The sequence below is a fragment of the Cupressus sempervirens genome, chromosome 1, assembly GCF_028749045.1.
Source record: "Cupressus sempervirens isolate cs-2001-9-10 chromosome 1, ASM2874904v1, whole genome shotgun sequence".
Taxonomy (NCBI): domain Eukaryota; kingdom Viridiplantae; phylum Streptophyta; class Pinopsida; order Cupressales; family Cupressaceae; genus Cupressus; species Cupressus sempervirens.
This window is the reverse complement of record NC_143118.1, coordinates 94,062,788-94,206,966: the sequence shown is the minus strand read 5'-3', so window position 1 is coordinate 94,206,966 and position 144,179 is coordinate 94,062,788. Positions and strand designations below refer to the sequence as shown.

General features: G+C 35.0%; 1 protein-coding gene across 3 annotated transcripts; it reads left to right on the top strand.

Moving 5' to 3' along the window:
- The first annotated feature begins 54,512 nt into the window (after positions 1-54,512).
- On the top strand, positions 54,513-111,895 carry LOC149576387 (thiamine pyrophosphokinase 1-like). Of its 3 annotated transcripts, none has more exons than XM_089817124.1 (6): positions 54,513-54,768; positions 54,907-54,998; positions 66,737-66,809; positions 110,669-110,770; positions 111,127-111,376; positions 111,530-111,895. In XM_089817124.1, the coding sequence occupies exons 1-6, from the start codon at positions 54,730-54,732 to the stop codon at positions 111,646-111,648; spliced, it is 675 nt and encodes a 224-aa protein (XP_089673250.1). In that variant the 5' UTR covers positions 54,513-54,729; the 3' UTR covers positions 111,649-111,895. The 3 variants fall into 3 exon arrangements, with proteins under 3 accessions (XP_089673250.1, XP_089673243.1, XP_089673244.1); XM_089817117.1 differs by having other exon boundaries at positions 54,902-54,998; XM_089817118.1 differs by lacking the exon at positions 110,669-110,770 and having other exon boundaries at positions 54,902-54,998.
- The last annotated feature ends 32,284 nt before the right edge of the window (positions 111,896-144,179 follow it).

The window sequence follows — 144,179 nt, the reverse complement described above, 5'->3', positions numbered from 1 at the left end:
AGCGAATAAAGCAAACAATCCACAAAAATCCAAGGATCAACATGTCCCCTCTAAACGACATGTTCAAGAAAAGAAAAATCTGATCCAAAGCAAAATAAAAAAGCCACACAGGCTCAAAATCAAAAATCAAAATTTTTGTGGATCCCAAAGCTACTTACTGTAGCAATGAATCTCAAAGAAAGATTCCCAATGGCATCCAATCTTGCTAATACAAAGGCTTCCCGCATTCATAATCCATCCATGCTTCCATCTTCCATCTCCATTTTGGGTCCTTATATACCCAAATCTACCATCCCAAATCCATTGTCTCCTTTATCCATTTTGGGTCCTTATATCCCAAAATTCAAACTTTCTCCTACCTATCCCCCACAATTTCCTCCTTTCCATCACCCTTCAAGGTGTGTGCCAATGACGATCTTTCCACTTCCTTCACAAGCCTTCCAACCTAGCATTCATCAACCATGTCTTCCTCCCTCCCACTCCACCCCCTTAATCCAACCTTTTTCATAAGTCATTTTCCTCCATTCACTACCCTATCAACATCTGTGAGCAAATAATCAAAATTACTTGAAAATAAAAAAGAAAAAAGGAAAAATATATCAAGGGAGACCATCCACGTATATAGATGCTTGAGTCCTCCCTTCATTCTCCTATCATGTATCCCTCTATTCACTTTTCCTTGTCCACTTGCACTCTACACTGGGGGCAAGCGCCATCCATACTACTCTTCCTTGCATATCTTCCATACTTCCATCTACCATTCATTATCCTTTTCCATCTTTGATCTTGACTTTCACTTTCCTTTCATCCATCCACATACACTTGACATATCCCTTGTGCATTATCCACACATTTTCCTACATGCTTCCATCATCCTTTCATGCATTTCATCTTGACATCCTATCCATATCTTCCCTTCCATAGTTCTTGTCATGTTCCTTTCATCCATTTTTCCATCCATACTCATAACGTACCCCCTTTCATATGTCCTTGATCTTGGTCCTCCCATACCGTTCCTCCACTTCATATCTCACATTGCATCCATACCCTTCATATCATTCTCCCTTTTTCATAACCTCCATCCAATATACCTTTTTCACACCCTCCCTCCCATATCCCTTATTCATTCGCTTTCATCCCCATGCTCATGATCACTATTAGAGGAACAATACCATAAATGTTCATACATGCTTTGGTAGAAGACATGCCTTCTCTTCCTCCAAACGCTAAGCCTTCACGCCATTTTCCCATTTTCATGCCTCCTTTCCCACCATATCTCCTTCTATTTTCATGCATCCTTTCCCACCACATTTCCCTCCATTTTCATATCCTTGGTATGGGGCATTTGGACTGCTTCGAAACATGATCCTTGGCCCCACATTTTTTTGCCACCATATCATTTGGCCCCTCATATCCTTTCATTATTCCTTGCATCCACCAACATCACATTGCTTTTCCTCCATTTCCCATACCTTGACCCTCCCTTGTCATTGGTTCCATTCTATTCATTCTATCTCACATTCATTCAATCCATTCATTTTATCCATTCTCTCACATATTTGTCTAATCAATTCATTTCTATCCATTATATCATTCATTCATATCACATTCAATCTAGTTCTTCCACTCACTTCAATCAAATTCATTTATCCTCTAATTCAATCAATTTTCAATTCTTCTAATTCTTTCACATCAAATCAATTCTACTCTCATCATTTTTCATCCTATCAACATCATTTTTTCACTCTCATCCATGTTCATTCTTCTATCCACCATAAAATCAAAAAATCAAAAAAATATCAATCACTGTGCAATCAATACTAATCCAATCAATCTAATCTTGTAATCTTGTACATCAATCTTTAATCAATTCATCAATTTGACCCAATCAGCTGATAATCCATTGACCATATTCAAACATCATTATCATGGGATGAATCCTTCCCAATCCTTGGATGTGCATTACTCTTATCGTTAGCTTTGCCATCCTTAATCAATCATCATCAATCGATCCATTAATGGGTTTTCAGCTTGACTAGGGGCAAAATGGTGGTTTGCTTTTGGTCTTTTGTGCATGGTTGCTTGATTCCTTGTATGCATTAGCATTTTTTGCATGTATCATGGTCTTTGCATCCTATTGTCCCAAGAATCATGGTCTTCCATATCATGGTTTCATAAGGCGTATGGTTGTATTAGACCCCTTTTTCACGTACTTGACACATTGTCATCTTGGTTCCTCATACCTTGGTGCATAGTGTTAAATACAATATCAAACTTAGGTTGTTCACACCATTCCAGCATAACTCCCTTCCATCTTCCTTGCATTTCGAGAGAACATCTGTGTTCTCCTAACCCACATGTCCTCTTGAGGGGGCATACCCTTCCACCCTCGTCATCCTTCCATGATTGGGGCATCATGCTACTAGTCTTATCCTTTCAGCCATTATATTTTATTCTTCTTTGATATAACATTACTAATGCTATATCAAAGAGGGGCAAAATGTAGACACCTACATTTGTCCAAAACCCGTTCCTAGCCAATTAAATAAATATTTATTATTTATTTAATTCCCCTACCTTAATTAAATAAATTTTACATGTATTTAATTATGTTTGCCTTTCCTTGATTTAAATAAACTAAGGTTTATTTAAATCTTAGCCTTCCCCTTCCATGCTAACCCATTCCTTTTAATTAAGTACTTCGTTTACTTAATTAACTCCTTTCCTAATCCCACTAGGAATTAAATATTACATTTAATCATATTTGAGCACATGGCTCCTACTTTTAACCCTCACCTAACCTCACTATCCTAACTAACCCATCATGCTAAACCAACCCACTTCCTAATCATGCTTGCTTTGCATAACCATCCTAGCTAATCACCTCTTAATCCTAAGTGTGTTCTCACACATGTGTGAGGAATCCTCACACATGTGTGAGAGATGTTCACACTTCCCTCATCCCTCATGTCTTGCATGTCTCTTGCACACTTGTCCTCTTGCATGAGAGTCAAGGCGTCTCACACATGTGTGAGAAGCCATCCTTCTCACACCTCTTGCACACTTGTCCTCTTGCATGAGAGTCAAGTGTCTCACACATGTGTGAGAAGCCATGCTTCTCACACCTCATTGATCATGTCACCATGAAAGGTTGCTCACACATGTGTGAGCATATTGCCCCCTTTGAATGGTCAAAACCCTAATCCATGTGGAGTCTACTTGTCCTCCACCTCATTGACACCTCATCGATCCTGAGAGATCTTAGCCCTCCATCTTGCATTCAATCTCAACCGTCCGTTGCATCCATTTTCTTATAAATGGAGAGCCCTCTCCTCATTTCCAAAAGAAGCACCTTCTACCTCATTGTTATGCTGCTGGATTTGTGAGCAACCACATCCCATGAGTGATGACATCATCTCCACTTGATGGTTTCATGAGGTTTGCATAGTGATATTTTGAATGCTTTTATGCTCTTTTTTGTTTCATGTTGCTGATTTACATGTCTTCTTACATATTTTGAGATTTTGCATGATAATGTAGGAATGTGCATTAGTTGCTTAGTGTTATTTCCTTAGTTATAGTTTTATGCAACACAGAGGTAACTGACAAATTGTAGGAGCAAATCATGATTGTGAAGTCACTTGATCCAAACCTTGAGGATAGATCCAAAGCTGTAATTCAAGCCTTTAATGTTGAATTCACAAGTTTGTTAGAGATTGTAGTAGCACAAGCTCAAGCTAAGCATGATGTACAGATGTCTGAACTGTCTATCAAAACATCAGAAATGACTTATTGACTCTTGATGCATGCATCAAGACATTAAGGAAGTGTGATCTTGAAGGCAAAGCTTTGTATACAAAGTGTGAAATTTCTTTTATCTTTATAAAAGACATTGAGAATGAACTTAAAGAAAAGTGCACAGAGGTAGAAGCATTGACAAATTAGTCAAGTCAATGTGGTGTCTAGATAGAAGCAATTAAAGCACAAGTTAGCAAGACTTATGATAAGATAAGTCTACTGGAAGATATGAAGAAAATAATAAAAAGGAGGTTCTCACTTCTGAGAGAACACCTATCTGTGAAATTAAGCACAATTGAGCATCAATTGGAGGAATGTCTATTAGTCAAGACATTCTTTGATAGTTTTATTTACTCATATATTTTTTGTAATTTTGTAAATTTTTGAAGGCCAATTTTGAAAAGTTCATTTGTATAACATTTTGGGACTTAGCCAATTTTCCCATATGTTGCCATCAATGCCAAAGGGGGATATTGTTGAAAGTGTGGCTAGGTAGGATAATTTAGGCTTGTAATTTATGACAACATATATCTCAAAGTGAGATGGCAGAATATATAGTTGAAAATTCTATAATCAGAGACACAAAATTGTCTAAGTGTTAGACAGTTTTAGTAGTAGTGTAGAGATAGTTTGTGGTATTGTGAAGGCTATTGAGGTATTGCAATTAAGGATAGGTAGAATAGAGTTTCATGATGACATACTTAAGTGCATAGATCAGTATGATCAATACATATGAAGTTATAAGTAAAACACTAGTAAAGGCAATATATACAACATAATAGAGTATAACAGAAACATAGGAATAAGGCGTTAAGGAATTATTTTGGTCACAAAAATAATTACTTAATTGTGTAGGGATGACACCTAGATGTTCACCCTAACTTAACATAATGTGTGAAAGTATCAAGTCAAATGCACAGGCATTTTTGTGAAAGAAGATAGTATAAGTAAAGAATCATTACATGCGAAGTGATGATGATGTTGTGAGTGAAGAAGTGTGAATGTGAAGTATATTATGTATATGAAAACTTGTATGAGAGATCCATGATGTAAGATCAGAGCTATGGGAAGTACAACAGATTATAGATAAGAGGTTTTTGTATCTATCTCATTTGGTAAAAGAGCACTATATTGTATAATTGCATGTTAAGGCAATGAGCTCTTCTTGCATACAATTGTAATCCATAAACTCCTATCAAGGTCAATATTCTTCACATAGACTCCTAATAGGGTCAATATCCTTAACATTATTCTTTTATTTAGTGGATCATTTTGTGGGTACCATCCCCATGGGGGTTTTCCCTTGGCTAGGGTTACCCTAGTTAACAAAATATGGTCTTATGAGTTCTCTTTATGTATGGTTGTATTTAATGTTCAATATTGCATGTTGCAAAGTAATTAATAATATTCAATTGTGAGAAAAAGTTTGTAGAATATTGATTCACCCCCCACCCCCCACCCCCCACACCCCCGCGACCCTCCCCCCCCCATCTCAGTATTATCTTTTTCCAACAACACATTGCCTTTGTTATATAAATTTGAATGGGAGGTTATTTTCAGTTGGAAACATGTGTCTTTCGTCTCTAGAGTTAAAGAAAATAAAAATAATAGAACAACTTATTTCAGTATTTAAATAGTAAAAGAAGTTAGATTTACATAATCTATGACACTGGAAATTATTTCTTCAAGAAAAACTACATATTATTCTGTTAATTTTTTAAAATAAAAAGTATTGTATATATAGAAATAAGACTCAAAAAATATTTACATTATATTTTTAAAACAACATACTTGTACTCTTAATGGAGGCAATCATATGTGTATTTAAATACACATATGTATATGGATATAACTCCCTTATATCTACTTAGTAATAAATTAATTACATTTTAACATTAGAAAATCACTAATACCTTGCTAATTAAACACCTCAATTGATATATTAGTGTAATATAAAATGAACTAATACTATTGCAATACATAGACAACAAATTTAAAATATTAAAAATTAAATCTCTGCTATTAATATATTAAACAAAAATAAATATAATATATTTAAAAAGTATTATATATTTAAAATAAAATAAAAAATTATCACTCAGTCAAAGCTCTAGTGTCCTCGCCAATAGTGGCATGTTGTGATGGTTAAGTTGTTGCGTTGTTATCCTTGCCATCAAGGTTCAAATCTCATGGGGGTGAGGTCCCCTGTTTGTGGCCTCACTGGTTCATAGCTCCAGGTCAAAGCATTTACCCCTCTTTAAAAAAAAAAAAGAAGCTCTAGTGTCCTTGACGAGGCGTGACCATGACAAATGCCAATATCACAACCTCTTGGTAGAAGAACATAGTGGTGGCAACCGATGAACAACACTACTACAGGGTCAACATGTCACGTCACCCACAACACTTCCCCTCCTTCAACTTAAACTCCACTCTCCTTCACACCCTCAACAATGTGCCTTCCACCACCCCTGCCAATATTTTGTGCCTCCCCTGTGCTGCTCCAATTCTTGTGGGTGTCCAAACTCACCACCTTTCAAACTCTCTACTTGCATAGTGTCACCCCATACAAATTGTGGTGTTGTCTCTGCTAAAATGACACCCTTTTCCTCCTTCTTAGACCCTCAAACCCTAAAACCCATGTTCCCAACCACTATTGTCATCCTCTATTAAACTCTAGTAGCATAAAATAGGATAGTTAGGGTTGGGTTGTCCTCATGTGAGTGATAGAAATCCTAACTTGGGTTAAATCAATTATTTTATTATTTTATTTCTTTTAGGGCTTAGGGTTGAGGTTTCACACTTGTCTAGGAATTTTCTAAGGATGAGCAATAACATCCATGTATGATTATTAAGGAGACTCTTTCCTTTAAACCTATGGTTAGAAATTAAATAGGTAGCAATCATGTGGAGTATAGTTCTTGGGCAACATTCTTAATTTAGGGACCACGTGATATTTTAATCTTAGTGTTTGGATTTTGATTTTTTTTTTTGTTGGGGGGGGAGGGGAATTTATTATCATTATAGTATGCTTAGGATATGATTTTCATCACTATTAATTTGGTCACTTCATTTAACAATAATAGCAATAATAAATTTTATTAAGAATAGGTTGACTTTGTAGAGAAGTATCTAAATGAAGGGTTGCCACATTATGGAAAAATATTTAACTTTTGAGCTTGTACATAAGGGGTCACTATTTAAGTTAGTGTTTTAGGTGTTGGGTTACCAAATGAGCTCATTAGGTAAGTAAACTTTTGACATGTTATTCACCTATATTATTGGAGTAGATTTTAAAACTTGATTAAGTAAATACATAGGTTTGTTAATTCAGTGGTCAAGTATTAATTGTCAGTAGTGGATTAAGATTCATGGATGTGTTGTTGAAAGAGGATTTTTTTTTTTGAGGTTTAAAGGAGCATTTGAATTTAAGTGGTTGAATGATTATAATAGGAGTATTTTAGTCAAAGAGGATTTAGGTAAAGTGATAGTAAACTCTTTTGGAAATTTCAATATTTTAGCAAAAGGGATCATTTTTCTAGATGGTGTATAAAAAATAAAGTTTTTCTACTATTTAACTAGAATCACTATTTAGGTGATTGGTAAACCCAATGATGTTTAGACCTTATTATAGTTGATATAATTTAATAGATCTTATAATCTAAATGTTTTCAAAGTGAACTTTACTTAGTAAATTTATAACTTTAGAATTATTGATTTAACAATCTAGGACTAAAAGTTTTGTTGATAACATTGAGTTAGTTGATTAACTATTAAGTCAAATGTTAAATGTTGAAATTGTCTCAAAAGGAAACTATTATTGTAAATCCAATCAGTATTAAACTTTATCAAATATGATATTACAATTAGTTAAGTATACAAATGACATATTAAGCCATGTTGTGTTTATTAAATAAACTAGGTTAGTGTCTTTTATCAAAAAATCAATAATCATTAAATCAATAGAGAAATGTTTAGTGTAATATTATAACATTATCTATTATGGTTGATATAGGCATCGAAGGACATAACTACCCTAACCATATCACAAGTTAAGCTTTATAGGTTCCAAGCAACCTAACCATACAATTGACCACCTTCAGTGAAATAAGGAGATTGCTAATTATCATGGCAAACTTTTATCAAATCATTTACACTATAGTTAGCCTTTGAGCCAAACATGTTATTGTTGAGGCAAGTTGACTATGTAAGTCATGGTAGTGGGACAACCACACAATTGATGCTACCCATGATACCCTCATAATTTACTCTCATCTCATCAATTATCGCTTTTGCAATTGTGATGCAATTATTTTTGTACTTCAACTGGTTAACTTAGTAAACTTAGTACCAAAAAAAATAATGTTGGTGTCTTTTTGCCCTAAAATTTTGGGCATGACAAGGAGAGACTCCCATTTATAGATTTTTTTAGGAAAGTTGAGGGCTTGGATGAGGCGACACCTATGTGTTATAGACATAAGAGCCACATAAGAGATATATGAACAATTAATAACCCACACAAGACTCAAAATTGAGAAAAGATGGGTATTTAAGATTTGAAGGACAATGTACAAAGGGGGAATGGTTCAAGGTTGCTCACACATATGTGAGTAACATTAGGGAAATGAATAGTAGACAAAGGCGTAATGATATAGTCAGAGATTTTAAGAAAGTTAGCTAGCTTCCTTAGGAATCATTGCTCGCACATGTGTGAGAAACCAATTAGGCAATAATGGGATTGAAAGCACCTTTTTATGGGTCTAATCATGGATTAGTCTTAAAAGGTAGGCTTAATGGGTGAGGTGATGGGTGTAGACTAGGTTTTAGGTAGGGATTTGGGATGAAATCAAGATAGATTTATTTAAATCATGGGTTAAGATATGGAGGGATATAAATAAATATAAACTTATTTAAAAGGGATTTGTGGAGGAAATATATTAAAGTAAATTTAATATATTAAAGGAGTGTATTTAAATTAAATCTAAATTCCTTAGGGATATACATTTAATAATAAGGACTAATGTGATGATGAAGGTGTTGAAAGTAGATTGATAAATGTGTTTCAATAATTTTTTTGTCATTGATGTCAAAACTGATATTTGTTGGTAAGACAATTGATTATATGATTTAAGTACTATCACTTATTTGATTAATGAAGAGGATTTGATCAAAAAGATGTAACAATAGCACCTACAGGAAATGTTGAGTTATGATATGAAAAGGAGTACACGAATTAGCTAAGATAGTGATATCATAGTGCACTGATAATCTACTTATGGTTGCAAATGTTGGTTACACTAAACCAGTTCAGAAGAATAAGTTAAACAAAGTTTGTCTACCAAGCTGGACTGAGTGGACAGTAGGTGACAAGAAAAGTTAGTGCAAGCCATGTAGAAAATTAGTTGGAGTCGAGTAAAAGTCTACTCTACTGTAAGCCGAGTAAAATAGTTGATGTCGAGTAAATTTTAGTTGATGCTAAGCACCAGTAAACTTTAGTTTGTGCCAAGTGATTTTATAGTAGATGCTGAGAAATATAGTATGTGTCAAGCATCAGAACCTAGTTAATGTGGAGTGTCAACATTATTAGAAATGAATTTGATGGATCTGAGCTGACAAGTTTGTTTTCTTAGATTGTGTAAACCACGTAGAAGATAAGATTGATGAGCTGGTGGCACAAAACTCATGGTAAACCATTTTGAGGTGAATTCAAAGAGGATTGAAGGAGAAGTTTCTAGAAGGGAATGAAATGAAATAAGAGGTAGATTCATTGAATCCTACCTAATCTATCCTAACCCTAAATTGGACAATGGAGAATGAATGACAAAATATCTTAACTCTCTATTTATAGGGATGGTTGGTCAAAAGGAAAGGTTGTCATGTGCAAGAACCTAAGGTAGACAAGGAGCCTAGGCTATTGATTCATTCAGTGACCTAAGTGAAGAGTTTGTATTGGAAAGTTAAGCAAGAAGGCTTAAGGGTATGAATGCTTGAAGGGTGACAAGCTATTAGAGCTGAAATGTGTGAAAAAAAAATAGAATGAAGGACTAAAATAATGATCTGTAATCTGAAGATGCAGTTGTAAGTTGCTATCAAATCAAGCCTTACAGTTACTCTCTAATAATTGTATCAGTCTAGGGTAAATCCTTTGGATTAAGGTTGACCTAATAGTCAGTTGTAAATCCTTTAACTAGGTAAAATTCCAAGTGAATGGTCTAAAGTCCTTTAACAAGGCTCACTCCTAAGAGGGTGATTGAAATCCTTTAATAGGGTCACATTTAATAGTGTGTATTGTAACCTTTAATAGGGTTGGCCTTTCACAAGGCATCACTTTAGAAGAATGAGAAAGAGTAGCATGTTACTGGTGGTTTTTTCCAAATTGGGTTTCCATGTAAATCATTATGTTGAGTGTTTTATTGAATCTGTTATGCTTCATGTTTACAATTATGCAAATTGATTTGATAGTGACCTACAAATTTTAAGTGATTGCATAATCTTATGGATGCATGCATGATGATATATGTTTTATGGGTTCACTAAGCTATGAAAAGTTTTATTTGTACATCTAGACGTTGGATAATTGATTCACCCATTCCAACAATTGGTATCAGAGACGTCTACTTAAGAGGGCTAGTTTGAACGTACTAGAAGCACAAATATCAAGATGTCAAAAAGAGAAGTACTCAAGCTTAATAGAGATAACTTTCCTGCATGGAAAATTTTGATGAAGCTACACCTTAGAGGACTTGGAGATCATGCACAACCTACCATTATTATTGAGCATGCTGACTATGTTGGAGCCCTAACTACTGAAGATCTTTAAAAGAAGAAAGAACATAACTAGGCAATGTTGGAGATTGCCTTTGCCCCAAGCTATGCTGATTTTGATGAAATCAAAAGTCTTGACAGTGAAAAGAAAATATGGGATGGTTTACACACCATCTATAGAGGAGACAAGAATGTTCTAAGAGAAAAATTTGAAAATCTCAGAAGTAAGTTCAATGATATGAGAATGCAAGAATGTGAAAATATTGCTCAATATTGCTCAAGGATAAAAGATGTTGTTAATACAATAAGAGGAGCTACTGGTACAATAGATGATGTACTAAGAAATTTTTTGAGAACACTGCTACCTATATATGCTATTAGAGTTTCTGCAATACAAGAACTAAGATGTGTATCAGGGAATGTTCTAGCTCTTGAAGGTCTGGTAGGTAGACTCACTAATTTTGAGCAATCTAACTTTGATAATTACAAACCTGAAAATATTGAATCTACTTCCAAAGCCAAGTTGTCATTGAAAGAACCTAATGTAAAGAAGAAGAAAAAGACAAAAGTATGTGTCTAGTAACAATGATACAAATGAGGAGGATGTAGATCAACTTGAAGCACTACTGGCAAGGAGATTTCATAAAGGTAAAGGCAAGTTTAAAGGTAAACTACCTATCATTTGTTTCAATTACAATAAGGTCGGTCATATTTCTGCTAGATGTCTAGAGAAGAAGAACTACAGAGGTTGTGACAAGTACAAAAGTAGTAGAGATGAAGACAACATAGATTACAAAGACAAAGGCAAGAAGTCTTACTAAATTTTAGAAGAAGAAACAAGAGATGAATCTGATGAACATGATGATGAAGTGGTGTATGTTGCAATGAAGGACAAATATGATGAAGATGAGGCAACTACTCTTGTGTCTTGTGTGAACAAGAATGATAGATGGATCATTAACAGTGGGTGTTCACATCATATGACTCGAGATAGAAGTAAGTTCATTTCTTTGAATTGTTATGATGGAAATAATGTAAGATTTGGTAATGATGCACCATGTTTGATAAAAGGAAAAGGTTCTGTCAAACTCATAGAAAAGATTTTATGTGACAATGATTACTATGTGGAAGGACTTAACTATAATTTGTTGAATGTGTCACAACTGAATAATTCATGAAAACAAGATTGCAAAGATATATGATACTGATGGAAAACTGATTCGAAAGGGCAATCAAACAAGGAGTAATATATTCTACCTTGATATAGAGGATGCTACGTGTATAGTTGTAGAATTTGATGATGTGTGGCTATGACACAAGAGGTTATGTCATGTTAATTTTGATAACTTGGTTACTATCAATAACATGAGAAAGGTTAGAGGTTGCCTAAGTTGAAAAATCTTGACAATATAATGTCCAAACAATGTCAGCCAGGAAAAATGACAAAGTCAAGTTTTAAGAGTAAAAATCGTACCTCTAAAGGAATACTAGAGATTGTTCATACTGACTTGTGTGGACCAATTGAAGTGCAAAACTACAAAGGAGATAAGTACATTATGTTGCTTGTTGATGATTATTTTAGAATGATGACAATTATGTTTCAGAAATAGAAATTTGATGCTTTCCAAATGTTTAAGTGGTACTTAGCAAGAGTTGAGAAGGAAATAGGTAAAAGTCTAAAATGTTTGAGATCTGACAGAGGAGGATAATTTACACCAAATGAGTTTGAGATGTTTTGTAATGACAAAGGAATCAAAAGAGAGACATCTGCTCTTAGAACCCCTCCACAAAATGGAATTATTGAAAGGAGAAATAGGTCTATAATGGACTGTGCTATGACACTCATGATGGAGAAAAATGTTGCTTTGAAATACTAAAGAGAACCTATAAGTACAACTGTATATACGAACTGTGTACAAGTCAAGAAAGATACTCATTCAACACTTTTTGAACTATGGTATGGATACTCACCCAATGTAAAATATTTTAAAGTATTTGGAAGCAAATGCTATATTCTCAAAGATTTCAGGAATGGTAAACTAGATGCAAAAAATGAAGAAGGTATATTCCTAGGTTACCCCACAAGAAGTAAATCTTATAAGTGTTTAAATACTAACACTAAAAAAGTTGTGAAAAGTGCAAATATGAAATTTGATAAATATACAATAGTATATATGAGGCTAAACCTATGAAGGAACCAAAAGAATACAAATAATTTGTATACTTTTATGAAGGTATGCCTATTGAAGAAGATGTTGCAAATCAAGTTACAAACCAACAACAAGTTTCAATGATTGTTGAGTCACATACTATGAATGTTGAGTTGCATTCAGAAATTGAGCTACATTAAGGTGCTAAGTTACAAAATGAAGTTGAGGCACGTTTTGATTTTGAGATAAGTGTACATGAAAGAGATGTTGAAATACCTGATAGAGATGTACAAAGTGCTTTAGAAGTTGAAAGATCAAATGAAGAAAACATAGCTAAACCAAGACTATCTAAATATGTCAAGAGACATCATCCTATTGCACAAATCATTGGAGATAATGATGTTAGACCAATGAAAAGGAACAAGTTGAAAAATGATACATGTTTGCTAAGCATGAAAGAACACAAAATAGTGAAAGATGCTTTAGAAGATATGAACTGGAGTAAAGCCATGGAAGAAGAGATTGAACAAATTGAGAAAAACAAAACATGGACTCTAGTGCCTAGACCAGAAGACAAAAGTGTAATTGGCACCAAGTGGGTATACAGAAACAAGTTAGATGAAAATGGTGAAGTTACAAGGAACAAGGAAAGATTAGTCTACAAAGGATATGCACAAGAAGAAGGGATTGACTATGGAGAAACATTTGCCCCTGTTGCTAGATTGGAAGGATTAAGAACTCTGCTTACTTGTTCTGCATACAAAGGTTTCAAAGTTTATCAAATCGGTTTTAAATTTGCATTTTTGAATGGTATATTAGAGGAAGAAGTTTATATAGAATAACTAGAAGGATTTGTTGATGTTAACAATAAAAACATGTTATGTAGATTACATAAAGCTTTATATGGTTTAAGGCAAGCACCAAGAGCATGATATGAGAGAATTCATAACTATCTTGTGAAGATTGGATTTGAAAGGATTAATGATAACAACAATCTATACTTGAAGATAGAGGAAGGCAAAGGTATTTTGTTATATGAAATTTTTTTTGACGACATCATATTTGGAGGTCAAGATACTTTATGTAAGGCTTTTGCAAATGAAATGAGGCAATAATTTGAGATGTCTATGTTTGGAGAGATCAAGTTCTTTGTGAGTTTGCAACTACGCCAGATGAAATATGGTATATACATCACTCAGTCAAAGTATATTAAGGAGATATTAAAACTTCTGGATTTGAAAGATTTCAAGCCAATAAGTACACCTATGGTGACAAGACATAAATTATCAAAGAATGATGGTTGACCTAAGGTGAATCAAACATTATACAGGTCTATGATTGGCAAATTACAATATGCAGTACATAGCAGACCTGATATTGCATTATCTATAGGGATAGTTGCAGATTCCTTGCTAATCTGAAGGAGAATCATTTGATGACTGTAAAGAGAATAATGAGATATCTATAGGGAACAGAGCAATATGGTCTATACTACAAGAAAAATGAGAAATTTGAAAAAAAAAGCCTATATTGATGTTGATTGGACTGGAAATATTGATGATAGAAAGAGAACTAGTGGAGGATAATCTTTCTTAGGCAAGAGGCTGGTCATATGGACTCGCAAGAAATATAAGTGCACTTCTCAACCTACTATTGAAGTTGAATATGTTGCTGCTACAATAAATTGTACAAACATTGTATGGATCAAATAGCTACTCAAAGGTATAAAGGAAGAGATCACTGAACCAATGATACTTTATTGTGATAATACAAGTTCTATAAATACATCAAAGAATCATGTGATGCATACAAAGACTAAGCACATTGTAATCAAGTATCATTACTTCAGAGAATTAATTCAAGATAAAGAGGTGAACATGGAATATATTAACACAAAAGAGAAAATTGTTATCTTCACAAAAGCATTACCCAAAGATGCTCATGATTATCTAAGAGGTAAACTAGGCATGATATCCTATCAAAAGCTATCTAAGAAACAAGAGGAGTGCCCTGCATCAAACAAGTTGATTGACATGTGTTACACATTGATGTAATGGATCTTATTTTAGGAGCTGCCTAAAGTAATAAAAAAGCTATAATTACATATCAGTCACAAGCAAGGTGACAAAGGGAGAAATTGAAGATGTTCATATCTGCATATTAAAGATGACAAGTCTTTGGCATTATTGTCAAAGAGAGAGATATACAAGGAACTAAAGAAGAACTGAATAAAGAGGGAGAAATCCTAACACATGGTATGAGGGAGAAATTCTAACTGTTGAGAAAGAACGTGTATCTACTGGTTACATCTACCTAGTAAGAGGAAGATAATGTAGAGGGAGATGTAAGAAGTAATTCAGAGGGAGTCATAAGGATGAGTTGATTGTCTGTTGATTAGAACATAACAGAATTTGTAACCTATATAGAAGATAAAAGTTGTTGATAGAGGGAGAGATTTCAATACAAGGAATTATTTTATTTTTGGTATTTTGTTGGTCTTACTATTTAAACCTAGTTAGTTTGGTTGATCAATTTGGTTTGTCATTAATGCAAAAGAGGGAGATTGTTGAAAAAAGATTGATACAAGAATGATAAATGTGTTTCAATCATTATTTTTTCACTAATGCCAAAGCTACTATTTTCTAGTAAGAAAATTGCTTATATAATTTAAGTACTATTACTTATTTGTTTGATGAAAAGGATTTGATCAAAATGATGTAACAATAGCACCTAGAGGAAAGGTTGAGTTATGATATGGAAAGGAGTACAAGAATCAACTAAGATAATCTACTTATGGTTACAAAGGTTGATTACACTAAGCAAGTTCAGAAGAACAAGTTAAACAAAGTTTGTTTCCCAAGCTTGATCAAGTGGATAGTAGGTGCTGAACAAAATTAGTGCAAGTTGAGCATAAAGTTAGTGATATCATAGTGCATTGATAATCTACTTATGGTTGCAAAGGTTGGTTACACTAAGAAAGTTTAGAAGAACAAGTTAAACAAAGTTTATTTCCCAAGCTTGACCGAGTGGATAGTAGGTGCTGAGAAAAGTTAGTGCAAGTTGAGCAGAAAATTAGTTGCAGTTGAGTAAAAGTCTATTCTAGTGTAAGCCAAGTAAAATAGGTGATGTTGAGCACCAGTAAACTTTAGTTCATGCCAAGTGATTTTATAGTGGATGTCAAGCAATGTAGTATGTGTCAAGCATCATAAGCTAGTTAATGGAAAGTGTCAACATTATTATAAAGATCATGAATTTGATGAATTTGAGCCAATAATTTTGTTTTCTTGGATTGTGTGAACCATGTAGAAGATAAGATTGATGAGCTGGCACAGAATTCATGGTAAACCCTTTTGAGGCAAATTCAAAGAGGATTGAAGGAGAAGTTTTTGGAAGGGAATGAAATGAAATAAGGGATAGATTCATTGAATACTACCTAATCAATCCTAACCCTAAATTGGACAATGGAGAATGAATGACAAAATATCTTAATTCTCTATTTATAGGGATGACTAGTCAAAGGCAAAGGTTGTCATGTGTGAGAACCTAAGATAGACAAGGAGTCTAGGGTATTGCTTCATTCAGTGACCTAAGTGGAGAGTCTATATTGGGAAGTTAAGCAAGAAGGCTTAAAGCTATGGGTGCTTGAAGGATGAACAAGCTATCAGAGCTGAAGTGTGTGAAAGCCAAGCATAATGGAGGACTGAAACAGTGATCTATAATTTGCAAATGGAGTTGTAAGTTGTTATCATATCAAGCCTTACTATTACTCTGTAATGAATGTATTAGTCTAGGGTAAATCCTTTGGATGAAGGTTGACCTAAAAATCATTTGTAAATCCTTTAACTAGGTGAGATTCTAAGTGAATGATCTAAAGTCCTCTAACAAGGCTCATTCCCAATAGGATGATTGAAATCCTTTAAAAGGGTCACATTTAGCAGTATGCATTGTAACTTTTAATAGGCTTGGCCTTTCATGGGGCATCACTTCAAAAGAGTGAGAATGAGTAGCATGTTATTAGTGGTTTTTCCCAAATTGGGTTTCCATATAAATCATTGTGTTAAGTGTGTTATTGAATTTGTTATGTTTCATGTTTACATTTCTACAAATTGATTTGATAGTAACCTATAAATTTTAAGTGATTGCATAATCTTATGGATGCATGCATGATGATAAATGTTTTATGGGTTCACTAAGCTATGAAAATTTTTATTTGTACATCTGAATTTTGGATAACTAATTCACCCCCCCCCCCCCCCCCCCCCTTCTCAATTATTCTAAAGAATTCTAGTAGAAGGAGCAAAGTAAAGCAACACATTTCGATGAAGGGATGTGAGGTAGTGGAGATTTCAGGTGGTATTAAAGGAGTATACAAGTGTGATGAGTGTAGGGAACATGGGAAGATAACCACCAAGACAAGCTAAATTTTGCAAGGGACAAACTGACTAGAAACTATGGTCAAAATCAAAACTTATAATGGGATCCGCTATGGAGAAAGGGTTACAAAGATCAGGAGAAATCAAGCAAGCTATGGACTTTTTTATTACAGGAGCACAAAACACAAAAAATGGGGGTATTCAAGGATTGTTAATGACACTAAAGAGGAATTCAAAGTAGGAAACAAGATCCTCCTCACTAACAATGTAACGCCCTTCCATGTGACCCAAAAGAAATTAACCTAAAGTTTCACTAAGTTTGTCAAACATCATTTTTTTTGAAAGATAATAACTTAACAACAACAGATATAATATAACAGAAGCATTAACATTCACATAAATACATACCATAAAATAGATTACATCCCTTAGGATCCCGTGATGTTGAATCACATTTAATTTTAATTAATACTAAAACCAATATATAGCACATCCACATTAAAGAATAACTACAAGTACAAATTTCATTTAAATAATGTACAATTATAGGATGCCATTTGGCAATAAATAGAATGCACAATCATTTACTATACAAGTCATAGGGTATGAGAGGATGAAATAATATACATCATAAAATAGATTACATCATCTCGTAGGATCTATGAAATCAAATACAATACAATAGAGTATAACCATCTCACAGGAATAAAGGATCAGATAGAAAGGAACATCCACACAAACATATCCAACAATGACATCCAACGATCAGATCTCAATGGTATAAGAAATGCACTACCACCCAACCTCATGAAACCCAAAAAGGTCCAATCCCACCATGGTGAGGAGACAAACTCAAGTCCCAAATGGGATAACAACTCAAAAGTCAAAACCAACATCTAAGTTCAAGGAATTACCTGAAAGAAAACTATCTCAAAGGGTACCAAGACACAACTATCAACCAAACCCAGAGGCAACACAGACATGTAGGAAATCTACTATGTAAGTGGGCAATGTCATCACATGAGCTAGCCCCCTAGTGTCTCTATGCGGCATCAATATCCTTTCATATAGAGAATTCATACTAATGAGTCAACTCTAAGGTTAACCTGGTAGTCTCTCAGGACTCCAACCCCCTAATGACTTTATGTGGTACCATATCTTATTAATTCTTTTTAAACCCATTTAATGAAATTTTATCACTTATTAAAACAACCTACAATGGGTTACCCAAGCAACCTCTTTAGGGCTCTGGCCTCCATTGCAAGTCACTTCCCAACATGACATATAGATAACCTACCCCAAGCTTAGCAAAATCAGAAGATCTCAAATGATTGTAATCCGCACTTTAGTTCTTAAACAAGCAAATGGAAAGATATAGAAAACATCACTGATCCAAATCACATATTTCACCAATATGATCATCCTAACAAGACTAATCAAAAATCAAGTACGCACAAACCAATTCCATGTCATAACATGACATCACCAAAAATAAATTATTTCATCACCTCAGTCCTATACAAGCAATTGAGGAGCAATCACCGATAACTAATCAAAGACTTAAAAGGTTATACTAGAAAAGTCACACCATTCACTTCAGTTCTACACAAGAGATACTAGAAAGCAATAACAACCATCTAAAAAAATTCCTCATAGACTACACATAATACATCACCGTGGTTGGGTATAAAAGATCATATGCAAAATATCATCATGACATCACATAACAAACCCCCAAGCCTCTGGTAAACATCCTGACTGGTCAAAAGCTAAGTCAACCACGAATCCCATAACATTAAACCACAAATCATAAAGAATACATATAAAAGTCATTTTCATAATTCATCAGGTTTTAAAACACGACAATTCAATTTTTACTTATAGGGTTTCAAGTTTTCATTCTCATTTTTCAGGTTTTGCAGATTAGCTAACATTTTCGAGTCCACTAGAATCTCAAACAATTCAACAATTCATATAAAGTTGGTTAAACATTGTTTCATAGATCAATTTGTTTCCAGAATACAAGATTCCAATACACTAGTAATGTTTCAATTGTCATTTCATTTTAAGTCGCAGATTCACTAAAGTTCTCGATTACAATCAAAGTTTAGTTTTTGTATTTTCAAAGTATGATAACTACTAAGGTTCCCGAATCATAAAATTCCCCTAATGTTGATAAAAATCATTTTCATGATCAAACTAAACCATCAAGCACAACCCGAGTTTACCAATCTCCCCAAATCACAAATCAAAGTATGTTGTACAAATACATTTTAATAATAAATTAATTAAAAACTTTAATCAAATATTATTAAACTTTAACCAAAAATCATTAAATTATTAACAATTATAATTACATATTAATAACTTATTTTAAATTATTAATAAAATAACTACTAATCTATTAATAACATAATAATTAATATTAATAACAATTTAATAATAAATTATAATAATTAAATTAATTAACAACAAATATAATAAAAATTAATTAAATTGTTTAAAATTTAATAATTTTAAATATATTAAACTATATATAAAATTACTATTTAATAACATTAATTTTTAAAAAAACTCAATAATAGTGTTTTAGGCTCGCACGGCTACCAGTAAAGCTATCGTAGCAGTACATCACTGCTAGCGGTGGGAGATGTAAGGTAGAAAGGGGGGGGTGGGGGATTGGTGGCCCCCACCCACCCAAACATATATATATATATATATATATATATATATAACAAACACCATAACAAAAAGCCTCCCCCTATCAAATTTAATTCCTTATATATATATATATATATATATATATATATATATATATATATATATATATATATATTAAAAAAAAAAACTATGAACAATACTCTGATAGGGAAACCCATAAAAAACATTCAAATTTACATTCTAAAATTTGATTTTTAAATCGACACCTATCTGATTAAAATTTACAAGAACAGGGGTTTCAAAAGACTTCATTCCTCAAACATAGATAACCACAAAACAAAAATAAACTAAGATTCACAATAGGAATTTATCAATGATATCAAAGAAATCTACAAATTTCTGAGAACATATTTATCCAGACATGAAGTAGACAGAAGATTGGAAAACGAAAATCTTTTGCATAATTTAAATACAAGATTCTACCTGAATCTTACGCTAATACACAAACATGCAAACACACGAAGTACGCGAGAAAAACCCTTCCTTCTAAAAAAAAAAATTCTCTAAAAATCACTCCTCCCGAAACCCAACTTTTTTTTCGCAAAATAAGATCTGAATCTCTAATAAAGAGTTCTCTCCTAATTTGGGGCTTTGATTGTGCAATCACGCAAGGGAACTCGTTGGTCAAGTACTTATTAATATTTAATTATCTTTTATATTTTCATACACACTTTTTGCAATTTAAAATATCTTAAATTAATTTTCTTTCTCCCTTTAATTAATTAATTATATTTTAATTTTATGTATACGCTTTATGCAATTTAATTAAAATAAACTTTATTAAATAATTGCTTACTCTCTTTTATTAATTTGCAAGATGTTTTAATATAATATTTATTAATTTAACTAGTAATGTTATTTAGAGTTTATTATTAAAATAAAACTCCTAAATAATTATAATTGAATTAAATAAATATAAATACATCAAAAATAGAACTTTAATATAATCTTTTAAATTTATTTCTCAATTCATTAAATATACTTAAAATATCGATTTTCTGTATAAATTTTTTTTAAATTAAATCGTTAAATTATCTTTTAATTTGATTTAATTATAACTAAAAATCACAATAGACCCACAAAACCAAATGTGACAATTCAACTGAAGACAAAGAACATACTCAAATTGTAGGGTCAAAATCATGAATTCACATCACTTGACAAATTCAGAAAGGTGAAACTAACTTAGATACTTGTCCTAATTTCTAGGACAATTGGCTTGGGTTAGGATTTGGACTCAAGAGTTATCTCCCCACTTATACCATTGAAATACTGTGATAGGGTACGCTCATTCTGGCAATTCAAGGAAGTCGGTACCCCATACCTATAATCTACATAAAATCCATGCATGTACACACACATATATTCTAAATTAAGCAGACAATGGTAGGAAGTGGTACATCGTGTAGATCCCGACTAGTAGGTGACTATGTGAAATGTCCCTTTTCTGATTTTACATGATATTTCCAACCTTTAATCAGATCTTTAAGATCAAACAACTAATATCACAAAGATCCTCCAAATTTCTCAAGAAACCCCAAATCGGGTATGCCAGAAATTGTGCCAAAAGCTTCACAGCTTCACCAATTATTAATAAATCTGAAAGTGGACATTTTTATAGAAATTTCAGCAGCATAATAGCCTACAAAATGAAATTTCCAGATCCGTATAACCTTTATACAACAGTTCTCAAATATAGGACAAAAACTATGCTCATCGGGATCCCGAAATTAACACAAAAATGCCCGGAAACACCACACAAAACTAATAAACTATCTCAGAAGTTTAATCACGTCCCAATACATATATTCAGCTCTATTTTAATAGCTTAAAGTCTGAAATACAGCAGCAACCAAAACTGATATGAAATGCTCAACTGAAAACACCAAACTCATGCAAAAAACACACCCAAAAACCCACAAATCTACACTGTTCAGCACAAAGGCAAACTCTGTATGAGCATGCACATGGAATGGATTCAAACTCCCATCCTTAGCCTTCCTAGAAACCTACAAACTCCCGTTCTTGGGTCTCCCTGGAAACCTGCAAACTCCCGTTCTTGGGTCTCCTTCTCCACAGGTTTGGCAGCCTCTGAAGAATAACAAAGAATGAGCAAAAATCAAGTTCTCCCATCAGCCCAAAATGCCTCCAAACCCCTTAAAAGAGGGCATAACTGTAACTCACGTCCAAGAGAGGTTAATGAAATATATTTTAATAATAATTTTCATTTATTATTCCAACGGTTTCCAAAGATTAACCCCCTTTTTCCGAAACTTCACTTTCTTGGGCCTGCCTGCCTTAGCAAAGATTATTATTTTTTAATTATTTGAAAATGGGACATGACAAGTCCTCCCCTCCCAAACATTGCTTGTCCTCAAGAAATGGTTGAACAATAAACCAATCAATCCACCTGGATCCCAAATGTAGTCATGAACTATACTACTACCAATTAACACAAGCTCCTGCAATATCCTCTGCAATATGACCAAGAGGAATCCATAATCAAACTGACAATTATAGCTCAACCAAACTCCAAAATCACCACTACCACAATCAAAAACCCATGAGGCACAAACTCTTAGAACATTAGAACCCAAGCAAAGTGGACAAATCAAACTACCAACACAGTAAATACCATCAACGCATCCCACTGGCCTATACGAAATGCACAATCCAACTCTGCAACAATGGTGAATGCTCTCGAATGAAACTGTACCAAGTATGGAGAATCCACACACTGTACAACTCCTGCAGTCAACACAACTTTCTAAATCATCGGCCACTATCTCATAACCATAACTACCATGCACCCCTGATGGTGAAAAGCCATCACAAGATAAATAGCAAGAATTGGAACCCAAACCAAATCTTCTTGCCATCAACTCCTCAACACAAGGATCAAATGCTAACTGATGTACATACCTTGCAATATAATGTTGATAAAAAAAACCAACCTTAGTCAACAACTCACCATGAACAAGTGATACAACCCACTTTGACTGATCACCAGCTAAGTCAGGAGATGTCATAGCCAAAGGAGTAGAATCAATAACAACACCCGCTGAAGCATCACTCTGAAACTCCTGCTCTAAGTCATGTATTATCAAGCTGTCAACTGTAGAACCTATCGCCATGTCATGCCCATCACAACTCTCATCTTGAGGCATCAAATTATCCCATAACTGATGATAAGCACTAGGAACCAAAGTACATCTCTGTATCATTATCTCATCAACATGGTCATCAAAGGTAAATTGATGAGCATACCTCACAGTGTAATGCCGATAGAATGCACCAATCTCAGTCAGTGGCTCAGACTGTAATCCAGATGAAACTAACTGCAATTGATCATTAACCATGTTGGAACTAACTACTACCTTCGAAGATATCACCAAGGGAGTAGTGTTACTAGTAGGAACCATGCCAATTGCCGACTCACCAACATCACACATGATCTTTGATAAATCTCTAGTCTCTGTGCCATCAATACTAGAGGCCACCACCATGTCATGCATACAACAATCTGCTACAACACCCATCTCAACTAAACCTAACTCTAGTGGGAATGAACCTGATATTCCAATGTTAGTATCAAGAATGGATGCATCCCCATCTCCACTGTCTCAGACAATCTCGGCCATGGACATCCTCGGATCACCAAACACCACTGCTTGTGACTGTATAGAATCAAGTGAAGACTGTAGTCACTCTAACTCCATGGTCACCTTAGCCAAATGAAACTGTGACTCCTTGAAAGCCAACTGTGTACTCTCAAGAATCTCAGAAGTCACCACAAGCTGCTCAGTAAGCTCACTCACCTCATCTTCCTTGGCCAACAATGCATCATATGCTGTACTGCCCCACTTCATAAGATAATCTCTGTCAGCTACCAACTGCATATAAACCTGTCTCAGAATCTGGATAGCCTCCCATAAAGAGTGGAACTCTATCAAGGAAAGATAACTGCCTCCCTGCTCATCACTAGTAGGAGAACCCCATCCATAAACTGCTAACAACTGAAGAGCAGCATCGAAATGCTGCAAGTGATAGCAATGTCTTGGTCACTAACTCTCAACTGATTAGACACATGATGGCACTGGCTTGACTGTCTCCTACAAACCTCCTCTGATGCACTGTCTAAAGGAGTATCCTCAAAGTTACTAGTCTCTAGAGTATTACCATCCATATCCTGTGAATCAAATCTAAAACTCATATCAACATACGAAGTATCAAAAACATTAGCATTGCTGTCCAACTCCTCTATACCCAAGGAAACTAAGTCTTCAAAATTGCCCACTGCATCCTCCTGGACATCATCAATGCCAATATGATCCTGGGACTCATCTATACACACTGCCAAATATGAAATATCATCAACACATTCTAGCAAGTATGGTCGACTGGATATATGAACAAAGCCCAACATCGGTGTATAAAAACTAATACCAACATTGGACAAGCTGCTAGCACAAGAAAAGACAACACCGTGCAATCTACTAATCAAATCCATGATAGCACCCAAACAAACACTGCTACCAAAAAGTGTTAAAGATCTCCTATCAACTGAATCCCAAATGCCAATATAACAATCTTGAGTCCATATCTGTAAACTAGAATCAGCTGGTAACTCAAGCAAAATCCTCACTTGAGTAATATGACCAATACCAACTAACTCCACATACCTATCATGATGAGATAATGAAGTCAAAATACTATATTCACTCACCTTCAGCTAGCGGGATAAATCATGTGAAGTACTACCTGCCTCAACCTCATGTGATGAAGCATTTAACTATGCCTGGTACTCTTTCTCAGCAAAGTCATGAATGCTCAATGTTTGCTCATCTCTACCAAGTATCTCACCATCCTGCACAACAACATCCTCATAATCATCATCTGAACCCACTACACTGTAGTCACTGCCTGTTGTAACTATACCATCCTGAATACCTATGGCATCACCCTTTGTCAACCTATAAACAATTGTCTCAATTTGAGTATCAAGTTGACCGTTACTATCAATCTGTGTAATATCCTTTCCCACCACCTCCTGTGGCAGAGTAGAATCTGAGACCTCTACCTGGCTATCAGCTAGTTTCTCAAACTCCTCATGCAAGTTCTTGGGAATTATGTCATCTGTCCTGTGAGAAAATCTGCCAAATAGAAATCCAGTCAACTTATCCACCTTAGCTGGGTCAGATAACATGTCATTCATTATACGGTGGTGCTCAACCAACTGTTTAGACATGTCATGGCTTATTTTCATAAGTTTATCTCGAATGTCTAAATAACCATCCTTTCTACTATTTTGACTCTGGCTATCAATTGTCCAAGATCGTTCCCTCTGAGACTCTGTACTATACCTGTCCATTCTAGATAAAGTAGAGTGTAACCCCAATAGGATATAACTTCTTCAAACACCAAGAACTAACATGCAAATGATTAGAAGTAGCATGCAACCATATATTTGGACATGCAACTGATTAGAAGCAACATGCAACCACCAAATTATGACATGCAAGATCTGGGTAGTTGTCAAAACTGACATGCAAACTTCTACAACCACCAAATTCACCCAAGAACTAACATGCAAATGATTAGAAGTAGCATGAAACCATAGATTTGGACATGCAACTGATTAGAAGCAACATGCAACCACCAAATTATGACATGCAAGATCTGGGTAGTTGTCAAAACTGACATGCAAGATCTAGGTACTTGTCAAAACTGAAATGCAAACTTCTACAACCACCAAATTCACCAAGAACTAATATGAAAATGATTAGAAGTAGCATGCAACCATAAATTTTGACATGCAGCTAATTAGAAGCAACATGCAATCATAAATTATGACGTGCAAGATTTGGGTAGTTCTCAAAACTGAAATGCAAGATCTGGGTAGTTGTCAAAACTGACCTGCAAACTTCTACAAACCCTCAGGTTGGCAAGATCATGGCTCTGATACCACTAAAATTTCCCTTTTCTAATTTTACATGATATTTCCAACCTTTAATCAGATCTTTAAGATCAAACAACTAATATCACAAAGATCCTCCAAATTTCTCAAGAAACCCCAAATCGGGTATGCCAGAAATTGTGCCAAAAGCTTCATAGCTTCACCAATTATTAATAAATATGAAAGTGGAAATTTTTATAGAAATTTAAGCAGTATAAAAGCCTACAAAATGAAATTTTCAAATCCGTATAACCTTTATACAACAGTTCTCAAATGTAGGACAAAAACTATGCTCATCGGGATCCCGAAATTAACACAAAAATGCCCGGAAACACCACACAACACTAATAAACTATCTCAAAAGTTTAATCACGTCCCAATACATATATTCAACTCTATTTTAACAGCTTAAAGTCTGAAATACAGCAGCAACCAAAACTGATATGAAATGCTCAACTGAAAACACCAAACTCATGCAAAAAACACACCCAAAAACTCACAAATCTACACTGTTCAGCACAAAGGCAAACTCTATATGAGCATGCACATGGAATGGCTTCAAACTCCCATCCTTAGCCTTCTTGGAAACCTACAAACTCCCATTCTTGGGTCTCCCTGGAAACCTGCAAACTCCCGATCTTGGGTCTCCTTCTCCACAGGTTTGGCAGCCTCTGAAGAATAACAAAGAATGAGCAAAAATCAAGTTCTCCCATCAGCCCAAAATGCCTCCAAACCCCTTAAAAGAGGGCATAAATGTAACTCACATCCAAGAGAGGTTAATGAAATATATTTTAATAATAATTTTCATTTATTATTCCAACGGTTTCCAAAGATTAACCCCCTTTTTCCAAAACTTCACTTTCTTGGGCCTGCTTGCCTTAGCAAAGATTATTATTTTTTAATTATTTGAAAAGGGGACATGACACTATGACTCCCTTCCTTAACCATATCAAAACATCATACATAAAGTAAAATAGACAGGTATACCATACACATGCAAGTATGGGGTAAGTAACCATAGAACTGCATATAAATAATTCATCTACTAATCATCATGAGATAACTGAAATCATTGAATGAACATACATCTATCATTATCAAAATAATCATGAAATAACTGAAATAACTAACTGAACATGCATATATCATCATTGAAAAGATAAACATAAACACATGAAATAACTAAACAACTCATCACATAAATCAATTGAGTATGAAATGACATAAATCAAACATAGTAACCAAGTACCGATAATCATAAAAAATGATCAGAAAACTAACCTAGAAGAATCTGGTAATACAACAGAAAAGTTAAGTAGGGTTAGGCATTACAAGCAAAGCCCCAAGAAGCAACTCACAACCTATAATGACAAAGTCATTGATCTTAGGATCAAACCCGAATCATGATCAACTTCTACACAAAATCTAAAAGAAAGAGCCTTTTTTTATGAAATGGGGAGGTGTGTGCCCTGCATTTCAAAAAATTCAAAACTACATTGATTCAGAACGGGGGGAAATATCTCTATCAAAACCTTACCCAATGGTTTCTTTCTCATGACCTTGGGTTCGACTCAAGAAAGAATATAGGATCTTATTTGGTGGACCTTTCCTGATGAATGACAATGGCTTTTATATTAAATATTGGGTTCCAAATTTCAATCTAAAAGAGGAATTAGTGGAGGAAGTACCAATCTAGATTCACCTATGTAATCTTCCCCATAAATACTATACTAGGTTTATTTTTTAAAGCATTGGAAATAAACTGAAAAAATTCATTAAATCAAATGAAGCTATTGGAAAGGAAGACTTTAGTATATACATGTGCATATGTATCATGTGGAGTTCACATCCACTTCTCCTCAAAGCCATAGAGATTAGATCATATGGGGGAAAATGGTTGAAGGAAATTCAAGTTAAGGAGATTTTGGAAAAATGTAAATCTTGCAAAGAATGGGGACACTCGGACCTATTGACCTTATGGACAGACCATTTGTTAATTAGTGCTAAAACACTTTGTCATTTGGTTGGTTACATTGTCATAGAGAACCTCTACATAAACTTTGCAGACAGTGTCAACCAAGCATGGAGTGTTAACCAAGCAAAGCAACTAGCTAGTGTTAACCAAGCAAAGCAGATAGTAGTGTTGATCGAGCTGCAATAGTAATCGAGTTGTTGCAGTGTCAACTGAGTTCTTCAATGTTTGGCGAATCATTAGTGTTAACCAAGTTCACAGCTACTCTTGACTGATCAATGTGGACTAAGGACCAATGTCACCTGAGTGCCAGAGATTATCAAGTTCACAATGTTGTCGAGTACTAGAATACCACCCAAGTGGATTTCTGAACCTGAGTGTCAGCATTGAGCCGACTAGGTGAAGATTGTTTAATATGGTATTGTAGCCGACTTTAGAATGTAATTATTTGGGTTGGTATAAATAAGAAATATCTTGTCATATCCAAATGAGTATGAAATATGAAGAACATGTGAGTTTGAATGCTACAAGAAATATAAGGAAAAGCAAAGTCTCATCCATCACATTAAGGTGATCTTTCTACATCAAAGAAATCTCATTCAACAAACCAAGTTGAAGAGTAGAGATTAGCTACTGGTTCATCCTAACAAGGGCATCACTCAAATCCTTGAACAACGTGGACTTAACAGTCTTATGTAGAATCTCCTAACTGAGTACACACTTCATTGTATTGTATAAATCCTTTCACAAGGTTAACCTAATAGTTCTTATTGCTCCTAATAGGGTAGATCATCAGAAGTGATCATTTGTAAGCCTTAATAGACCAACTTTATACTGTAGTACTAAAGGTTGTGGGTATCATCCCCATCCCAGTTTTACTTTCTATTTGGAAGATTTCTAGGTTACCAAATATTGTGTCAACTATTATGAATGTTATATTACTTTTAGTCTTTCATGCGTATAATTAGATCAAATTATTTTATGAAGGATTAATTGGGGAATTAAAGTTAAAGTTTTATCGGTTCCTGATTCAACCCCGACCTGCTCTCATTAACCTAGCCTTCTCTACATTTCCAACAATTGGTATCAGAGCATTTGGTTCTCATATTAGAAGTTTAATAGCTTGAGAAAATATTAGAGGCAATGGAAGTGTATAGACTAGAGAAAGGCATTGAAAATGAAAAGTTGGATCTACTGATGGCCTTGGATCAATTCAAGAAACTGAAGGAGCAACTCTCTAAATCATTACAAAGAAGGAAAGAAATAGCAACACGTATGAATGGAAATATCTACATAGAAGACATAAATTCAGATGAAGCTGATGTAGTAATTAAAGGCTTACTTGAAAATAATGTCACTCTACATGAAGAAGTCAGAAAACTGACAAGAGAACAAGAAATTCAATTAGTTAGAATGTGTGAAGACATGGAATAGAAGGACATAGCAAAAGAAGAGAAAATATTGCTAAATGAAAAGATATAAGAAAAGGATAATGAAATTCAACACCGATTTCTTCAGCAAGCAGATTTTATAAATCAACTCAATTGTGCAAACCAAGAGCTTATCAACTTGAGGACAGATAATGCAAGATCATAGAATGATCTCAACATAGATAGGAAAACCAATGAAAGGATGATGAAATATCAAGAAAACATGAATCAATTGGACAAGCAAACTCAATTCAAACTTAGAGGAAAAGATGGATTAGGCTATACAAATAAGGTGAATCATCACAACAAGGAGCTAAGAAGAACAAAAGGCCTACATGTAATCATTGTGGAAAGATAGGGCATACATCAAACAAGTGTTGGAGCAATGGTAAATCAAATTTAGTAGAGAATTTTATTGTTGCAACAAGGAAAGTCATACAACAAGTGAATGCACAGAGAAAACCAAGTTTGAAGGAAAATGTTTCAATTGCAACAAACAAGGGCGCAAATCTTCAAAATGCAAAACCAAGAAATGGAACCCAACAAAACAAATTGTGAAAGCTATCTTTGGTTGGGATTATAACACATAGTGTAGATGTCACTTATGTGGTGAGCATGGAGACATTGGAGCAAATTGCATAAGAACTCACATGAGGAAGAGAGTCCTTGCAAAGAGATGTTTTGTATGCAAAGAACTTAGTCATCTAGCCAAGAGCTATATGAATCGAGCTATAGTTGAAGATGAAAAGAAAGAAAAGGTTGACAATATCAAAAGTCAAATGAGGTAGTAATGGGTAAACAAATCTATAGAGAATGTAAGTTAAAGTCATGAGAGCAATGACACCCAAGTCAATAAATTAGGTTATTCAACCATTTCAGGCTAATTATTCACAGAGATCATTGGAATTATGATTTAAAGAAACATCTTATATTAGTTCTAGTCAGCAAGAAAGAAGATCCAAATCTACATTTCAGATGCATTAGGATCACGAAGTTTGAATAAGTATCTTAGACCTTACCAAGCAAAGTCAGGTTGCATGACCTAGCTGAGTGAAGTCGAGCACAAGTTAGTTCTAATTGATATTTATTAAGTTTAGAGACCTAACCAAGCATGAAGGTAGATGGCATTTATCGAGTTGAAGACTAAAGGTATTAGTTGAGCATGTCATATCCACCAAGTTAAATAGGTTGTCACCGAGTTATCTGTCGTGTGATGCATTTATGGAAACTTAAAGACAAATTTTGAATAAAAGGAAGAATCAAATGATTTCATTCTTCATCATAAATTTAATAGCAAAAAGAGCAGAGCAACTTCAACCCCTCGAGAAATTCAGAGTAGATTCATCAAGGATTATCCTTCCATTACCGAGCATTATGACATCCTCATCAAGTAGCAAGGTTCAAAAGGGATTTGAGATGTTAGTAAGGAATGTTGTGCCTATAGAACTGAAGTTCAAGCTTTGTCCTATGATTGCAAAGGAATTGGACCTAGTCAGTACACACTCACAAATTTCATCGAATGTACTATTAATTAATGATGTCAAAGCTTTTTTTTATCACTATTCAATTCAAGAATTAGGAACTCTAGAGTTGAATCAAGCATATGAGGCATTATGTGTGGATGAAAACCTTAAACTTGAGCACAAACACCTGGAAGCAAAGGGTTTAACCCATTTTTCGCATATGCCAAAGAATTTTCAAATCAAGTGAATTAAGCTCATCTTGATCCATGTTCACAATATGCAATTTTGGCTTGATCAACCCCTCAAGATCACAAAGAAAATGATTCATAGGTTTACCAAATTTCCCATGCTTAATAAATCCAAGATGACCAAAAACCTAGGTTGGGTTGAGCTGACAAAGAAGACTCTTGTTGGGTGGGATGGCATAGGAATAAAGTAAATGGAGTCACTGATATGGAAATGAAGTTTGGTATTTATGTGATTGCACATGTCTATAATTCTAATCGACCAAACAATGTTACATGTGAAGTTGTGGAGTTGGCCTTCAAGATAGTGAAAAATAATCCTTCTTTTGACCTCGCCAAGTTGCAGCTAAACCAATTGAGAAAAAACATGGAAAGCATCCGGGCATCAAAGACAAATTCATGTAAGTTTGGTTCACTTTTAGTCTACTTATTCTTTTATGTTTAGAATTTTTTTCCTTCCAAGGGCAATGTAGAATGGAAGAAGGATAGACCCATTGTATATTAGATTAATGAATTCATAATTGAAATGAGAGAAAACTTTGATAGCATCATGGATGCATATTTTGAAACTTTCAAGGAAAGGATGCAAAGTAGATTTAAAACTCATAAGCAACTAGTGGATGACTATGAACAAGACATATGTTTCCTTGTAGATTGTGATAGGTACATATTTAGGCAGTCAGACCTAGATTTTCATGGGTAAGATCTCTTGGCTATGAGGTGTATATTGATGATACTAAGGACATCATTGAGGCTCTTGTTAATGAGCCTGTGAACCCCAAAGTACCCTATTTTGGAACCCATGATGAAGCTAAAACCAGGATCTCACTTGAGATCAAGATTCCTTAAATTCTAAAGAGAGGAAGGAAGAAGGTAGAAAAGATTAAGGAGAATGTAAAATATGGTTTCCCTCTTCTTCTCATAGAAGGTAAGGGTGATGACATTGAAGAAGAAACATAGGAACATGATAAAGAAGAAGAAATAGAAGAAGAGCCACCTAAGAAAAAGGGAAATTTGGTATCAAGGAGAATTACTAGATCAACTCCTACTTTTACCACTAGCAAACCCACTAGATGAAGAAAGAAGCTCATACTTGTAGATGAAGAAGAAGATGAAGAAGAAGAGCAACATATATCATTCGAAAGGTCTACTCCAACTTTTGAAGAAAGATTGAAGCGACTCAAAGAAGGTGGAGGTATGGCATATTTTAAGTTTCTTAAATATGAAACTAGAAACAAAGAGGAGCAAAAACAAATAGAAGAAGCCTTAGTATCAAAAATGAAAAAATGAAAAATATTCTCCAAGTGAATTAAGAATACAAATTCTTGATATCCTACTTAAGGCAATGTCACATTATTGGGATAATTTAGTAATGGTTTCCAAGGATATCCATGATCAAACCTTGAGGAAGCTAATGCCAAACCTACCAGACAAAGAAGTGAAGGGGGCATTGAAAAGGCATGAACAAATGCTAACTCCTAAGTTCAATGCATTCTTAATTCTATCAAATTATATTGAATCTATGGTGCAATCTAATACAAATGCATGGAAAAACATTTATGGATTGAATGTTTTAAAGGCCACTGAGGAAGTAGTACAAATAGATGATGTGAATGAAGATGAAGAGGATAGGGGAGATCAAACAATTAGTGAGGATCTACCTAAAATTTAGAACATTGAAGATTCAGATCCAGAAAAGATTGCAGAAGAAGTAATTGCCTCCCTCCCTAATTCTCCAAGAAAAGCATTGATAACATCAAGTTAAGAGAATACAACATCTGAGTATCAAACCATTGGGATAAATATTGTTCAACCTAGCACTTAATTGACTGTTGGATCTATTTTATTGAGTTTAGAGATGAGTACTATTACCACTACTACATCTACCAAGTTACAAGCTACACTCATCTCAAAATCAAGTCAGACAAAGTTACAAGGTACAATATTCATAAAATTATTGTTGTTTCTCCAATTAGTCATGTTGTTACTATTGCAAGTGATTCCACAACAAGTGTAATGACAATTGAAGTCAATCCTCAATTGAGCATTGAAGATATGAGTAAAGGTAAGGAAATCATTCCTTCACCTCTTCCAAAGGAAAAAGGGAAAGAGATAGAAGTTTTCGTTGATGAAGTTGATTTGGATGAAAACATAGTAATTCCAGATTGGGATCTCTCCAATCTTACTCTTGATCAAATGGACACTCTTGGAGAACTTTGGAAGAAAATAGCCAAATAGAAGAAGCTAAGAAAAGAGAAGAAGAAAAGGAATCAAGTTTTGGAAGACATCAAAGGTATATTTATTGATGCACTAAGTATTGAAGTTGATGAAAATAATTCTATTTTGGACCAACTTGTTGACATAGTCCACATGTTCAATGAAGATTTGAATGGTCAAGAGAAACTACTATAGAGGGCAGAAAGAAAATTTGAGAATAAAGTTTTGGATAATGTGGTACATAAGATTGCCATAGATCAAGTGGAACTATCCACTATTCCTATTTCTTTTGAAAGCACTAAAAATAATGTTGCTTCCTTGTTTATAAAATTAAGTGATACCACAAATTTTACCAAGGAAATCAGAGACAGGTTGTCAAAGATTGATACTGATCTGAAGGCAAGTACAAACCAGTTGTCACTTGACCCTAGTACTAGCTCAACATATTTTGTCAAGATAGGGTATTTGATTGACTTGCAAGAAGAGTTATTGAGAGAAGAAGCAAGAATTAGGGCTACACTATCATAAATTTAGAGTTTGATAATTCCAAACATGGATGTAATGCAGAAACACATTGTTCATGCAAAGACATTAATCCATGACAAAAACTTTTCTATTGGTGATCATATGATGGAGTTATCAGCTGAAGTTCAGATAGCTTTGCACACTTCTAAAATTTTGCAAGAAAATTGGGACAAAATCATGTCTCTAATTTTGAAGATACATAGTGATTTTCGCTCACATTTTGGTATTACCTTGTAAATATGCATTTTTTGGCATTTGTGTAAAAAACATGGGGGGAAAAATAACATGTGAATCCAAGGGAAAATATACTTATATATAGAATTTATGAAAGAATATATATATATATACATATATATATATATATATATATATAGAGAGAGAGAGAGAAAAGCTACAAAAATAATTTTGAAAAATAAAAAATAGTTAATGTCAGCCAAGTATCAACATAGTAGTCAAAATCGAGCTACAAACCCAAGTACATTGATAGGGGGAGTTTTGAATCATCATTTTGAGCATTCAAAATTTTTGGTATGATAAGTGTTTTTGTCACTAATGCCAAAGTGGGAGATTGTTGACCTTATAGTCAGATTATTTGTCAATCAGCGCCAAAACACTTAGTCATTTGGTTGGTTACATTATCATCGAGCACCACCAAGTAAACCTTGTAGACAGTGTCAAAAAAGCATGGAGTGTTAACTAAGGAGAGCATATAGTAGTGTTGATTAAGCTAAATAGTAACTGATTTGTTGCAGTGTCAACTGAGCTCTTTAATGTTTGTTGAGTCATCAGTGTTAACCAAGCTCAGACCTACTCCTAACTGATCAATGTGGACCAAGCACCAATATCAACTGAGTGCCATAGATTGTTGAGTTCACTATGTTGCAAAGTATCAGAATATCACTTGAGTGGACTTTTGAACCTGAGTGTCAGCATTGAGATGACTAGGTGAAAATTGTTTAATATGGTATTGTAGCCGACTTCATAAGGTAATTATTTGGATTGGTATAAATAGGAGATATCTTTTCATATCCAAATGAGCATGAAATATGAAGAACATGCAAGTTTGAAGGCTACAAGCAATATAAGGAAAAGCAAAGTCAGATCCATCACATTAAGCTGATCTTTCTACATCAAAGGAATCTCAATCAAACAAAACGCGTTGCATGGTAGAGATCAGCTACTGGTTCATCCTAACAGGTGCATCAATCAAATCCTCTAACAAGGTGGACTTTATAGTCTTATGCAAAATCTCCTAATTGAGTACATACTTCATTGTATTGCATAAATCCTTTCACAAGGTGGACCTAACAGTCCTTATTGCTCCTAATAGGGTAGATCATCAGAAGTGATCATTTGTAAGCCTTAATAGGCCAACTTTATACTATAGTACTAAAGTTTGTGGGTATCATCTCCACCCTAGTTTTACTTTCTATTTGGAAGGTTTTCGAGTTACCAAATATTGTGTCAACTATTATTAATGTTTTATTACTTTTAGTCTTTCATGCATATAATTAGATCATATTAGTCTATGAAGGATTAATTGGTGAATTGAAGTTAAAGTTTTATTGGTTCCTGATTCACCCCCAGTCTCAATCACCTAGCCTTCTCTACATGTCCATTAGGACCAAGAATACATATCAAATAAAAATGGCAAAGGGAAAGAAGATAAAGCATTGGAGTTAAAAATGGATGGATTAAAAGAATAATGAAACTAGAAGAACATTAGCTCTCCCTATGAAGGGATGAATGAGATTATAAACACAACACACATGATGGAAAATATTGCATCAAATTTGGGAGAGGTAGAAGCTACATGATTTGACCCCCAATGCCAACTAGACAAGTTGTTGATAGAAGATAAGAACTTGGGAAAATCCCCTCTAAAATTAGGCTTAGTGATTGTGGGAGACAAGGAAGATACTACAAAAGGTGGTTTTGTGAACTTTGATGGTGCAAAAAATTCCATGAATGATCAATATTTCAATGGAGGGGACAAGATCCCTTTTCCTTATGATGTTTTCTCTCCTTCGAACAATAATCAAGCGAAGTTGCTATCATTGGAAAGGGTGAAATCCCATGTGAAAGATAGTAATTTTGAGGAGGAGCCTTTAGGTGTTTCTGCTAAAATTAGCATTGAGGAAAAAGGAGCTATTAGGCAATCCAAAGCCAATTCATCTAAGGTTAATACATATAGCCTGAGAAGGCTTAGGAGAAATATGCTTTAGTTACTCGAGGACACTGGCAAATTGAAGGGTGATACCAAACTAAGAATAGGGAGGGACATTGTATCTTCCAAGGCACCATGAAGTTCTTAACTTGGAACATTAGGGGTTTCAATGCCCTTGGCAAAAAGTGCCTGATCAAAAGAGGCCTTGATCAAGTGAAAATGTATGTGGTGTGTATCCAAGAAATGAAATTCTCTAATTTTGATGTTGCTAAAGTTTTTGGTGTTCAATAACATTGGTTTGGTTTTTTCTTTGATGTGATTGGTGTGTCAAGGGGTCTAGGAATCATATGGAATCCTAGAAAAATCAAAATGGATCCCATATTGAATTCAAGATTTTGGCAAGTAATGTCCTTCAATGCTTTGAAAATTAACTTCGTAGGCCTTCTAATTAATGTTTATGAGCCCTTGCAATTGGTGAAGAAAAATAAGTATGGTGAGAAATGTTTGCTTTCATCAGTAGCCACAACATAGAGGCCATTGTGATCGCTAGAGACTTCAATATCATAGTATCCCAATAGAGAAGAGGGGTCATAAAGGTCAAATTAGCCAAGTTTAGGAGGACTTCTAAGATTTTGTCACCACTAATAGCTTGTGGGAAGTTAAGGCAAAAGGTTTCCTCTTCACATGGACAAGCAGATTTGATTCTCAAATATTGTTGAAGAGATCGATAATTTATTTTTAGAAAGAAATTGTAGTTATTTTCCATTACTATTTGAGGCCTCAACACCAAGAATCTCGAGTTAAGATCACTTCCTAGTTTCTTTATTGGTTCACAAAGATGGTGTTCCAGCAAGAAACCCATTCAAATTTGAACAGATGTGGTTTAGGGAAAAAAGCTTCATGGAGATGGTAGCTGGATAGTGGAAAGTGGTCCCATTAAAGGATGAGAATTTGGCATTCAAGTTCTTTGAGAAATCAAAATTCTTAAAGTAGCATCTCAAGGCCCCGAATAGGGAGTAATTTGATGACATATTTAAATAAAAATACTTAATTGAAAGTGATATGGAGGCCCTAAATTACAAATTTATATCTAGAGGCATGGATGAGTTATATTATGTCACAAAAAAAGTGTGTTGACCTGATATGGAGAAATCCACCAGAGAGAAGCGATCTACTATAAGTGAATATAGAGAGATAAATGGCTAAAGGAAGGGGATCAAAATACCAAATACTTTCACCTCTTAGTAAAATCATGTAGATCCATCAACATAATCATTTCCATTACTTGTGTTGATGGTTGTGTGACATAAGATCTTACAAATATCATTCAAGAAGTGGTGTCCTTTGGAAAGCTCTAGAGCATGGAGGATGAAGACAGAGACAACAAGAAAGATGATATCCTAGAGGCTATTCTAGAATTGGTGTCAAGGGAGGACAATAGAAAGCTAATGAAGCAAATTTCTATGCTGGAGTTGAGGAAATCAATTTTTGATATGGATGGGGAAAAGGCATTGGGGTCAAATGACTTATAGGCTTGCTTTTACCAAAAAAATTGGAACTTGACTAGTTAAGAGTTGTTGGCGGTAGTAGAAGAATCATGAAAAATACCATTTTGTTTTGAAAGACTTTAACAACACCAGGATTTCCCTCATATTGAAAAAGGAGAAACTTGTATCTTTTGATGAGTTTAGGCAAATCTCGCTATGCAATATGATTTACAAGATCACTTCAAAGGTGGTAGCGAATAGATTAAAGTTGATCCTAAGTAAGCTCATCTCTCTTGAATAGAGTGGTTTTACACCAAACATGAACATCATTGTAGGCCATGAGAAATTCACTTTTCCTGTACCCATTGAAAAAGATATATGATGTTGAAACTTGATATTCAAAAATCCATATGACAGAAAGAACAGGGGTTTCGTAGAAATTGTAATGAGGAAGTTTGGATTCTGTGAAGGATGGGTGAAATGGATCAGGGGCATGTCCAAGGATTTATGTTCATCTATTCTAGTGAATGGAAGTTCTCAAAGATTCTTTGAGACCTCTCAGGGGTTACGACAAGGTGACACCATATTGTCATTCCTCTTCATCCTACTAGAAGAAGTCTTAGGTAGGACAATTTTGAGGAAATGGGACAATGGACAGTGGAAAGGGATATATATTGCAAGATGTCTGGAACCTACAACCCACTCTTAGTTTGTAGATGAGACATGTTTTTTTGGACTAGCAACCATGGAGGAGGCATACATAATAAGAAAGATGTTAAAAGCATACAACAAGGCTTCAAGGCAGTGTGTCAATTGGGGCAAATAAGAACTATTCTTTTTCAACACTGAAAGAACATCACAATAGACAATTGACAACCTCTTTGGTGTCTAAATTGGGAAGCTTCCCAATTAATTTCTTAGCACACCCATTTTTTAGGGCATGGGAAAGGTTGATCACTAGAAAGAATTGATTGATGGTTGTTGTTTGAAGATGGAAGAATGGAAGAGTTGTTGGTTGACTTTCACTAGAAGGCTACTGATGTGGAGATCAATCATCTCTTCTATGCCCTTATTCTCTATTTTCTACTTTTAGGTTCCCAGGATAAAGTTTGTAAGCCCAAGGATGGCAATGGGGAGGGCATCAAGGATTGGAAACATATAAACACTACGATGGGAGCTAAACTCATTTAGAAATTGTATTCTTGTCCAGAGGAGAGATGGGTCCAAATTCTAAGAGCTACATATCTAGATAACCAAGAGAATGAGAGAATCTTAACCATTGAGAACCTTCCCAGGGGTTATCTGCTTTGGAATTTCTTAGTCAGCTATAGAAAACTCATCACAGACCATGTCACCTAGTAAACTGGTAATGACACTAAGATAATTTTTTGATGTGATTCCTATGATGGTTACTAGGCTTTGGAGGAGGAGGATGATCCGGTGGACAATCTTAGTGAAAATTGAAGTGTCTTCAAATCTCCAAATTTTTGCACCATTAGAAAGATCTCAACATCCTGATTCTAACGCAACTTGAACGGAGCGAAAAGGAGTCCGTTTGTGCAAGTTATGCGTGGTCAAAGTTTTGGTCAACAGGAAAACCAGAGGGCTAGATAGGAGGCAAAATCAGACCATCTCGAAAGTGGTCAACAATGGATTTCAAAATAAAGAGCTTGATGAGAGCTTTCCAACGGTATTTTTTTTATGGCCTCCTATCTAGCCCTCTGGTTTGCCTGTTGACCAAAACTTTGACCACGCATAACTTGCACAAACGGACTCCTTTTCGCTCCGTTCAAGTTGCGTTTGAATCAAGATGCTGAGATCTTTCTAATGGTACAAAAATTTGGAGATTTGAAGACACTTCAATTTTCACTAAGATTGTCCACCAGATCAGAGGAGATTCTGCAAAGCATCATAGACATTACCACCAGAGTCTGGGGATCAAAGGCGAGGGACCTCATAGACCTAAATTTTCTTCAAGTTGGTAGACCAATGGAATGGAAGGATATTGCTACCCTAGGTCTATCTTCATAGGATCAAGTGAGGCTAAGTTAGATACTGCTAGAATAGAGTGATCCCTTGGGCCAGAGGGCAAGATGTCAGCAAATGGTATGGATCAAAAAGTGGGAAATACTTGGTAAAAGTGGGTTACACAATGCTAGAGAATATTTAGCAAAGGATAGAATGAGAGAATAACATGTGTTGGCATCCATCATGTCTGCCAAAGGCTAGTTCTTTGACTTAGATTGTTGGTAATGGGTGTGTTCTAATTGGTGAAAAGATGATGCAATTTGGTTCCACTAGATCTTTTTGTTGTGCTCTATGTTCTAAGGTTGAAAAGACAACCAACCACCTATTTCTCCATTGTGAATTTTCACAAAAAGTTTGGGAGTTCATCTTTAAGAAACTAAACTAGTGTGGTCTAATGCCTCATAGATTGAAGGATTGGTTAGCATCATGGCCTCTAAGGCCTCAAGTATCCACCTTTACACCTATCTAGAATATGATCTCTTGCACAACATTTTGAAAGCTATGGAAAGAACAAAATAGAAGAGTGTTCCAAGACAAAGATGAAGATTGCACCAGATTCTTGTCCAAGTTGGGAAAGGCAATTTTTGGTTTCCAATATGGCATCTAAAGTCAACCCAGAATAAATTCCTTTCAATGGGAAAGGGGTCATTCTGAGGAAGGAATCTCCTAAGGTGGTCTCTTCTTCTATGCATAAATAACCATAAAAACTCTATACTAATATCAAACCCCATAAATCATACCCAAATGGAATCCTTATGAATCATGTGGGCAAATAGAGTACTGGGAAACTTATTTATATTAATATGCAATTGTTAGATAAGGTTCTCATGACACCATCCTTCCCTATGTATTAGATTTTAGGAATGATCAACACCATTAAACCACTATTAGAAGGAATTGCATTGATTCATAAACTCAGTAAAATTATATGGGGAAACCATACATAAGGACATTCAATAATAATAGGCATATTTTGTGGCTTGGTCATGAACTAATACACCTTGTGAACTACAAAGAGCAGGAGTATCGACACCTTAAGAAAGGTCTAAGATGTAATTGAATTATGTCCCATAACAAAATGGAGTCCCATGTATCAAATGCCCTCATATATTGTTTTAGTAATAGCATTGGTACCTCGAGTTGTATTGATATGAATGATTTATTGAAATTGATGATTTACTTAAAGGATACTTACAAAAGAGACTCTAAGATTGGGTGAGCTGTATAGTTTTGTCAATTCAAAGGAAAATACCAAAAATAAGAATAGTGATATTATAAACACATAATAAGTCATATGATGACTTCTATTTATTTATAATATTAAAGATTTTATAAAAATATGGAGAATCTCCTAAGTGAAATGTATGTTTGCAAATCAATCAAATTTGGACAAACTCGAGGAGGAGTTGTATGTCCGAGTTCATAAAAGTTGGGAAATCTTGTGAATGAGATGTATGCTCATGAACTCCATAGGAGATGGGAAATCTTATGGATGAGATGTATGAACATGAACTCCATATACAAGATTTGATACAAATTGGTAATCTTAGCAAATATGATTTATCTCCATCTCCTTTTTTTGTTCAATTCATCTTGAGCCTCTTTATACATCTTCATGGAAGTTGAAAGTTCACTTCATCTACATCTTCATTAGAAATTGAATGGACAATTTGAAAAATCAAAAATTCTTTGCAATTGAATAGAGACAATAATTAATTAAAAGATCTTATTTAATATAATATTCCAATCAATTCTAATCATTCCTCCCCTCTTATAAGGCAATGGGCCCTATTGTCTTATCACTTTTTGTGGGATAGATACTCAATAGTGATTCTACCTTGTAGTCTAAAAATAAGATCTACCAAGATAAGTGCATGTATTAGAGGAATCAAAAATGTTTTCCAATGTAGATGTTTGACACCATTCTACTATCATGAAATGACTTATTAGAGGTATAAAAAAAACGCTTTCCTTAATGATAAATTTTGATCAATCACAAACCATGGCCAATTTTCAAATCAATTTATGAAACAAAGTTTAATGAAGGATGAACTAGCCAACATCATTCTACATAGAACATTATTAAATATCTTTACCTAGACACCTTTCCAAGTGTACTATTAACCATCTTTTCTCTATCATCAACATAATATGGTTCAATGCATTACAAAAGTGTGATTATTTTGCCACTTTTTATAGACATGCACTCAGTCGTGAATAACTTTCACACTTGAAATTAGTTTGAAAATTCCCCCAATCAAAAGGTGCATGATTAGGTTTTCACCAACATATATCAAAATCATAATGACCCAATGATTACCTTAAAAGTTATGATCCTCATACTAAGGCTATTTTTACTATCATGCAAAATTTAGAAAATTTAATTATTTCTACCATTACATAATCAAATGTCTCCCCACATTTCTAAATCATTTGAAATCTCTTAAAACATCTTCAAACAAAGACACCTGATAGACCAGTACGAAATCTACATTTTAAATCAAATTTAAGAATTTGCATGTAGTCGATTCAAATTTCTTTTGACCAAATTAGAGTTGGGAATCCAAATTATTTTAAAGATAGTGGTTTGAAAATCGAAAAACTATTCTTCCAAAAGTTAGTTCATATTCCAAAGATAGATATATTAAATATATCTATTTCAAATAAGAATGAAAAAGTTCTCTGAAATTAATAGTTGTAATTCGATATCAAACTTCAGTATTAGGAACTAAGAATCTGTTACCTTCAACAATCTCTGGAAAAACATAACAATAAATTCTTAGGCCACCAATTAACATTATAACCAAATATTGAAAACTCTATTTGGTTGCATATTTTATCTTCTTTTAAATAGATGCTTTTTCTTTGATGTCAACTACTAGAAAAGTGAATAAAATGGAAGATTCTTCATATCACAATTTGCCACAACTAGTCTGGTATCTTCTTTTAATCCACTCATTGTAACAATATTTAGATGGAAATGATTGAACCGGGCTTTGATACCACTGATCTGAATCATTTTCTCAATTCAGAGGACAATACCAAAAGAAAAAATATTGGTATTTTAAACACATAATAAGTCATATGAAGACTTCTATTTATTCATAACATTAAATATTTAATACAATTATGGATAATCTGATAAGTGAGATGTATGCATGTGAATCAATCAAATTTGGACAAAATCATGGAGGAGTTATATATCTAAGTTCATAAAAGTTGGGCATCTGAAGTCAACCCAAAAAAAATTCCTTTTAATAGGAAAGTTCTTAGATCCAAAAAGGGTGGCCAATGATCAAATTCAAACCCGTTAATGGGTTAGGGGGGGCTCGTCCTTGATCTTGCAGTTGTGAAGTGATTCAGTGGCAACTACCAAAGCCAAGATGGATCAAAATCAATTTTGATGGGGCATCAAAAGGAAACCCAGGGACTTCACGGATTGGGGTAGTCACCAAAATCAAAGATGGAGGCATTATGGAAATTTTAGTGAAATGGATTGTGGATGACAAAAACAACTAGGTAGAATGCCTTGCAAGACTAGAAGTAACCTTGATGGGAGTGAAAATGGGTTTGAGAAAAATCTACTTAGAAGATGATTCACAAGTGATAGTTTGAGGAATTGTGAAAGCAAAATTGGAGGCATGACATTTGGATAAATACATCAAACAAATATGATTTCTATTGGAGAAATTTGAGGACTTCATGGTATCACATGTTCTAAGGGAAGCCAACATCATCATAGATAAGCTAAAAAAGTTTGGAACGTGTGATGACAATATGGAACTTTTTGAATTTTTTTGTAGCTTATGACCCAGTGATTTGGATCTTTCATAGGATTTATAATGACCATCATTTATTAAAATGGAGGTGGGTGTACCACCTAAAGTTGTGCCTAGTAATCACATGTGGTAGTGGACTTCAGAAATGCACATTACAAAATCATGATTTCTACCCTATTCTCTATAGACCTTACTTGAAGTTTTTTAAGGAGCATTTAAGACACTTCTCAACTCTTAGCTTTTGCAACATAGCTAACCGTTAGTAATGGAGGCCAACTTTTCACTTAACACTGATGGGTAGATTCCAACCTTCAAGGGTTTGATCTCTGCAACCTCTATGAGGAATATGTTTCAACATGATGAGGAATTATTTTGGGAAGCACTAAGGTTGTTGTTTGGTGAAGAATTATGGGAATTTGACTAGAGGCTGAGGTCTAACCTTGATATTTCATCCTTTTTTCTGGAACTCACCCTAATGGTTGCAGAATCAAAACTCAAGGTAGAAAGCATCACCAAGGAATGCATTGAACCCAAATGGGGTGTTAGGTTGGATGTGATGGTTGTAGAGCGGAGCTAGGGATATGCGTATAAGCGAGATCAACTGTGGCACCTGATTGGTGGTGACCCATGGGAGCTTCAACCCCTTATGGACTTGCAACACACTTCTAGAAGTTCATATGTCGATTTCTCATAGGGGATGGGTGAAATTGGTTGTCTTTCTCCAAACTTTGGAAATGGAGTGTTGTGATGTGGAGCCTAATTAGACTCAAAGGTTTATTCGATGTGGTTTCTCCCTAAATTATTTCTATGCTGGTTTGGGGGTAGCACCCCTTGTGGGGTTCTAGGGGCATTGCCATAGGTGCACTTTTTGTTGTAGTACATGGTGGGGTCAAGGGACAATGCCTCGCGGGGGTTTTGGGGGGAAGTGCCCCTGAAGCCAAAAATGACCTTATATTGTAAAAGGTGTTGACTGCTATTTTTCTATTGGATGACTTATTCTAGCCCTAATATTGTAAGCAACAAAATCTTGAATAAAATGACTCAAGGTTAGGGATTTCATGATGTATAGTGATATTGTAGCTTCTTGCAATGATATTGAGCTATAAGGGATTGCAAATTATAATCATTATATAATAATAATGTTGAACTTGTTGCTAGTGAAAGTAGCCCAGGGATTGGGTGAACCGCGATAAATTCTTGTGTCTTGTGTTCTCTTTTGCGTGAGTTATTATTTTTTGATATTGGTTATATTTGCATGTAACTATAATTTCTTTATGTGGTTAATCCTAACATGGAGTGTGTGTTGATGAGTGATAAACTAATTAGGCCACAAAGGAAGTCACAAAGATTGGGTCTACTAATCCTTTGGATGATGATGGGAATCCTCTTGTTTGTAGACAAATTCAGCCAATAAAGAGAACTTATAGTGTCATGTCGAGTGATGTGGAGGTGTTGGGAAAGCGGATGGTGGTAAGCTTGTGGATCTTAGTGGTTTGGTGACTATTGGTGGGATCATGCACGAGGACATATTTGCTATTGGAGTGGACATTTAATTATTGCCCAACTGTGTCAAATTCTCATGGAGTATCTATGTAGAGCAATGGTGCTCATGGTATTCTATGCGGAAGAGCTTGTGGTATTCATTAGATGGCTGATCTAGTGGTTGAGGCAAGCTATGTTATTCCAGATTTCTCTAGGGAGGACGTTTCTCTATGGTTTAAATGATATCATTTACTTGGTGGTTTTGCACGTGTTACTTGTGTATACCTTGGATTATCTTTGGTAGTTTTGTGATCCATCCACGATGTATGGGATACTTGTGTTAGAAATAGATAATACTTGGGGGGAGGGGGGGGTGAATTAATATTTTCAATATTTTTACCCACTACTGAATCTTATTAATTACTTTGCTGAACAAAATAAGAAACCATACAAGAAGAGAACTCATAACACCATATTTTTTAACTAAGGAAACCCTGGCCAAGGGAAAACCTCAATGGGGATGTAACCCACAAGAAGGATTTTGACCCTGTTAGGAGTCTAGGAAGCATGTATAGTGTATTGAGTCCTTGTTAGGAGACTAGGCCTTGTTAGAAGCCTCAACCCTATTAGGAGTTGTTAGATCATGTACAAATGTGTGCAAGAAGATCTCACTACCCTAACATGCAACTATACAATAAGTTCTTCAAGAGAATAGGTATACATACAATACTGGATTATTTGTTGTACTTCACAAATATTATGATTATCAAATTTTTATAAGAGGAATGACTGCACACATATCAATTCTCATCAAATCTCGCATAGTTTTTCTTCGCATCATAACTCATAACATCACACTCACTTATTACTCTTATTTCACAAGATTATATCAACTTCGCAATCAAATTACTTCACATTAACTTCACAAATGAAGTTCTTTACTTATACCAAACATATTGGTAGATTCTTCATTTAGTTGGCTCACATAACATCCTTAAAGTCAGTTCACAGAGAAATAATAATAAAAATAATTAATCAAGTCGTTTAACACATTTTGCTGATATGCTCTATTCTGTGATGTAATATCACTACATCACTAATTCCTTCATAACTCGAACTCAGTTGGTCATACAGACATGCGTACTGGTATACATCATCAGTATGATATCATGCATCTTTGGTTAACTACGTAAGAGAATATTCTAAGGGAATATTCCACTATCATCAAATCTGTCGTGCTTCTATTATGTTGTCTAATACTTATGCAATTTTCCTTCACAAACAAACATGATTAATCTAGAAAACAAATATGTTACCATAAATGACAACCATATTACATACCTTATTTAATTGATTGGACATATTTCCAACAATCTCTCCCTTTGGCATTGATGGCAACATTTTGGGAAAATTGGCTAAGTTCCAAACATGTTATCATCAAAAAAAAGATAACCATAACATAGTAGAACATTGTGTTCATTTTTTGAAAATATTACATCCCTTATGATACTACTATACTTTTCCTTATTTCTCCCCCTTACAATTACAACAATTACAATTAATCACTTACAATTTTCCATACTTCTCCCCCTTTGACATCAATGACAAAGGTGCCACAAAAAGAAAAGTCTGCCAAAATTGGCATCAAAACTTGGAAAAGTAATCACTGAAGTTGGTTTTCAACTATGCAAAGCATTTCTTCCAACTTTCTTTTTGTGCATCAGATACACTGATTAACACACACAAAGCATATGTGGCTAACTCTATTGCGTTGAAATCTATAGCCACAAACTTGTCATATGAAGATTTTATTGACAAACATTCCTCCAACTAATTCTCTAGCAATGTTACTTATGGGAATAGGTGTTCTCTCAAAAGAGTGAATCTCTTTAGAGATTTCTCTTTCTCTGCTTGGATTTCCCTTATGTGGTCATGAAGTGTCTGCATTAAATGTTCAATGGTATTTAGCTTCTGATTCTGCTTCAAAAAGTTGTCAACAAGCATCTAAACCTTAGTTACCTTTTCCTTGATTTGATCGTCAAATTCTTGAAGATGGATATATGCCAAGCTACACTTAGCATATGCCTATTTTCCTTCTTCTATACATTGTCTCAATGCCTTAATGCATACATTCAAGGTTTCTATATCATTCCTCATATTAGTACACATGGTATTAAGGAGTTTACCATCATGCTCTATTTGTGCTTGAATTGTAGCTACATTAGAGAGTGTTGAGAACTCATCATCAAAAGCTTTACATAAAATGGTTGCACACCTATTGAATATCTACAAGGGTGTTAACAGGGCCTACTGTCTTTTCCATTCTATCCAAAATTAAAGTCCAAGTCTTTTCAACGGACTTTACTGATTTCTTCTTCTCAAGAAATTTACTTAAAGAAGATGTAAGATTTTACGCTTCATCTTCTTCATCTGATTGGATTGTTGCTTTTGTGACCATTGTTGCATGAGTAGATAGTGTAGAGGGTGTTGTTGTTGCTATTATTGAGGGCATGCTTAAAGTAGTTACTTCAATGCTTGGCTCAATCTTCGTTGTAGAAGGTGCATCTTGGTGTTATTTACTTGCATGGATTCACTACCAATGGTGATATGTGGTGAATCACTAGAAATTGGTGTTGCTGCAAGTTGTTCAAAACTGTGAGGTGGACTTCCTGCTGTAGGACTGGCTCCCTCTGTTTACGCACAAACCTCAAACTCTTTAGGCATAGGGCTTGCCTTCTCTGCACTCTTTTATGATATAGTGCTTGCCTTTTTTGTCTGCGCACTCTTCTTTGGCATAGTAGACATATATGTAACTATAGCCTTTTTAGTTTCCTTGTTCACTTCTTCATAATTTCCTCCCATGAGGAGAATGGATCTCTTTTTGTTTCTCAATAGAGGTGCTATACCTTTCAAAACTTCTGTTATCTCTTCCTCATCATTTACAATTCATAGCATTTTCACCATATTGATTCTTATTTTCTTATCTTCCTCTATTACTTTGCTTTTTGTATTTCTCAATCTATTATACAAGTCTTAAAGTATCTATCCTCTTATAATATCAAACCTTTTATCTTTAAGAATCATATTTCTAACTACATCATTCTCTAGTTGTCTTCTATCCATATTATTATACAAATCATAGTATTTATTTAATTGCACAAAATTGTTGTCATTAATAATTTGCATGTTGAGATTTTCTACCTTGGGTTTCCATGCTTTTCGTCCAGCTAAGGTCTTAGCTTCTTGGTCAGCTGGCTCTACTAGCCTATCACCAGTTTCTCCTTCAGATTTAGAAGAACTAACCTACAAAGTTCTTCTCTTCTTTCTAGGACCACTTGTTGTTTGCTTGAATCTCTTCTTAAGAGGGGTTTTGGTCCTTACAAGTCTTGTAGACTTCTTCAGTACAAGCGTTTCCTCAATCTTTACTAGATTCCTTGGTGGTTGCTATTGCACAACTACTACATATGGTACATTAGGTTCTTGTGCACTAGTCTGGGCAACTATTACCTCTTCAGTAGGTCTTGCCACTACAATGGGTGTAGGGGTCAATAGCTTAGGCTGACCATTGGCCTTCATTTCCATGGCTATCCCTTTTACCTCATCAAATTCTTTTCTTGACATTCCTGATTCTTTCAAAATAGAATCAATCACCTTTTCCACCTTCTTCTTGGAGTCCTTTATTATCTGACTAGTTTTAACTTCTCTCATTTTCTCAGCATATGTCCCCCATCTAGGACATTTAGAATCAACTTTTGAGTGAAGGATTATCTATGCATATCCTTCAAACAATTCCTCACTCATTTCATAGCCCATAGGTTTAATGAATTTGACTCGAGGAATTACAGCTTCCATACAAGTGAAATCAGTCTCTACCATGAAGCACAATTCATCCTTGTATTTTTCAACTAGCACAAGAGGTATCCTATACCTCTACTTCATTTGTGCTTGGAAAGATATCATCATTCTATCAGTGTCATTATCTCTGATTGTTTTAGGTCTTGATTTGTATGTGCGAGTGATTGTCTACATTGCACACTCACTTCCATCCCAATTCATGATACCAAGAAACTTATTAGTATCATAGAAGAATATATGTGTTAGTAGGGATTCAAACCTAAAGACTGCACTCCTAGACTTCTTGATTCTTGATATATTATCCAATAGCTATGTTCGGATAATGTCACATAAATTAACATCTTCACCTCTTATTACTAGGTAGGTTGCATGAAGAAATCCTGCAGGGACTATATCTATCCTAGATCCATGATTGAATTTGTATCCCAAAATTTTACAAATCAATCTTACTCCATCATCCTGAATACTGTTGACCTTCATGTTTCTACCATCAAAACATGTGTTGAGATTTGTCTCAACTATTTTGTGCACATTCTTGATGTTCATTGGATTACTTCCTTCATTACTCAGACCTGTGACCTTGTGAATTAGGTCATTATTGATACATATGATACTCTCCCACCCATAAAAGATCATCATGTCATCCACTTAGAAAATTATCTATTTCCATTCATGATTGTCGAAGTTTGTGTAGAACATATGCTTAACTAGGTTAAGTTGCTCTAGATATCCATATTCAAGTTTCAACGACAAGTCATTTTTGCACATCTTCTCCAATTCCTTATGAATTTATGTGTCACCTATGCTTTCAATTTTGCAGTGGATATAACCTCTTATATCCTCGATGTGAAGAACATTTTCTGGAACTTGTGAAAATGCTTCAATTGGGTCATCAAGCAAAGAAACAAATGGGTGTTTCTTGAAACTATATCTAGGTCTATTGTTGACATTAAAAACCTCTTGTCTTTCCATTTCTGAAAGATTATGCTCAACAAATTCAAAAAATAGCTTAATTTTGTGAATGAGGGTTTCTGGTGACTTTGTGTAATTGCAGACCTCTTTAATTCTTAAAATCTTGCTTTCATGTCGCACTCAGGCTTCACACAAACAAATGATGTATGCAAATCAATTTGCATCCTTTAAATCTTTCTCAATTTGTACTTTACATTAAATGCATGTCTGCCACTAGCTTAGTATATTGTCTCTATATAACACAAAGGTTATTCTTCTTATATATCCTTATCTTGATTATATTAATCAATGCACACTTCACTGTAGACTCTTTTCAATGTCTAGATCATATTGTTAATTGTGCAACCTTTGATATTCTTCCTAACATCAGTTATCAATAATTGACACTCTACTTTACTAAAAATGCTTAATTCTAGTAGGATGAGCCATAGATAATAAGTGACTTCATTGTTGTGCATCTTCTAGAGTTGTATGAGAGCTTTCTGGTTCCTTTGCCTTTACAAATATTTCCTTGAGTTCTTGTTTGCTCCTTCATTTCTTCCTTTAGACTATTATCATTTCTTCTATTGTTCCTTTTGTAATTCTGATTCCTTTTTAGGTTTCTTCTGTCCATTTTGCAAAACTTTGTTGCGTGTTTAAAATTATTACACAATTGGCATACAAGTACATTTCTATTTTGTTCACTTTGTTGGTCGTTAGGTGCTCTATAATTTCTTGCAATGTATCAAAGATTGTTGCATCTGTAGCAAACAATTTGTCTTCTTTCTCCACTTTCATTGTTGTGAGATCTTCTTTTGTTTCCTGCATGGTTAGTATTCCTAAACATTCTACTATTTGTATTATTGCTATCAAATTTAAATTTAGGTTTCTTACAATCTACTGCATAATGACCATATCCGTGACAATTATGACAATAAAAATTAGAGATAGGTCTAAAAGACTTACCTTTACAATCATCTTTAGGTTCATCACACTAGACATGAGATTCCTTTCTTTTGTTATCCTTATTTTGATCAGATTCTTTAACTCTTTCAAAGTTTGTAACATTCTCTTTGGATGTATCATCTATTTTTCCCAGATCCTTCTTGACTTTAGGAGTATCAAGTTCTTCTCTCTCAATAGGTTTCTTGGCAGATTGTCCAAGGAAGAATCCAAGTCCAGTCTTCATAACTGGGTCTTTGTACATATATTTATTCTTCAATCTTTTCATTGCTAGTATATAATTTCTCAAGTTGCTGTTTGGTTTGTACCAACTCACCTTAAAAATAATGTTCTATTTCTCTTATTTTGCATGCTCTAACTTGATAGATTCCAAATTAGATGTTACCTTGCTTAATTGGGATCTTAGATCTACGTTTTTCAACTTTAATTTCAGAGTCATTCTTTCCTCCATTTTTCTTAAGACTTAGCTTAAGTTCAACTATCTTTAACTCATATTTTAGGATCTCATTTTCTTTATTCAGATCTTCAATATCATCATCACTAGTTTTCTTACTAGGTCCTTTTTGCTTTAGCTCATCTATCTTGTCCTTTAATTCACCAATGTAGGCTTTTGCATCTTTTTATCTATCTTTAAGACAATCTCTTTCATCTGTAAGTAGATCAATCTATTCAAGAGCTTCTTCAAGATTCTTCTTCAGTTGTTCCATATCCATAAGGATCTTATTCAAGCTGTTAAGCCTCTTTTGAATAAGTAAGCTCTGATACCAATTATTAGAAATAGATAATACTTTGGGGGGGGGGGGGTGTGAATCAGTATTTTCAATATTTTTACCCACAACTGAATCTCATTAATTACTTTTCCATATGCACGAGAAAGAATACTAATATTGCTAAACAAAATAAGCAACCATGCAAGCTAACTCATAACACCATATTTGTTAACTAAGAAAACCTTGGCCAAGGGAAAACCTTGGTGGAGATGGAACCCACAAGATGATTTACTATATAAAGTATCCATTTAAGGATGTTGACCCTGTTAGGAGTCTATGAAGCATGTATAGTCTCTTCAGTCCCTGTTAGGAGACTAGGTCTTGTTAGAAGCCTTAACCCTATTAGGAGTTGTTGGATCATATACAAATGTGTGCAAGAAGAGCCCATTGTCCTAACATGCAACTATACAATAAGTTCTTCAAGAGAGTAAGTATACATACAATACTGGATTATTTTTTGTACTTCACAAATCTTCTGATTATCAATTTTTTATAAGAAGAATGATTGCGCACATATCAATTCGCATTAGATCTCGCATAGTTTTGCTTCGTATCATAACTCATAACATTACACTCACTTGTTACTCTTATTTCACAAGATTATATCAACTTTGCAATCAGATTACTTCACATTAACTTCGCAAATGAAGTTCTTTACTTCTACCAAACATATTGACAGATTCTTCTTTTAGTCAACTCACATAAGATCCTTAGAGGCGGTTCACAAAGAAATAATAATTAAAATAATTAATCAAGTCATTTAACACATTATGTTGATATGCTTTGTTTTGTGATGTAACATCATTGCATCACTAATTCCTTCATAGCTCGAACTCGATTGGTTGTACGGACATGCAAACTAGTATACATCATTAGTATGATATCATGCATCTTTGGTTAATTGCGTAAGAGAATATTCCAAGGGAATATTCTGTTATCATCAAATCTGTCATGTTGTTGTAATGCTGTCTAATACTTAGACAATTTTTCTTCACAAACAAACATCATTAATCTGCAAAACAAATATGTTGCCATAAATGACAACCATATTACTTACCTTATTTGATTGATTGGACATATTGCAAACAACTTGTGATCACAATTTTGTCACTTTATGATCTTTTTGACTATCTAGGGGACAAATGGGTTTTTAGGGGTAGTGGCCTAGTATGGCCTTTCATGGTGTCCGTGAAAAACTCTATGTATTTACATTGTTTCTATATTAATATAAAGCTTTTATGTTATGGATAAAAAATAAATAAATCTAAATACCTTAAGTAATGAACCTAATTTAATTGAATAAATATTAATTAAGTAGGTAGATGAATATAATCAATATAATTAATTAAAATATATATAGTGATAAAAGTGGAGTATTAATTAACTTATTCAAGGGACATTTTTAGATGTCTACAAAAGTAGGTTTGGAATGGTTTTTCTTGGCCTATGTATGATTTTTTTCTTTGTCTAGTTGCTTGTAACATATGCCTCTCTTGGGAGAATTTGAGGAAGAGAGGCTTTCAAGGCTCATTAATTTGCGTTCTTTGTAGAAATAATGAAAATAACACTTCTCATTTCTTCTTCTAGTGTTCTTATTAGAGAGAGATCTAACATTGATGGTGGGGAGAATAGAACCATGTTTTTGTTCATGCTACCTCTTTGGTTGAGTTGTGGGAAATTTGGGAGCGATTTTTAGTTAAGTTGTTTTTCTTTAGACAACATGGGTTCTTGGCCCGAATAATATTATATGAAATTTATGGTTAGAAAGGAATCAAAGAATCTTTCATGATACTAAAATTGAAAGCTTTCTTATGCGGAGGAAGATTGTTTGCATACTTCACAAGACTATTTCAACAAAGTGTGACATGAATTCTCCTATGGAATCTTGCGATTTGGCTACAACAAGGAATCTTAATTTAGTCGGTAATGGTATAATTTTTTCTACAAGAGTAGATAGAGACAAACTATGCAAAAAATCACAGAATAGGAAGATGGTTTCCTCCTCTTGAGGGAGTTTTGAAGGTTAATATTAGTGAGTCTTTTGGAAGGAATCCTAGACATGCAATAATTGGTAGCATTGGCAAAAGCAAGGATGAGAATGTTGTGTTCCTTTTCTCCATTTAGAAAGGACAACATTCAAGTCCTTAGCTATTTTACATGGTATTGATAGAGGGTGCTCTTTAAGTTGGAGAAGGATTGTCTTTGAGTTTGATTCAAAGATTGTGGTTGCCATGTTGAATGATTGTCACTTAGATGATTTTTTTTGGTAGTTAGCCTTGATAACTAAGAAAATCCTAAATCTTTTCAAAGCTTTGGATTATATTTCCTTTTGTCATATTCTTAGGGAGTTGAATAAAGTGATGATTGCCTCACTAAGTGGACTTGCTCTACCTCTAGATTGTTTAAAGCTAACGAGAAAGTTAATTAGAGTTAATGGAAACTTGTAATTGTTCCTTAATGAACTTGTTGTACTTACCTCTTAAAAATTAATAATTTACATGAAGCTTTTTACTTTACCTTATTTAATTTAATTTTAAAGAAGTTAATAATTCTAAATAATATAATAAATAATATGCATGATTGAAACTAAAAGTCCAACTATTAATTAAAATATAGATAGAAACGAACTATTTATTATTATCTCTTACAAAAACTATCTCACATCTACTCCTAAGAAAACTCAACACAAGTTAAATATCTTATTTTTACCAAAAAACTATCTCACATCTACTTCATAAGAAAACTCATCACAACCGAGATATCTATTATTACTTTAAGTTAAAAAAAGTTAATAATTCCAAATAATATGATAAATAATAGACATGATTGAAACTAAAAGTCTAACTCTAAATAAAAAAGTAGATACAAATGAACTATTTATTATTATTTCTTGTAAATACTATCTCACATCTCACATGATAAATCTACTCTTAAAAAACTAGACACAAGCGAAATATCTATTTAAAAAAAACTATCTCGCATCTGCTTATAAAAAAAAAAAAAACCTCACATACTTATTATTTGTTATATTAAAAAAAATAAAAAACAAATCTCACATCCTCTTCATAGAAAGTACAAAACTCTTACCAACTAAATTGTTTATTATATCTTTTCAAAGCATAATAATAGGAATTTAACCACCCGTGGGGGAACATTCGGGAAAGTTCGATGAAGGTGAAGAAGCATTAAACTTTTGGCACATCTTTAAATTTGACAAGGTTGATAAACATATTGTTCAATTTTCATTTGCAAAGAAACCAAATAAAATGGAGAATCTGGTCCTCAGAATCATTTGACGGGAGATGTGGACAAGGATCCCGACCTTGTCGATATTCTCTTTTCCACGTACGAAAGGCGTGTGTACTTTGACAAACACGTAATGATGCATTTAACACACGCTGAACAACTTTAAAGCTGCACCTTCAATGGACGAGAGGCGGCGAATTAATTTGCATTTGACTATCAAGAAGAGAAGAGTCTGAGATTATGCCCACTTTAATTAAATCAGAACGGAATGAGATTTTCATCGCCTGCAGCAGCAGAAATGGATGTGATGGAACACAGCGCTGACTTTTTGAAGCCCGCGTCCAGAGACAGAAATGATGGGCGGTCATATGCGCTGATTGTTCTCAATTATGAGCTCCCTGCTTTCACACACGCTCTCTGGGATCGAGGTACAAGTTCCACGCAGAAAAGGTTTTGTTTTCTTGATTTGTTTTGAGGATGAGGGGTACATGAATTTTCGGTGAATTCCAGGTTTTTCTTTTTATTTTTTTTAGAGAAGGAAATATTTTTTTTGTGATGCAGCGCAGCTACGGCTGTGTGCCGACGGAGGAGCCAATCGCGTGTACGATGAAATGCCTAAATTTTTTCCTCAGGAAGATCCCGCAATGGTTCGTCAGAGGTACGCGTTTTTTCGGAGGAGTTACCCTGGTATTGAATGCCTTGCAAAATGTAACCAAGGAGAATTTGAGCCTGTGTGAATTGAACCCGAGTTCTTTTAGAAATCTTGCATGCATTTAATTTTGTAGCTATTTATACAGTCGATTAAATTGACGGTCACCCATGCCTTTTTAAAACGTTTTTTTAATTGTAGTTTCCCTTCAAATACTAAAGGTGTCGAGTGGCTCCTCTACCAAGGTATTGAGTAATTGCTCCCCATAAAGCTTGACACCTGCCCGCTGTAATGCCCGTCATTCACATCACAATGACACCCAACTCCTTAGTTTGAAGGCGTGGGAGAGGAGTGTGCAGTGAATGCATTCCACTCTGCCTCTACTTCTGCAATCAGCGACAGTAAATCATCAAGGACCTCATTCTCAGACTTGTCAAAGGCTTCTGGAACACACACAACCTTGAGCATGGGGCTCTCTCTCGTTTCCTTGAGCTTTGTAATTGTTGTGCTCCTAATATCTCCCAGTCGCCAGCTGCGCTGTATCCTCTTGTGGTTTCTTTCCACCAAGGGTAAACATCTCTATCAACAAAACGTACATTTTTGTGAGAAAAGAGCCCTCTGTCAAGATCGCATCATTTTCCTCTTACTGAAACGGAGTCTGTCAAAGATACCCCATTTTTTTTTTTCAAATTTCTCTTTTTCAACATTTATGATATGACACAAAACCTCTAACTTCTCGTCCATACAAAATAGTTGGTTTGTGAGTAGGAAATTCTCTTCTTTCAATCTCACAAATTTTTCTTTTTTGTAATCCTCCCGAGTCTTGCTCAACTTCTCCCTCACTTGGCTTCAGTATCCTACTCTTCGGCCAAGTCTAAATGGTCAAGAAATTCTTCAATAATAAAGTCAACGTCATCATCTTATTCGTCCATCTCTGCTCAAGCCAAACTGGCTCTGATACCAATTGTTGAACTTACAAATTGCAGAAAAGAAAATAAATAAAATAAATTAACACACACATGTACTCAGAAAAATAACACACAGAAACAGCAACATAAATTTATAATGGTTCATCCAGCAACTGTACTACATCCACTCTTCAAGTAGAGTATATCTCTATTCCTTAATCTCTGTTACAATATTGCAGCATGAGCATTACATTTTAATTGTACTTTCTAAGCATACACAATGGAAGAGGAACGGCGAGAATATAGACAGTTAGGAGTTACAAAAAGGAATAAAAATGATTGGGCTTCATTGTCAGAGCAGTTACCAACAGTACCGTTACATGTTGTTTATGCACATATACTCAGAAAAATGATACACAGAAACAGCAACATAAATTTATGGTGGTTCATCCAGCAACTGGACTACTTCCAATCTTCAAGTAGAGGATATCTCTATTACTTAATCTCTGTTACAACATTGCAGCATGGGCATTACATTTTAATAGTACTTCCTAAGCATACAACATGGAAGAGGAACAGTGAGAATATAGACAGTTAGGAGTTACAAAAAAGAATAAAAATGATTGAGCTTCATTGTCAGAACAGTTACCAACAGTACCGTTACATGTTGTTTATGCACAGGTGTATTATGGACTGGAGTGAGGAGGATCGCGACTTGTTAATTACAGCAAGCGTTTTATGCTCAAAATGACTAAATCTGAAGACTGATCTGAAATGTTTGTCTTTAGACAATTGCATACTGTTTTTAATCCCGAAGTGTTTTCTGGATTGGAGAGTGGCAAGGAGAGCTTAAGGGCATTTTTGCATGTATTGATAAAAGAGGTCAATTGGTTTAGGAACTTTAACAGAATAGTGTAAGTTTGGTAAATCCCTCCTTGCCTTTAGACTTTGAGCCAATAAACCCACTGATTTGGTCGAGGATTTTCTTTGAGTAACAGAAGAGAACTGAACGTCGAAAATTCCTGAATTAGCATAAGGACCCCTGGAGTCTAGCCAATAGAATGTTCATCTGGTTGAAAGTTTGCTTTGAGTGCATTTGGAACCTTGATAGGCACATTATGGTCACCATGTGCTATCTCTAAAAATGGTATGTTTATTCAAGGACCTGTTTAAACTGTAACTTTGATCCTCATACTGGTCTAACTGTGCAGATTGCACAATCTTCTTATTTCATATAAAACCGTTTTAAAGGCTATTAATACATTGCCCTTTGATTAGGCATGATTGGTGATCTTTGGGGTGACTATAAGTTAGCATTAACATTAACTAAATTAGTTATGTTTGTTGTTAAAAGAAATCTCCTTCTAGGCACCGATTATGAGAAGGAATTGTGGGCTGACCTAGGTAGGGTCATGTTTCTTTAAGGGACATGCACTTTGGTTATGGTATATAAGGAGAATATTGTTATAGTTAAAGGGCACACAATAGAATACAAGTCTGCTCCTTTAAGCAACTCTGCCACAAATCAAATACTTGCTGTGATAAAAGGACAATTAATATTGTCATCTCATTTCAAGGTCAGACATTAAGGAAGATCAGAATAACAAGCATAAGAAGGTATTATCTTAGATTTGATTATTCAGAATTTGCAGAACTTTACATGGTATCAGAGTGCTGGTAGTCAAATGTAGGCTCTGCAAATTAAACAATTAGACTTAGTATATCTAGCATCATTTTCCTATCTTCGATGGCATACACAATTAGAGCCGAGGACAGGTTTGACGGGAAAGAACAATTTGATGCTTAGAAATTTAGAATCATGATGATTCTTGAAGAAAATGATGTAAAACAGTTTGTTGATTCAGCATCGATGAATTCTTGCTTCCTAAGGGTTGCCAGTCTAAGATATGAACTTGCAAGTATAGGAACCATAATTGATGACAAAGAATTAACACTGATGGCTATAGATGGATTACCAGATTCAAGGGAAACATTCACACAAGGAGTAAGTGCTAGAGACAATCTTCCTGACTTCAATAGACTTAAGGGAGATTGTCTTCAGGAAGACTCCTGAAAACTTAAGAAAGTGGGAAAGTTGAAAACTGAAGACGAAGAACTTCATGTTCTCAACACAAATTCTTATAAAGGTAAGAAGAAACGCTTCAAGAAGAGGAAAGTTAATCAAAAGAATGACAAACCTAAGAAAGATTTATCCAAAATAAATTCTTCAAATGCGAAAAGTTTGGACACTATAGATCTAATTGCCTTGAGAATTCTAAACAAGTGAATTGTACAAACATTACTAGTGAAGAAGATAACTATGATCTTGAGAATCCTGTATTCTATTCAACACTATTAAATGAAATCTCAAGTAAGGCATGGGTGATTGATAGTGGATCATCTCGACATATTACAGGATACAGAGAAGCACTAGACTCTATATTAGAAAAAATTAATGGCGAAGTCACCATTGTTGATAATTTAGCACATTTCATCAAAGGAATTGGAAATTGCACTTTGAAACTAAAGTCGGGTAGTTCTCTTCTTCTCAAAGGAGTACTCTATGTGCCAGGAATAAAAAGGAATCTAATATCAGTTACAACACTTGAAGGTGATGGACATAATATTGCATTCATGGATGGTAAAGTAATGACCTGGGCTAAGAACTCATCATTTAAGAAAGCAAAATTGATTGGTCAAAGAAAGGGGTACTTGTATGAATTAAATTCAGAACCTAGTCAACCTATTCAAGCCTTAATTCATGAAGCTACTGATATAAATGAAATATGGCACAGAAGGTTATGACATCTAAATTTCAAAACCTTATCAACTATGGTGAAGATGGTTACTAGTTTACCTAAACTGAATAAAGATCACTCAAGCATATGCAAAGGATGCGCTTTGGGTAAGAACAACAAAAGTCCATTTCATGATAGCACTAGAAACACTAACAATGTTTTGGAATTAATCCACTCAGATTTATGTGGACCTATGTTTGTTCCTTCTCTTAGAGGATTCTGGTACTATATACTTTTTATAGATGGCTTCTCTAGAAAAATTTGGATTTCTTAAAATGTAAAGAATCAGAAGAAATTCTTAAGAGATTTAAAGAATAGAAAACCTTAATTGAAAAACTAGTAGAGCATAAAATTAAAACTCTTAGGACTGATAATGGAGGGGAATATACCTCAGATTTGTTTAAAGAGTTTTGTAAAGAAACAAGAATTAAGAGGGAGTATTCCGTTCCTTATAACCCACAACAAAACAGGGTAGTAGAAAGGAAGAATAGGACAATTATAGAAGTTGCAAGTGCTATGATATTTGATCAAAATCTAAAAATATTATCTTTGGGCAAAAGTCTCTTGTACTGCTGTCTATATTCAAAACACAAGTCCTCACTCCTACCTTAGAGATAAAACTCCTGAAGAAGTCCTTACTAAGGTTAAACCTAATATAAGTCATCTTAGGATTTTTGGGTGTCCAGTATATAGACGTATTCCAAAAGAAAAAAGAGAACTAGGTTAGAGCCCTTCGGGAGAAAAGGTATTTTTGTTGGGTATAGTGAAATATTTAAAGCCAATAGTATTTTCATACCCAGTCAGAAAAATATTGAACTTAGTAGGGATGCAATATTTGAGAAGATTTCAAAAGAGCTCTTTTGAAGAACCCTCTCTCTTACCTAGTTCTGAAGGAAATACTAAGTCTGAGTCTCAGAGGGAGAACATTGAAGAAATTGAAGATGAAATTCAAAACCTCAATCTTGAAGAAACCCAAAATTCTAAGAAAAGACCACTTTGGGCCATTAAGATAGTAGAGGAAGCACAAGACTTCATTGCACCATCTGGAACATTCAAAGAAAGCAAAAGACTTAAAAGATTTTCTAGTTATGCAACAAATATGAATGATTTATCTAAATCAAAACCAACCGATGTTTTAGATGCTATTAAACATATAGCTTGGAAGGATGCCGGGACAAAAGAATACCAATCCATTTTGAAAAATGATGTTTGAGAAATTGTTCCAAGACCTGAAGAAAAATTTGTTATTTCTTCCAAGTGGATATTTATAATCAAGCATGTTGCTAACGGTAGGATTGAAAAATATAAAGCCAAATTTGTAGCTAGGGGATTCTCTGAAATAGAAGGTATTGATTATGAAGAAACCTTTGCTCCTATTGCCAGATACACCTTCGTAAGAGTAGTCCTAGCTATTGCAGCATCAAAGGGATGGAAAGTACATCAGATGGATGTAAAAACAACATTTCTGAATGGAAAGATTACAAAAGAGGTATATTTGGAGGTATAATCAAGCATGCTGCTACTGGTAGGATTGAAAAATATAAAGCTAGATTCGTAGCTAGGGGATTCTCTCAGAAGGAAGGGATTGATTATGAAGAAACTTTTGCTTCTGTTGCCAGATACAGCTCCGCAAGAGTAGTCCTAGCTATTGCAACATCAAAGGGATGGAAAGTACGTCAGATGGATGTAAAAACAACATTTCTGAATGGAAAGATTACGGAAGAGGTATATTTGGAGTAATTGAAGGATTTGAAACTCATAACCCTAAAATTTTTGTTTGCAGGCTCAAGAAAGCTCTCTATACGCTTAAATAAGCTCCAAGGGCATGGTATGAAAGAATTGATAAGTATCTCACCGGCTTAGGATTCTCCAAGAATGAAGCTGATCCAAATCTATATTATAAAAGGGATAAAGATGATATGGTAATTTTGATACTGTATGTTGATGATTTACCAATAATAGGTGATGATCATCTCATAGATCAATGCAAGAAAGATCTAATCAAAGAATTTGAGATGAAAGATTTAGGACTCCATTACTTCCTAGGACTGGAAGTATGGCAAAATTCTAACAACATCATACTCAATCAAGGAAAGTATACAATAGACATCTTGAATAGATTTGGAATGTGGAACTGTAGGCCTATGTCTTCTCCCATGGAGACTAATTCACATAAACTTAAGGAAGCAGTAGCAGAATCACTTTCCATAGATTACACTCTTTACAGATAGATGATTGGGTCCCTTATGTACTTGGCAAATATAAGACCTGACATTTGCTATGTTGTTAATGCATTAAGTTAGTTTATGTGTGAGCCAAAGGAGATTCACCTAGTTTCAGTCAAACACATCATGAGATACTTACAAGGCACTCTTAGCCTTGGGCTCAAGTATGAGAAAGTTGAATTAGACCTACATGGATACACAGGCCTAGATTGGGCTGGAAGTGTTACTAACAGGAAAAACACTTTAGGATGTTGTTTCAGTTTAGGTTCAGCAATGATATCATATATATGTAGAAAGCAGTCTTCAATGGCACAAAGTTGCACAAAAGTCAAATACATTGTAGTAGCGATGGCCTTTCAGGAAGCAGTTTGGCTTAGAAAGTTACTTGGGATTATTTAGTCAAGCCATGAATCCTACAATTATTCATTGTGATAATCAGAGTTCAATCAAGCTTTCTGTAAATCCAGTTTTTCATGATAGGTCTAAACATATTGAAATTCCTTACCATTATGTAAGAGATATGCTAGTCAGGAATATTGTAAAATTAGAATACATTTGCATTGCAGATTAGACAACAAAAATTCTCACCAAACATCTCTCTCGAGTGAAGATAGATCATTTCAGAAAAATACTTGGTATGGTTGAATTGTAATTCATTTGTATTCTTTAAATTATTAAAAAAATAATTTTATTGTCAAGCTATTGACTGTTATGGGCTCCACCATTTGTATTCATTATTTTAGAGGTACACTTGTATGGAAGACATTATGAGAGATGACGATCTCTTAGATAATGTGCTAAACAATAGAGATCTACCGTGAGATCTAGATGAGTTCAAGATCACATTGTGATATAGACATTGTTATGCCTATAAGTCACAATTTGGATAGAGGAAGAATTTTATTATTCTATGGAGTTTATCCTATGTTCTGGTAGATCTTAACTCTGGATCATGTTGTGATATAGGAATGCCAGTACCTATGAGTCACAACTTGGATAAATGAAGAATTTAATTATTCTCTGGATGTTATCCAATATATTGTATTCATTGCAATACTGTTATCAATAGTATAAGTGATATGTCATATCACAAATATAGTAACATGACAAAGGATCATGTGTTCAATAATACCACATGCTAAGAAGAAGATTCAGATAGATATAGAGTATCATTCTATGCTTATTCATCGTAATTGATGATGCTAGATATGTTATCTCTCAATATGATTATCAAGTTAAGAGGGAGTGTTAAAACTATAACTTCGATCCTCATACTGGTTTGACTATGCAGATCGCACAATCCTCTTATTTCATATAAAACCATTTTAAAAGCTATTAATACATTGCCCCTTGATTAGGCATGATCGATAATCTTTGGGGTGACTATAAGTTAGCATTGATATTAACTAAATTAGTTATGTTTGTTGTTAAAATAAATCTTTTTCTAGGCACCGATTATGAGAAGGCATTGTGGGCTGACCTAGATAGGGTCATGTCTCTTTAAGGGACATGCCCTTTGGTTATGGTATATACGGAGGGTATTGTTGTAGTTAAAGGGAACACAATAGAATACAAGTCTGCTCCTTTAAGCAACTTTGCCACAAATCGAATACTTGCTGTGATAAATATCTTCAAAAGGACAATTAATATTGTCATCTCATTTCAAGGTCAGACATTAAGGAAGATCAGAACAACAAGCATAAGAAGGTATTATCTCAGATCTGATTATTCAGAATTTGCAGAACTTTACAAGATTTCCTTTGATTGACATGAGGAGAGAAGTGAGTAACGACATTTATTTGGTTGAGGATTTCCTTTGATTCATAGGGAGAGGATTGATTGCCAGCAAACAGTTTATTTGTTTGAGGATTTCCTTTGATTAATAGGAGAGGAGTGAGTGCCAACAAATCCCAAAAGTGGTATTATGGCCATTAGGCACTAAGCCTTTGAACCATTTGTTTGGCCAAGGATTCCTCTAGCCAAGAGGGAGAGGAGTGGTGATGACGAAACTGCTTTTGTTGCTGGTTGAGGCCTCATGTTGCATGTATTTTTGCCCTAATATTAGTATCTTTGCCTTATTTAGCTGAAGAACATTTGATGCCACGGGAACTAATGATTGCAAGAATTGTATGGGCAGATTTTTATCAATTTCTAGTATAGTTCACGGAGCATTGAAACTTTTTGACATTTTGACACATTTTCAACTTTTTACCCAGACATGTTTTATAGAAAATTTAATGTACTAAGAAGGTCAAGGACTTCCCTTGACCAGGGAAAGGAAATAGTGGGCATTTATGCATTTAATTGATTGAGAAATTTAGGTGTTATTTATGTTGGAGAACATTTTGGTTTTACCCAAAGGGAGAGAAGTGATCATGGGGAAACCTTTGAATTGATTGAGGAATTCAAGTGATTTGTGTGTTGGAGAACACTTATAGTGAGAGAATTGAGTGTTGGTGAGCCCTGAAACTGATGTCTAGGGCTTAGGGAACTAGGCCTACACACGTGTTTTTGAATGAGGACTTCCTACATATTTTTGCAATTGAGGACTTCCTACATATCATTTTTTTGATTGTGGATTCCTTTCAACTGATAGTGAGGGGAGTGAGCATTGGAGAGATTGCTTAGTCAAGATCTTTCAACCAACAGAGAAGAGCTTTATGGTAACTCTAGAAGTTAGAAGTCTGTAATCGTCCATTTGTGTAATCATTTATGAAAGGGTGATTTTCATGTCAACTTTGTAGAAGTTTCTATGGACTAGCTGTTTAACTTTGATGATAAAAATGCTTGGTGAAAAGTATGAGATATTTTCCACAGTTAGTCAAATTATGATATTTATGTTAAGATTCAGCTGCATGGTCTAAGTCAAACTCATTGATCCATATTTAAATAATGTTTTTTTTGCATCTTGTAAATACTCGAAACTAGAATGTTTGAATGTATCATCATAAAATGCTTTCAGATTTTTGGCTATTTTATTACTTTATTTCCTTTTTTATGTCATTTTAGTTTTCTTTACCATCCATTGATCTTGCTATTGTAATCACAATAAAAAACCATTTACCTGAAAAGAAAAAAAATCTCTTTGCATTTGTATTGTACTAAGAGTTGAGATTAATGTCTTTGTGATATTGCTGTTAGGATCTAACCATGTAGCTTTTGAGTCAAACTCATTCACCCATGTTTCATTAGTAGTGGTTCACATGAACCCATCTCTTGTGAGAATGAATGGAACACTTAGCACTCATGGAGGTGAAGCATTGGGACTTCCTGGGAGGTCACCGATCCTAGTGCTACTCCAGCTTGAGTGTGCTTATCTATAGAGTTTCCTCCATGGTAAACCAACTTTGTTTGCAACCCCATTTGCAAAACCTTCACCTAGTGTTGTGCCTTATGAACTATTCATTAGAAAGCCCCTCAAGCTTATGGAGGTGAAGCATTGGGACTTCCTGGGAGGTCACCGATCCTAGTGCTACTCCAGCTTGAGTGTGCTTATCTATAGAGTTTCCTCCATGGTAAACCAACTTTGTTTGCAACCCCATTTGCAAAACCTTCACCTAGTGTTGTGCCTTATGAACCATTCATTAGAAAGCCCCTTAAGCCCCTTAAGCTTGAGGGGCTTTCTAATGAATAGTTCATAAGGCACAACACTTGGTGAAGGGGCTTTCTATTGAATGGTTCATATTACATAAGGCACAACACTTGGTGAAGGTTTTGCAAATGGGGTTGCAAGCAGAGTGGGTAAAGCGAGCTTGAGCTGGAGTAGTACTGGAATGGGTGATCTCTTGGGAAGTCCCAGTGCTTCACCTCTGTGAGCATCACCTAGATCCAATGAGTGCTGAGTGTTCCATTCATTCTCACGAGAGATGGGTTCATGTGAACCACTACTCATGAAACATGGGTTAATGAGTTTGACTCAAGAACTAAACAGTTAAATCCTGATAGCAATATCACAATTCGACTTGCTGTGGAAAAATATCTCCTACTTAGCAATTAATCTCTTTATTTGATAATAACTTTATGTCTTCAAGCTTTGACAGATTATTGAAAGAGATTATTATCCAAAAATTGTTTTTATTCAATTATATGCTATTTTGGCATCCAAATTTGGACGTGGAGGGCTATATTGAACATTACGATGGAAGTAAATTTAACCTTCTTAAACCCTCTATCCAGCGTGTTATTTGTATTTTGAAGTAAAAATTGGGTGCAGATATGTTCCCTTAAAGCTGGGTTGGATCTCTGGTTTCCATGCAAACAATTTACTCAATAAATGTGCTCCCAGTTGTATCGTGCCCTCTATTTGACCCATTAGTTGTCCATTGTGTTCTATTAGTAGCTAATCATTTTGTGATCCCACAAGGACAGGAAAATGTGTTACTTATTGAATGCTGTGTACTTCATTGTTGACAACATGAGGAGGTAGATTAGTAATCTTATTTTTGTAGGATGAATCATTTTTCTATTTCTCTAACTCTATTCACACCATTGAAGCTGTGCATAGAACTTAATTTAGTGTTTTTACAAAGCTATACTTAACAGCACCATGGTCGCACGTATTCCTTGTCTCAAGGTATATGCCTGTGCTATCAGTTTAAATATTATCTGCTCTTTGAGTTTGAAGTCATGTTTCTCTCAAGTAAAAGTATTATTTCTATGGTATGTTATTTATTTTTCTATTTCTTTCTTCAGGGAAAAGGACAGAATCATACAAGATTCCAATTTTTTTTCTGACATAAGAACTTTATGAATTTTGTATAAAATATTAAAATATACATTTTTTGCTATGTGTTTATTGGTGATTTTTCCACGACAACTAACTTTATACATGGTAGATTTTAAATTAAATTTTATTTACATTGCTTACATCTAGAACATTCAACATTTTCATATCATCTTTTCCCATTGCTTTTACAGGTAATCTTAGAACTCAGCCATGCAGACCCAACTAGTTGACATACTTTAAATTACTGCACCTTCGAGTAAATAATGAAGCCACTGGTAATCCAGTACTACCATGTGCTGTTTTCTCAAATACTGAAGACTATCTGTGATTTAGTAGGCTAGATAGCAAGAAGCGGGTGATCGATCTAACAACCTTTCTTTGTCCGCACCCCCAGGGCATTTTATTTTTGGAGATTTAGCTCAACTAAAATAGCCTTCAATCAGGCACATGTTTGGAACTAAAATTTTATTGCTGGAGTTAACAGCTCAACTAAAATAACCTTCAATTGGGCACATGTTTGGAACTATACATATGAGCTCAGTACTGCTATACTTTGAAGTTCAGGATGTGGATTTTATACCTAAATTTGTGGCTTTAACTACTTTTAGGATTTTAAAATTTTAAAATTGTTTCTCTATGCGGAATAATGAAAGCTGAAATTGGAAACCTTGGAAATTAGCATATGGATAAACTTTTGTGGAAGATTTCAGGACCACAGTACAATGAAGTTCAAGGCATGGCAATTCCATCTAAGTTAGTGGCACCTGTTTTTGATTATCACAAAAGCAACCAAATTTCTGTAACCTATTTTACTTTTTTGTATTGAAGTATGTAAATTTCTCCTCTTTAGTTGCACCATCAGCAACATTACTGCAATATATGTGTGTGTGTTCAATGCATATTCTTGTCTTCTTTTGAGTTAATACATACAGTGTCTATTGAAAACCTTAGGAGACACATAAAAGTGGACGAAGGCTTGTTTGGAAAAATATATTTCTGTTTTAATTAGTTTGTTAATGAGAAAGTCTCAGAAGTTCTGTGAAAAGTTGCTTCTGTTATCTAGAGATTGAGACATCTTTGTTGTTACCAGGTATAAACCAGATGCAATCAAAGGAGATTTGGATTCAATTCGGCCTGAGGTTCGAGAATTCTATAATACTATGGTAGGTTTCTTTTTATGAATGATAATTTTGAGGATAGTTATTGGTATTTTATGAATTTTAAACATCTTATGAGGTCAACTCAGCTATTACTGAAAGTTGAAATTATGCTTTAAAACCAAATTCTGAATATGTAAGCCCACAAAAGGCTGATTGGTTTGTGTCTGTATTATCAGGATTCTAGATATTATTTTAACGATTAGTATCTGTTTTTTAAAAGGAAAATAAATTGCATTTTGTCAGGTTATATCATTGAGTGGGATACAAGATAGTGGGAAGTGGGTCTGTCAACTTTTTAGAAAAAGGCTGACCATGTGATACAATGCATCTTTTTTGTTTTAAAGTAGTTGGCTGTTTTTCTTGACTTAATGTATTCTATCTTAAGATCAAAGACTAAGATATTGATTAAGTACTGCAAGTAAATAACAGAGGAAAGAAAAATAATTAGCAAAAGAAGAATCTGAAAATATGACGCTGTCTAAAGTTCACAGGTGCATGAAAATTTCAAAACTACAGGAGGATTAATTTGTTGCTAATAATTATGCATCCCATGGAAGAAAGAAGATTTTAAGTTTTTCTTCTTTTAGGGATAGTGACAGATTGTCAAGATGCAGAAGTTAAGACCTTGGCCCTTAAGTAAATAGAAAAAGAGACTGTTAAAAGTTAACATTTTGTGGGGTTTATCCCTTACAAATCCTTGGATCCTTTCATGTGTGGAGTGCACACTGGAATTGTTTAAAAGTGCAAGATTCAATGGTTCAATTTCAGACTTGTATGATCAAATGATCTGTTTTGTGGTGGCATTTAGAGGCATCCTCATGAAAAACCAGTTATGGAGCATGATTGCAAGTTTATTGTGTGTTGGAGTTCTTTGGTGCATCTGTTGGGGCCTAAATTGCTGGTTCTGGTTAAGCATGCTAGGACCATATTAATAGCACATATTTGTGTCATTAACATAACATTTCCACTATCTTGGCTTTAAAGGAGAGGCATTAAGGGCTTTTTCTCGACACTCCATCTAATTGCTCTTTTCTAGATGATGAATCATAATCAGTAACTTTGATGAAAAAAATACCTAATTTTTCAAAGAAGCTCTTTATTTCATTTATGAATTATCAGATTTGTTCTGCATCAAGCTAGAGGTCAATATCAGTAACTTTTCCATACATCTTATAGGTTGCAGAATCATGAAGTTTCTTAAGGCTGAGAATGTCTGTGAGGGGAAGTTGTTTGTTCAGTTTCAAGTCCTTGGTAACTTGATACTATCCACAGCATTGTTTCAGTGTTGGTGTATCTGTTGGGGCCTAAATTGCTGGTTTCCGTATAGGAGACTACAAATTATGTATTAATTGGTCTTGGTTGTCTGATTAAGGCTGTAGGAGAAATATGAAAAAAGAGCCATAATTGGCACTAACTGTACAAAATTAAAACAGAGCAAATCTGATAATTGACAATAGAAATTTTTTTTGGACTTACTAGAGTTAGAAAGTTTGTATGAGTCGACTTACTATAAATAGTAAATTGTTTTGGTGACTTCCCTAAAGTAGTCATTTTGGAAAGTGTTTAACATGTAGTTGTACGAGTCATGCTAAATTTAGTAAGTGATCTGTAATTCAAACTTTGCAACTTGGTTGTTATATGCATCTCAAATTAATGATTGTTCATGCATTTTGAACATTTCTGTAACTGTGAAAACTCTTGAGAATTAAAGTTGAGAGATTGGCCCATAGTTTTTTACTGGTATATTTTTACTAGGTTTTTTCCACATAAATACTGTGTTGTGTGTGTTTGCTCTTCTCTGCACTTTTCTATACTATTGCATTTTTCATTACAATTCACACAATGCATAATTGACTTTTCACATAAAAAATTACACTACAACTTCTGCATATTCATCTCTGTCATTGAAAGAGAATGATAGCTCGAGCAATATTAATTTTTTTGTTTCATCCAAATCTTGAATTAATACTTGTCTTTTTTCCTCTTCATTCATTAACACAGCCCAGCTCTGTGGAATTAATGCACACATATATCTTTCATACTGGATACTAAATTGATTGCCAGAATTAAAACAGCTCAAGGACACAGAGATAGTTATTGCTGCCCAGAAAAGACTTAAACGCATAGTCATTGACTCCAAAAATGCTACAAGTTGCTAAATCATCACATGCCACAGAATTGCCTGAATAATTAACAATATATATTTTCAGTATCAAATGTCCTTATATTTCAGGAAATGATTAACATTTTCTATTACGCTATCTTTGACACATTTTTTATTGGCACACGACTTCATTGCAAACATCAAAAACTACTCTCAAATCAGTAGCCAGGTGTTATATTCCTCCAATCAAGATCTTTAACTGCCTAAAATATGCAGAAATAAATAACACACGATACCTTAAAATGATAGTTCTATCCCCTTGTGCATTTTCATAATATGACATATACCACCAAGCTGTATGCACAAAGACTTTCTAACAAAAACAGCTCCTCTCAACAAAAACTCGACCCAGTTGTTTAATGCTACACATAATAAAAGCATGCATTAACACATCTGAGACGACACCATCATGCCTCCATGTACACCATTCATAGACCAGATGCCCAAGTCGAAATAGTCAACACTACCCAACACTTAAAGTAATGTATGGCTCAAAGAAAAACTCTCATGCGAACAATTAAGAAGCTATCAAATTAAATCCACCATTTGCTAGACTTGGGCTACTGCACCCCAAATAGGAGAAACAAACAAATGAAATGAGTCACATGAAAATGCCAAGTTATGATTTTGAGGCTTACCATGAGTTCATATGGGAGAACACCATATTTTAATTTAGCCACCATAACAAAATCATGGACAATAACTAATTGATAACACTTGATGACATGTCAGTCCAACAGGCAGGTGAAGTAGACAAGTAGGCAGTTGAGGCAAACATCCAACTAGCTCAAGGGGAGCTGCTTTCACTTCTAGTGATCTTATCACCAACCAACCATACTTCCAGGAAGTCTGACAGTCAGAGGACCTTTGTAGTCAACTTTTCTGCTATGTAATTGTTTACAATATCGATGATGTCTACATTCTCCACCTTAGCACTTTCAATTGTAGTAAGCCAACTTTTGTGGCTTATGATCTTGATTCAAGTGAAAGTCTCTCTCCTTCTATGGTTTTAAATACGATTCCCACAAACCTTGATATGAACAAGAACCCTACAACTGTCCACTTGATGTGTGGTTTTTTGGATCATCCCACAAATCCTTTCAATATCCATGAACTGACTTACTTTGGTGCCTTTGTTCTCAACTATGCTTTTATATCAGGGAGTTAACACACTTATCACAAACTAAAAATGAAACATTGTGCATGACTCCCTCTACATTGTGAACTTTCCACTTATTCACACAACTAGGAACATGAAAAGCCAATCGTATCATACTGCATATTAGAAGATAAAATGACACCAAAGTTGACGAGCTGTCTTGTTGTTGGTGATTGATGAGAGGACGTTGATTTTTCTCCATCCTCCGTTACCTTTTTAGCAAATTTGTCTTTTGAGGCTCACTACATTAGTTGTGAGGAAAGTTGTATCCTCCTACCTTACCTTAATGAATGAATGCTTTTTAATGACATCCACGAGACCAGAGCAGTCTAAGGGACCGAAGAACAACCACACTAGATAATTTCCGAATCCCTTTCCATTTCTAATCTTTTGGTATGTATCTTAACCAAAAAAACCAGCAGTCTGCTTTATCTTATCCCCTTAAAGTAAACTATGCATGTTGTCCACCATCAAGATGGCATCATAGAGAGATTGGATGTTGTCGTATGCCGCCATTAATGTAAACTTTTTAGAAAGAGTGTTGAGTGCCACAGATCATGCACTCGATTAATTAAACAATTTTTCTAATTATTATTATTTTTTGACACTTTTCAAAATTTGACAGAAAATAAACAATACATTTTGAAGCACTCAACCTATAAAAACCTAGAAATTTAAAATCAAAATAAAATAAAATTGATAATTTAAAATAATTTTGAATTCTTATGGCCGTCTACCTTGAGATTGAATTCACTCACACATACGAAGAATCCATTCTCTATCTTGTTTAGCCATCTCCCTAGACAACTTATGACCAATGACACTCAATATACAAACATAGACTTACAAAAAACAAATTAAATAGCTATTTAATGACTTGACTCAATTTTATTACCACAACCTCACTTTCAATTTGCCAAATTTCATTATAAGCATATGCAACACCATTGCAACAGTAGTCACAATCTTCTGAATCTAAAGAATCACACTTACATTACAGTTAACTAAATGTTGTTTGTTCGAACTCACCATTTTTAAGAACTTAACAGTAACAAATACCCACCAACTTCTGTAGTTACTTCTTTTGCATAGTCTAGACGTGAACCTAATAGAGAATTTGCTTCGTTGGCCTTCTACTAAGAACTTGTCCCCAACCGTGGTTAAATTCTCGGATAGAAATGAGAATCGGGTGTTTTGTGAGAAAGGCTTGTGAGCAAGCACATCACATACTTGTAGTCAGGAGGGCTGTGGAACCACCACTCCAAATCGGGGGCCAAAAATACTCTGCGCTGTTTGTGCGTCATCTGATCCTAGTGCCTCATACAGCTAGCGTATCACCTTATCTTCTTTGATCTTTGGGATGGGGATTGGACTAGCCATATCTTAAGATAAGATTGGAACTTGGAGCTTTTTCCTGACCATATTGTCATAGCATTGCAAGGAGGCAATGAAGAAGCTAATTCTTCTTTCAGCAAGTTGAAAAACTCCAGCATCAAATGGTTTTTGCAAAACATAGTTGGTGAGTACAATGCAGGAAATCAATAAGTTATGGAGAGCTTGCAAAGTGAAAATAAATAAATAATAATATCCACATCTATTGAGCTTAAAAAAACGGGACTATTGATTGGCCATGTGACATTTATCTATGTACCTTTATTATACTCTCCTCTCCATTTACACTACCTCAACAATAGTGATTTATAATTCCTTCAATTGTGCTAGCAGTGTTACTATATCAGATTTTAGGTAGAATAGAAGCTGTAAAAGATTCAATTCAAAGTAATATGTCCTTCATTTCTTCAATTCAATATATAGTCTACTCCTATATTCAAGGAGAGATCATCTCCACAACTCCTTGTTGGTAATTTGGCTAGGAGGATTTGTAAGGACGATATAGAGTTGTCATTTATGGCAACATACACCTACTATGAAGAAGGCAAAACATGATATAAAGTTTTGGATACTTGGACTTGAAAATTGTCCAAGTATTATTTAGGAAAACAGGGAACAATTATGCATTTTTCTTTAGCACTGTTTACTGGAAGCACTTGAGGCTATGCGCAGTTGAGGGAAGGAAGTACAGGATGTAATAAGCACGTGGGTAAAAGCGCTCAAGAAGATTCGTTGTACGAAAAAAGTTATGGACAGTTTTCCAGGTATAGGTCATAACAAGTTGAATAGAGCAGATGGCAGAGTAAAGGTATTTTGGTTAAAAGATTGTTTTGGTGTTTTGGTTTACCAAAACAATGACTTAACAAGGTTGGGACGACATCCTATATGTTAATCCTCACTTAGCGAAAAATTATTTTAAGTTTTGACAAACGTGCAAGCTATTGAAGGTGGACTAGTTAAGTAGTTTGGTATAAAAGAAGAAACTTTTGTTTGTAATAAGTGTGGCATCTTAATGTAATGTTATAATGTTTGAATGCACACTTTATATGATCAGTATTTGATGTGAACTTGATGATAGTACGCTATTATACGGATGTATGATTAGTTTTGTGAAGAAAGCTACAAAGGACAAATCAGATATTGAAGATATCAGCACTGTCAGAAAGGGTTTTGTATCTATACCTTTGTATACAGATTGTAATATTGTATATGCATGTTTGGGCAATGGCCTTAGCTTGCTACTTTCTGTATTGTAATACCAACTCCTAACAGGGTCAAGGCTTCTAACAAGGCCTAGTCCTGTAACAAGGACAAATACACTATTCCGATGTAATAGACTTCTAACAAGTGTTGTCGGTAAAAACTATATTATAGCCGACGGGATTAGTTAGTGTCCAAAAGGTTGCGTAATGGTTGAGTCACCCCTTCGGAGGATATATGTACATCGTCCGAATGGAATTATGAATCACCATTGTACTCGTGATTGTATATCTACGTATATGACTAAAGTACTATTGTTGTCTTTGTTCCATTCTAGTCTCTTAATGCAAGAACTATCTGTTTACCCTGTACGGTAAACATTTGACGTTGTTGCCAATTGAACCTAGTAAAAAAGATGTGCTTTGATGATTAATGCCGAATTTTCTTAATAAAGATCGAAATAAAATAAAAGGAAAGAATGATGTACGCACAGCACAGGAAGCATTAATTCTCACACAATAGGGGGAGGGAAGGCAGAAGTTTCAATAGCTTGCCGACGAGCACCGAAGTGGTGAAGGAGTAAGAACCGACAGAGTGCATTCACCTAGTAGACCGAGGAGTGCTGAGGTCTTGCTTGAGGAGATGCGACAAAGATAGTATTTAGTGGAAGAGGCAAGGGAGGAGTTCTTAAACTTCTATAAGCCAAGGGTAGAGAATTAGGACGGAAGGGAAAGAATTTGCATGGCTTGGGGTGCCAAAGGAGCACGAGTGTGAGGTGAACTCTTCGTTCTCGATACACCAGACGAACGAATACAAGTTGAGAATTGAACTTCGGTCGTAGAAGGCCTCTTCACATTGCAGAGTAACACAGTTATCCAGAGTAATGTGGTTGTGTAGAACAACAGGGTGCACAAGAAGTATAACAAATACATGAGAAGTTAACAATGGCAAGGCCAAAGCAAAAACTACCAAAATTTAATGGCGATGGGATAGTCGATCTAGTTTGACATTGTAAAACGTGTGAAACAATCTGGACTACGAATGACGTAACAGACCAAGATGATTAGATTCGATAGTTCCCAGCTACCCTACGAGGTGTAGTGATCGATTGGTTTTCAGACATCGACTTGAAGAAGCTAACTACATGGGTGGACGTCAAGAAAGAATTTACAGCAGAGTTTGGACTACTCAGGGATGACAATGAGATTGTAGCAAAAATTTACAATACAAAATAGGGAAAGAATGAAACAGTTTGTGTATACGTGAGGAGACTGAAGGAGCTAGTAGGAAAAATGGAAAGCCAACCAGCAAACGGGTTGAAGAAATGATGGCTCTTTAAAGGGCTATGACCAACACTACTAAGAAAGATGAAAATAGTACCCCCAACATCATACATTGAGGCAACGAATCGCGCAATGGACTTAGAGAGCAAACACAAAACCGACAAAAAGAAGAAATACTGATCGTTAGACTTGGAAGACTCATCTTCTGAAAGTAGCAATGAGGAATAGAGTAAAAAGGTCCGGGCATTACAGAAGCATATGCTACGCATGATGAAAGAGTTTAAAAATATGAAAAAGAACCTTGTCCAAACTAGAGAAGGGGAACTATGGTGTATGGATTGCAAGGAGGAGGGCCGCACAAAGTGCTCTTGCCCTAAGAACCAATTTTGCGATATCTGCCAGATCGTGAGACATTCCACCAAGGAATCATCGTTCAATATGAAAACAAAGGGACACCAACAAGTGCTACTAACGCAAGAAGTTTCTACCTCGAGAGTAGGAACAAATACAAACAATGATGCAATAACCACAGGAGGGTATCGAAACAATAACCGACGCGGATGAGGCGGTAATAACAATAAGAATTATGGGGGCTATAGCCGGATATAGTACGATCCAATTGGACGACTAATGATACAATGTCGTGCATGCAACCTTTGAGGCCACTTTCCCAGAGACTGTACTAAGAAGGAAACATCGTAGCTGTTGTGCAAATGGTGTGGTTTTGCTGACACCTCAAGGAGGAATGAGGCAGAGCAAAACATCATATGACAGGTAATGCAAGCTAAGTTTCCCATGAACCTGAATGATCTTACAATGCCTCAGTTACAGACTGCAATCTTAAACATGACACCATCCCCGAAGGCAGTGGAAGAGCTAGGGAAGAACGCACAAAGTGGAAGTGGAATGACCACGGTATATCCAATGCTACTTGTGCTAAACACAGGAAGACACCTTGCAGTAGTACAGATGGGTATTCTTGGAACTATCCTCATGGAAACCATTGTAGATGAACCTCACGAACACCATTGTAGATGGAGGGTTGTGTGTAAATGTATTGCCTGAAGACACATGGAAGAAGTTGGGGCGACCTACGCTATGGTCACCTACATTCCAACTGCTAATCGCCAATCAACATGGAATCAAACCCCTCGGATTTTTAATGTTACAACCTGTAAGAATTAGGACACAACCGTTCTTACTGGACTTTGTGGTCATTCCGTTGAAAAGGAAAGGTTATGAGGACATCCTCAGAAGGGGATGGGTGGTACAGGCAAAGGTAAAACATGACTAGAAAAGGAACACTTTGTCCATGGAAAGAGGAGGCCGTAGGTTCAGGGAGAAGAGTTGGTGTCATTAGACTCTGAAGGTGAAGGAGATGACGAAGGAAGGAAAGAGTGGAACCCAACGAAGAAGGAATCTTGAAGTTGGAAGGAGGATCCGATGATGATGATTTGGACTCGGTGAATGGCCTACTCCATTGGCAAATGGAGGACTATGAACTCTTTCCGAGTTGTCACATGTTAGGGGTTGAAGAAGGAAGGGAGAGGAAAAGATTGAGTTTCCAATGGAATACACAGAAGTCAAAGGAGAGGTGCGAATAGATGAAATACTTGCACATACATTCAGGGACAAGAAGCCTATTAAATACGAAGAACCCATGTCGAAGGTGGTGAACTTAGGGGATGAGGCTAATCCAAAAAATATATTTGTGGGAGACAACTGGAATCCAGTTTTGAAAGCAACAATATTAAAAATATTCATGGAGTATAAGGATGTTTTCGCGTGGAGATACAAAGACCTGAAGGGGGTACTGCTAGAATTGTGTGTCCATTGCATTCCACTAATACAAGGAGCAGTACTCGTATGGAAGTGACCATACCACATGAACAAAAACTATGTCACACGGGTCACAGATGAGATTAACTGGATGCTTGAGGAAGGCATTATTTTTCGGGTACAAACGAGTGAGTGGGTATCCTCAATTGTGATATTGCTGAAAAAGGATACCACTCACATAAGAATGTGTAGACTTTCGCTGTCTAGATGTAGTAACAATTAAAGATCCATTCCCAATACCGTTTACTGACATCGTTGTTTAAATGTGGTAACAATTAAAGATCCATTCCCAATACCGTTTACTGACATCGTTGTTTGAATGTGGTAACAATTAAAGATCCATTCCCAATACCGTTTATTGACTGTATTTTGGAAGAAGTTGCAGGGCATGAAATAGATTTGTTCACGGATGGATTTTCCGGTTACAACCAGATATCCATCGCAGAGGAAGATAAGCTCAAAACAACCTTCGTGGTAGAAGATGGAGTGTACGCCTACAACAGGATGTCATTCAGTCCGTGCAATGCCTTGACAACATTTCAAAGAATCATCTTGCACATCTTCGACAAATGTCAGTAGGGAACTTCAAAGCGTTCTTGGACAATTGGTCAGTTTTTAGTGTGGAGGACAAGCATCTGACTGCACTCAACGAATGCATTGAAAGATGTTGATGGGCACGATTAGCACTAAACTTGAAGAAGTGCAGATTTATGGTACTGTAGGGAAAATTGTTGGGACACATTGTGTGCAAGGCAGGATTAAAGACAGACCCAGTCAAGGTCCGAATGATTTTGGAAATGCCACCTTTGACAAATGTGACTGAAGTAAAATCATTCCTAGGACATAGGGTATTATCGGAGGTTTATTAAAAACTTTGCCAAAATATCGTACCCTCTAGACAAGCTAACTTGCAAGGGAGAACCCTACAGATGGGAAAAAGAGCAGAATGAAGCCTTTCAGGGATTGAAAACACAAAAAGCCACAACAACTGTTTTGGCTTATTCAAACTAGGACAAGGAGTTCCATGTACATGTCGATGCGTCAAACTATGCAATCGGAGCAATGCTGGCACAAACAGGTGATCACGGATTGGACCACCTGGTGTACTTTGTAAGTAGACTATTGTCTAAGGCAGAAAATAATTATAGCACAACGAAGTGAGAGGCTCTTGGAATGGTGTATGCTGTGTTGAAGCTCAAACACTTATTACTGGCGACCCCATTTGTGTTCTACGTAGACCATTAGGTGTTGCTATATCTCGTGAACAAACCGATCATTCAAGGGCAGATAAGTAGATGGCTACTTCTCATGTAGGAATTTACATTTAAAATTGTGGTATGACTCGGGAATAGCCACGTGAGTGTGGATCATCTATCTAGGATCAAATTGGGGGAACCTTCGAAGGGAGTCAATGATGACTTTCTCGGTGCACAACTATTTTAGATCACTAAACTACCATCCTGGTATGCGAGTATCAACGAATATCTTTCAATGGGGCAATTTCCTAAGGAAATGTCGCCAAGCGAGAGGAGAAAACTAGTATTGAGAAGTTGAACGTTCCAACTGATCAACGGGTTGCTATACAAGATGGGACCTGACTAGATTTTACAATAATGTGTTCTGGAGGAAGAAAAATCAAAAGTATTGAAAGAAGCACATGAAGGGCCAGCAAGTGCATATGGGGTTGGACACAACTGCACGCAAGATATTTCTTGCAGGATTGTGGTGGCCAACAATGCACAATGATGCCAGGGAGTGGGTTGTTGCATGTACTACATGCTAGAGAGTCGAAAAGCCACTAAAGAGGGATTTTATGCCTTAGAACCCCTCACAGGTGTAGAAACTATTCGAACGGTGGGTGTTGGACTTTGTTGGGCCACTGAAGGCAAGCAAAGCTCGGAGATGCAAATATATTGTTGTAGCAATCGAGTACCTTACAAAGTAGGTAGAGACACGGGCCCTACAAGACAATTCTGCACTGAGCATGGTGAGATTTATTTACAAGCTGATCATTACGAGGTACAAAATCCCGATATAGCTAACAAGCGACCATGGGGGACATTTTGTCAACCATGTCATCTAACTACTCACCATGAAATTCTAAATCTACCATTCCTTGTCAAGCCCATACTACCCGAGAGCAAACGAGCAGGCATAATTGGCAAATAAAATTTTGGTGGCAGTGATTTACAAGTCTTGCGTAGTTGAAGGTGAAGATTGGGAGGAAACGTTGCCATCGACATTATGGGCATACCGTACCTCTTACAAAGTTACCATGGAACACTTCATTTTAGTTAATGTATGGTGAAGAGGCTGTGGTATTGACGAAGTTCATTGTACCAAGTTTGCGAATAACGATTGAAAACAAATTGGGAGACATGGAAAGTCTTAGGGAAAGGCTGTATAACTCGAATAAGCTAGATGAGCGAAGATTACAAGCACAATGGGCCATCGAAGTTTCATAGTGCAGATGCAAGGTGTGGCATGACAAGTACTTGAATCTGAACAAGTTCCAACCAGGTCAATTAGTATAAAAATATAATAGGTGTAATGAAATCAAAGTGACAAATTTAAGGTAAAGTGAGTTAGACCATACAAGATTCGTGAAGTAGGCAATAACAGAGCAATTAAATTGTAGACGCTGGACGGAAAGGAAGTGAATGATACCATAAATGGGTTGAAGTTAAAAATCTATCACCAACAAAATGAAACCCAGGGAGATAATGACACCTGGACGAACAATTTAGAAAGAATGTAAATAATAATAATAATAGTATAATTAATAATAATTATATAATAAACTATAGACAATTATTGACATAGATTTTGATATTAGCAAGCAAGGGATTATGATTTGGAGGCAAAGATAGTAATACCACACCAAGCACCGTATGGCCTACATAAAACCATCCAGACAACTCGGAAAAGACTGACACCTGGGGACACCAAACTATATCGTACGGTTTAAGAACAATCGAGAAGAGAAACACATACATTTTACGGACATGATCAAGTAGAACAACACAACAATAGCCACCATACGATGAGAATGGGACCACCGTACAGCTAAGGGAATAAAGTATGGACAAACTCTTGCAATACACACTGTATGGCCTTGGCAAATGGAAGGTGCGTAGGGAAGCAAAATTGTTGTACAACTTACGATCTGAGAATAGGAAGTGATGTGGCTCTAGAGTATAAAAAATAGGGAAAGGAACACTACTGTACGACTCTGAAGTAAGTAACGTTCAAACCAGATGTAATATTATGGCCATCCCAAAAAGATAAAGTACTTCAAAAGGTAGTGCCTACCATATGAGCACGGGAAGAGAACAGATATACAAAACACCGTACGACCACAAAGAGACACCATATGGCTACAGAGAAGCATCGTATGGTCATTGAAGATACAAGCTTTTACCATATGGACTACCAAGGGACATAGAGACACCGTACGACCACAAAGGGCCACCATATGGCTACATAGAGACACCGTACAACCTCAATGAGTAGTATAAAAAAAAGAAATCCCATTTGTATGGTCATGAGTATCACAAAAGCAAAAACTTGGAGGGAAAGTAAGGAGAACACTTGTGTCTCTGCTAGGAGTTGAACTACCAAGATGAAGGCATAGGAATCACAAAACGATAGTAGGACGACCATTCAGGAAAAAAAGGAGAACGTACGACCATTCAGGAAAACAAGGAGCCTGTGTGGTGTTTAAACATTAGGAGTAGTCTACGAGGGTTTTTCAAATAGGTGTACGGAGAAGTTGTGACAAGTGAAAGAAAACCTAATTGCTTCTCTTCACACAAAGGACAAAAGAAGAGAGTTATGTAGTCAGCCAGGAAGAGAGCTTGGAAGAAGTTAGACGAAGCTTTAGGTACCAGCATGGAAATTAATTGAAATGTGAAGACCTTGCCCTCAGGTGTTCGTGTTGTAGGAAGCACAAGCAAAAAAAAGGGCAACCAGGTAGCATAGATAGTGGTTGCACCAACAAAATATTGCTTTCGAAGGCTTGAATGGAGTCGGATGTAGGAAATGGTGGCAAGATACTCCTGTAGACCATTTTGTGAAGAATAGCATTAGGAAGGCGCAGGTAGAGTGGGCGATACAAATGCTAGTTTTTGCATTTGTGCTTATGAAGGCTTTTTGCACATGATGGTAGAGACCTACAACCATTTCTCTAGAACCAGTTCTTTTGCCTATCTCGGGTGTGACTTGGTAATCTCATTCAAGGCATCAGACTTCACGTAGGTATTTGGAATACCTGACCATGGACAGGGAGGAAAATTGATAACAAACTGAAGAAGTTAAATCGAGAGGTGAAGATGCAACTGATAGAGCTTGTATGTGGTGAACTGCCGCAGGTAGAAAAAGAAGCCCTGATGGACACTTTGAAGGGTAGGGACAAAAGAAGTCTAACATCCAGGAAGGGCATTGGCATTGCCCCATGGACCTGGTGAATTGTAGGCTTGTAGGATCAAACTGCACATCTGATATCTCATTTCCATAGGTAGCGATGATGAACAAGAGTGTATGATTGGGCGGCACTATTGGCAGAAATAATGTATGAATTCATGACACTTCAGCACAAGACATTCTACATGTCTCTCTACGCTATTGGGTTATTCATAGATGCGACAATGTAGATGATTCTTCTTGGCGGGCTAGAGGTCAAGCTTGGCCCGCTCACGCTAGGTGAGCCCCCCATCATGCAATGGAGACACTTAGACATGCCAAGCGGGTAGAAGGCCACGGTTGGGCAGAAGCAACCCAGACAAGAGTTGGATACCGGTTTGGAGCATGGGAATACATATAGTGGTCAGTAGGAAACATCTTTTGATGATAGTGAGATTGATAGAGAGGAGGTAGAGGATGATGAAGAGGTGGAAGTTATTATGGCGAAACTGTTGCTATTCCCATGGCCTGCACTTTCGGCGACAACACATTTGGTTCCTATGGGTACGCTCAGTGCACACATTCCAGAATTTGGACAGCTCAAACAACCAAAAGTGATGACCCTTGTCACAGTAGCAGCTCAGCTGTTTGCAATGACCTCGACTAATCTGGAGACCGTGGCTATAGTTTGAGACAGAGTCCCACTCATCACCGTCACAAGCCTTGCCAAAGGAGGTGATGGAGTTACCAACACAGGAGATTCTTGAGAGCTCGGGGACACCACAGGTCAGACTGGAGGTAGTGCGATCTAATGCGCTGGTCACGATAGATAATGCATTATTGGCTACCAGTGAGGGTGCTACAACATAGGACTTGAGTGAGTGGGAATTGAGTGCGTACTTGAGTAGGAGATTTAGCATTAGGCTAGTAACATCAACATCTACCACCCTCTCATCCATGAGAGAATTACCTCAAGAGATGGATCCTCCAACCCCACCAGAGGAGAGTCATCTTACTATTGCTGTTGAGCCACCATCCCCACCTCCGACAGGGAGTAAGTAGTAGAGGATGTTAGAAGTAGTAGAGGTAGTGATGACCACAAAGCACCTCACACCATGTCGCCCCTTGACACTTATAGGAGAGGATGTCGAGACGTACTTAGCAGATGTGGTGACTCGAGGTCACCAAGTACTGATTTCAACACAGACATGTGCTTTGGAGGTAGTGGTGCAAGAGTTAGAGTAGGTTCTATGATTCATGCGGGTTGGTGGTTGTCCAACGGCCTTCTCAGTATGTTTCCAGGCACGGGGATGACAGAACACAAAGACCCCTAAGATGTGGCAGGAGTGGATTGCTAAGGAGCCTGTAGTAGAGAGTAGAATTGAGAACCTAATGCAAGAGATAGTACAAGTCTATTGGGAGGTGTACTATGCTCTACGAAGGAGTGAGGCAGATCAGGTAGCAACGAGGGGTCGGAGGAGACAACTACTAGTTTAGCTAGAGTAAAAGCCAGTTTGGTCTCACAACAGTTAGCTTGGGAGATTGAGCGGGCAACACTCATTGTTGAGAGGGAGTTGGAGAAGGCGACATTTGTATCTTAGTTGGGGGATGCGAAGAGGGAGTCGGATGCGAAGAGGGAGTCGGAACATAGTTGAGATGATGAAGTGAGCATTAGAACTTTAGATGCAAGCTAAGGTAGATTTGGACACCCAAATGCAATAGGTATACAAGTTGCAGGCACAGCTAAATCAGTTACGGGCAGAGATACATCTACTACACTAGCCCTATGAGGGATGCACACCCCTCTTCTTCTTAGTTTGTTTTGAATCTTGATGTACTTAGTAGTTTAGTTGTCTTTATTTTTGGTGGGGGATGATGTTATCGGTAAAAACTATATTATAGTTGACGGGATTAGTTAGTGTCCGAAAGGTTGCGTGATGGTTGACTCACCCCTTCAAAAGATATATGTACATAGTCTGAATGGAATTATGAAGCACCATTGTACCCGTGATTGTATATTTGTGTATATGAATTAAGTACTATTGTGTTTTGTGTTACATTCTAGTCTCTTAATGCAATAACTATTCGTTTACCCTATACGGTAAACAACAGGGTCAATATCTTTTTAAGATACTTTTGATTAGTGGATCATTTTGTGGGTACCATCCCCACTAGGGTTTTCCTTAGTTAACAAATAATGGTGTTATGAGTTGCATTGTGTTATGGTTATGTTTACCTTTCAGCGTGATCATATATGCATGCTTAAAGATTGTTAATGATATCAATAAGCAAAATTTGTGGAACATTCATTCACCCCCCACCTCACTATTCCCTATTTCTAACACTCCCTATTTAGTTGTTTGTTGCTCATATAACAATCCACAACTAAAACTATATGAGTTGTTAAAACAACTCTTGAATACAAGCAAAATTCTACTATAATATTTGTTACACTCAATTAAACACGTGAACACAAGCATCATATTTTTCAAAACAACCAAGTGGCTCAAACATGCAACCAAGTAGCTCAACTAGGCTACCATGTAGCTCAAGCAAACAACTAGGCAGCTCATTCCAATGTCCTTTGAGATTTATAGGACCTTAATTGTCAACATTTGAAATCAATGACAACATACTTAACAATCGCCCCCTTTGTCGTTTGATGACATTTCCATCTGAAACCAAACTAAAAGAAATAAGTTTTGAAATAATGTCACTTTCTTGACTTGTATTACTTTGAAATATTGTTACACTCCCCCCTCCTCGCCCTGATTTATTTCTCCTTCTTTGACATCAACGGTGTTGACCCTAAAAGAAACCTTAGTATTGTCAATTAGTGCAAAACGCTTAATCATTTACTAGGCAGAGTTGGTCGGTCAACACTGCGACCGAGCCACACCATATAGGTCGAGTTATAAAGAGCGCAAGTGTATACATTTAGTATGGATCGAGCAGTAGTGACTGCTTAGCAAGAAGTAGTTGTTGAGTGCAACTCATAATAGCAAACAATTGTTGCCGAGTTATCTAGATAATAACATGAGCTGTGTAGATAATGAATGCCGAGTATAGCATGAGCCTAAGGACAACATGAAGAACAAGCACGACCGAGCATCAGGAAATTATATGTGCATGTCGTGGTTTCATAGTGCACGCCCCATTTCTACAGGAAATGGGGACCCCCTAGCAATTTTTTTCTCTACTAGGTTCCTAGTCGGGAGTCTTAGTCATTTTGGACTCTACCTCAGGCTTGGCTCAAACCCCAATCATTGACCGGGAAGAGTCGAGCAATCGGAGAGGATCGAAAAATCATGTTTGTTGGGCTTAAATATGCTTCAAGTGCGCATGTGCGCACATGTGCACTGCACTCCTAGTTTGGGGGTGCGTACCTTCCTAGGTGCGTACATGCGAGGGTGTGCACTAGGCTCGTGGGGCCAATATAATGCTCTCGGCTCCTCTCCACTTCCTCACTTTGCATCCCACTCCCTCCAAAATGCGCACCTTTACGCTCCAATCCACTGCGCATCTCCGCCATCAGCTCCCTCCTCTGCACACAACAAAACACAAGGTTAGAACTCCTTCGAAGGTGCGCACATATGCACCTCCATGAGGTGCACAAGTTTGCACTTGTGTACACCTTAAGAACCAAAAAAACAATGATAAAACTTTAAAAACTACTAAAGCTCATTCGAAGGTGCGCACATGCGCACCTCCACACGTTTTTTAGAAAAGACTAAGTCCTTCCCCCCATTTTGCATTGTGCAACTATGCGCATGTGCACATTGCATGTGTGTACAGGTGCGCAACTGCGCAATCAGCCTAGTCCAAGGCTAATTTAGTGCACCAGAGCACCTGTAAGGGTGCACTGAAATGCATAACATGACATTTTTAGGGGGGGAATTGCTTTTGTGTGTGTTTTGAATGGTTTTAACTTGTTTGGGAGTTAGTCTAGGTTCTTTTTAGGTCGATTGCATTCTGGCTAATGTTTATCTCTTCCGTGTAGATTAGATGGCATCCTCCTCATCTTCCATGGTGGAGAGAATGGCCCCAAAACCAGTCGCACTCAAGTATCAAGGAGCACCGAAAAGGTTCCAAGATGGACATGCGGAGATTAAAGACATGGAATTGGGATATATAGACTGGAATGCATTCCTTACCATCTGTGATATACCAAAAGAAAGATCGGCAATGGTATTTGCATTCATCCGATCTAGGCTTGTGATTACAACATCTCACTTGACATCAGTTCAATCCTCAGAACTAATAAAGACCTTAGTTGAGCACTATGTGACCGAAGAGAAGGTCGTAAAGAGCGTCGTACCTTCGACCTCGAAACATAGAAAAGGTATTTCACCTCCCAAGGGCAGATCAATACTTGCAAATCTCGTATGACGGGTTAGAGAAATGGTACAGGTATAACAAGAAAGAGGCAAAGGAAATAGTGCAATCCTCTTTCCTAATTGACAAGACACCAGTGTGCCACAGAGTGGGCAAAGTAGATATGACAAGGGAATACATGAAGGATGATATCGGATACATGATTGTCCTATTGAGTAGGGTCATGGGTCTCCTAGCATCAAGTCACCTTCAGACTTGGATGGTTCATTTCATTGAGACCATTAGGATGACAAAGATGCCAATTGATTGGGCTACCATTCTAAGTGACAACTTGGATGAGCAACTAGTAGCCATCAAAGCAGACCGATGCTTCTATATGACATCATATATGGTGTACTTATTGGCAACAAGAACCACATATCATCTAGGCCTTTACAGAAAGGGAAGCATGTAGGATGCAAATGCTTGGCCTATGTGGTATACCCACAATTGGTAAGAAGAAGCTCCCACTACAAAGTGTGGAATACTAAGTGGTGAATGATGGGTTTATCTTTGCAATTATTAGGTTTGTTGAAGGCTACTATGCAAAGAGAATGTTAATAGAGACAACAACCAGAATCACAGAGATTGACGCCTCCTACATTCAGTTCAAAACCTTGACATATCTTTGGGTAGCTGGTACTCTTGAATGCCCCAAGAAGCTCCCAAGATACCCATCAGATAGGCTAATACTCCTAGAGATAGCTCACCAACTCATTTCTGCTTATGACAGAGTAAGAAAACAACATAAGAAGACATTGGTTTAGCTTATGACAATAGCTGTGTTCGAGGTGAAGCAAAAGCAAGACATTGCCACCTTCGACTCCGAATGGGATCAATCTCTCTCGGAAGAATACAACTCTCCTCACCCATTCTTCGACAACATTGGGATGGTGCAACATCTGGTAGGGAAACAGTTTGTAAATGTTGATGCCCTGGAAGATCATTGGATAAATGCATTCGCTAACTATGATGTCCGAATAAGGGATTATTGAAGGATGAGTCTATACGTAGTGGAAAATCTGCTAAAGATGAAGATTCCTCTTAAGACTGTAGAGAAGGATGCCAAAGAAGTTTTGGATCCTTTGTATAACAGAGATAAAATCTATGATAGGCTAATCATGAATGCATAAATAGGGAGGGATGAGAATGATGATATAAATCATTGGGCTAGGCATGTTGTTGAATTGACAAAGGAATGAATCAAGAAGCCATTTAGAATGGATCCAGTTCCTCAGGCCATACCCCTACAAGCCTCAGTTAGGCCGGTCAAAGGCAGAGGTGTTAAGGTTATCGTGCCAACCTACCCCACTTAGTCCCCAGTAAGGCCGGAAATGGTTCATCAACATGAGCGGGAGGTTGAGTACTTCGAAGCTGATAAGGGCAAGAAGAGGAAGAGAGCACCTACCATGCACAGAAACAAGCAACTCAAGCTCAAACACCTCCACAACAGGAACAACTTGAACAGGCACAAGCTGAGCCTCAAGCACAATAGTTTGCATAAGAGCCTTTAGAGCAGGTACAACCGGAACAACCGGAGCATGAACAAGTAGAGGAGTAGGGTAACAACTGCAGAAGAAGAAGCCTCCCCTTCGACTCCAAAGAAAGCAAGAATTGAAACAACTGTGGTGGGAACTCAGAGGAGGAGACTAAAGAAGAAAAGTACTCCGTCCCCATAGGTTCCTGAGACCGTTCTAGAAGCTGAAAATGAAGAAGGGGAACTATAACAGACGGATTTTCATAACAAAATAAAGGAGAACTAATATCTAGTTTCACATAGGAATGAAAGATTTTTTCCTCAACTAACTATTGAAACAAAATATTTTGAATCCTTTTCATGAGACATTACCTAAAATAATTGAAATAATGATCACTTGAAATCACTGTAATATTGATCAACTAGAGTAACTGTAATAACGACCAACTGAAATAACGATTAACTGAAATAACTGTAATAACAATCAACTGAAATAACGATTAACTGAAATAATTGTAATAACGATCAACTGAAAGAACTGAAATAATGATTAACTATCTTTCCTTGCATACGAGTAAAGTAAATGCATAACATGAATTAGAAAGAGGAACATACAAGAAGTATCTGGTGAATCTTTAGTTAGTTGTGCAAGCCTCAGCTTTCAGTAAGAGAAGAAGCATTGACTTAGGATTAATCTCCGAACCTCAGACCATATTCATGCCCTCACAATCTATTGAATAGAAAGGCCCTCCTTACCCTAGGATTAGGCTTGGGATACTTCTAGTCTAGCCACTTGAGCATTCCGGTGTTTAGATTGTTGGCACAGTTATGGATGGACATGTCTGAATAACTGGCACTACTGACATCAAGTGATCATAGATGGCAAACATGCCTTTAACAACCTTGACCAAGGTTTTCGGATGGGTTCAATGACCCGATCACCACCGCTTGACAATAGGGGAACAATAAGTATGAACATGCATGAGCTATTATATGATTTTCCCTTTCTAAAAAAAAAAAATTTGTGTTTGTTATGTCACATCTGATTTTGCTTCCATGTTAATTGCAGATTTCTTTCCCACCTCTTCACCACTTCCATTGCCATTCAGCCAGGTGAGTCCCTAGGTGTTTAATTCTCAGAGTTTAACCAACTCATTCTGCTGATCTTTAGCTGATATAATAATATTCCATGTTTCAATGTATCACAACTTATATGACTTGAGGACAATAAAGTAATCTTGAGGTTTGCAGAAAAAGAATACCATTCGATTATGATAAATAGCAATTAAAAGAAAAAGACGTAACAATACATCATGATCAATCGGTCTTGACTCAACATGGGAAGACTCACAAAGAAACTATTCAATGATATCGAACAAGGATGATTGTATGGTATTTTATGGAATTATATCTTACTGTTGTAAACACAAATGCAGTAGTAGAAAAAAATATGGATCAATTGGATATGGAAGCCGACCACATAACTTGGTAAGTCTTGAAGATAACTGAACCTTGGCTGGGCACTATTCCTTTACGGTAGAAATTCTGAATGCCAAGGTTCATAATGCTTTCCAATCATGACTTTCAGCAAGCAAGAATATTGAGAGGGAAAAAATGTGACCACAATATCAAAATTCAAAATCGTGAGGGAGGAGAAATACAAATCGTTCTCTTATGGTTTCTCATGGCTTCATAAATAAAGGCATTCAAAGGAGCAAGCCGTAACTCACGAACAGTTGTAAAAGATTTGTCTTCTTGCTTCATCAATATCAAATGCCAAATGTGCATTTCGATTTCTAGCAAGAAATTGAATAAATATGGAAAAAAATTTGAAGGTTATAAATCAAGGATAATTTACATTATATTTATCTACTTGCACGTAGCTGTATTAATGAGATAACTTCATATTATTTATTTACCAAGGTTCGTTTATTATTACGTGTATCTAAATACATGCTTTATTTGGAAGATTATTCTATCTTCTTGTACATGTATTTAAATGTACATATTAGATAAAATTTTGTATAAAAATAATATTATGGTGTCACCTTTATTTCTATATCTATGTACACGTACATAAATATACATTATAATGATGTGGTGGAAAAGTCAATCAAAAGCCATTTGAGGTACGCATTATTTTTAATTAATTAAAATAACTAATATTTTATATGTTTATTTAATAGCTAATGTGTATCCATCGATGGTATCAGATGTTCAAGTCGCTAGGTCCTTACCAAAGCAGTTAAAGGTCATACTTGTCAACCCGATAATTGGACTAAGCTAGTATCCCATTCCATTGGTCCTGTTTAGCAATGCTTCTCCCCATCATCTTCTCCTGCAACCACCCGTGCAACATTTTCCACAATAATAACACGTTCCATGATAAATCCATAATAACATTAAATGTAGATAAGGAATTTAATTATTAACCATAATTCTGAAACCAAGCTACTGCTAATCATCATATGACAAACAATGGATAACGACCATCATCATTAAACAATTAACATAATGAATACAACAGATATATTTAAGTACCCTTTTCACATGATTATGAAAGAAAACCCATTCAATTCAATGACTATAAATAAATTTAAATTAGGTCAAAATTTGGGATGTAACGGGAATTAATAGAATCTGTCCCCTTAAGCCAAAGGACCTGCTCGGCTAAAGTCGCAGAGAAAGAGGAGAAGAAGCTCTACAACAACACCTCCATCTCCTCCAAGAGAGCCTATTCAAGTGTTAACTTCAGAAGATGAACAACATAAGTGAATAGTAGAGATGGAAGGTGAAGGAACTGATGTCTTCGACCTTTCTGACTTCAACTTTATGCCAGTGGGTATTGAGATGGTAGGTGAGAAGATAAGAGGCACCCCCACTAGTGAACCCTTAGGAGAGGATTGGAATCAATTGCCTCCTCTACCTCAAGGACCTTTGGGCATTCCACCACCACCAGCACAAGATATGGTCATTCTAGACAAAGGGTCGATAACTCCACTTCCTCCGGTCACTCAAGAAGAGGCAAAAGAACAACAAACCGAGGAAAGGGAGTTCTAATAGCTTCATGCCAATGAAGTATCTGAGGAGGGACAAATACCAAAAGAAATTCTGAAAGTTTCTCAAGATACAGAGGCTAGATCCTTGACCCAACAGAGTGCAGAGGTTCCTACTAAAGATCTTTGACATGAGAGGACTCCAGAGAGAAATGATAAGGGTAAGGAGCCTGTTGGAGAAACCTCTTCAGCCAAGTAGATGTCATCTATGGGCACTACACCAACATGGTTGAAGAGGGAGGTTATGTTTTTTTCAGAAAAGGCAACTGGACTTGATAGTAGAGGAAGGAATGAAGGAATTGATTAAAATATTGAAGAGGCTTGAGCCACCTAAGGCTGATGCGAGAACACTAGCCTTTATAATAAAGAACCAAGACCAGGACCTGCTTGCATATATTGCCATTCCTCCTTACGCCAACATCAAAGAACTGACTTTGAAAGATTATCAAATCAAGGTCGTCATGTTGGGAAGGCCCACAGTGGACACGGCTAAAGTGATGATCACCACAGGCATGAAAGAGGCATTTAAGCACCTGGACAAGGATGAATTAGAGCTAATAATGCTATGAAAGAAGAATGAGCTACTGAGAGGCTACTTGAACGAAGTTGTGGGCCCCATTGACCTGGAGAATCCAGAGATCGCTCTTGGAGTGACATTAGGAAGAAAAAGAGTAGGACAACAGTTGGATCCGTTTTTGGAGGCATGTCAGCAGTGGTGTGACAGTTTTGAAGAGAAGGGAGTGTAGATAATATAGGGCAATTCGAACCTGTTGCACCACATCCAGTCAAGTACCGACAAGTTGGTTTCTATAGTAAACCAAGATTTTGGGCTGATGGATGAAGTACATACTTGGGTCAAGGATCTAGAAGTATTAAAATCAATAAAAGGTCAAAGGTATCTGTAAGAATTTGGCTTAGGCCAGAATTCACCCAAGACCAAGGAACTCAAACAGAAGCACAATAGTAGACCAAAGAGAGAGTATGACTAAAATGACGATATATTCATTCAAAATGCCATATAAAAGTACACTAGGAGTGCCTGTATAGAAAGGCCTCTGGAGAGCTTGTAGAATGCATAGAAGTCAGTATCATGATAAGTCATACAACCAGGCACATATCCACCAGATATGGGTTATCCTCCATTAAGCACAAAAGTAAGTGCAATGATGAGAGGATAAGCCTACAATGGTGTAGCACGCAAATCACTGGTGTAGACAACATGTGCTAAATTAGGAGTGCGAATAATTGTGTTGTCTACATGACAACTCAGTGAATGATGCAAACTCCAGTGTTGTAGACACCATGTGCTAAATTAGAGTTGCATACCTCTGTGTTGTCAACATGACAACTCATGAGAGTACACAAACTCCTAAGTGTCTCACCTAAATAAATAATAAAATAATGCAAAATAATAAAATACTGCATTAACCTAAGTAAACTTAAGTAAGTGTAAATAGTAAATACTTATATACACCAACACCGCCATTTAAGTGCAATTTAGGGGAATGCCCTTAAGCTTACGAAAACTAGGATGAAATGCATGATGGGTCTTGGCTACTAGGCCATGTTAGGTACCCATGTACATAATGATATGCAATCTCTCATAAAGTGGAGAAAGAGGGAAAACCTCATGGGAAAAACCTTCTCCCAGAAGAGAGATGGAACGATGTATGGATGGATGGAGTAATCAAGACCCCTCCATTATGACATACATCCAGTATATACATAAGAGAATGATGAGAAGAGGAAGAGAGACAGGATAGGCTCTCCGCTCCCCCCCCCCCCCCCCCCCCCCAAAGAAGAATGCCTGCCAGTGACTGCTCCGATGAAGAAGCTGATCCAAGACTGCAGAATGGTGTTCCTCCCCTTAGGAAGAAACAAGGCCAAGGGTACAAATGAGACGCTTTTGCTGTGCGTGGAAAGAATCTCATAGGTAAGCGATGTCTTTGAAACCTTCTCAACTATCTGAAGAACCTGTCTCAAATAAGTGTTTGATTGCTCAACTGATGAAGAACCCTTCTGCAACTGCTGATCATAAGTATCCACAATCACTTCAACCTGTGACGATTGATCATGTAGAGAATGAACAAGAGGGTTGGATGGAGGCCTCATGACAACTGAAGAAGGTGTTGCTGCATCAAGAAGAAGAGGCAGATCATCAATATTGTCCCCCAAATCTATCACTGAAGCTGGACCTGGAAGACTGGATGTACCCTGCTATGCTGGACCTATCACTGTGGCTATGTATGCATGCGGACTGAACTGATGTAGTGACCTCTCACTGCAACTGTCGATAGAACCTCACGTGTCTGAATCTATTGAAGCACTATCGCTGGTGTCACTATCAGTTTCCACAAGATATGATGTGCGGAGAGGAGTAGAGGACAAGCTTGGTGAATGTTCCTCAAAGTGTACATCCTTCACAAAAATTTGATGTGTCTCTGGATCCAATAGTCTGTATGCCTTCACATCGTCTTCATAACCAATGAAAGTACAAGGTCGAGGTGACTGTGCCTTGCATCCCCTGGAAGATATCTTTGCCCATGTAGGACAACCGAAGACTCTGAAGTTTGTCACAATAGGTTTTTTGCCGCACCATGCCTCAAAAGGAGTCTTGCCATCTAAGGATGGATGAGGAGATCGATTAAGAATGTGAGTGGCACTGCTGATTGCTTCGACTTCAAGTGATGGATCTAGAGACTTGGCTTGTATCATTCAACTTGCCATAGATTTGAGAGTGCGGATCCTCAAAGCTGCAAACTAGCGGAGTCTGAAGATCAATGCCCTTAAGTCTGCAAAAGTTAGTAAGTCTTCTGTTCACATACATGCTTCCATTGTCTATTCGAAGAATTTTAATGGTTTTCTTTGATTTCTGTTCAACACGAGTCTTGAAGGCTAGAAACTTGTCCAACACTTCATTCTTGTTATGAAGAAAGTAGACCCAAGTGTTTCTTGAAAAGCCATAAACGAAGGTCAGTATGTAGCGACCCTGGCTGACTGCAAAAGGACTTGCTAATACCATGTGAACCCTCTGTAGAACACTTGTTGCTCTTGAAGACTTCCCTCTCTGTAACTTTCCCTCTGGATGCATATCCATTGAATCTGTTGAACATTCACCATGGGAAAAGTTGATTTGGGGTAGACCTTTGACGATTCTGTATGTGCAAAGTTGCTGAAGGTAGCATAAGGCAAGATGACCAAACTGCTGATGCCATAATTGCATTGTTGAATTTGATTGAGATAACAAGGCCTTTGAAGGAGACTTGGGCACAAAATGGGAGAAAGAGTATAACCTTTTGTCATGATTCACTTTCCCCACTGCAACCAAGGAATTATCTTTAAGACCGTGCACCAATACTGAGTCAAGAAGGAACTCAACTCTATGCCCATCTCCGAGGTGAGTGATTTGGTAAATCGAGAAGAGATTTGAACTTAGGTTTGGAATATAAAGAACATCTTGAAACTCTCCATTTTCCATTTCCATGTTTCCTTTCCCTTCAACTTCCATTTTGGTATCATCTCCCACGAAGATGTGTGGTACCTTTGATTGTTTCATTAAAGAAAAATCCTCCTTTGGAGGTCCCATATAATATGAGGCACCTGAGTCAAATATCAATTCCTTTGAAGAATTTGTATTAGCCACGAGTGCTTGCCCTTTGCCCTTTGAATCTGAAGAAGACCCTTTCTCCTTGTAAGCATTAGGCAGTGGAACATTATGTTTCTTCATGATGTTGGTCAACTCATCAATTTTTTTAAGATAACACTCATGTTCTTCATGACCCATTTTCTTGCAATAAGCACACTTTTTCTTCTCCTTATTGTTGTCCTCCTTCTTGTTTGAATTCGAGGAAGACTTGCCTTTTTGATTGGATTGTGGTGTTGTCTTTTCTACATCCTCTGATTTGTTCTTCCACTTCTTTTTCTTATCCTTTCCTTGATTTGAAGATTGTCCAGCTGAATTTGGAGAACTCTCATTATTGGCCACCAATGCTTTAGACTTAGGGGATTTGAGAATCCCCATTGATTTCAACTTCTTTTCTTCAGTATCCAACAGATCAACATATTCATCAAAGGAGACTTTCTTATAGGCAGACCCTAATGTAGTCTTTGAGGTGTTAAAAGAAGAAACAAATGTGGAATACTTCGATGGTAGCTTGTTATGAATGAGATGGATCAATCTGTCATCTTTAATAGAACTCCCACAATCAGTAAGCTTTGTCCTTAATTCATTCACCTTGATGATGAAATCTTGTATAGAATCATATGACTTAGGATCTAAGGAGACAAGCTCATCTTCAATTTTGAAAACATCCTCTTTAGACACTTTACCATATAGGTTTTCGAGGGTATCCCAAGCTTCCTTGGATGTATAACACTTCTTAATTTAATACATGATCTTGTCATCAACACCCAAACATATATCACCTAGGGCTTTCCTATCCATTGCCACCCAAACTGAAATATCACTTGCTAATACATTACCACTTGTTGTTTTAGGAAGAGTACCATCTACATATTGAGAAACTCCATTATGCATTAAGTGATACCACACTTTGATGGACCGTGTAACATAGTTATGTGGAGTTAATTTAGGAGATTAAAATTTTTTCATAATGCAAAAAATGAAAGAAAAGTGCAGAAAAGAGAGAATACAACACCAAGAACACCCCCCCTTTTCACTAAATCAAGAAAAACCCCCAAAATAGATGCTTTTGGGCACTTTATAAGTAGTTCGATTACAACGACCACTTGCCAATTTTGGCCTTCGTGGATTTCTGATTTTGCTTGTTACAACCTCTTAATGGATTACAAATCTGAAACTTTACAATGTGCTACAATTCTGAAGCATTACAAAGCAAAGAAAGACCCTATTTCTGAAAGTGACACTTTTGTCCACACAACACTACAATTTGACTGCAGATCTGGAAAGTAGATGAAAAATAACACACTTTCAAAAAAAAGGGAACCTGTTTTCAACTCCAGATGTGCCCATACAGAGTGTTCGAAGTTGCAAAATGTAGAATTATGTAGGTACAGTCGCCAAAAAACGCAAATTTTGACAAATCCGTGCACTAAAATTAGAAAAAAGCTGTGCCACTAAAAAGTTTAGGAAATTCTATCTAATTTTAAAAAAAATTGCACTTGATTTGGAGTTCGAATGTCTGAGATATGGCCTCCCAAAGTCGAATTGCAAAATCAAAAATCAATTTGGAGAGGGGTTGCATTAGCAAAAGATAGGGTTAAATTGATGGTCATACGACTATCATAGTAGTTCTAATTTGTTTGACAGCGCGACTGGGCAGAATAAAAATTCGTCGAAAATAAATTCAAAAAATAAATTGCAGAGAATGAAAATAATTCAGATTTGAACATAGATTTAGTAGATCGAATTAGACCATACTCGGTTTGCAAATGGGTGCCTCCGGGTGTCGGTTTGCAAATTTTTTTTGCCTCAATCAACTTTTTCCCATCATAGACAAATTTATAGTCGATCTTCACCGAATCGATGCTCCAGACGCAATGGCGAGGTCAGATCTGGTTCTAGATGCTCCCAATTTTTGTAGTACTCCCGATTGGAGTCGAGATGTTGAAGCATGAACAGTCTCAAACGGCTATGTGTAGAGAATCTCCCCGAGAGCTCTGATACCATGTAAGAATTTGGCTTAGGCCAGAATTCACCCAAGACCAAGGAACTCAAACACAAGCACAACAGTAGACCAAAGAGAGAGCATGATCAGAATGATGATATATTCATTCAATATGCCATATAAAAGGACACTAGGAGTGCCCATATATAAAGGCCTCTGGAGAGCTTCTAGAATGCATAAAAGTCAGCATCATGATAAGTCATACAACCAGGCACATGTCCACCAGATATGAGTTATCTTCCATTAAGCACGTAAGTGCGGTGATGAGAGGATAAGCCTACAATGGTGTAGCACGCAAATCAGTGGTGTAGACAACATGTGCTAAATTAGGAGTGCGAATAATTGTGTTGTCTACCAAATAATTGTGTTGTTTACACGACAACTCAGTGAATGATGCAAACTCTAGTGTTGTAGACACCATGTGTTGAATTAGAGTTGCATACTTTTGTGTTGTCAACATGACAACTCATGAGAGTACATAAACTCCTAAGTGTCTCACCTAAATAAATAATAAAATAATGCAAAATAATAAAATACTGCATTAACCTAAGTAAACTTAAGTAAGTGTAAATAGTAAATACTTATTTACACCAACAGTATTGAATGCTTATAGAGTTGTATATTGCAAACGAGCTAGATAAGTTTGACAATTGGATAGAAAAGATATTGGGAGGTAATAAAGTTATGGAGGGGTTGCACAAAGAGATCCAACGGATTAAGGATGAAGCTCAAGAGTAGTTTTTGGAAGTGGAGAGGTATTATAATGCCGCTTGCCTTAACATTTTTGAGGATGAGTCTAAGACCAAGCTTTTTGTGGTGCAATCAGTAGTCCAATAGTTCAAAGGGACATTTGAAGAAGCTTCATCAGAAGACGACATCAGACAAGCCTTCAAAATCGAAGAACCATTGTTGGGACTGGACACCAAGCTTGAAGATTTTGCAAAGACAGGAATAGAAGTCAGCAATTACCGGCAAGTGGTAAAGAATAAATATGGGGCTTTGGATCTACTGGAAGCTAGCCTAGTAGCAGAGATAATAAAGAAGTTTAAAAGTAAACATCCAAACATCGTTTTGGTGTAAAGAGGGAAAAAACCTAGATGCTGGAAATTCAGTTTTGGACACTTAGAAGAAATTTTGGATTTTTGGAACTTGTCACCAAGGTGCACGTGTGTTTTTCACAAAGGTGCGTCGATAGTTTTGAGTAAGAAGCAGTACTGGCTACAGTTAATTGCCAGTTCCTAACTTAGAAGATTCCATGCATCGGAAACGTATTTTGATGACACTTCAACTTCTAGAAATGCCTAGAGAAGGCCGAGCTTCCAGAGACTGCTAGATCATCTTAATTGCATTCTTCTTATCTTCTCATTCTTTTATCCTTTTGTGTCATGTAAAGGCTCATGCACCCATTAATGGATATAAACAAGGGTGGAGAACTACTTAGCACCATTGAGAGAGTCAGTTTGTATATAATTAGATTTGTTTTATTAGCTTTTAGCATGAGACTGCATTTTAAGAGTTCTCACTCCTAACACAAAGGGAGGAGATGATTTATTATAAATAAATGGATGTAATATGTACTCTAGGCCATTATTTTGATGCAATAATATATGCTATTGGTGCTCTATATGCTATTGGTGCTCTCATTCTAAGTGTGGTTATTTTTGTTAGAGTGTGTTATTTTTGTGAATGCATGTTAATGAATAATAATGGAGCTAATGGTTTTGTTGTGTTATTGTTGTGCAATCTTTTAGTTCTAGTGTTTGTCTTGTGTTAACAAATTTTGCAGACCTAATGAATTGGAGAAAGGATCACCTGTTGCTCTTGCATAGCGAGCACACTTTTTGTGGCCTTGCCATCTGATGAAATGTGAAATATCTTTCTGTTTATATTGAGTTCCCTTCGACGATTGCATCAGTGGAGTTGAGGAAGCATTGCTCTTGATTTCATTGGTTCCTTGATCCTTTTGACGATTTAATTCTCAGATGCATTGTTACCGTAGTTTATGTCCATTAGGAATTTCCCTTTCAGTTATTTTGCTTTAAACTCTTGTTACCTTATCTTTGTTATTTGCTTAATTGTGAATCTTAAATCCTTTAATCAAGGTGGACTTAACAATCTTGTAAGCTTGTAGTAGAGAAGACCCCTCATAGGGTAGATCATCAGAAGTGATCAAATTTGTAGCCCTAACAGGCACACTTTATTGCTGCAGTAGTGAAGATTTTGTGGGTGCCATCCTGTTGAGCTGTCATTTTGCACGATGCTTAGCGACAGGAATCCTTTCCAAATCCTCTCTTGAAAAGCTAATATAGGATCAACTCCAAGGTTCCGGGCGATCTTGCAACATACTGAAATCCGCTCAATTGAAGATAAATGTGTATGTTCACAAGGAGGCCTTCGCTGGTTCCAACCAATTTCGGATAAGATGTTTGATTTGCTGTTTTGAAAAGTATTCACAACAGAGATATTTTTGGTATTTTTGTTTTATGATGAATGCAATTTATCAATGCAACTATATGAATTCCTATTTTAACCAAGTGTTAGCAAAACAAATAACAAAGATAAGGTAATGAGAGATTAAAGCAAATAACTTGAAAGGGAAATTCCTAACAGACATAAACCATGGTAACAACACATCTGCGAATGAAATTGTCAAAAAGATTGGGTAGAAAACCAGTGAAAATAGGAGCAACGCTTCCTCAATTCCACTGATGCAATCGTCGATGGGAATTTAGTAATAATTGAAAGATGTTTCACTTCTCATCGAATTGCAAGGCCATGGAAAGTGCACTCATGCGAGACAAGAAGCTATGCAGGAACAATAGGTGATCTTTTCTCCAACTTGGCATGTCAGCAGAATTCGCTAACATGAGGCAAACACCATAACTAAAAGGTCGCACAATCATAACAACACAATAAAACCCTTGGCTCCATTATTATTCATGAACATAATTGAGTATACTGAAGTTGTAGTGCGATTTTTTGTGTAAAGAGGCAATTTATGCATTATGGGCATCGAGCATACAAGTGTGTCACCTATGATGATTCAGTCAAGCATGGCTATGGAGTTTGAGTAAGATGCTGTGTCAATGAAAAGGACAGGGTATTATGGTGTGGATTTGTTTTATGGCTCTTAGTTGTGTGTGAGTTTTTCAGCACTCTGATTCATTATGTTATTGAAGAATAACGTGTTGCTGCTGTATATTTCAGATAAAGGAGTTGTTTTACATTCATTAATTTTGAGTTAGTAGAGAATTTAGGTTGGTGCTTTGAGGAGAGTTGGTGCTCACTTATGGAATCTGGGTTGGTGTGATATTTGTGTCTCGATGGTTTCTCTCTTTATTGTTCCATACGTTTAGAAGTTCAAATTTCTAAAATATTGATTCAACCCCTCCCCACCCCAGTATTTCCTATGTTATTGTTCCATACATTTTGAAGTTTAAATATCTAAAATATACTCAATTGGAAGAGAACAGTACCTTTCGCAATATTAATTTTTTATTTCAATCTGGAATTAACATGTCTTTTTCTGCATTCCCCTTCATTCATGCAGCCCTGCTGTGAGGAATTAAAACACACATATATCCGTCATACTCAATACCAAATTAATTGCCAGAATTATATTGGCTTAGGGAATTATAGAGAGAGTTATTGCTGCCCAGCAAAGACTTTTTCAATGACCTAGCTATTGACCCCCAAAAATATGCAAAATCAGTCTCTAAATCATCATGACACAAAATTGCCAGAATAATTAACGCTGCTAATTTCCAATATGACATGTCTTTATCTTTCAAAAAATAACTAATATTTTTTACAATACCAGTCTTGACACCATTTTAAATGTCAAACTTCAGAAACAACTCAACAATCAGTAGCTGAGTCAGTGCCCAGAATATGCAGAAATAAATAACACAAAATACCATAAAATGGGATATTTTGAGCCCCTAGTATTGTTGATGCGAGTTTTGTACCACTTGCATAACATATTAGGATTTGAATATTCGATACGAGATATCAAACGTGCAACTCCTCTCTTGAAAAGTTAATGCTCATGAGACATGAGTATAACTCCAATGTTCCTTACACCGTTGGATACTCGCTCAGTTTTATCGATGTGATTCGCTGATAATCATGTAGGCGGCCTTACGTAAATTGTTGAGGATGACTTGGACTTTGATGGGATGAAGGTGATGGTGGCTCGGTTTGTGAAATGTGCGGAAGTAGAAAATGTTGATGGTGGCGATGGTGATGGAAGGTGAGTGGATGCGTTCTGATACTTGATCTACTCTAACTTTCTCCTCTCTAAACTTCAACTACCCAGCTACTCACTATTCTCTACTCCTACTCCTATGAATGGAAGGTTAGCAAATGGACGGGGATTGAACCTAATGAGAGCTGACCAGCGGCCTCACTTCCACAGGTGCAATGATTCGAAGGAATAATAAACTAGTTTACCACACAAAGCTTCCCAACCAGCTGCTAGGATGCTAGTGGCCTAGTATTGATCCCTATCAAACATTTACCAATGCTACCATACAACTATTTATCTACTTTAACGTCACTTAAACAACTTCAAATGCAATTTGCTTCAACAACTTGAAAGAAAATCTAACTAAGTGGAAGTAGAAAACATGCAATAACACTCAATGTTCTTAATCAACATGCAAATCGCAACAATGAAAAAGAGAGCAATTTTGGTATTATTTTCGCAACAATTTCTCCGACCCTCTACAAATGAGAGCAAATGGCCTTTTGTAGAGGCCAAAAATACAATGGACGGTGGAGATCAAAACAAGATCAACGATCCAGATTGGATCCTCAAAACCCTAATTAAGGTTGCCACCCCATCGGCCAATGAGAAGCCGCCACCTCATTAATGGACCAATGAAAAAAGTGCAAAAAGTGGCAACCAATGAGAAGGCACCAAAATGGTGGCCAATTAGAAATAGACACTTGTCCTATTCTAGAAGAAAGGAGAAATTTGCCACTTGGGCTTACATCAAATGATCTTCTAATATAAATCTTCCCGTTTCTTTCATTTTCTTAGCTAAGGCAATGAACTTAGCTAGCCTTTCGTTAACTTCTTCCATAGGAGGACAAGGTGTGTGCTTCGCCTTGAGTTTCGCTGACTTCGCCATGCTGTTCGCTGCTTGTAGTATCTTTTCGTGATCCTTCTCATATTCCTTTGCAAATCCAATAAAAGTGTTGAGAGAGGAAAGGGTGCCCAAATGTTTTTTCTTAATAGCGACCTTTCTTAACTCATCTAGTCTTGATCCAAAATCTGTCTCATTGATATCTTCTTCTCTAATATCCTCAAAATCAAGTGCCACCCCAACGTCGCTCATCATGGTTGAAATAGAAGTGTCGACGTTTGGGGTATGTTGTGCAATCTCATTATGTATCTCTTCAAGTGTTCTAAATCTGGTAGTCAATGCAACAAACCAAGATTCAACTATACTCAATCCTCTCTCATCAACCAATCTGGCCCTTTGCAAATATGCCTCTGGTAGCCCAATGAACACTTGTAGCCTAGGAATAGCCAAATCTCTGATGGGAAGGAAACCTTTCCACTCCTCTTCAAATAACTTGAACTTGTCTCTAATGGCCACTAATGACTGGAATGTCAAGATGAAGGAAGGCAAGAAATTTCGCCCATCTTGGATTGTATCATGGATCCAATCCTTGACTTCATGTAGCTGAGCTGATATCTCTCCTTAATTGCTCCCGCTGTCTTGAGGAAGGGCTGCCTGGTGCAGCTGTTGGATGGGCTGGCTATCTCTCCAATATTTGTTCTCGGCCTCCAACTTTACTATCCTTTCGTTTTCCTTAACCTTTCTCTGATTGATGCTATACCTTCTTGGACCTCCTCACACTCCATATCATTTGTATTCCTTCCCAAGTTATGTTCTACTATCTCGTATTCTTGGGCCACAATCTCATTCACTGCCTTGTTGACTGTTGGAATAGCAATCTGAACCTTTCGGTGATCATCATTGTCGCTCCTGATTACCCTTGCCACCGTTTTTGCCATTTGTTTTTGGTTCTTGTTATCACCCTTTTCCATTAACCCTTGGATGTCCTCAGCTGTATGGGCCGTTACCACCATGCCTCTTGGCATAAGCATTTGTCTTAACCATAGTGGTGCAGTGCATCTCCCCAAATCTGGGTTTGGTTCGACTAACAAAGCATCACCAACGGCCTCGGGTTCCTGACTTATTGCTTCGATGTCGATTGGTCCATCTTCTTCTCTACTAGTTTCTTCCATATCATTTCCTTGTTGGTTCTTTGAGAGAGGGGAGTACTCGGTGCTTTCACTATAGCCACTTGATTTTGAATCGGAGCTCACCTCCACCGCGACCCTTTTATCATTCAAATTGACCTCTTGGCCTCTAGCCTCAATTATACTCTCTCTTGATAGCGCTGCATGCTATCTCTTGGCTGGAGGTTCTGGATGTTCTTTGCCCTTCTCTACCTCCAAAACTTTCTTCTTGCTATTTCTAATCATTTCCTGTTGCCTGCTATTTCCTTCATTCCTTTGTCCGACTGATTCTGTTTGTCTCTCTTTTGGTTTCATCATCTCATAGGTAAGGGGAATCCTTTGTATTTGTAGCTTCCTTGGTCCTTCATTATACCACGATTCGGTATGTAAATCCACTACCCTTGTGACTGCTTTCGAGGAAGGATCCTGATGGTCATCCCAATCCACTGGATTCAATTCTGTTCCTTCTACTGTATCATAGTATTCTCTCAACACATTTCCATCATCCTTCAGTTGATCCGGAATATCGAGGCCTCTCCATCTAATAGCCCTCATCATGTTCACCATCAGCCTTGAGAAAGCTAGCTTTCTCACATGAAAGTCATCTTTGGCGTTGGCCCAAAAGTCTTCTATGGTGGGAACATGCCCAAATTCGTTTCCTAGGGTCAAATCCTTGCCTTGCTCTGTACCATCCTAGATGATACCATTCCGATACCATTCCAATTCCTTCTCTGCGGCTTCAAAGGAGGCCCGATTTGGGCAACTATTATTGCCAATTATGATTGAGAATGAAATGCTTGTTTTCTCTTCGTTTCTCATTATTCTATCATAGTGCTCAAGTTGTCTAGCCAATTCTAACAAAACTACCTTGTCGGGTGGGTACCTTGGAAGCCTCTTGGGACAAACTGTACTTCCTGCCACTCTAATGTATGTAAACTGCGGAAATTGGATGAACCAACTCCCAAATTTCTTAATTCTTGCTTCTACTTCCGATGAAAGTCTCTTAGCAGGTGTCCCTTGTAATAACCTTACTGTCTTCATGGCGAAGGCGTCGCAAAATATCTTGTAATCTTTGTTATTGTGCAAATGGAGCTGCGGATAGCATTCATGTACCAAATATTGTCCCGGTCCGCTACCAACTTATCCTAAGGCCTTAAGTCCTGGACTCTTGTACAATCTAGCAATTAGGTAGAACAGATAGGAGCCCATGTAGAATTGCCTTTGGTTTTGCACGGTTCTGAGTTGCAATTCTAAGTTCTCGCTTATGATCTTGGCCCAATCAAACCTTCTTTTCCCTCTTTCAATCTCATCAATGAAGAAGTACATCCAGTTTTCAAATCTCATCCCGTGAGCTAGGCCCATGATTCGACTGAGTAGAACAACAAGATCACCATATTCTGGTTTGAAATCTGCCATTGTGAGCCTCGATGATTTGTTAATTCCTTTCCTTCCCTCGCGTATCCAATTCTGCTTTAGATGCGTGTAATAGGCCTCTTGGTTATCTTGAAATGACTTAGTTGCTTGGTCCATCATCACAACCGTCATGCCCTTGTACTGGGGAATGTTGAATGTTTCTTCGATTGCTTGTTCGCCAATGTTGGCCAACACTCTCTTCCCTTCATCAAAAATATGGAATTACTATTTAGATCAAATCTGGATGCACATTCCATAATCAATTCTGGACAGGGCAATGTGGGAGGGAAGGCCGCTGCCTATACAATTTTGCTCTTGTAAATCCTTTTTGCCAAGGGGGATTGTCCTTCCTTCAGTCTATCCCTCATCCATATCATGTCCACTGTACCAATATCGGTGTCGGTTATTCTCTTCATTTTCGAGAAGAAGGAAGTTTTGGGTGTCATATCCTCTTTGTCTTTCTTAGTGTTCGCCTGCTTGGGATTCTTACTTGCACTATCATCCTCCATGCTCGTCGCCCTATTACCATCGAGTGGTGGACCAAAAGGCAAGAAGAACCAAACAGAGCAATCCTTACACTAGAATGAAAGATGGATGTCAGCTTAAGCACCCCTTGCAACTCTAGATGATGAAAATTCACCTTAACCAATAATCTTACAGCGACTTTTTGGAACCTAGGATATGACTTTCAAGAAGTTCAAATCCTTTTGCAAAATAGAAATTTACACTTCTAAAACTATCTAACACTTGCCTTCTATGCAAAAATCAAACCTTCATATGTATCTCTTCTCCCAACAAAATTGCCAAAATCTGGTATAAAAGTGCAGTCCTAAATAGGAAAAAAATCAGACCTTCACCATGAATTGCCCAAAAATCAGAATCAGATCTGACTCAATAAAATGCTAAGAATGAAAAATTTTGCCTTTGTCTCAAATTCGCCCAAGCATGAAGTCTGAAATCTGCTCAAAATGCCACCTAGGGCACAAATCGCAGCCCACAAATGGCGGAGAAAACCACCAAAATCTGCAAAAGGTCTACCCCTTGAGAAATCGCCAAGCATGAAAATGGAGAAATACAAGCAAAAATTGCCCAAACATGCAAAAAATTGCCTTCCACAAAGTTGCCTAAGTCTGGAAAAATTTGCCTTCAAGGAAATTTGCCCAACATGGAGAGGAGAAAAATGATTTGTGAAAATGAAATGGGTAGGAGACTCCCTCTATAGCCAATTCCCTTCTCCTCAAAGCTGGCCGACCTGGTCTAGGAGAAAACAAAAAACAAAAATTAAATCCAAGTTAAGGCCCTCAATTAAATACTTAGCTCAAAAAAATTAATTTTGCCAAAAGAAAATTGCACTTTTAAATTTGCCAATTAGCTCCAAATTGCAAAACGAAATTAAATAGCCTTGAAGGTGTTAAATATTTCCATTTGATGAGGGTTTAGTAATTAATACGTCATTAAATTTGGATTTTGGCTAACCAAAAGCCATTTTTTCAATATTAAATTACTAAATTTATTAAAAACTAAAAGTTTTCAAGGCAAATTAATCCAATTAAAGCCAATTTTTTGCAATTTTCTACCAAATCAATTTTGCCAAGCTAAATAAAAAAATAAATAAAAAAATTGCATCTAGAACCAAAAATTGATTTTTTGCAATTTTTCTCATTCCGACAAAATTAAAATTTTCACCAGAGAAAAATTTGAGATTTTCCAAAAATTCAAGTCTAATTAAAATTTCCCTTTTGAAAATCATCAAAATTTACAAAATTAAAACCAAAATTTCAAAAGAAAACGTCTAAGTACAAAATTCACAATTTTATCCTGCCAAGTTGAAATTAACTTAGAAAATTATTTGGCCTAGGGATAAAATTGATAGCTCTGGAAAATCAAGTTGAAATTTGGGTGAAAATAAGCTAAGCCTTTCTATATTTTTCCTGAAGGTGCCAAAGCGTGAAATTTTCAAAACTCAAAATTTTTTTGGGCAATCTAAAAAATTTGCCGAGGTGATTAAAAAAAAGGGGGGTCCTCAAGATTTTGGGCGATGTGTGAAAACCTCACAACAAGTATGTTTCAATAATATCAATTATACCACCAAGCGATACCATAAAATAGGATGTTTGGAATCCCTCATATGTTTCAATAATGTCAATTATACTGCCAAGCTACCTGTAAGCACAAAGACTTCTTCACAAAAATGGTTCCGCCCATTAAAAACTCCACCCAGGACATTAATGCTACACTCAATAAAATCATGCATTAATCTGAGACCATTCACAGACTGGATGCCCAACTCAAAATAATCAATGATGCTCAACACTTTAGGTATCACATGGCTAAAAAGAAAAGTTCTCATGCGAACAATTAAGAAGCTGTCAGATTCAAGCCAGTATCTGCCAGACTCAAGTTGTTGCGCAGCGCAAATAGGAGAAATAATCAATTGAAATGATTCATGTAAAAATGTTACGTTTTAATTCTGAAGCTTACCATAACACTGAGAGCATATGGGAGAAAACCATATTTGAATTTAGCTGCTACAATAAAATTATAGAAATCGACCTTTTAAAAACATCTATTGACTTGTCAATCCAACAGTTAGGTTAAGTAGTCAAGATGGCAGCTCGAGAAAACACTCAAGTAGCTCAAGCAGACACCCGAGTAGCTCAAGCACACATCCAATTAGCTCTACCAGCCAGCAGACAACCAAGTAGTCAAGTATAGCTCAAGGCACACAACCAAGTAGCTCAAGCAGATAACCAGGCAGTTCATTCCATTTCTCTGTTACTTTTGAGTAATCGTCAATGACAACTCCTCAACAACATTAATAGCTTACACAAAATAAGCTATACAAAAACAACAATTAACTTTGGAAAATAGATGAAAACAACAAATCGTAAGTGATTATTAATTGCAAAACATCTAACCTTTAGTTTTCTTTAGCTCAAGGAAGAGGTTGTGGTAAGAAAACACCAAATCAATCATCCATTGTTGTGTCAAATGGTTGTATTTTTTATGATAAATGTATTCGAACATGCTATAAATTTTAAATGTACTCACAAGCAAATGACTGCAGTGCTTCTTCAAAGGGTTTAGTGCTACCCATGAAAGGTTTTTGGCGTTTTTGCCAAAATATTGTTCTATTGTATTAAAATACACAATTTATTGGTATTTGTTCATCTACAGTTTAGTCAAAAATCATCCCTTAATTATCTTGTGAACAATAAATAGAATTTGCCTACTTGTTTAATGTCCCCTCTTGGGATATACCTGATTTGCCCAAAAATAACAATTTCAATAAATGCAGTTAATTTGCAAAAAGATTCTGTAATGAAATTACATAGTTATAATGCAAATTTAGAGAAATTCCAAATTTGTGTCTTATACAGTGTACTGTGTCCAAGACATTGTCTCTCAAAGGTTTGTAAGGGCTCTGAATCTAGAACCTGCAGGCGCAATGACATCTGCCATACCTTACCAATATGGAGACCTGGTAGCATTGAACGATAGACTAGAGTGTTGGTGTATTTCAAAAGTATTTTTTGCTTAACTGTAAGCATTCTTCCTCCACCTTATACCCTCTATCTGGGTTTAGATTCCAATGAAATATGAGGTGCAGAGAAGGTATGAATGGTGTCCCAGTATGATTGTCTTTCAAACTACAAAACCATTTAGTGGTTTTGCCTCCCTGTGATAATTTTCGTAGTAGCATCAAATGATAGACTGGAGTGTTGGAATATTTCAGAGGTATTTTTTGCCCAACCGTAAACATTTTCTCTACCTTGTACCCTCTATCTGGGTTCAGTTTCCAATGAAATATGAGGTACAGAGAAGGTATGGTGTCCTCATATAGCTACAAAACTATTGAGTTTTTAAAATGTCTTTGCATTTGTTGTGGTTTTGCCTTCCTGTGATAATTGACCCTATCCTCCAAAGAACTTGATTCGACTCCTGTGCTTGTCTTTGCCTTTTTGACTGATCTTGTTGAATGTGTTTTCAAAGTCATTTGCCTTTGAAATGCAATGATTATGGGGCATTTTTGGCATAGTTATTACATTGTGCGCTGTCTTTTGAGGCCAATTCAATTCCATATGCACACATGCGATTCCATATGCACATATGCCTGCAAATCTTGTACGTTTTTACTACCAATGTGGCATATGCTCATACAAAGAATATACAACAGTTTTACAAATTTTCCACAGAAATAGTAATTTTTCTAAAATTCATGAATCAAGATTACAGAAACTTATCTTGATCTTGTGTGAGATCTTTCGACTCATCTACATGGTAGGCATAACAAGAATTTAGACGTTCTAATAGTAATCCTTCAATACCAATAATGAGTGATTAGCTGTTATCAGTGAGGAATGGGAATTTACAAACATTCAAAGCTAATACTGCCATCTTTTAAAGAAGAAAATTGTTACATCTTACCACTTCCGAATCAAATTATACAAAAAGTGAATACTACTATTTTCAAAGAAGAAAATTGTTACATCTTACCACTATTCTTAATCAAATTATACAAATGAGGGCTATTGCAATCCAGCTATTTTACAATCGCCAGGTTTGCTAAAAGTATAATAAACTTATCTAAGATCAGTAAACGTGTGATTCTGAGAATCTTAAAAAATCTATAATTTATTTGTATCTTTTATAATTTTTGTTTATAATATTTTTAAAATTTGAAAAAAATTAACCAACTCCCTTGACCAACACCCCTCGTATGTCTCCCACAGAACTGTAAGGGGAACAAAAGAGATTAAATCTGTCTGCCAAATAAGAAAAAACCACATCAGCCATACTAAAAGACAAAAGATAGTAGAAGACGAGAATAAAAAAGGACAGCTGTTTTACCCAAACATAATTAAAAAGGTATTTATTGGTTTTTGTCATTGAAGAGGAATGGTTAATTAGGGAGGTATGCTTCCCTTGAAGGAGTTGTATCCCTTGTAATGATATGCAAATTTGCGTCTCTCATCCCTTTTGAGAACAATAACTAGGGTGGGTCTACCCTAGGAGAATGCATCAAATGACTAAGGAAATAAGCAGAAAACAAAGTGCAATCGGAACATGAATTAATATTAGCAGCAATACTAAGTATCTTATAAGAGATAAATTTGGTAGAAAGTTGAATTATAGACATGACAACTTATGATATGGATTAACAGCCTTCTGTGGGTCAGATTAAATCCGTTGTATGTATCGGGCATTGACAGTTTGGGCTTTTGGTGCATTGACAAATGGTTCCAGCAATTTGTATCAGAGCCTTAGGTCATGGGTTTGAGTCCTCCCTTCACTGGGTTTTGAAGGCTCAGTGAGTGCTGAGTGGAGATTGTCGACTTGGTGGCCCTCCTTGGGCACTCGTAACATGGCTTAACCATCTCCTGTGGGTCAGGTATTGAATTAAGCTTGATAAACAGCAAGCTGATATGCAAACAAAAAATCAATTTATTTTTGAAAAATCTTAATCAAGGTCCTTAGCTATGATGCTCTCCATCGAGTACCTGGTACTTGGGATACATGTACCCGGTATGTGGGTACGAGTACCAGGGGCGTGGGTACAAGTATCCATGCAACCCTTTTTGTCCTTATTATATTACTGCATTTCATAAAATCACTTCAAATATGTGTCCAAGTTGAACCAAAATATAAAAAAATAGAAGCTTAGTGCATCAAAAGAAACAAAATGTTTAGAAGTGCTGGGTTTTCTTAAGCAAAGGCACATAAACAAGTAAATGTTGAAAAAAATCATTTCTACACATGGATGAAACAGACCTGATTATTTCAGTAAATCTGAGAGCTTAAAATTAAAAAAGCTGAAATAAGCATTGTCTTGTAGCTGTTATTGAAAGAGACTACAAAGCTGGAAGACACTTAAGTACAAAAATGAACTTTTTTTAATGGTCCATTTTTCATGGGTAAATTTATAGGAAGAAAAAATCAGCATATGGAAATTTTAGGTTTTTACAACATGCAACAAATAAATGGAGATGTTTGGTGAAAAGTTCTTCTAAAACAGAGAAGGGTAGATTAGATGCATAAAACTGACAAAAATTTCTTAGAAAATCCTGTCACAAATTCTGTGGTCCCCTTCATAAACCTGCTGTTGAAATGATGAAGTGTAAGAACAAATCGTGAAAATTGGCTGAAATTGTGGAAAAGTTGCCCAAAATATGCCCAAGATCATGAGTAGAGCATTGATTGACGAGTAGCAATTGATGCATTTTAAACATGACTTATTGACCAGTAAGCAGCATAAAATACCTACTTGGAATTTATCGGAAGAATCAGTAAAATTTGAGAAAACAAAATTGTGCCCTAACCCGGGAAATTGTTAGTTATGAGTAAGGGTGGTTCCACATGGATGGGCTTCAAGAACTATTTTTATGGAGCAGGGGTGCCCATGAGGCCAACATAAAATAGAAATGCAATAAGATCAATTATAATCTTTTCGTGATATAATGCAGCTCATAAAAAGGTCATTTATCATATCAAAACTCAATTTATACAATTTGCAGAGAATTTCAAAAGTCGTCACATCCCTTTGGTACTCAAAATGAAAATTTGATGTGGTTAATTACAAAAATTAAAAATTACATTAGTCCAACTTCATAGGCTCATAACTTTCTGCTCGGTGCTCGATATCTGAAATAGCATATACTATTAGAAAGAATTCCAAGAACTCTTGTTTCATCTCTTGAAAGTTGAAACTAATGCCTTCAGCTATTTGATTTAAGTGACTGATGGCAGTTTTGAGCCCAAATTCTGCTCCAAAGGCCTCTGAAAATGTAAAATACTTAAAGATTAGAATTCTACTTAAAGTTTTGATTGGTATTTGCCATTTCCTCCTGTGCCTATGCCATCTGAGTGCTCTTGGATTGCTATCTGAATAATAAATTTATAAAATTCATCAGGCCAGCTGCTTTTAAGTACTTCTAAAATCTCAGCAGTACCCACAAAATATTTTTAGGAAGGCCCGTTCATGGGGCAACAGCTTAATTGTGATATTTTGAAGATAAATAGCACAAGCAGATGAAATTTACCAAAGCAAATCAAAGAACCGTCTCTGGAAAGGAATTTTTCTGTAGGTCATCTTGTGCCTTTAGCAATCAACATATCATCCCTTCATAAAGCTCTACAATAACAACAATCATTAACTGGTTGTTCCAATTCTACAAATTGTTTGCAACTCGAGCGAAATGCCTTTTTAAAAGTCCACGTTTTAGAACTTTTTAAATTTATGATTACGTAGAACTGTCTGAAATGAGTTTCTTCCTTACATATTGTGCTGTTTAATTAGGAAAGAGGATTAGTAGTCTCGTCAAAATTTGAAAACCTTTGCATGGAAGTTATTTCCTCTTGTAGAAATAATCATGTGAAGGTGAAGTAGAAGGGAGCAGGTGGTTAACAGATGCATGAATTAAAAGGAACTGTATTTTGATCTGTTTTACTTTCTAGTTGCATTGTTAATTGAATTTGTAATATATTAAAATGCTTTGCTGGAACTTGAGCATAAACTCATCAAAGAAAGGAATAATGGAATTGGAATGACCTACTTGATTTCTATGAGCCTTTGAGTTGAGAACGATTCTTTTTTATAAGTATTTAATTGTCTTTTTGATACAGGCATAATTTCTTGACGAGTCACTGAGGCTCTTACACCAGTTAGAAACCATTGTTGCTATAACTCATTTGTCTTACATTTATTTGTAATCTAAGAAAAGTGCTTAGCACTCTTCCACGTGGAATCCTCTTTTAATAAAAATCAATGTGTGATTAGTTTGATTTGAGCTGTGTTGCTCCTCATGCAGTTTTCAATCAACACACCTTGATCCATTATTTTAAAGAGTCACAATTCTGTGAACAATTCACACTACATTTGTTCCACCTATTATTTTGCATTTGTCTCTCCTGCTTGTCAAAAGGTTAATTTGATGAACCATATGAAATGCATTATTTCTCTGCGTGAATGTTCCCAAGATTCCGTCAATGATCTGTTTATGGATGATATCACCAGTCCAGGTTGCAAATTTAATTTGTTTTTACTAGTTTACATTGATTAAATATATGTGGCAGGGTTTAGGCATATTGACTATCAAATGATGAGGATACTATAGATTTGACAAATATGAAAATTTTGTCTTAAACTTCATACTATGGTTCATACCATTTGTATTTCATTATCATATTTCAAATATTTCAGGGATCAACTATCTTGGACGAGTCTTATGATCAGGATACGACAGATCTCCACAAGTGTGTGGCCTTTATCAGAGATTGCACTCCGGATTTGGACAAGTCTAAAGTATTTTTCTTAAAATAACGTTTCGACTTTTGCCCAACTTTTTCAGCACATTAGATTGATTTTTTTTCCTGATATATTCTATATCTATAATTGCCCTTGCACTTCATTAATAGATGATCATAGAAAGGACTGCCGTTGGAACATTTTTATATTAATGTTCTACAGTCTTCTTGATTATGTATGCAATGAGGCTATATAAACGAGTTCGTTGCATATTTCAAGTTTTGGTTTTCTTAGAAGAATCATATAACAGATGAACTATGACAAACTGTCATCTTTTATTAAAGTCATGTAGTTTCCTGAGTCCATTATTTGTAATTTATCATTCTATTTAAAAGTGTGCATCCTTCTTCCAGTTGGTTCTTATTGTGGTTGGAGCACTTGGAGGACGATTTGACCACGAACTAGGAAATATAAATGTTCTTTATACATTTTCAGAAATGCGGATTGTTCTCCTGAGCGATGACAGTCTTCTTTTCCTTTTACCTAAGACTCATCAACATGAAATTTTAGTAGATCATTCGGTGGAAGGGCCAAATTGTGGTCTGGTTCCTGTTGGAACACCATCTCAAAGTACGACCACAAGTGGCCTGGAATGGGATCTAAGTAAGTATAACTCAGAATGTTTGATAGACCAGGCACAGAATTTTCGAGGCAAAGCATTGATTTTATTGCCATTTAGAACATCATAAAGGAGGAAGTATCTTGTTTCAAAGCTTCTGTTCCAAAATCTAATTTGTTGTTTTCTTCATTTTACAGATAAGACCCCAATGAAGTTTGGTTCGCTAATCAGCACATCTAACATTCTGAGAGGTGAGAAGATCACAGTATGCTCTGATGTGGATTTACTCTGGACTACATCTATTCGGAAAATCTAACACAGTTGAGGATGTTGATGGATTTCTGAACAATGATCATTTGTCGTCGTCATAGCTATATATATGTGGGTAGACGGCAAGATTGGAGAGCTATAATGTTTCATGCCGATCGATTGATGAGGGATTTGAAAACAGTTATCATCGATGAAGTCGGACGCAAAATTGTAATCATAGAAATATTAATTCATGTATCTGTATAATACTCCTGACTGATTTGCAATATTATTTACGGGAATCAATTTTTTCATCCTCTTTATTGTTCATTTATATGTTTTTTCTCAGAATTCTTAGAAAGAAACAAATCTTTAAACTGTAAAAGTGTTTCAAGTAGCAAATGCAAAGTACGTAGCCAATTTGCAGTATGCTGAAGACCCATGGATCTTATTAGCAATGTTGGACGAAAAACTGTTCAGGATATCCAGTATATCTTTTTCAAATAATAGTGCAGTTGTACAATCATTTTTATTGACGTTCAAGCTTGATTGTAGGAGTCTGAATGTTTTTTACATTGTAACTTGAAGTCTCTCCTTTGTTACCTTTGATGGCCGATTTATTTAAAGCTAGGTGAAATTAGGCTGAGAGGCATGTACACTGGAAGGAAAAAATGTGTAACAAAAAAAACTATTTGAAGAAGAATTTGACGGTTGTGTGACCGATTATGCCGGAGAGGCGTTTACAATGGAAGGAATAATACGCGTAACAAAAAACCATTTGAAAAGGAATTTGACGGTTGCATAACTGGCGATGAATTAATGAATGAACAGATGCTGTTTTTGAAATTTAGAGGGTGCATCCCAGTTATCCTATATAAAGGATCTGTCTTCGAAAGTTAGTTTATATTGTCTTTCACTTTCAATTATTATAAAGCACTTTTGTTGCTTTCTTCAAAATAAAAAATAAAAAATAAAAAATAGATTTTATTTGACCGATTATTAAAATGATTTGTTGGGTTGAGTTGTGCTACGGTGTTATCAATTATGGTCCAAATAGTGAAAGACTAACTGATTTGTAATTTTATGGGTAAGAGGTAACAAATATGCTATGTCAATCCAAGGTTTGACACATTGAATGTAATATTGAGGAGATGAAATATAGGCTATTATTTGAACTAGGTGGTGTTCCTATAGTTTTTCAAGTCAAATCATTATCAATTTATATTTCTCATATTTTATAAAGTGCCATGTGGATTTCCATGTAGTGTGTATTTCCAGTTGTATTGTTTATCTAATTAGAAACTAGAATTTAAATATTAAATTAAGTTTTTTGTTACAATATCATATCATTTTAATAATTTGATTTAAAAAAAAAAAATTTTTAATACAAAATATGAGATAAAAATTAGATTAAAAAAAAGGTTAAAATCAGTTGATATGTTTTCTAAGTGTTGAGTCTGCCCTACAAAAATTAATAATAGTAAAGTAGTTGTATTGAAGAAAATAAACTATAATTTGTTTAATATTTATAACAACTAACACACTTCATTTTAAAACAAATATATAACATTGTTGAAATATAATGTTCTCATGATGAATACAAATGAATACAAATAAATATGATCTATAGAATGATTCATAAAAATGTCTAGTAATTAAGACTGAAATTTTATCTGCCAACGCCAACTAACTAATCTATAAGTGAAGTTCATATGGCTTGGAACAATTTAATTCAATATTACAATAGCTAACGACTTTATTTTCAAACAAATAAATGATAGTTTATTAATTTTAACATCCAATTTCTTTTCAAGATTATAAGAGGAATGAAAATAAAAGTATCATATTTAATATTCAAAATGATTAGTAATGTATTTAATAATACCAACTTCTTGCTTAATATAATTATAATGTTATAGAGAAGTTAAAAAATTATGTATATTACATATATTCATATCTCACTAATCTTTTCTTAGAATGAAAAGAGTTCTTGAATATAAATTAATAAAATTTATTTTCTAATGCCTCATTTAAATAATTACATTTGGATTTTTATTTTTAATAAAGAAGTCATAAATTAAAAGTAATAATCAATTTAGTAGTTGAATTCTTAAAATTAGAGTTAAAGATTTAAAACTTATGAAATAATTAAATTGTCATTATAATTTGTATGTAGTTAGAAATTAGAATAGAATTAATAAATTTAATGTTTTTGTTACAATATTATCTATTAATAATAATTTAGAAAAATATTTTAATAAATTCTAATACATTAAATAGATATTGGTTCAAGTAAAAATTAAAAACATGAAAAAATAAGTATCTTATAGACATTATCATACAAAATACTCATGTAATTTTTCAAGTCAAATCATTATCAATTTATATTTTATAAATAATGGATTAGAAAAAAATATTTCTCATGGATATAAATGGTCTAGTTAGCATTTATTGCTTTTAAAATAAAAATGATAACCTAAGTTTTCAAGAAGATTAATAATTAAAAAACAATAATAATAGCAGACTTAAAGTGGGTGGCTTGGTGACAATTAATGAGCCTTATTTAAAGGGCTTTTACTAGTTCAAATCCCAAAAGATCCAATTAAAATGAAGACAAAAATAAAAGTACATGCACACATGAGGATAAAGGTTGTTATAGTGCCTTAGTGAAGCCCTTGATGGACACAAGTAGTCCTTGTGTTGTCACTCTAGTATAATAGGTCGATTGCAAGCACAATTAAAGGCTGGTTGATCAAAGACATAAGATGTTTAGGAGAGAAGGCAAAGAGAGGTATAAGGAGGAAGTAGTCATAATGATCAACACATTGGAAATATAAGGACTTTCGATTGAGAAATAAGGACATGAGTGGGTGTTTGATCGTCCATCAAGAGCTATCGGTTATTGTGGACTTTGAAATAATCGAGAGAGGTAAGTGGGCACATGCAAGCATTAAATATAGAAAGTGTTAATGTCTTAAATATGCATCACTATAGGGGATGGTGTCCTCCAATGTGACCCCCAATGGTTCAAAGATCTAGTTAGAAGTTATTGTTAATAGAAAAGATACTAAATTTAAAATTATGAAGTAAAATTGTAAAAATTTCCTATTAAAAAAAATCTATATTTGATTGGTAAGCAATGCAACCTTACAAGTAAATTAATAGAAGATATCCTTTACTAGGGTAAGTCTATGTAGGGGCTTAGGAGGGATCATCCTTCGCTTGTGGTAACTTCAAATTGTAGGACTTATTTAGAGACTAATTGGGTAAAGGTATATTTTGATGGGGCTTTCAAGGGCAACCTAATTCAAGTGCTAGTAGCTTCGTTATCAGAGATAGTAGAGGTGATGACATTTGGAGCAAAGAAGTTGCTAGAAGGAACTAATAATATGGCTATAACAAAAGGGAGATTCACAAGTTTGTTATTTAAGTATGAGAAGATTATAAGATCTAAATGGGTGAATTTGAGGACAACATAAACAAACATGTAAAGCTAAAGAAAATTTGAAAACCCTAATTAGCGTTTGTGGGATTAACTTTCAACCCTTGACCTTGAATCGATCTTGGCCCTTCATTGTATTGAGAAACTATAAAAGGCCAATGCCTTCTCATTTGTAATTCATTAATTTAGGAGGTGCAATTAGAAACCTATAATAGAGTAGGCTAGTTTAAGGAGAGACTATTGCAATGATGCTTTCAAAGTAATGGATAGTTCATTGTTAATTCTTCATGGTGAATTAAGTTTTAGTAATTTGAAGTGATGAATGGTTTCTCAATCTTTCACTTGGAGTAGACATCTTTTCATGTTGAAGTAGTTTAGTTAAACGAAAGTTGTTGTGGACGTTTACTTTCTTTACTTGAACAAATCTAGGCCACTAGCCTTTTGTTAAGGGTAGGAGTGCCTTGTGTGGTAAGCTGATGATTGAATGCATTTAAATTTGATTGATGTTGAATCTTTAGTTTGCATCCATTTGATGGGATTAGAGAGGAGATATTGATTTGAAAACCATTTGAGTGTTCCTTAGAAGCTTGCACTAGATGTGTATCACTGGCAAGATTACATCTAGTAGAGTCCAAGTGATCTACAATTCCTTCCATTCCTAGTTAGAGGTAGAAGTAGTAGTAGAAGTTAAGTTTAATTTGAAGGGAACATTAGAAGATATAAGATATTTTTTCATTGTACATTGTAAAGAAAAATCTTTAGGAGTGCAAGAGTTGATATCCATTGAATGAATATTGCAAGTCCCTTTGTGATAACCAACATATCACATCATAAACATGAGTGAAGTCCACAATAAAAGGAACCTTGAAGTCATTTCATGATCTTATTTTGTAAGCTTAGCATGAGAGATGACCTTATATCAAGAGAAGATTGAGTGTTTGGTGTTTCACCTTGAAGCATTAGGTATTTGATTGTGCATGTTGTAGTGGAACAAAATTCACATTAATAAGCTCTTGTTGAAGGATTTTGTAAGGAAGAAGGAAAAAATAGCTTAAAACTGAACACTAGGGAAATGAACTACAAGGAATAAAATGGGAACTATGCCCACACCATGATGGGAAGCCAAGAAAAGAGATGGATGAACCCTCTTACCAAAGGGGTCGACACTTGTAACAAAAACAAGAAGGACAAAGGAGAGGCACAATTAAGGGGGGGAGGAGGTAGGTTATGTTTAATGTGAATGTTTGGTGTCTAATGTGGTCCTTACTTTAGTTTGTTTTTATATTTGTACATGAAAAACCAAACTTCTAGGAACCTGTGTCCATTTTGATCATGAAAGTTTTTGTATGTTTGGATATGTTGTTAATAGCATCCATAGTTAGCTACAATATTGCATCAAATAATAATGATTGTAGGTGATATAGTTAGATGGTAGGTGTAAATTTTGTAAATTTTCTATTGTAGATTTGTACATGAAAAACCAAACTTCTAGGAAGTTGTGTCCATTTTGATCATGATTTTTTTTGTATAATTGGATATGTTGTTAATAACATCCATAGTTAGCTACAATATTATATCACATAATAATGAATGTAGGTGGTATAGTTAGATGGTTGGTGTAGCTTTTGGTTGTAAATAAAATTAAATATATTATGAATAAAAAACTTCCTTATTTTTTTCAATAAATAAATAAATAAATAAATAAATATATATATATATATATATATATATATATATATATATATATATATTATTTTGCATTAATTGATTTATTATTTGAAATGCACTACCTTTTTGTTGATTTTAGTATTTGGTAAAGATGAGGAAGGATTGAGGGAAAATATCAATGATTAGAATTTAGGTGAATACGAATTGTATTCATTTTTGGAAGAGAAAATCATCATGTCTTGAATGATTTTGTTGATTATGTGATCTACTATATGGTCACTTATAACTATGACTAAAAAATGATCTTTATTTAAGATGTGTGTTGCTCTTTTCTTACTATGGGACAATGCATGTAAAATGATTTGTTTTAATTGTGTTATAGATGACATGTCAAAGAAGCAAGGAAGAAGAATTTGAAGAAAAATGACAATAAATTATAAAATTTTATTTAATTATAAGATCTGTTAATAAAGAAAAAGAAATGAGAAACTATCATATTACATTATTAAAATTTAAGAATTATTTAACTTAAACAAAATATACAAGTGATTTTTTTTTTCAATTCTTTAAATGAATTATAGGGGAGGTGATTGTGATTTTGGGCTTAAAGAATTTGCAAATCTTATGCAGGGTTCTATTTACGTTTCTTCATTTGAAGGTTATTTAAAATTTGACAATCAGTATCACATTCATTAAGGAAATTTCGACAATCAAACAATCTCATAGACTCTATTTCCATTTTTATTTCAATTTTAAAAATAAAATTAACAATTTAAAGATATCAAAATTTTATCCCTTTTTCTTAATATCAATTTTTTTTATCAGTAAAAGGCATAATGCCTTATGTTATATTAGTTTTTTTAACAAATTGGGAAAAAACCCCAATATAGCCCATGACATTTTAATGTTATGTATTTATAATAGTACAATTGCCTTTAATTGTTATCAAAGGGCTTTGAGAGGGCATTCCCTCCCTTACATCATTTCTTCCTTTCTTTTAGGAAGATTTTAGAAGACATTCCTTCCTTATTTTATATCACATAATATGCTTTCATATAATGACGATATACCATAAATTCACTTTGATTTGTTTCCTTATTTGATCAATTACTCTTTCTTACATATGGAAATTGTCATCCTTTTCCTTCTTTGTTTCCCTTACTTTGTTAGTGTTCCTCCTTGTCTGAATTATTTATATGTAAAAGGTGTATAGCTTTGACGAGTCTCCTTTTCTTATAATACTCAACTCATTTTGATCAAGATCATTGTTAAAATACATTTATGTCATATGCCAAAGAAAATGAAGTACTTTTTTTTGACATATTTACAAATAGAATTTGATATATGTATTTTAATTGATACTAGATATTAGCCTATATAATAAAAGTGATTGCCTCTTTCATTGGATTTGATGTTGTTATAATCTTTTCCTATTCCTATTATTTTTTAGTTTAAATTTTATTTTATATAAGTTATTAAATGAACTATAAGCTTTATTTTAGCTTTCTGATTATTTCTATTTTTTTTTTAATGTTTTGGAACTAATTTTCAAGCAGATACATTTTCAAAACATAGGTTTTATTTGGTTTTCAAAATATATGGTTTTTAATTAACCATATTATAGTTTGATTTAATATATTGTATTAAGGAACACAATACTAATTTAGTCATACCCATATTAGGATTTTATGACATTTCTAAATCTCAAAATAAAGATTATTATGGATCTTCTTAGTCATATCTTATTAACGACCTAATTAAAATGAATTATCATCTTTGTTTGAGGATTAGAATAGTTATCCATGAAACAATTAGCTTAATCAAGTATGTTATTTGGTTTATTTAGATACCAATTTAGATCAGACATGCTAAACTTGATATGCAAAAGTAAGATTGATAAATTAAGATCTGTATGTAATTATCAAAATAAAGGAAAAATGTATTAGCTACTAGCCTATCTAAATGTTATGCTTTAACATTAATATTCCTTATCTTTTTTTTTTTTTTTTGATCAGTAAGAGGCCGAAGCCAACAATAATGATTGTTTAATGTCTAGATTAGTCATTATTAATTAAACTTGAGTAGATTCAAACCCAAGACCTACCGGATAAGAGGTTCACAATTTTACCATTGTGTTGTAGGCTCTTGCCTTCCTTATCTTAACATTTTGATCCTTGATGTCCTAAATAAAAAATAGATAATTTCTTTCTAAAATTCTAGATTATTAATCATAGGTTTAGTTTCTAATACTTTACATTAGATGGTTTTGAAGTGTTTATATATTTCTAATTAAAACCTATATAATTGGGAATAATGAAATTGCTAAAACGCTCTAGGGTTGAATATTATTTGATAGGAGATTATTTTTTACCATTAAGTCTTCTCCATCTACTCCTTGATTTGTCAAGGTTCTAATTCTTTGTTATCTTCTCTGTATATATGAAGAATTTGTATCTCCCAAAATTTATCCAATAAATGAGTTGCTTCTTCCAGTTTAGAATTAAGAAACCAATTAGGAGTACTATTTTTCCTTAGGGTGTTTAGGATTATTTGGGAATCACCTTCAATAACTAGTTTACAAATACCTTCATCCTAGTACAATTTCATCCCTTCTATTAAAAATTCTATTTTGGCCAAGTTATTAGTTATCAATCCTAAATCTTTAGCTCTTTTAACTAACCATACACCATTCTTGTTATGTAAAATGCATCCTAATCCTACTTTTCTAGGATTACATTTTGACACACCATCGAAATTTAGTTTAATCCATTGCTTTAGAGGAGGTTTCCATTCACAATTTATCCTGGCCTTCTTATTTTTTTTAGCGTAGATCAAAGGAGGGTTAATTAATTTATAGAAATTCTTTCGCATATCCCCATCCCAATCAGAAAATGCCCCTTATTCTTTGCAAATATTTCTTGTTGATCTCTACTCCTAAGTTTCCTATCAGTGTCCAAATACTTAGTCATTTATTAGGCAAGGTTGGATGGTCATCACTGTGACTGAGTCATCTAGTAAAGGTCGAGTACACAAGGACTTGTTTATTTTGTAGTACATGTCGATCAATTTAAAGATTGTTGAGCACCCTAGTTGAGACTGAGTGCGTATATAAGCCGAGCTTATATAGTTGAGATCGAGTAAATTACAAGACAAGTTTTTTTGAGTGAACAAAAAAGATCAAGTGTGTAGAAGTTGAGTGCCAACATGAATGTTAGTTATGAACAAGCCTCAAAAAATTTAGATGTCAATAAAACCAATTTTTTCATATGAGTTTGTAATCACGCACACCAATGTAAATAATTTTCGTTGATTTCTTTACAACATTTAATGATTATAGAGATAGTTAAGATGGAGTTTACACATCTTAAATAAGGCAATGATCTTGAGGAAAGAAGATCAACCAATCAAAAAATCAGAAGGGAAATGATAAAAGAGATGAATTGTGAATTGTCGATTATGATCCAATACTTTTGAAGATTGTCTATTTAACAATGGCTCTAACCCTAGGATCATATGGATGAGTAATGAATAGGGAATAGGTGAATGTGCAAGTGAAGGAGCAAACAAGGATAGATCAAAGCAAGAAAGGCTAAGTCTGAAAGCGGATCGGATAGAGCAATCCAAGTAGTAAAGGACATAACAAAGATATCAGATTGATCATCTTTAAGAGAAAATTGAGGGTCAGGTACTGAATCAATTTTAATAGATTGAGTCAGGATAAATCTCTTAATAGAGTGATCCTAATAGATATATTTTCAATCTCCTAACAAAGTCCTTACTTGATTTTAAGTGTAAAATCCTTTATCAATGTAAGGTCTAATAGTCTTAAAGCTTTTAACACGGAACACCCTTCATAGGGTAGATAATTTGTTATAATCAAACATTGTAACCCTTACATGTTAACTTTATTGTTTCAATAGTGAAGATTTGCAGGTTTCATCCCCAACCCAATTTTAACTTCACATTGGAGTATTTCTAGGCAACCAAATCCTTTGTGTTATGTATTGAAACATTTCATGGATGTTTCATTTACATTTCAGCATTACAAAATTGATGTTAGATCTAAGATATGAGATGAACTAGGTGTGAAATGAGTCATTTGTTTTTGCAAAAAGATCTTGATTCACCCTCCCTCTCAGTATCTTATTTCCCATTAAATCCTTCCAATATTTCTAAGGTGATTTTATTCTCAACCTCAGGAATACTTGCCTCTACTCTATTAAGAAAGGATTGGATATCCATCTTAACATCAATAAAAATTATTTTGTTCCTTTCTTTCCAAATTTCCCAAAGAAGAATAGATGGTGAAATTTTCCATAGCTTGTAGATTTTAGAAGATCCTTTTTGGGGCCAACTTTTTAGGAAATTCCATAGATTTTTAGATAGAGTTGTTTGCCAACTAAGCTTATAACATATCAATTTCCAACATTGATTAGAAAAAGGGCACTGGACCAAAAGATGTTCCCCTATTTCAGATTTATTTTCACATAACACACATCTATATGGTTCTTTAAACCCTATTTTCATGAATCTATCATCTATTAGAATTCTACTTTAGATCGCTGCCCATAGGAAGATACCGCTTTTGGAGGACAAGCTTTCTCCCAACATCAATTGAGAGGTATTGCCATTTTTTCCCAACCTTGGGAACTAATAATTATCTAATAACCTTTTTTGACACTATATTTATCATTATTAGCACCTCCCCAAATTAGTCTATCTCTTCTTTCTTTATGATCTAATTTTATATTTTTTAAAAATTATTCAAATAGTAAATTTTCTTCGTCTAATAATTATGTTTCCATCACTGATCTCCAGTGTCATTTTCCATACTTATCTTCTCCTATTTATTCTTTGTAATCCTTAACATTCAAGCCCCACACATTTGTTTAATGTATTTATTGTATTGATAGGTAGGTTAGAATTTTCAGGAGATAGTAATCCATCCCATTAATCTTCCCAAAAAAGAGCTTCCTCTCCATTACTTATGTCCCAAGTGATATTGATGGTAATTAAATGTTGTAAACTACAATTGGAACAATTGTTATGTTGTCATTGATGTCAAACCTTACTGGTATGACATTTACTATCAGTGTAGAGTACCATATCATTTGATTGATGAAGAGGATTTGAAAAGAGAGATAACTAGATGAATTAGTGAAGTTGTTGAGAAAAGAGGAACAAGTATATTGGAACTACATTCGATACTTGATCAATTAGTCTTTGACAAGATAATGTGTTGTTTGATCATTGTATGAAGTATATAAAAGGTGAGAAAAACACAAACATGACCTTGTAAATTGTGGTAAATGAAGTAAGAGATTAAGGAACTAAAGAGTTAGCCAAGCTAACAATATCAATAGAGCTAACACTATCAACCGATTAATAGTTATTCACAAGAAAGATGTAGGACAAAATGTAGTAATGATCGAGCATACCAAAGACTGACCAAGCCAATGAAATATGAGTGAGACAAAATAGTAGAGACTGAGCTACACAATGTTGATTGAGCAAAAGAACATAATGATGATCGAGTGTCAAAAAAATGACTGTTTTTGAAAAAATTGAGTTTGAAGTCAACATAGTTGAATTTTCAGATTGGTCAAAATATGTGCATGATAAGTATTGATGAGCTAACATATTTAATGCATGAATTGAGTTTTTTGTGTGATCAAATGCAATGATTTGAAGAGAAGTTTATAGAAATGTCAAGAAAGGAGTAAAATGACAAAATGATGGACAAATTTAATGAATCTGATCAAACCCTAAGATCTACGGTGATGTTTATGTGATAAAAGATCAAAGCTACCTATTTAAGGAGGCACAAGGGATGTTTTTCAAGGTTGGTTCATTGTTGATTGGTAGTTCTGTGGAGAACCTATGAACTATATGGTAGAAAAGACAAATTTATAATATTGGTGAATTGTGATTACTTGAAGGGTGTTGAAAATAATTAGTCAATTGTATGCTGTCTTTGATGTTACACAAAATATCAAGCCTTTACAGAGAAGTCAGTGATAGCCAAGCTCACTTGGGCATTAGGGGCATTTTTTGTGTATGCTGAGCATTTAGTTACAACCAAGTTTAGAGACAATTTTGATCAAGTTTAGTTGGTTAACAAAGGGAAGACAACATGAAGTCAATTTTGACTGAGTTAGGTTAGTTAACATTAGAACTCCTATTCTAACTAAGTTAGGTCAGTTAATGTTAGAACTCTTGTTCTAACCGAGTTGGGTTGGTTAAATGAAGGGATCTTCTATGTTGACATTGTACTCAATTCTATATTAGCCGATTGTTAGTATATTAATTTTGATAAATTTATTGGTTAATACATGCGAGCTTAAGGGATGAAAATTGTTTGATTAATAGAGTATTCAATCCGACTTGACAAGGTGAATCATATATATGAAAGTTCAAGTTGAGGATTGAATGTGGAATTGATAAAGATGAATTAAGGAAGCAAATGCAAAGGATATCTATAAAGGTTAGAACATCTGAGTTGACCGAGCTGCAAAAAACATTCTAATCAAGGATGATCAAGTAATTAGGCCAAAACTAAGATTTGAAAAAACAAAGACAATTACATCAACAATCAAGTCAAGTCATTGTTACTCTCTAATAATTGTAATAGTGATTCAAATCTCTTAATAGACTTAGCTTAACAACTATTGAAAAAATTCTCTAACAATGTGGCATTTCCAGATTGAAGTGTCTAAAGTCATCTAACAAGACTACTCATAAAAAGGTGAATTAAATCCTCTAACAGGGTCACACCTAATAGTGTTTTTTATAACCTTTAACAGGGTTGGCTCCTAACAGGGCTCACTTTATAAGAGTGAAAAAATAGTAACTAGTTGCAATTAGCGGTTTTCCCAAATTGGGTTTCCATGTTAAATCTTGGTGTCTTTTGTGTTCATGTTATTTCCTTTATATTTTTGAAACTAAGTTAATAAAGGTTAATCACATTAATATCTTAAGATCTAATTATCTATGTGCTATCCAAGTGACAATATATTCAATGCTAATCAAGTTACAACAAAATATTTAGTGTTAACTGAGTTACAACATGATTTGGTTTTATATTGTATTGACATCTTAAAAGGAACTTTAGATTCATTTTTGTAGTAACTGATTCACCCATACCCTCTCAATTACTCCTTTCCATTTCCAAAAATTGGTATTAGAGCTATTGGCACTTATAGATAAGGTTTCAAGGACCTAAGCTAAAGATCAAGATGTCTTACAAAAGGGGAATTGCTAAGTTGAATAGAGATAACTTCCAAGCATGGAAGGAAACCATGAAGCTGCATTTGGCAACCATTGGAGACATAGGCCTAAGATACCTAGAGAACAAGTATGTGGCACTTGTTGGACCTTTTTCTATGGATCAAATTATGGAAAAGAAGAATCACAACATAATGATGATTGACATTGCCTCTACTCTCAATTATCCTAAATTTGATGAAGTCAAAGACTATTCTACTGATCATTAAATGTAGAACAAGATGAAAGATATCAATGGAGGAGATGACGATGTGAGGAGAGTTAAGGGAAAAAGTCTAAGAGGTCAGTTTGATCAAATGAAGATAAGAGAAGATGAAAACATTGAACAATACAGTGAAAGAATCAAAGCAAGTATAAGTGCAATTAGAGCCTCAAGAGAGAAAATAGATGATGTGGCATTAGTCAACAAGGTACTCAGAATTCTTCTTCCTATTTATGTAATTAGAGTTTCAACTATTCAAGAAATGAGATGTGATCCCAAAAATGATATAACTTTGGATGCACTAGTGGGAAGATTGAAAACCTTTGAGTCAGATAACTTTGACAACTATGTTCCTAACTTTGGTAGCATTGAGTCTACATTTCAAGCTAAAATATCACTCAAGAAGAAAGGTGTAAAATCTAAAACAAAAATGTTGAGAGTAAAGATGAAGATAATTTTGATGATGACCGTGAAGTCATTTAAGCCCTTCTTGCAAGAAGATTCCCTAAAGGAAAAAGTAAAATACCTCTAATTTGTTTTCTTGTTAAGAAGTTGGTCACATTGCTGTAAGGTGTCCAAACAAAAAAGACAAAGAAGAAAACAAGCATGACAAGTACAAAGGAAATAAATATTTTAAAAGATATAAGGACTACAAGGATAAAGGTAAGAAATCTTGTTACATGGCTAAAGACTCTGATAGTAGTAATGAAGATGAAATGGTTTACATTGCAATTAAAGATGAATCAGATGATGAAAATGATAAGATAGCCCTCATTTCTCATATTAGCAAGAATGACACATGGATTATTGATAGTGGTTGTTCTCACCACATGACTAGTGATAAATCAAAATTTGAGAACTTGAAACACTATGATGGTGGTAGTGTTAGATTTGGAAATGATGAACCTTGTTATGTAAACAAAAAAGTTTGCATTGCATTGATTGATGAACTCAAACATGACAATTCTTTCTGGGTTGAAGGACTGAAACATAATCTACTTAGTGTTGCACATTTGAACAACATTGTTTTCAAGGTAGATTCATGAATAGAAAGGCTAAGCTGCTGGATGGGAAAAAGCAATCTTGTTGGGATTGGCAATAAAAAAAAGGTAATCTATTCTATCTAGGTCTAACAAAAAGTTCATGTTTCCTACCTCAAGTAGAGGAAAGTTGGTTATGGCATAAAAGGTTGTGTCATGTGACTTTTGATAACCTAGTAAGCATAATAAAGAACAAAAGAGTGAGAGGCATTGCTAGTCTAAAGAAACTTGATATGGGCATGTGCAAAGATTGTCAAATTGGGAAGATGGGAAAGACAAGTTTTAGAAGCAAGAATTATCATTCTGAAGAAGTTCTAGAGCTGGTTCATATAAATCTTTGTGGACTTATTGGCATAGAATGCTACTATGGAGATAAGTACTTCATTTTATTTGTTGATGATTATTCTAGGATGATGATAGTGATGTACTTAAAAGACAAATATGAAACCTTTCAAAAATTCAAGTAGTATTTGGCTAGAGTGGAGAAAGAAACATGAAAGAAACTAAAATGTCTAAGGTCAGATAGAGGAGGAGAATTCATCTCAAATGAATTCAATGAATTCTATAATGAAAGAGGAATCAAAAGAGATGTATCTGCACCTGGTACACCTTAGCAGAATGACATAGCAGAAAGAAGAAATAGATTCATTTTGGATTGTGAAAAAACATTGATGATAGATAAAGATGTTGCAGTCAAATACTAGAAGGAAGCAATTAGCACAATAGTTCATACCTTAAACCAAGTTTAGCTGAACAAGGACTCTGATCAAACACCTTATGAATTATGGTATGGCTATAAACTTAATGTATGTTATTTCAAAGTATTTAGAAGAAAATGCTATATCTCTAAAGAAACCAAGAATGAAAATTTTGATGTAAAAAGTGATGAAAGAATATTATTAGGATATTCCAACAAAAGAAAAGCATATAAATGTTTGAATCTTACTACTCACAAGGTCATAGGAAGTGCACATGTACAAATTGATGAGTTTGTAGAAAAGAGTGAAGAACAAAGTAGGGAAGAGCCTGAAAACTACAAGAACTTTGTCTACTTTGAACATGATACTTTACTTGAAATTCAAGCAAATGCAATTGGAAATCAATAGTCTTCATCACCTGAGTCCCCTAAATCTCCAGTTCAACCTAAGTTGCAACTAGTGCAACTTGAGTCATAGTCCAGAAGGACTTGAGTCTCAATCAGAAGGACCTGAGTTTCAACTAGTACAAACCGAGTCATAGTCTGATAGACCCAAGTTACAGATAGTGGGACCTGAGCATGATTTAGAGCATTGTGAATAGAATGAAACAAATTCTAAATCCAAAGAGAAAGTAACTGTACTTGCTAGATATGTCAAAAGACATCATGTACCTAAGAAAATAATTGGAAATTAGTCAAAAGGCATAATGAAAAGGAACAAACTAAAAGGTACATGTTTGCTTACTGATTTTGAACCTAGAATTGTTAAAGATGCATTAGACAATGAAAGATGGATTGGGGCAATGAATGAAGAGATTGATCAAATTGAAAGGAAAAAAACTTGGACTCTTATTCCTAGGCCCAAGGATAAAAATGTAAATAGCACAAAATGGGTATTCAGAAATAAGATGAATGAAAATGGAGAAGTTTCAAGAAACAAGACAAGGTTAGTATGCAAAGGTTATGCTCAAGAGGAAGGTATTGATTATGGAATTTTTTCCCCTCTTGTTTCAAGATTAGATGGTGTTAGAACACTACTTGCTTATGCTATAGATAAAGGATTCAAAGTAAATCAGATGGATGAAAAGTTATCTTTCTTGAATGGAATCCTAGAAGAAGAAGTATACATTGAGCAACTTGAAGGTTTCATAGATCCTAACAAAAGGAATATGGTTTTCAGATTACAAAAATCTTTATATGGTCTCAAATGAGCCCCTAGAACCTGGTATAAAAGACAGTATAGTCATCTAGTAAAAATTAGTTTTCAAAGGATAAATGACAGCAACAGTCTATACATCAAGGAAGGACCATAGAAGAAGATAGTTTTGGTAGAAATCTTTGTAGATGATACATTATTCACTGGACATGATAACCTATGCAAATATTTTTTTCGAGAAAATGAGTAAAGAATTTGAAGTGTCAGTGTTTGGAGAGATTAAATTCTTTGTTGGCTAGCAAATTCAACAAAAGAAAGATGGTATCTACATTACTCAATCAAAGTACATCAAGGAGATAGTGAAGAAATTTGGAATAGGGGATTCTAGACCAGTTGTAACATCTATGTCTACTGGACATAAGCTTTTCAAAAATGACAATTCCAAAGAGGTAGATCAGGCTACACATAGATCAAGGATTGGAAAACTTCAGTATGTGGTACGCACAAGACTTGATATTGCATTAGCAGTTGGTATGGTGGAAATTTTTTTTGCTAATACAAAGGAAAATCATATGATGGAAATAAAAATAATTATGAGGTATCTAAAAGGTAATGGAGATTATGGTTTGTGGTATAAGAAAAGAGATAACTTTGAATTGAAAGCCTTCATTGATGTGGATTGGGTAGGAAGTATTGATGATAAGAAAAATACTAGTGGTGGAGCATTCTTTCTAGAAAGAGGCTAGGGTCTTCGACAAGAAAGAAAGAAAATTGTATCTCTTAGTCTACAATAGAAGCATAATATGTTGCAGCAATAGTTAATTGTTCTAGCATTATTTGGTTCAAACAATTGTTGTCAGGTATGAAGGAAGAAATTAAGGATCTAATAATTATCTTCTATGATAACACTAGTGCAATTAACATATCCAAGAATCTAGTGATGCATACCAAGAGAAAGAACAATTGTAATAAACTATCATTTTCTGAGAGAATTAGTGTAAGACAAAAAGGTTAGATTGGAATATGTGAATACAAAGGAAAATATTTTAGGCATATTCACCAAGCCATTATCTAAGGATGCATTCTTGTAGCTAAGAGGTAAGCTAGGGGTCATTCCCCAATTTGAAGCTCACTAAACAATGTTTAGTGTCTCATCAACCAAGCATTTTGAAGATCAAACAAGTTGATGTAGTATTGTCAAAGAAAATTGCATATGAATTAGTACATCAGGTACATGGAAAATACATTTATCATTTTCTTTGGCATGAGATGTCAAAGAGGGAGAGTTTTCTATCATATTAGATATGTTTTTTATATTAGCAAGTTCATTTTACATAAGAAGAGATTAGTAAGTCAGAGGGAGAGATTTCAGTCATAGAAAATCATTCTAAAGGGAGAGATTAATGTCAGAGGGAGTTCTCACTAATAGAGGGAGTTCTCAAAGATAAAGGGAGTTCTCATGGATGAGAATCAAAATGAAACTAAGGATATTATCTTTCTATTTTTCTCTATTTTTAAAAGATATTATGACATATTGTGTTGCCATCAATGCCAAAGGGGGAGATTGTTGAAAATAATTAGTTAGTTGTATGTTGTCTTTGATGTTACAAAAAATGTGACGCCTTTATCAAGTAGTCATTGATAGTTGATATCATTCAAGCATCAAAGACATTTCCTATTTATGTCGAGCATTTAGTTATAACCAAGTTTAGAGATAGTGTTGACCAAGTTCAATTGGCTAATAAAGGGAAGACATCATGAAGTCAATATTTACTGAATTAGGCTAGTTAACATTAGACCTCCTATTCTAATTGAGTTAGGTTGGTTAACATTAGAACTCTTATACTAACCAAGTTGGGTCGGTTAACAAAGGGATCTTCTATGTTGATCGAGTACTCAATTTTGTATTAGCCAACTATTAGTATATTTTGTTTGATAAGTTTATTGGTTAATACAAGTCAACTTAAGGGATAACAATTGTTTGATTAAAAGAGTATTCAAGATGACTTGACAAGGTGAATAATACATATGAAAGGTCAAGTTCAGGATTGAATGTGGAATTGAAAAAAGAAGAATTAAGGAAGTGAATTTGAAGGATATCTATAAAGGGTAGAGCATCCAATTTGACTGAGCTGCAAAGAACATTTTGATCAAGGAGGATCATGTAATCAAGCCAGAACTAAGATTTGAAACAACAAAGATAATTGCATCAACATTCAGGTCAAGTCATTTTTACTCTCTAATAATTGTAGTAGTGATTCAAATATCTTAACAGAGTTAGCCTAACTACTATTCAGTAAATCCTCTAACAAGGTGGCATTTCTAGATTGAAGTGTTTAAAGACCTCTAACAAGGCCAGTCCTAATAGGGTGAATTGAATCCTCTAATAGAGTCACACCTAATAGTGTGTTTTGTAACCTTTAACGGAGTTGGTTCCTATCAGGGCTCACTTTAGAAGAGTGAAAAAATAGTAACTAGTTGCAATTGGTGGTTTTCCCAAATTGGGTTTCCACATTAAATCTTGGTGTCTTTTGTGTTCATGTTATTTTATTTATATTTTTGCAAATAAGTCAATAAAGGATAACCACAGTAATATCTTAAGATCTAATTATCTCTGTGCTAACCTAGTTATAATAGAATATTCAGTGTTAACTGAGTTACAATAGGATTTGGTTTTATATTGTGTTGACATCTTAAAAGGGACTTTGTATTTTTTTTTGTAGTAATTGATTCCCCCCTTCCCTCTTAGTTACTCCTTTCCATTTCCAACAAAATGGTTGCCAAGAAGATCAGAGATGGAGAACATGATGAAGTCCAGTCAATGAACCAACAAATGAGTTGAATGGAGATGTGAATTTGGAAAGTAAGTTGTATATTGCTAGATCAAACCTACCTATTACTTTGAAAAAATTGTGGTAGCCAAAATCCTTTAATCAAGATTGACCTAACATTAATTTTTAAATCCTTTAATCAAGGTGACATTATAATAGAATGATCTAAAGACCTCTAATAAGGCCACTCCTTATAGGGTGATTAAATCCTTTAACATGGTCACACCTAACAATGTATTTTGTAATTTTTAATAGGGTTGACTCTTAATCAAGCTCACTCCAGAAGAGTGAAAAGTGGTAGCATGTTACTTGGTGGTTTTTCCCAAATTGAGTTTCCACATTAAATCCTAGTATGTCATATGTGCGAATGTTAAATGTGTCATGCATGATATTTACTATTGTTTTATTTTTGTTAGTCAACATATACATGACAAAGAACTAAGTGATGAATAAATAAGTTAAGTTTTAGATGAGTTATTATATTGGATGAGTAGTTTTATGAGTTTGAATAAGTTGTTTAAAGTTAGTAAAAGTTGAATTGGTACATCTAGACATGAGGATAAGTTATTCACCCCTTGCCTCTCAGTTATTCTAATCATTCTAACATGAAATGCTTACATTGCATCATAAAATTCCATGTCTTAGAACCTTTGGGTACATCCCTTGTTTTAAATAAAGAAATAGGATCATAATCGTTGAAGTATTTATGATATAATATTTTTTTCGCATTTTCTCTCACATTCCTGGTACATCCTCCACTCTAATTTGGATCCAAGTGCTTCATTTTGTCAACTTAAATTTTTAATGCCTAAGCCACCATTTTCTTTGGGTCTACATGTTTGATCCTATTTAATCATAACTATTTTCTTTTTGTCATTCGTACCTTGCCAAAAAAATTCCTCAATTTTCTATGAAGCTATTTTTTAACACCTTTTGGTAGTGACAAACATGACATTTGATAGGTAGGAATAACTAATAACACTACTCTTATTGTGGTTTCTGTTCCAAATTTGGTTAGCCATTTCACTTTCCAACTTTGGTTAGCCACTTCCCTTTCCAACTTTCCATTTATTTCCCTATTTTTTTTGATACCTAGTTCCAACTTTTACTTTCCGTGTGATTTTTTCCAACTGAATCTCAGAATACTTTCATGGAAATGTCCCTTTTTTGTAACCCATCGTGTTACATATTCTCCTTTCAAGGTTTAGATTAATATTAAGGAAGAGAATCTATGATTTGTCTGCATTCACTTTTTGGCCCAAGGACTTCATATATATTTCAATTATAATTTTGAATTGATTGGCTTGCTCAATTGTACTCTCTCCTAGTAAAATTATATTATCTATAGATTGTTGATGTGTTATTCTTTCCATATTTTCTATTACTTTAATACCTTTAATTTTCCCATCTTCTTGAGTCTTCCTAACAGATCTCCCAAATTATTCAACCATAATGATAAAGAGAAAGGGAAATATTGGGTCATCTTGCCTTATTGCTCTTGACATATTAAAAAATCCTTCAAGAGTACCATTTATTAACAAAGATATTTTTGGAGTAGAGATACAATTGAAGATATGGTTAATCAAGTGACGTGAGAAACAAAATGCTTCCATTATTTTGCAGAGGAATCACCACTCAATTTTATCATATGCTTTGTGTATGTCTAATTTCATTAACGTACATGATTCTTTCTTAAATTGGGTTGAATGAATTAATTCTTGTATTATGATAATGTTGGGAAAAAATCTGGATTTTTCTTCTTATATTAGCTTTGTAAGTATTTTTTAAAGTGTATTTTCCATAACTTTTGATAAAATTTTATAGATTGTGTGACATAGAGCTATCAGTGTAAAATCCCTACGATTATCATGATTAGATTTCTTTGATATGAGGGCTAGGAATGTATTATTTATTTATGATAATAATGCTCCTAAATTCTTGGTGGCTTCGATAACTTCCCATAGATCATTACCTAGGATATCCCAACATTTTTGGAAAAAAGAATGCTTGGAAGTCGTCTAGTCTTGATGAATTTTTTGGGTTTAGAGGAAAGAGAGATTCTTTTACTTCTCCTAAGTTGAAATTCTTATTTAAGGTTTTGTTATCTTCTGTAGAGATTATTTTAGGAATATTTTTTAGCATTTTGTTTAGAGCTTCTAAATCTAAAAATTCATAATTATTTAGAATGTCTGAGTAATAATCGACTAAGGATTCTACTATTTGATTAGGGTCTTCTCTCTCTTGCCTCATAATATCCTTTATTTTAGTAATTATGTTAATATTTAATTTATTAATCATGTTATTATGAATATTTTAATTTTTTTAATCTACTTTGGTTAGCCATATTTCTCTCAATCTTTGTTTCCAAATATTTCTTCCTTTGCCAAAATTGTTTCTTGTTTTACTAATAGTTTTTTTTCTTTTAAAAATTTATCGCTATTATGCCATTGTTAGCAACTTTTTCATTTAGTTTCTTGATGTCTTCTTCATTCTCTAGTTTCTCTTTAAATATATTATTAAAATATTCCTTGTTCCATTTGATTATATTTTCTTTTAAGGCTTTCAATTTTGCCACAAAATAAAACATTTTAGATTCTTCTTCCTCTTCAAGCCACTGTTGTTTGATATTTTGTAAAAAGTTTTCATCAAGGAAGTCTATCTTCTCACATTTAAAAGGATTTCTTGAAGGTTTTTGATACTCACTTATTTCTAATTTGACTAGAAAATGATCCGTTCCAACATAGGGAATAATAGATGTGGAAATTGAAAAGTTAAGAGTGTTGAAGTCACCTTTATAAATGAGTTTGTCTAGCTTTTTTGTGATATGATAGAAGTCTTCCTTCTGTTGTTCCATGTAAAAATCCTATTTTCTATTGGAATGGCTATGAAGGAGTTCTTTATAAACCATTCTTTGAAATCCTACATAACTTATATTACTATTTGCAATCCACCTTATTTTTCTTCTAGAATTAAAATTTCATTAAAGTCACCTCATAAGATGAAACTTTCGATACAAAGTGTATCCAAAAAATTATTTATTTCCATCCATAGCAATTTTTTATTTGGTGTGAGAGTTGGTCCATAAACATTTATTAAAGTGAACTGAATGCCACTTTTGAATCTCTTAAATTTTCCTCCCATCCAATTATTATTTGTTATTTGAAGAGCAAAACCTACCTTTTAGGGATCCCATATAATACCTAATCCCCCTGATGCTTATGTTGATTCAACCATCTCATATTTCCAAAAGCCTAATTTCTTTTTTAGCTTTTCTCCTTCTACTTTGTTAAGTTTTATTTCTTGTAATAATATTATCTATGATTCAAATAATGTTAGGTTGCACTTTAAAAATACTTTTTTGTTAGGGGAATTTAGGCCCCTAACATTCCATGTCATAAGCTTCATGGTACTGTGGGAAGGATCTTTCCCTTTCCTGCATATCTATCATTTATTTTTTATTGGTTTTTCACTTTACCTATTGTTGTTATGAGTTCAACCAAACTTTTCCTGCCCCTTTTCTTACTTATTTTTCCATAATTTGGTTTATCAAGACCATCCATATTTATAATTATACCAAGTTTATCTAGATTATTTTGTCCATTGTGTATACTATTTGCTACTATGCTATCTTCTTTTGTAAATTATTGAATTATTAACTCACTTATTCAAAAATATAATTTTCCTTCAACTATTTGAGTAAGATTTTAATTCTCTTATGTAATTACCTTTCCATCATCCATAATTTGATCAGACATCTGATGTTCTGGCAATTGAACACCAAATTCTTCCCATTCTTGCTAACTGTACTTGACCTATTTCCTCAATGTTTAAATTTACAACTTTACTGATTATAGTCTCTTTATATGGAAATATTGACCTATTTTGTCCATCTTTCTATCTATAATGGGAGATTATAAATATTCATCATTGTTGTCATAGAAGTTTTCACATTGCCTAGAGTTTGACCTGAAGGTAACCTTGTGAAACATGGAAACAATCTCCAAGTTGTGAGACTTGAACAATGAGATTGAGTCTTTAGAGAAGGCCGAATTCCTTACCATCAAGATGCACCTAAATACTTCTTTGAAGCAAAAGGGAGAAGGAAATGTATGAAATCAAACTACCTAGTCTAATCTAGAAGGGTGATACAACAAATAGTACATTCAGTCTTATCTTTGCTTAGGATTGCATAGTTCATCAATATAATCTCAAAGGACATAGATTTAATCTTTGCTTTAACTCAAGAGTCACATAAAAATAAAAAACCAATGAAATTTTATAAGGAAGGAACTTCACTCTATATTATTCAAATGAAAAATAGATACAACATACAAGTTGAAGAATAGAAGCAACACATTACCAGAAGCAAGAAGATATTGCATAACATATTAATGGAAGAAAGAGGTACATTAGAGAAGTATATTCAATCAGAGGAAAAGGAAATTACAGTAGTCGAGTATGCAATAAAATTGATACAAAATTAGAGGAGAGACTAACCCTTGAAAGAGTTACAAAATTTTCCTTTATAACTTAGGCATTATTGAGAAGACTTTAATTGAAACCCTAAAACTAAACCAATATCTTCAAGTTGCAAAGAAAAATAACTACTAATTTGAGGAAGATTTTATTAGATGCATGTCCATATGCAGAAAACCTAATTTTTACATGTAAACTTGGGCCTTGAAGAGACAGGAATGACAACCGTAACTTCTCTAACTGGTAGATGGATAACCATGGTGATGGTAGAATGAAATTTTTATTTATCAGGCATTGAGAAAAAAAAAAAGGTGGTTGTAGGAAATCAAAGGATTTTTTCTCCATCAATGAGCCACTTGATAGTGTTACAATAGTGCTAGGTCGGCTATGTCATCGAGTCAATTGAATTCAATAGTCAACCTCACCATGTGGCCTTATATCTTTGAAGCATTTTACTAGATCATACTATTTTTTCTAATTGCCTTGTCAAGCCTACAATAATGTGCTTGCTCTTGTTCGCCATTTTGCAACCCTATTTCTTCATTGACTACATAGCCTTGCAAAACTTCTACCACTTCATTCTATGCTTTATCACTTCTTTAAAACTATCTATCACTTTAGTTTATTAGCCCATGCGATCTTGCAATGACCATCAGACTAAATTCTTGCATCTTTGCCTCAATCTAGAACCTAACATCTCTTTTACCTGCAATGTTGCGGTGCCTTAGATATTAACCATGTCGCTTCTTTGCAACCACCATATACAAATCTTTTCTGAATCCTGTGACATTGCACTTATTATTTTGACTAACCACCATATCTCTTCATAGCTTTGCAACCAAAGATGTGCTCAATGCTTTCTAGCCTGCGACATTGTGATGATCTTTTAAAGTTAATTTTTTCTTTGAGTCGCAACCTTGCAACTTGAAATTCTAACTCAACACTTATCCTTACAAAGATGCGACCAAAGCATTTCAATGCTTCACCATCTTAACTTAGGGTTACCTTTAAACACTTGTGAAGATGTGATAATAATTTGACTTAAATGCTACTATCTTTTGCACCTTCCCAACTTAGACAATGGAGTTTGTTTGACTACTTGTGATCATGCAATGGTTCAAAATTTGAATGCATGGCTTTTCATCATCTCTTCACAACTTAACATATCTTAAGCTTGATACTGCCTGTGACCATGTGATCTACTACCTTTACCCTTTTGGTGAATAGGACACATGTCATCTCATCACTTTCTTGCTTTAGCTATCCCTCATGCATCTTCAAAAAAAGAGAATACAACAAGAGTTGATCTACTTTCGATCAATGACTATGAAAAAGTAATGTTTTTCCTTGTGCTTTGTATCCATAGAAAATTTAAAATTACCACTTAGAAGTTTTTACTGACAACAACCTTTAGAAACTCACAACACAGGCTGAACTGACCATGTCCACGTGTCATTACATCATATTCTCTCTTTGGCTAAACTTCATGCAATACTGAAAAATGAGAATGTGACAACCATCGATCTAACAAGATTTGACAGTTCCTACATAATTGAAACTCCTTTTTCATACTCAACACCTTTGACCAACTAGAACATGGCCACTTTGTTAACTTTCTTTGAGACATTTCTTTTGTGGCCCACAACTAATTCTAGTTCTACTACGTCCATGTGTCAAACATTTGCTTTCTCGCTTTGGTTATCCTTCATGCAATTTCAAAAAACAAGAATGCGACATGTGTTGATCTACTTCCAAATCAACGGTCATGATTGATCATGGGTTTTTGAGACATTTCTTTCTTCAACCCATTGAGATCTCTCAAGATGTTGAAACCTATCCAATGCTACACCACCACCACTAGGTCGCAGTGAAAATGGGCTTATGGAAAATATAAAGGTAGATGCATGATTTAATTTTAAAAAGAAAGGGATGCGAGGGAAACACTTAAAGTGAATAAACCTAGTAAGAGGAGACCCAACTTAAGTTGTGTATGGGTAACTCGACCCTTCAAAAAGACAATACAAAATTATATCATTGAAGGGGATAATTATGGTTTTAGTTAGGTTTTAGCCACATGCCTGGCACATTGTGCAACCTTGACACCATGAATAGATATCTATGATTGGATTTCAATGATGGCAACAAGGGAAAAGAGAGGAGGGTCTAAAATGGCTAACATTTTTGGCAATGCATAGGGGATGCTTGCTTGCTAAGAATAGGATCAATGGCCTTAAGCAATTCATTAGGCCATAAGGTCACAGAAAATGAGTCCTTTCTCTGCAAACAACCATAAAAAATTGCAACCTTTGCAACCAACAAAATTTGAAACTTGTTATTTCAAAAAGAAATAGCCTATGCTCGTGTACTTCTTGAAAAGAAGAAAAAACCTCATCTACTATTTACAAAAAATTACAAAGATGTAAGGTCAACTCATAAGATGAAACTTTCTGTACAAAGTGTATCAAAAAAATTATTTATTTCCATCCATAGCAATTTTTTATTTGGTGTGAGAGTTGGTCTGTAAACATTTATTAAAGTGAACTGAATGCCACTTTTGAATCTCTTAACTTTTCCTCCCATCCAATTATTATTTGTTATTTGAAGAGAAAAGCCTACCTTTTAGGGATCCCATTTAATACCTAATCCCCCTGATGCTTCTATTGATTCAACTATCTCATATTTCCATTAAAGTCACCTCATAAGATGAAACTTTCTGTACAAAGTGTATCCAAAAAATTATTTATTTCCATCCATAGCAATTTTTTATTTGGTGTGACAGTTGGTCCATAAACATTTATTAAAGTGAACTGAATGCCACTTTTGAATTAAAATTTCATTAAACTCACCTCATAAGATGAAACTTTCTGTACAAAGTGTATCCAAAAAAATATTTATTTCCATCCATAGAAATTTTTTATTTGGTGTGAGAGTTGGTCCATAAACATTTATTAAAGTGAACTAAATGCCACTTTTGAATCTCTTAACTTTTCCTCCCATCCAATTATTATTTGTTATTTGAAGAGTAAAGCCTACCTTTCAGGGATCCCATATAATACCTAATCCCCCTGATGCTTATGTTGATTCAACCATCTCATATTTCCAAAAGCCTAATTTATTTTTTAGCTTTTTTCCTTCTACTTTGTTAAGTTTTATTTCTTGTAATAATATTATCTATGATTCAAATAATGTTAGGTTGCACTTTAAAAATATTTTTTTGTTAGGGGAATTTAGGCCCCTAACATTCCATGTCATAAGCTTCATGGTACTGTGGGAAGGATCTTTCCCTTTCCAGCATATATATCATTTATTTTTTATTGGTTTTTCACTTTACCTATTGTTGTTATGAGTTCAACCAAACTTTTCTTGCCCCTTTTCTTACTTATTTTTCCATAATTTGGTTTATCAAGACCATCCATATTTACAATTATACTAAGTTTATCTAGATTATTTTGTCCATTGTGTATGCTATTTGCTACTATGTTATCTTCTTTGTCCTCTTCTTTTGTAAATTATTGAATTATTATTTCACTTATTCAAAAATATGATTTTCCTTCAACTATTTGAGTAAGCTTTTAAGTCTCTTATGTAATTACCTTTCCATCATCCATAGTTTGATCATACATCTAATGTTCTGGCAATTGAACACCAAATTCTTCCCATTCTTGCATTGCTGCTAACTGTACTTGACCTATTTCCTCAATGTTTAAATTTACACCTTTATTGATTATAGTCTCTTTATATGGGAATATTGACCTATTTTGTCCATCTTTCTATCTATGATGGGAGATTATAAATATTCATCATTTTTGTCACAAAAGTTTGCACCATTGCCTAGAGATTGACCTAAAGGCAACCTTGTGAAACATGGAAACAATCTCCAAGTTGTGAGACTTGAACAATGAGATTGAGTCTTTAGAGAAGGACGACTTCCTTACTATCAAGATGCACCTAACTACTTCTTTGAAGCAAAAGGAAGAAGGAAATGCATGAAATCAAACTACCTAGTCTAATCTAGAAGGGTGATACAACAAATAGTACATTCAGTCTTATCTTTGCTTAGGACTGCATAGTTCATCACCAACTAATTTCTTCTTTAATGCATGTAGGCAACTGAAAATAGCAGCAAGCATGACAAGCATGGTGCTACAACTTGAAGCACCTTCCCAATGCTAAAAACAATGAAGCTTTCCAACGTCTTGAGCAAGACCAACTTTCTCCTTCTGGTGAAAATCTTCTTCATGCTCTGAGGTAAAAATAACTAAGGGAAACTTGGTGTTTTGTTGTAGAGCCAGGTGCATGATAGGGCATCCTCTTGATGGTGTAGGGTGAAGGAGTCATCCTTGACAACTTGGTTGTGCTCTATAACCTTTTAATCCTCTCGACTAGTAGGGGATAACTCTGATGCTATGACTAGTAGTATGTTCTCCACTAGCCCATGTGAATCCTTGCAAACAAGGGGTTTCATTTCTTACACTTGTATACGCTCTTTTGATGTGGAAGGGAGGGATGGTTGTGTCTCTTTTTCCTCTGATGTAGCACTCATCATGCTCATCAACCTTTTCTATAGTTCCTTCTCAAATCATTCCTTTTGTGCAACCAAATCCCTTGCAAGAATTGCTTCATGCTCTTGCTATTGGCCTCTAGCCTCTTTGCAATATCTACCTCAAGCTTCCCTGAGAGCTCTAACTCAAGCTATAGTCATCGTTCTTCTAGATGCTACAACAAGGTTTCTCCCTTTGGAGTGTGTGACAGTTCATGAGCAACAACTGATGCCTCTTGAACTTTGGGCAAAAAAGGAAAGGCCTCATCCTCCACCATATCATGGGGGACTTCCTACTGCAACACTGGATCTAGCTTCTTTTCCTTCTGTAGTAGGTCTTTAGGCTCCATCTTAGGTTCAAAAGAAAAACTTTGTTCCTCAAGAATAGGAATAACCTTTACTCCTTCTTCTTGAATAAAAGAGGGCACTGCTTCATATGAGAAGACTAGGTCCTCCTTCTTTTGTTCAATTGCTACCTCTTTGATCTTCTCAACAAGTTGCAACCTCTCCATAGATGGCTCTACGAACCTAACCTTCTCACTTTCCCAAAACTCTAGATTTGGACCATCAAGGGTCCATACCACTAGTCCACCCTTAAAGAGTGAAATAGTGATAGGGATACTGGGATCATAAGGACATCTTATTCTCTCAAGGAATGAAGAGGTTACAACAATTGGCCCTTGTATTGGAGGGGAAATTGGAATGGAAACTTGAGGATAGCTTCTTTATTTGAAATTGGAAAACCTCCTTTTGGGGGGCTCCTGTGCTTTAGCTTCTTGCATTTGGGCAAGTTTAAGATTTTCTTCCTCCTTAAACTTCCCTATTTGTTTCTTCCTCTCCTTTTCTTGTTGGTGGCATCTAATGATAGCTTGGTCAACTTCATCAGTAATATCAATTAGCTCAGACACTAAGCTACAGTCATAAGCATCATCCCTCACATCTTTGCATCATTTTGCAAATCCTTAAGCCAAGAAGTCATGAAGAGAAGAATGATAGAAAAGATCCCACAATATGAAAGCTCATTAGGATTATGAACCTCTTCAAAAATATTTCCCAAGTTAGAAAATTCTAGGCACAAATTATCTATACGGTCACTAAGCTCTTTTAGCTTGGCCTTGGGATCATGATAGGGCTTTAGTGGAGATTAAGTAGCCTGGTCATAACTAGGTTGTGGTTGAGACTAAGGGATAACATTTTCATAATATTGGGGAGAATAATATACATTTTTATGATACGGGTTCATGAATAAAATTTAATAAAAGCTGTAGTATCATAGAAACTTAAAAATATAAAAAGATCAAGAATGATCTTCACATACTAGAATTATTTCTATTTGAAACCAATAGATTGTATAGATTCACCATGATGTTGAACGAGTGCCTCCAAAGGCTGATGTCACTAAGAGAACACCCAAATCTCAATGAGTAGATTACAACTAGCTAACCAGTGGACCTCTGATGTCAAAATTTTGTCCCACTGAACATGCCAAAAACTGTCCCATTGGGCATGCCAAAAACTGTCCCACTAGGTGTGCCAAAAAATATTGTCATAAAATTTTGTACCCTTGCCTGAAGTTTGATCTAAAAGAAACCTTGTAAAACATGGGAATAATCTCCAAGTTATGGGTGTAATGCCCCACCAAGGGATCCAAAAGAATTAACCTAAATTTTTACCAAGTTTACCAAACATTTTTTTTAAACAAGAAATAATAACATACACATCAAACATAAAGTAACAAAAGTAATAACATACAATCATCCATAAGCATACATAATAGGTTACATTTCTTAAGGATCCCATGATGTTGAGTCACACTTATATTTAATTAATACTAAGTTTAACAAATACCACATCCACATGAAAGAATAATTAAAAGTCCAAAGTCCATTTAAATAATATACATTTGTTTCGAATGCCTCTTGGCAAATGAAATTCAAAATGCTCAATCATCCATTGTACATGTCACAAGGTATGAAAGGCTAAAAGAATATACATATGTAGAACTAGAAATACACCATCCTCCTCGGATCGATGATACAAAGTACAATAAAATAAATGAAAGCATCTACCATAAAAGATATATGCATCCATCATAAAAGATATAAACATCCATCATAAGATATAATAATCCATCATAATGATACAAGATAGAATGAAATGAAATTCTAACAAGGAAGCTCCAACCACAATGACTACGAACGGATCTCAATGGTAAGAGTGAAAAAGCACTACTAGCCGACTGCATGGAACCTAAATGGCCCACTCCCACAATGCTGAGGAGATAGTCTCAAGTCCCAAACAAGATATCAAACACATAATAGAGTACTCTCTAAATCCAAGAAATCCTAAAAGTATTCTAAATCAAAGGGTTCCAAGATAGGTCGACATCTAATTCCGAGAGGCATACAAGAAACATAGAAAACCTACTCTGTAAGCGGGCAAGTGTCATCGCAAAAATCACACTGGAGTTACCTTGGTAGTCTCTTAGGACCCTAGGGTCCCTAGTGATCCCTATGTGGCCACTAGTATCCTCTCATACTGACAAGGCATACTACAGAATGCAAGGTCGCAACCAAGCGTTCTCTCTACTCCCATCCTAGTTTGTACTAGCACTCAAGGCATGGGTGAGGACATATAAAGACTCTTATTAGGTTCATTTTAATCTCCATTTAGTGTAATGTTTTCACTTATTAAACAACTTACAATGAGTTACCCTGGAAACCACTTAGGGCCCTAGCCCCCATCGCAAGCCACTTCTTGACACTACATGTAGATAACCTACCCTAGGCTCATAAAAGAACAAATAAATAATCATATAGAAATCAGCTTAGTCATACACAAGTGACTCAAAAGCATCAAAAGATAATCCACAATAATCACATCAGTTCTCTACGAGCAACTAGAAAATATCAAAGATAAATCACAATATCCATCAGTTCTCAACAAGCAGCCAAAAGTATCCCAATAATATTGATCAATGACTCAAAATGATTAAGCCAAACATGTCACAACATGACATCATCAAGAACAAAGCAAACACTTCAGTCCCATCAAGGCGGTTAGAAAGTAACCTAAGTATAACTGATTGAGGACTCAAAAATGGTTAAGTCAAGTACGTTATACATTCACCTCAATGTCACACAAGAACACTGGAAATCAATAATGAATAGTAAATACAAACATATCATAGAGCATACCATCACATTACCATGGTTGGGCTAAAAAGATCAAGATCAAACATCAACATGACATCACAAACACATAACCTCTGAGCCTTTGGTAACATCCTATGAGTGGTCAACGCTAGGATAAATCGTGAAAACCCCAAAACATAGGTAACATACAAATAACAAAGTATAGGTTTCATAGTTGAATTTGATTTTGATAATACATAATAGAGTTGAAAGTAAAGTTTCAGTTTGCATTTCAATGTACATTCCTAGTGTATAAGATTCTCATTTTATCCCACCCCTTTCATTTATTTGACTCAAATATATAAAGTTATCCTCATTATAAAAGTCAACTTCCTTAAAGAATAATCTGAAGATAATCATTTATTTATTTAAGTTACAAAAATAAATTTATTGATTTTAAGTAAAATAATTATAATTTTATTAAAATCAATATTATTAATTATTAACAACAATAAATAAATTTACAACTTCATTAATTAACTTTTATTATTATTAATAAATCTTAATTAAATTAAATTAAATTAAATTAATTAATGATTAATAGAACCATATTATATTCATTAATCATTTATTTAATTATTAAACATTAATATAATTTAATAATAAAATCATTAATAAATAATAATATAATTTTAATAATACAATTATTAATAAATAATAATATAAATTTAATAATTAAAAAATTTAATATAATTAAAATTTAATAAAATTAAATTATAATTAAAATAAAATAAAATAAAATGCATCCCTTATATATAAACCACTGACCCTTTTTAATGGAAAGGTCGCGACCTTTAAAGCCTGCGGCAGCGGCTAGGCCGCCAGTTATGAAGGTAAGGGGGTAGGGGGTGGGTAAAACCCGCCCCTCCCAAATATATATATATATATATATATATATATATATATATATATATATATATATATATATATATATATATATAAATATATATATATATATATATATATATATAAATATATATATTTTAAATTTTTTTTTTAAAAATAAAATTATTTTGTTATAAAATAAAACAATGAAACCCCCCTCCCAATATATTTTTATTATTATATATTTTTAAAATAAAAATTCCAGCACTACTTTGATAAGGAAAATACAACCAATAGATCGAATTTTCTAATTTAAATTTTCAATTTCAATATAACATCTTTCCCTGTTTAATTTTCACTTTTTAAATCTATTGTAAGAATGATTATATTGATCATTTAAACCTTCCCATGTACAACAGATTTAACAAACGTACTAGAAACTCATAATATGCAACATTCATCACAAGAATTATATGGGAATCATTCAACAGACACAGTGAAGACAGAAAAGGGAAAATGTATTAAATTGAGTGAATAATCACAAACGTCTATCTGGACATTGATGCTAATCGCTATGCCCAAGAAAATTGTCTATAATTTCCTCCTCTCAAAACCTCCTTTCTGAAAATTCCTTCTCCAAAATTTGCTCCCAAAATTTGCGTCCCCCAAAAATGAACCCTGAAATTGTGATAAAGAGTTAGATCTCCTTAATTCGGGGCACTAATTGTGCGTTCACCCAGGAGAACTCCGTGCTCACCAGACTTCAACTCCTATTTAAAACTTTCATTTATCTTTTCTTTATCTCTTCCCATGCACATTTAATGAATTATTAAATAACTTTATTTAATGTTCACTTGACTTATCTATTAATTAATTTATTGAATTTTAAACTCATGCGAACTTTATGCAATTAAAATATCTTTATTAAATTCACTTGTTTTTATCTTTTTAATTAATTTCTTACATTTTCATCTCATGCACGCATCATGCGAACTTTGAACTTTTTCATAATTTAATATATTTTCACTTTTAAATTTATTTTTGAAACTTAATCAATAAAATATTTATTAACTTGAATAATAATAATATTTAGCATTTATTTAAAAATGAACTCTAAATATACATTATTATTAAAATTAAATAAATATTATCACATTCTAAATTTATTCTTATAACTTTTATCTTCAAATTTAATTCTTTTTATTTAATTAATTTTTGAATTAATTAAATATTAAATATCATA

What these genes read in the sequence shown, in the direction of transcription:
- LOC149576387 (XM_089817117.1), top strand. Translation starts at nt 54,609, where the DNA reads ATGAGATTTTCATCGCCTGCAGCAGCAGAAATGGATGTGATGGAACAC. An exon ending in CGGATTTGGACAAGTCTAAA is followed by an intron (nt 110,771 to 111,126) that starts GTATTTTTCTTA and finishes TCCTTCTTCCAG; the next exon opens with TTGGTTCTTATTGTGGTTGG. An exon ending in TGGCCTGGAATGGGATCTAA is followed by an intron (nt 111,377 to 111,529) that starts GTAAGTATAACT and finishes TTCATTTTACAG; the next exon opens with ATAAGACCCCAATGAAGTTT.